Source organism: Gymnoscopelus microlampas (genome assembly GCF_963454915.1).
Source record: "Gymnoscopelus microlampas genome assembly, chromosome: 10".
NCBI lineage: Eukaryota > Metazoa > Chordata > Actinopteri > Myctophiformes > Myctophidae > Gymnoscopelus > Gymnoscopelus microlampas.
In genome coordinates, this window is record NC_139947.1 from 39,396,365 (window position 1) to 39,540,543 (window position 144,179).

A 144,179-nucleotide genomic window follows, 5' to 3' on the forward strand; every position below is an offset into this window, starting at 1 on the left:
GAACTGATATGAGGGGTCAGTGGGTTTCAGTAGGAGCTAATCCCCTTTTGGTTCCACTCCCTTCCTACGTCAACATCTGGGATTCTCACTATAGGTCAGATGATGTGTTTCTTCTGCTCATGTCAGGTCTCTTGCTCTCCATTTGTTTAACCCACTGTTTCTTAAAGGTCTTTTTTAAAGGTCTTGTTTCTACATCAACCCCGCCTCTCTTAATTTCAAACAAAAACAACTGTGAACCAGGCGCCGCCGGCCGGCTGGCTGTTGGACAGACAGGAAATGATCTCACTCAAGTGACATTTGAAAAGAAAGTAAACTTCCTGTTTGGGTAGCACTGACACCTCAGAAGGGTGAATAAAACTGTGTGTGTGCGTGCGTGCCGTGCATGCATATGTGAGTGTGTGTGTGTGCTTGCATATGTGCGTGCGTGCGTGTTTATTTAAAGGGGTAGCGGTTCACCGCCAAAATAACTTTTTTTCCTATCAGTTACTCATCCCATGAAGCCTAAATTCATGGAGATGTTTTTTGTTTTTGTCGCATTCCTGATGCAATATTCCAATATTTGCTGAATAGAGAGAGAGAGAGAGAGAGAGAGATTTTACCCACCGCACAATCCTGATGACAAGAGGACAACAGGGTTATACCCACATTTTTAGTAAAGTGCATGAGCCAAGTGCCTTTAATTATTTTGGGGGAATGACCCATCATGTTCATCTTATGTCTGGGTAGCTCAGTTGGAAGAGCTCTGAACAATAAGGTCATGTGTTGGAATCCTGGAAACGGCACACCAGCATGTGAGCAATCTGGCTCCCTGTGGTCTAGTGATGTTACAGGGATAGACTCCTGTGCCCCCCCCCCCCCCCCCCCTCTCTCTCTCTCTCTCTCTCTCTCTCTCTCTCTCTCTCTCTCTCTCTCTCTCTCTCTCTCTCTCTCTCTCTCTCTCTCTCATTTACATATAAACAAGCAAATATTTGGCTGTTCAGTATTCCTCAGGGCTAGTGCCATGGATTTACATCTGTAAGCATATCTTCTTTGTTCTAGTTTTAATTTACACTTGTGTACCTTTGTTTTGTAGTGATGTCTGAGTGTTTCCTGTTTGCTGCTACCTGTCCTGTCTTGTCATTTGCAAATGTTGTTCACCTGTGTCTTGTTTATCCCTAGCCAATCGTGTGTTGATTGTCCATAGATAAGCACCTGTGTCTCCAATGGGTCTCTGTTTGCCCTTCACTGCCAGTCTGTTTGTTGTATGTAGTTGTCTGTGTGAGAACCTTAGTGTTTGATCTAGTCTCCTTGATTCGGTGTATGTAGGCTATCTGCTTGTGCTTTTACAAGTTAAACTTGCAAGTGCCTTCCTAGTTCTTCTCGTGCTCCTTGTGTTCCCTGGTTTTTGTCATAATACAAAAAAGAAAACTTGTATCTGAACTAGTCTGCCTTGGTCTTTCTGTCCTGCACTCTCTCCTGACTCGCATAGTGACAGCAGTCTTCATTACTCTTGGAGTCTCTCATTCTCCCCTCTCACATTTTGGCTTGTTTGTCTTTTGGTTTGCATCCATCATCCAACTCCTTACTTCTAAGACATTTTAATGTCAATGACCCTCATATCACTGAGAGTGTACAAATGGACCATTAGTGGTCCATTTGGTTCCAATGTGTACACTCTCCGAGTTAGACATGTAAGGGGCCATTTAGAACCATGAGGGTCCCCTAGACCCCACTTTAAAAAACACTGCTTTACACACATCCACTACAGATTCGGCAGACTAACTCACTCATAAACAATTAGTTAATTAGCCTTTGTCTTTATATTCATAATCAATTCTGTGTTTAAGTGTATTGCTCTTATTTAGTTTGAACTCTGAGCCAGATTCACACTCTTAGTTGATTAAAACTGCTAGTTTTGGTCTTCTGGCATTGATAAATGACTTTAAGATATGACAATAACGAATATATGTGTTTTGATAACATTAAACATCCCTCTGTTTGCTCTCCAACCATCCTTTGCATTATTTATTTTTTCCATCAGATGTTTTTTTAACAACCTAAAACTCAAAAAGGTTGTGTCATAATGAACCCTGATCATCAGTGAATCTAGTAGATTCAGTCATTCTGTCAGGGGGAGAGGTGTTTGCTGTAGACTTTCAACTTTTCACCTGCCACCTCTCCCTTAAACTTCAAATATCACCTCGAGTTTCTAATTAGTATGAAAAGCCTGGTGGCGCAAGAGGAAAGGAGAGGCCTTGTATGCGGAAGGTTGGGGGTTTGAATCTTGGTCCTGGTAAATCTCTATCTTTGCTCTTTTTAAGGCGAGAAGCGTGGAATCAGCCCGCCTCCCTCCTCACGCCCTCTTTTAGCTCCGGTAGGAGGGGGAGGAGCATGGGTAAAGCCCACCTCCAGTGGGAGGAGCCTGATACATTTACATACTAAGCAAAGCAATTTTTGTTGTATTTTATTGACATTGTTAGTATTATAAGTGACTTATTTGTTAGTTTTTTAACCACTGTTTTATGTTTTTTTATTGAGGCACTTTGAAGTTTTGTATTGATTGTTGTTTTGGTTGTTTGAGATATTTTGTATTAGTTGTTTGAGATATTTTGTATTAGTTGTTTGAGTTGTCTTTTGTATTAGTGGAGTTTTGAACCCTGAACCTTTGGTTTATTAACCTCTGGTTCATCTTATTGAGCCACGCTGGCACAGAAGATACAATTGGGAATGTAATACTTAGCTCGCGTTTTACAATGTAGATGGAAAGTGAAAAATACTCTTTGGGAGGTTTGAACCCTGAACCTTTGGTTTATAAACCCCTGACTCATCAGTTGAGCCACGCTGACATAGCAGAAGCACTCGGGAATGTAATACCTAGCTCACGTTTTACGATTTAGATGGAAAGTGAAAAATGCTCTTTGGGAGGTTTGAACCCAGAACCTTTAGTTTATAAACCCTTGACTCATCTATTGAGCCACGCTGACATAGAAGAAGCAATCGGGAATGTAATAGCTAGCTCGCGTTTTACAATTTAGATTGAAAGTGAAAAATGCTCTTTGGGAGTTTTGAACCCAGAACCTTCAGATTATAAACTCCTGATTTATCATTTGAGCCATGCTAGCATGAAAGAAGCAATCGCAAATGTAATAGTTAACTCACCTTTTACAATTTAGATGGAAAGTGGAAAATGCTCTTTGGGAGCTTTGAACCCAGAACCTTCAGATTATGAACCCCTGATTTATCATTTGAGCCATGCTAGCATGGAAGAAGCAATCGGGCATGTAATAGTTAACTCACCTTTCACAGTTTAGATGGAAAGTGAAAAATGCTCTTTGGGAGCTTTTAACCCAGAACCCTCAGATTTGAAACCCCTGAGTTATCATTTGAGCCACACTAACATAGGAGATGCGAACGGGAATGTAATACTTAACTCACTTTTCACAAATTAGATGGAAAGTGAAAAATGTTCTTCTGGAGTTTTGAACCCAGAATATTCAGATTATGAACCCCTGATTTATCATTTGAGCCATGGTTTGTACTCCTGACTCATGTGCCATGCTAGCATCCAACATGCAACTAAGAATGTAATGATTAACTGAGAACGTAATACTTCACCCACCTTTGAGAATTTAGACGGAGTGAATTTTTTCCTTCTGGAGTTTTGGCCCTTAAACTTTCTGTTTATAAACCACTGATTTAACATTTGAGCCACACTGGCATTGAAGATGCAACCGAGAATGTAATATTTAACCCACCTTTTAGAATTTAAATAGAGTGATGATAATATTCTTCATGAGGTTTGATCCCTGAACCTTTTATTTATAAAACCCTGAATAATACCTCGAGCCACACTAACATGGAAAACTCACGTAAGAATGCAATACTTAACCAACCTCTTCGATTTTAGATTGAGAGTGAAACATTATATTAAGGAGTTTCAAAATCTAAACCTTCAGCTTATAAATCCCTGGTATATCTCCTGAGCCACACTGATATGCAACTCTACTTAATGACTATAAGATATGACAATAACGGATTTGTATTTTGATGACATTAAACATCCCTCTGTTTGCTCTCAATGAAAGAGTAAATCTGGGTGCAGAGAAAACATTTCCAACAGATGTTTTTTTAACAATAACTGTTGTGTTTTCTTGTTGTGTTCCTTGTTTCTTAGTTATACTTGGTGTTTTACAATACACTTGTGTTTCTTTACATATTTTACAAATAATTTGGTTAAAATCCCTCAGGCAGGTTAAACTATGATGTACTGTAGATACTACATAGTATACTTACGTGCAAGTGCTGGGTTCAATTCCCATTTGATTCAGAGGGCATGCTGGATCTATGCTATGTGGCCACGTGGAGCAGCTGATGGCCAGGATGGAGGAGTCTACACTCACACAGAGTTAAAGCCATGTGTGTTTCAATATGAATGATGATACAACAAAGACTGGTAGTCTTAAGTTAAAAGTTACACTATGTAACTTTCCTGTTCTAACTTCTACCCCAGATTTGAACCTGGGTCTCTCTAGCATAAGTTCTGTTTTTTTTTTACTACAAGGCTTGCCCAGGGGAGACATTTAATTTGTGTCAGACCAGAAACAGGATTGTGTCACACAGGATCTAAAGGTCTCAATAGAAGACCAAATACAACTACCCCGATAGTATAAGTTATATTGCAACATAACATAACATTTATTCACTAAGAAAAGTTACATAATACAGCTTTAACTGGTTAAACTGTTACACTTTTTAATTGTGGCTAATTCAATCATGAGCCAGTCAATAATATCAACCCATCATAAAAGGTTTGTATTTTTGTGTTGAGAAATCTTATAAATGAGATACAAAAAACTGAGGAAATAATATGTCTGAATTAGAATGAACTTATTTGAGGCTAATTGTACTCAAAATTGCGTGATGTTTGGACCAAATCTGAAAGAGTAATATAAATAATTTATATTATTTGGCCCTGGTGGGCCGAAGGGAAATATTTGGGGTAGAGGTTCTGCTCTGGCCTCCAGGAAGAGTGTGTGCACAGTTTGGTGCACAGATAGGTCCAACGGTGCCGGAGATCGGACGGACGGACGGACGGACACACACACAGACAGACAGACAGGCAGACAGACAGACAGGGGCGAAAACATAGTGTCCGGCTACAGCCTTTGGCCTGGCGGAGACAATAACAAAACGTATTATTATTAAGTAACCAACATATCTGCATAGTATAACTACTGTAGCATCTTTCAGTGCATGTGCAAGTAGAACAGTGATTACCTCACTGTGTGTGGACCCCCAAATCATTGGCTTTAATGATAATATAACATATAATGTCATGTCATGTTCTAAAAAATATTTCATGATATATTTTCTTTAAAACCGTGAAGAATGTGTTGTCAATGTGATACAGATAAATAGGAACTTAACCACTTAAACCCCATATGGTTGAACCTGAGTCCCTCAGGGCTATTTTCAGCGAAAGCTTTCTCCACAATACGGATGCTGGGGTTTAACCACTTAAACCCCATAACTGGAGTCCCTCAGGGCTCAATACTAGTGTTTTTTTTGTTTTCTGTTATTGTGGGGAAAGCTTTCGCCGAAAACAGCTGATCGACAAGCTCAAAACGCTTCGTGTTGTGAGCTTGTCGATTGGCTATTTTCAGCGAACTGTGTTGATCGATCGTTAAATTAAAATAAACATGCTCTGAGAACGCAATGATTGGCTGCTCTGTTAAGGGGTCAGATGGGTGGGCTGCGGATGCTTTCAAGACTTTCAAGTGGGCCCTGAACCAGAAAAGGTTGGGAACCACTGAAGTAGAGTTTATAGATCTACACTGAGGTCAGTAGCTTTGGATGCCATGTTAACTGCACCGTCAGACAGTTAGAAGGCACTGAGGTTAAAGATATGGATCTGTGCTTGTGTTATCTGTGTGTGTGTGTGTGTGTGTGTGTGTGTGTGTGTGTGTGTGTGTGTGTGTGTGTGTGTGTGTGCGTCCGTCCGTGCGTGCGTGCGTGCGTGCGTGCGTGCGTGCGTGCGTGCGTGCGTGCGTGCGTGCGTGCGTGCGTGCGTGCGTGCGTGCGTGCGTGCGTGCGTGCGACACCACCAATCAAAACAGGTAGCCTATAGAAGATGGGTCAATCTTAGGGAAGGCATGGCAGAACTCCTATCTCAAAACAAACCCATTTGTATTACTCTCTCTTCTCCCCTGTCTGTCTCTACATCTCTGTGAAGATAAGAGAGAGGGGGGGGAGGAGGTGAGAAATTGATTGAGAGAAAACATGGGAGAAACTAAATCGTGAAAGCAGAGGAGAGACGGAGAAAGAGAGAGAAAATTAGAGAGAGAGAGAGAGAGAGAGAGAGAGAGAGAGAGAGAGAGAGAGAGAGAGAGAGAGAGAGAGAGAGAGAGACAGAGAGAGGGAGGAAGGGAGGGAGGGAGTGTTCAACATTGATTCAGGGTAATGAACATAGATTGAAGGCCACCAGATCCAAGAGACCATGATAGCTAGCCTGACTGGGAGAAAAATGTCCAGCTCAGCATCACTCACACACACACACACACACACACACACACACACACACACACACACACACACACACACACACACACACACACACACACACACACACACACACACACACACACACACACACACACACACACACACACACACACACACACACACACACACACACAAATTTCCATGTCTTCTGTGGTTCCTGTCACAGACAAGGACACAATCCCCAGCTGGCTTACTACTCGTGAACACTGCCAATTGTGCTCATTGAAGCATCCAGCTATAAGAGAGGAACTGCCCTCAGGAATCAAGCCAGGTCTCTGCAGTGGTGGGTAAGTGATTAACCTCTATACCACCCAGATACGTATTTGTATAACCATTTTGTTCTCTGTTAATGTGAAACTCATTGAGTGCTTTTTTTTTTACTCCCTATGAAATTTGATATACAAATAAAATTAACTTGACTTGACACACACATGCACACACAGTCGCACACATGTACATACTCTCTCACGCACGCACGCACGCACGCACGCACGCACGCACACACACACACACACACACACACACACACACACACACACACACACACACACACACACACACACACACACACACACACACACACACAGGACACAGTCAGTGAGTCTCTGGCAATTACATGTGTAAAGAAGCACATTACTCCTCTCTCAGTTCAGGTGGTGCACATACATTACATTACGGTCATTTAGCAGAAACCTTTATCCAAAGCGACTTACAATAAGTGCATTCAATATAGGTAGGCAAGAAAACTACTAATCACCGGAAGTCTTTAGTGCATTCTCTTCTAAAACAAGCAACTAAGAGTATACCTAGCGCTAAGATCCAATCATTTCGACGGGCGCTGGACAAATACCCGACGAAGAGCAGGTCGAAATGGTGTGTCTGCCTTAATACGTGTTTGGACGGTGTGCAGACTTTTCTCTCCTCCACACAGACACATACAAATACACTATGCAGTCACACAGACAAACAAACACTACGCAGGCACACGCACGCACGCAGGCACACACACGCACGCAGGCACACACACACACGCACACGCACACGCACACACACACGCACACACACACACACACACACACACACACACACACACACACACACACACACACACACACACACACACTAGTATGCAGTCACACGCACTTTATTTGTGTGCGTGTGTACAACATGAACAGGGGTCTCTAGGAGACACACCACTCACTCACTCACCCCCCCTTCTCTCTTTCTGTCTCTCTCGGTCAGAGAGTGACACACTGAAAACCTCTCTATACTTTAAATGTTTAACATGGTGCTTGTATTTATGTAAAGTTAATGTGAGGAATCCTGTATAAATAGAAAGGTACTGCAGGTGCTGCTTCTAGATGGGGGTAGAGTGTGCATGTGGAAAAGAAAGAAAAAGAAATACAGAGACGGATAGTCAATTAATGGGGGGACTAGTGACTATAAGGGAGAGAGAGAGAGAGAGAGAGAGAGAGAGAGAGAGAGAGAGAGAGAGAGAGAGAGAGAGAGAGAGAGAGAGAGAGAGAGAGAGAGAGAGAGAGAGAGAGAGAGAGAGAGAGAGAGAGTAAAGATGACCAGATACAGCAATGTTCTGTAAGAGGTCTTCTTCCAGTTGGTCTTAATGTTTAATTCATGTACTCCAACCCACCCACACTGACAGCCAGACCCAACCTGAGAAAGATGTTTCATTATTAAGATGAGCCACAGACAGACGGCATCCACATGAAAGATAGAAATTCTGTCATGATATCGTAACAACACCCAGCAAGTCTCTCTGGCACTATGGGCTAAACAGCCACAATGTAGAATGTATAGAGATTATTGGTTCCAGCACCACTATTGGAAGTGTTCAAGTTGAGTTTGGAAGATAAACACCCAAAAGACAAATCCTTAGAAAGTAGCAGTAAGTTGTGAAGAGCAAGCTTAGCTGAGCAGATTTCTTTATCTTTGTTGAGATGTATACTAATGCTATGAGTATGATAAGTATACAGTTTCTTTTTTTCTATTTCTTGGATGACATACAGTATGACAAACCTTCTGACAACATAGTAGGATATTACCTTTTTACATACAGGAGTAGAATATATTGTTTTCGTATGAATTTGATGAAGGTATAATATAAAATATTAATGACGCACGCACGCACACACGCGCACACACACACACACTTTTTATTTATTTTTTGCCAAATTGGTCATGTGACATGATACTGACCATGATACTGATGATTAAGTAAGAAAAATAGGTTGCGCATCACCAATGGGTTTTCTCAGTGGAGTGCTAGAGCCAAATCCAGTATACATATCAAAAGTAGTCTGATGAAACCTTCATCAGAGCATGCTCTGATGAAGGCTCATAGCCAAAACGCGTAAGTGTTCGTTTATTGGTGTGTGCCAATAAAAGGGACCTGGATTTTGGATAGGGGGGCACTGGCTCGAAAAAAGTTGAGAAACACTGGATTCTTCCTGATTCTTCCTGTCTGATTCGATGTCTAATTTTTTCTTTTATTGCATCAGTTTGATTTCATAGCTGTTTCTGAGTTTTAAACAGATAGAACCTTGGTTTATAATCCTCTGACGTGATCACTTGTGTCACATTGGCATGGAAGACGCAAGTGAGAACGAAATACTTGACCTTGTAGAATTTAGATGGAGTGGAAATTTGAAAACTTAAACTTAAACTTTGTGCTTACAAACCATTAACACAGCTCTCTTGCTACAGAGACATGGAAGAAGCAAGTGCAAACGAAAGGCAGAAAAGCAGCCTGCGTTTTGAAAGCCCATGTCCCAGGGGGGAAGCTCAAAAAGCTCTTGTCTTGGAGCAGTTCGCAGTATGCAAAGTTACAATGAGATAACTTGTTAAAGCCCAGTCCCTGGAAAAGCGAGAAGACTCCATAAAATGAAGTGTTTTGACAACATAAATAATGAAAGAACCCACATGGTCAAAACTGGTCATCAAATTTATGAGATGTGTACTGGACTCCAGTTGTCATACCACCACACCTGCTCCTACTTAAATACAATAACTGATTACTTCTGTCCCTCTTTGATACAGCATTCATTAGCTGTTGAACTGTTCGGTTTTGGTTAATAATAATAATACAATAAAAGGTGGAAGCATCTAAGTGGGTTTAGACATAGATTAATTAATCAATCATTATGACAACAAGCTGACAATTGCCCTCTAGTGGTAACACTGCTTTATAATGCAGTTCCTTTCTACTTTCCAGGTAGACATACATACTGTATTAATAGTGTGATCAAAAACATTTGAATGTTTCGCCAAATAATCAGGACAGAAAACACAATAAACAGCAGGCACCATGAGTCCACAAAACATCAAACTTTGAAAAAAGAATAGAATCTTGACTTACAGTAGGAATAGAATGCCAACATGTACAGTGGTTAGCACTTGATAATGGCAGTAATACCATCTGAGTGCCTCTGTGGTACCACAGAGGCGCCACTACTACTTGGTGGTGCCACATTTGACACCTTTTTTTAAGGTGTAGTGTGGCTGATCGGCCACCATGTGGCGCATGTGAGTCCATGAACCCTACAGTACATTATTAGCAACAGGTAGGCCGTATTGTCTAGCCCCTTTTCCTTCAGTTTCGTTCCCATCAAGTGGATCTAAATAATCTCTGCTTCTTAAAAAAGATCTATTGGTAGTAAGTAAGAAAAAAAATTACCGACATCTGATTTGGCGCAGTATTTTTATAATCAGAGTTTAAAAGTCGGTACTATTTTCTTAGCAGCGCAGTAATACTTTCAAAGGGGTGGTGCGGTTTTTGGCACGTGATTCCCGTTACAACCAATGGGGTCGCCTCTTCCGCCTTACCATTTCCTGCAACAACTGCCAATCTGCCATAGCAACGGTAACGTCCGAAGAAAATAAATCAAAACAAAGAAAATATCCTTCAAAAGCACGTCAAAAGGACTCGAAACGATGCTATATGAATCTCATGTCTGTCCAGAAAGAAGAGGTTCAGGAATTTACACGGACAAGATGGGATACATGTACAACAAGCCATGGATACACGACGGTCGTCTGTCCCGACCGAACTTCAACCAGGTGTTTGCACTTTTCCATTTACAGCCCGTACATCTACATAAACGTTCAGATTTCAAATATAAAGTGCTTACCGCATTGCCATTGATGTTACAATTCTGTATGGTCCCGCAGAAGTACCTGTATATTCTGTATTGTTCAATAAAGAGTATTCTTAACCGATCGGTGGCCATTTTCTCATAGATTTATAATGTATCAGAGTGCAATACACCTCCCATCCGATAGGGTCGCGTGGTTAAAGGATATGGTGAAAATGGCCACTGATCGGATTAACAGACTTTTTATTGAACAATACGGAAGATACAGGTACTTCTCTGGGCCCGTACATAATTGTAACATCCATGGCCATGGGTAAGCATTTTAACATGAGAGACTGAAATAATTTATTGTGTTATCAGATAAAAACATCTATTGAAAATAGCAGATCTACAAGCTCACAGCGCATCACAACGCGTTGTGAGCTTGTAGATCTGCTATTTTCAATAGATTTATTTGGGGGGAGACACATTTTAACATGAGACTGAAATTTATGTTATCACATGAAAAAAATCTATTGAAAATAGCATATCTACAAGCTCACAACACGTCACGTTGTGAAAGTAAAACTAACTCAAAATTCTACTTGAGTACAGTAGCCTACTTGAGTAAATGTACTTAGTTACTTTACACCACTGAAAGTACAGGTACTAAAAAAACGTACAGTACTCAAGTGAATGTCCACCACTGCATCTCACCAGTGCTGATAAAGCCCATAAGCTAATTGGCAATATGGCCAAGTAAGAGATTGTAAACAAAACATGCGTGTCAATATTGGACTGTCAAATATTGATTTGTCATTTTATGATTGTATGGGTGCTATTACTGTATTTTAAACATTCCCGTGTCATTTCATCCATGTTCCATCTCTGTTTTAACTCAGACATCTTTACATTGTTAACAGCTAATACACCAGATGTTGTGATTGATAAAGAGTCCAGGGAAGTGTCTGTATTAGATAGCCTGCACCTTTGACTCTAGCCTAGAGGAAGCCTTTATGACCAAGATCATTAAATACCAACCACTCCTACATACCATCTCAGAGCTGGGCTATTAGGTGCAGCCTATTTGTTTTTATATTTGGCAGCCTATAGGACATACCCACATACTGGCTGTTAGAGGGTTTCAACAAATTGGGATGCCCAAAAAGGAGGCAAAAAGGTTGGCAAAGTATTGTGCTGTCTGTAATTGGCAGCCGCCATATATGGCGGAGACGGTGTTACTTATACCCATATAGAGTACTGAGTGACATGTTTATTGTATTGTGAAGACATATGCCAGGATTATGTGAATGTAACCTTACTGCACCTACAGTATAATATTTGTGTCCCTGTATGTTTCTCCTTTATGTGGACATAAATAAATGGTTAAAATCTGTGTGTGTGTGTGTGTGTGTGTGTGTGTGTGTGTGTGTGTGTGTGTGTGTGTGTCTGTGTCTGTGTCTGTGTGTGTGTGTGTGTGTGTGTGTGTGAAATGAACCACCCTTCGCTGACCGCTACAAGATCTTCTGTGAGAGAGTCATCCGCCATGGCTTATAGTTGACCAAGAGGTGCTGAAAATAAACCATCTACGAAGGATGTTCGTAAACACAGTGGAGAAGCATGAGGACCTTGATGCTTCAAACTACAGGTAACTCAAATACCATGTGTGTCTTTGACAGTTCTGGGAAACAAAACAAAAACATTTATGCTGAAAAGTATATTATAGATGTATTCCATCACAAACAAGTCTATGAGAGTATAATTAAACTAAATTGGCTATCATTGTGAATACATCTTTATCTATACACTTGTGCTCATCTTTCCCTAACATTTTATGTTGCAGGCAGGATAAATTGAAGCGGAGGTTGACCCCTGATTTCCCCCAGCTAGTTTTTCACTGCCCTACCAAGTGCAACATCTCTGAACATACATACATGTCCTTCCTAGGTATTTTAGGAAAAAGGTTTGGTGATGCAAGGCTGCAAGACATACTCAATGAGTCAAGTTGGTGCCCCAAATCCATGAATGGTGTGATCAGTGGTCATCCAGAGGAGATGCAGTCTGCACTTTCATATTTTGTCATATTTGTATACTATTTTGCTGCCGTTGCACTGTCAACCAACATTTCTCTGTGAGTGACACAGAAGGCCTGATCTTGTGGGTGGGTGGGAGGGTTGATGTACAAATGACACATGCTGTGACACACTGTGGTATTTTAATAAATATTTTATACCATGTGTTGTAATAATATGGAGCTTTAGTGTATTTATTTTAGTCTAGTCCATTTTTGGCATTATTCCAATCTAGGGGGCTGATTCTCAGCCATTTTGGGCCAAGGAGTGCTGCTTTTTTTCCTACCTTTCAGTACACAGTAAGTTGTGACATTTTCTATGTATGAAATATAAGCTTTTAGCTAAATGTACTATGTGTATGTTTCAGTGTGCTGGGCGCCAATCACTTCAGTAGAAGCGTTTTCTTTCTACATTTCAAATATGAGTATACTAAGGCACCAATACTTGTTTCAGGTGTTAGGTACATGTATTTATGACATTTGAGAAAGATTTTTTACAAGCAAAAACAGCAGCATAAGATTTTCTTTTTTTGGTTATTCACTGTTATATACATTTCTGGCTTGTAAAAAAATACTGCAGGATTTTGTGCGGAGACATTTTAACCCAAAGTCCACAAGGGTATTGTCTATGCAAAAATGCATTGAAAAAGTAGATCCAAGACGTGGGAACGAAATTCATTTTCTAGGCACTTTTTGGTGGGTCACCACACGGCCTAAGGGGAAGGGTGAATGCATTTAAAAGTGAATGTTATTTTTATTTTTTGTAAACATAGAAAATAAGGGAATGAGTCCTTAGGATGAATTGAAAAGCAATTATTTCTTTAAACACAACTGTGTTTCATGGTGGAAGAAGTGCACAGACATTTTACTTAAGTAAAAGTAGCAATACCACAATATAAAAATACTCTATTTTTATATTTACTTATTTTTAAATATACTTACCAAAAGCTAAAGTTCTACAATGTTTGAAAGTAGCCGATCTAGCTTGTAGATTGGCTATTTTCAAATGGCTGTGGTATAAAATAGGGCTAAAGTGGTTAATGTGTATGTTTTATTATATAACAATTTATATCTGCAAAGTAACTAAAGTTTTCAAATAATTGTAGTAGTGGAGTAAAAGTACATTATTTGCCTTTGCAGGTGTAGTGGAGTAGAAATAAAAGTGCACTAATACTCCAGTACAGTAAAAAGAAAACACTTCATCATTTTCCCCAAGGTTCTATGGAACCCAAGCGGGATTCGTACCCGGTCCTCTCACCTTTGAGAAACATCTCACTAACCACTAGACTACCAGTTCAGTTGACATGATGGCTGTATGTGATCCCAAGACACTACACACAGAATGGGGCATCTCACTTCCAGCTGAACCAGTGCTATGTTACTTGAGTAAAAGTACAAAGGTATTGGCATCAAAATATACGTAAAGTACCAAAAGCTAAAGTACTACAATGTTTGAAAGTAGACGATCTAGCTTGTAGATCGGCTATTTTCAAATGGCTGTGGTATAAAATAGGGCTAAAGTGGTTAATATGTATGTTTTATTATATAACAATTTATATCTGCAAAGTAACTAAAGTTTTCAAATAATTGTAGTAGTGGAGTACAAGTACACTAAATAAGAAAAAGAGGTTGCGCATCAACAATGGGTTTTCTCAGGGAGTGCTAGACCCAAAGTCAGTATACATATCAAAAAAGGAATTAAAAAAAAATCAAAAAAGGTAGCACATCCAAAAATGTCAATTAAATGGAGGACAAATTACTCACATTTCCACTTTTTTTATTGGCACACCAATAAAGTGAACGCTTACGCGTTTCGGCTATGAGCCTTCCTCAGAGCATACACTATTTGCCTTTGCAGGTGTAATGGAGTAGAAGTAAAAGTGCACTAATACTCCAGTACAGTAAAAAGAAAACACTTCCATCATTTTCCCCAAGGTTCTATGGAACCCAAGCGGGATTCGTACACGGTCCTCTCACCTTTGAGAAACATCTCAATAACCACTAGACTACCGGTTCAGTTAACAAGATGGCTGTATGTGATCACTAGACACTACACACAGAATGGGGCATCTCACTTCCAGCTGAACCAGTGCTATGTTACTTGAGTAAAAGTACAAAGGTATTGGCATCAAAATATACTTAAAGTACCAAAAGCTAATGTAGATGGTAAGAGAGAGAGGGAGATTTTCATTTCATTTTATTTATTTCAATTATGGTTTACATGATCACATTCATATTTTTTTTACATATTCCATAACTGAAAAGGAGCAGTTAGAAGATAAATCTTATTTATACCTGCCCCTTTCTACCATTAAAAGCATCAAATATCCTACCAACCAGTACATCATGATTCATCAAAAACTAAAACTAAAAGGAGAAAACTAAACGGAAAAGAAATGAGAGAACAAAGAACGAGAGCATGAGAAAATCACACAAAATTTAACCAGAACTAAAAAACAAACAAAAAAACTTAAAAACAACAACAACAACAATGACCAAAAAAATGAAGATTAACCATCCAATTCATACTTGATAATTTTCCCCCTTTTGAACACTCTCTTAAACTGAAACACTGTTGTACAACTCTTCAACTCCTTGCTTTTGCAATTCCATAATTGTATACCTGTAACAGAGATACACATTTGTTTTAATGTTGTTCGAGCAAACAGATGTTTAAAATCATCTCTTCTGTTGGCCTCTTCCTGCGAGTTCAAATTAAATAACTTCTGTAACTGTTTTGGCAACCCTCTGTATTTCGCTTTGTACACGACTAATAATGTTCGTAGCTCAATTAAATCCATTATTTTCAACAAACCTGATAAAATAAAAAGTCTGTTAGTATGTGCTCTGAAATCCTCTTTGTAAATAACCAAAGGAATGGTGTTACTCTCATATGTGTTGCCCCACACTTCCAGACATTTGAGGTAAGGGGGGAGGTAAGGGGGGAGGGGATCTTGAAGTGAATTGATCTAATGTACCAAGCCAAAACAGGTTATGCTAATGCACAGGCTGTCTGATCTCACAAGAACATGCAATCACAGCAAATGAATACAGTAAGTAAGTAAGTAAGTAAATTTTATTTATAAAGCACATTTCAAAACAAGGTTACAAAGTGCTGTACAATGGAGCATGATTAAACAAAATTAACACGATAACAACAGAGTATAAAGGTATATAAATAGAGTAATAAAACAATACAACAATGATTAAAACAAAGCAATTTGTCCATGAAAGTCAGGTAGAACTTCATGGGTAAAAATGCTTACGGAACAAATGTGTTTTTAACATCCTCTTAAAACCTTCAACAGACTCTGCATTTTTTAGGGCCAATGGTAGGGCGTTCCACAGTGTGGGAGCGGCCACTGCAAAAGCCCGGTCACCCTTTGTTTTGAGGTTGGACTTAGGTATTTTGAGAAGGCCTTTGTCAGAAGACCTGAGGGATCTCATATTGTCCTTAGGGGGCAGTAGGTCCGAAATATAAGATGGGGCCAGTCCGTGTAATGCTTTATAAGTGGTTAAGATAATTTTAAATTCTATTCTGGACCTAATTGGTAGCCAGTGCAGTGCGGCTAGTACCGGGGTTATGTGTGCTCTGCGGTTGGTGTTTGTGAGGATTCTGGCTGCCGTATTCTGAACTAGTTGAAGTCGGGATAATGATGAACGGCTCAGGGTGGTATAGAGTCCGTTACAATAGTCGAGACGGGAGGAGACAAAAGCGTGCATGATTTTTTCCAGGTCTTGAGAAGTGAGCATTGATTTTATTTTTGCGATATTGCGTAGATGGTAGAAGCATGACTGGGTAACCTTTTTAATATGGAAATCAAAGTTCATTTGATTGTCAAAGAAGACACCTAGGTTCTTTGCAGACTGTTTGACATTAGTTGCCAGGGGACCAAGGGACAGACGAATTGCATTTGAGCTAATCTCAGGGCCTATGATGAGGATTTCGGTTTTATCAGGGTTGAGTTGTAAAAAGTTTTGTGCCATCCAATGGTTGATGCCAGTTAAACAGTCATGCAAGACTGTGAGTTTAGTGAGATCAGTTTGCTTGAATGAGAGATATATTTGTGTATCATCAGCATAACAATGATATGATATTCCTTCGAAGCTGTTAATAAGAGTGCCAAGGGGGAGCATGTAGAGGGAGAATAGAATTGGACCAAGTATGGAGCCCTGGGGGACCCCACAGGTCAGGGGAGCTGAGGAGGAGACATAATTGTCACAAGCGACAGCCACACTTCTCCCAGTCAGATAGGAGGATAACCATGTCAGGGCCGACCCGGTTAGTCCCGCCCACTGTTGGAGCCTATTAAGGAGGATGGAATGGTCTATCGTGTCGAACGCTGCGCTCAAGTCAAGCAGCAGCAGCACTGAGCACTCACCGACATCGGCTCTCATAAGAATGTCACTAGAGACTTTAAGTAGTGCAGTTTCAGTGCTGTGCTTCTGGCGGAAGCCGGACTGAAACTTATCAAATGTATTGTTCTGATTAAGGAACTGTAGAAGTTGATTGCAGACAACTTTTTCTAAGATTTTTGAGATGAAAGGGAGTTTGGAGATTGGCCTATAATTACTGTGAACTTGTGGATCAAGGCTTGGTTTTTTTAAGAGTGGTTGGATACTTGCGTGTTTAAAGTGATCGGGCACACACCCAGAGGATAAAGAGCTATTGATGATTGACAGAATGTAAGGATTTAGACAGTCAAAAACATCTTTTAACAGGGCAGTAGGAATGGTGTCAACAGGGCTAGAGGAGGGATTCATATGTGACACAATTGGTGAGAGATCCTCTAAGGAGATCGTGTTAAACTGGGACAATGACGGCACTGGGGGCGGATGGTCAGCTATGGTGATACAGGGCGGTGTTATCTTAGATCTAATATTGTCCACTTTGGCAAGGAAAAATGATAGAAATTGATCGCAGTCATCATTTGAGAAGATAGGAACTGGGGGGGAGCAGGGTTTACCAGAGTGTTTACTACAGCAAAAAGAGCTTTTGGCCTATTCTTATTAATGTTAATCAGATTAGAGAAGTAGGCAGCTCTTGCATCCTCAACTTTGTGATTAAAAGCAGACAGAAGTTCCTTCATGAGGGTGAAGTGAACTGTCTCCTTAGTCTTTTTCCACCGTCGCTCTATCTTTCTACATTCTCTTTTTAATCTGCGAATGTCCTCGTTTATCCACGGGGATGCGTTGACAGCACCAGCACACTTATTTTTTATTTTGAGGGGGGCAACTGCATCTAGGGCAGACAAACACAAATTATTAAAATGGCAGACAAGGTCATTGGTGTCAGTGGGAGCTATCGCAACCTTACTAAGATCTGAAAAAACAGAGGAAAAATGTTCAGCAGAGGAACTGTTGAGAAAGCGAGAGCGGGTTAAACGTTTGATGGGTTGGGTCTCGGCAATAAAATCTATGTTAAAAAGAATATATTTGTGGTCAGAGACAAAGAAATCCCCCACATGTAGATTATTGAGGTTCAATGACAGTGTAAAAACTAAGTCCAGTGTGTGACCCTGGTCATGTGTTGGCCCAGACACATGCTGAGTCAAATTCAGTGATTGCGTAATACTCATAAATTCATTAGCTAAGTTGTCTGAGGGATTGTCCACGTGAAAGTTGAAATCACCTGTCAGGACCAGATTATCAACCTTCATAACGACAGAAGATAAAAACTCTGAGAATTCCGTTAAAAACTCACTTTTAGAACCTGGTGGGCGATAACATAATAAAATAAAAAGAGGATTGGCAGATCCAATCCTAAGCAGGAGAGCCTCAAAGGTGTCACAATTATTGATGTCTACAGCGCGGCAAGCAAACTGCTTGGAAACTACAGCGGCTAGACCACCTCCACGGCCGGCCAGCCTAGGAGCATTAAAAACTCTGCAGGAAGCTGGGCAGAGCTTGTTCACAGTTACGTTGTCTCCATCTTTCAACCAGGTCTCTGTTAAGAATAAAAAATCAAGGTGATGCGATTTAAAAAAGTCTCTTACAATGAAGGGCTTTTTACAGACGGACCTGGTATTAATTAAGGCCATTTTGAATGGAACAGGCATTATGGCAGGGGCTATAGGTAGACAAGGAATGTAAATGAGGTTAGATGGAGTGACTGTGCGAGGGGTGATATTGTTGAGTGAAAAGTGTCTGGACCTGATAAGAACAGGGATGGTCATGGGGCAGAGGAGGGAAATGGAATCAGCATGAACCATAGGGAGATGCTCATGATTATTGCAATGACAAACTACTGTAGTGGGATCATGCTGGGGTGCATGTCACTTGCAGGCTATGAACTGTATGTAATGGGTAATTAATAGATTGGTGCCTTTTGAATTTAGGTGCAGGCCATCACGTTTGTACAGGTGATTACTGGTCCAAAAACTGTCGAAATTGCTGATGAAGCCAGCTCCGGTGGCCTGACAGAACGCTTTTTGCCATTCATGCAGGCTCCAGAGCCTGCTAAAGTGTTCAGGACTCTTTGAGGGGGCTGGGATGGGGCCAGAAAACACACATGTTTTGCCTAGACTATGTACAGTGGTGGCAAGTGACTCGAAATCTTCCCTCAGTTTGACAGAAAGTCTGTTAAGGACATCATTCGAGCCAACATGAACAAAGAGGGTATGAGCAGTGGGATGGAGATCTAAGACAATAGGGGCCAATTTAATAAGTTTGTGGACTTTTCCACCAGGGAGACAATAAGTGATGGCACCAGGGATCACAACAGCTCTGATAATAGAGTCACCAATGATGACAACCTCTGGGGACCTGTCCTTGCATCCTCCCTTATAGATGGATAGTTTGGACCAGAGGGGATTGTCCTTAAATGTATTGGTAATGGTGGTATTGGTGACGTCACGTTCCGCCGCAGCTGTGACCATCACGTCGCTGGGGGATCCCCCATTGACGTTACTGTCAGCTGGGACAGACGCTGGAGTATCGGCTGGGATTTCCTTGGCAGAGGTGACGTCAGCCGTGACGTCACGATTGCCCACAGCTGTGTCCATCAGACCGCTGGGCAGTGGGGGAGAAAGCTGCACGTTAGTAGTAGGAACACGCTTGGACTTAAGGACAGCAGGAGGCGAGGGGGTTCTGCGACGAGAGCGTTTATGGTGAATTCGAGGGGTGGATGGACATGAACGCTTTCTGTTGGATTTGGAGAAGACCTGTTGCTGATAGGCAGCTGGCGGACGAGGGTCGGGTAGCAATCCATTTGCCACACTCCGCACGGTGGTAGGTGTTAGCATCCCATTAGCCACAGCTAGCTCGCTGCTAGCCACTGGCTCCGGGGTAGCTTGTTGTGGCTCAGATAAACAAGCCAGAGGGGTAAAAAAGTTGTTCATACAGTACAGTAACTTCAGTCCTGCATAACCAACCAAGTAACCAAGTAAAAAATCAGATAGTACATGAACAACTCCGACCATAGTACATGACCAAAAACTACACAACCCAAACCTCTACCAAAGCGGTCTTGCCCTTTAACTTGTGCGATGTTTTAGGCTGACCTAGGATCAGGTTAGTTAGCAGTGACATGAATGGCTGTGCATTTCATTACGTGGTGGAAAGCCTGACACAAGGTTTATGGCTTGACTTGTGTGATGATTATACTGGTTTATATAAATACACCTTTAATCTGTAAATGCAATCAGCAGGACACCGCAGGGAGTTGAACCCCATCCTAGTGAACCAGAAGTGCCATACCAGTGTCTTTTACCTCTTTGACTCATTTACAGGTTGAAGAAACCACATATTAACGTTCACTCTCTCTGAGAGTGTGAATGTTAGAGTATACCTGTGGTCATAATGAGATCTACTTTTGTGTATTTTTTTTATATCAAAGGTCCCTAAAATTAGATTTTTAATTAATTCCTGTAAACGCAAAATAGAGAATAAATAAATACACCCATACTAGGTATCCTCTAAAATGTAGTTACGATGGGCACGATTTGCATGAGTGCTGTGACCACTTTTACATTACGTCTAATGAGTGCTCGGGCCTGCGTGTAAGCGCGCATACTGGTTCTTATCAGTGTGACGTCTGGAAATGAGTCTAAACTATTTGAGTACACGTTGTGATGAGCGGTCGCTGTTTGTTTCATTTGAACTTTAGCTTGAAGGTCACAGGTGGGTCCAGCTCATCAAGACCAAACCTTAGGCTATCCACAAATAGGGCTTTCACGACTAGAGATTTTTACTGGTCGACTAATTTGACCCAGTGGTAGTTTTTTTTTTGCCATTGTTTTAATGTCATTACTATTGTTATTATCCTCCTTCCTTTATTTCTATGCCATTTCAAGGGAAACGCTTCTGGCACAGCAGCACAGCAGTGTCTCCAAGGATCCTCAAAAGGGGGTTATTGCCCAATAATAGCCTATTATTGGGCATACTTTTGACCCCCTTTTGATAAAAATAAAGGCAGGAGGATAATAATAATAATAATAATAGTAGTAATGGCATTAAAACAATGGCAATTTATTTGATCAACTATTCGACTAGTACCAACAAGGTCGACTAGTGGTTATACTAGTCGACTAGTTGGTGAAAGCCCTAGTGTGCGTATGCATGCATGCATACATGTATGTTTCTAAACCACTGTTCTAAATCCTAATAGTTTCTGAAAAACTTGGGCCTTTATATACATACAGTATATAGCTAAAATCTAAAATGTGGACAAAGTACTCTTTTTTACTTTTTACTTTCAACTTAAAAACTGTCTGGGGGACTCACAAAGGCCTGAGTAGACGATAAAATGACCAAAAGTTTTTTTGAAAGTGAAATATCCCTTTAAGTAAAAGTACCAATACTGCAATGTAGATATACTCTGTTACAAGTAAAAGTCAGAAATTCAGAATTTACTTGAGTAAAAGTACAAAAGTATTGGTATACAAATTTACCTAAAGTACCAAGTACTCATTATGTAGAATGTTCCATTTCACAATTTTTCAAATGTAAAAAAATAACTTGAAAATAGCAAATCTACAAGCTTTCGATTTTCAAATGGCCGAATTGTATACATAGGGCTACAACTAGTAACTCAAGTCTTCAAATAAATGTAATGGAGTAAAAGTATAATATTTGCCTCTGAGATGTAGTGGAGTAGAAGTATTGAAAATTGGAAATACTCCGGTAAAGTAAGAATTCCTCAGATTTGTACTTACTTTACACCACTAGGTTTTAATGGGTTAAATGGCCTGTCTTGGTTCAAAGCCCACTCACCACGACAAGGTGCAGGCCGAGAGTGGGGACAGGACAAGACTAACTCTGACGAGACAACATGAAACATACATTACAAACAAACAAACATGAAACATATATTACAAACAAACATGAATTACAAACAGATATGAAACATGTATTACAAACAAACATGAAACATGCATTACAAACAAACATGAAACATGCATTACAAACAAGAAACATGTATTACAAACAAACATGAAACATGTATTACAAACAAACATGACTTACAAACAGATATGAAACATGTATTACAAACAAACATGAAACATGCCTGGACTATGGTAACTCTGTCCTTACCGGCCTCCCGGCATGTGCACTTTAGTCTCTCCAAATGATCCAGAATGCCACAGCACACTTGGTCTTCAACCAGCCAAACTTAGCACATGTCTCCCCCTTCTCTGCTCCCTGCATTGGCTCCCAGTTACTGCCCGCACAGAGTACAAAACACTGACATTGGCCTACAAAGCAACCAAAGGTATGGCACCCCCATATCTTCAAAGCCTGATCCAACCCTACAACCCCTCCCACTCTGTCAGATCAGCTAACACAGGGAAGCTGTCAGAACCTTCTCTAAAATATCCAGGACAACACTCCACACGTCCCAGACTCTTCTCCCTTCTGGCTCCCAACCTATGGAATTAACTCCCCATTGCAGTTAGAACTGCAGACTCACTCCCAATCTTCTGCCCTAATCTGAAGACTCACATCTTCAGACTCCACCTCAGCCCGTAGCACTTGCCCTAGCCTTGACAACCTTGCAGGATTATGCAAAGGCTAAAATGTTAGATAGCATGTTATGTAGACTGATGCCAGGTCATTGTTGACCTGGCATCCTATAGTGTGTATAGGTTCAATGTACAGGCTGATGATAGGTTCTTGGTTTACTTATGTATTAGTTTATTGGTTTACTTATGTATTACTTTATTATTAGATTATTAGTTTACTTATTTATTACTTTATTATTAGATTACCATTTCGATGCATTTGATGCATTATCTTGTGTTGTCCTTGCTTACTGTAAATCACTCTGGATTAAGAGCGTCTGCTAAATGTCTAGATTGTAAATTGTGGTAGAAGGTGGTGGAAGGAGGGTGGTAAAAGGTGGTGGTGGTGGTGGAAGGAGGTGGTGGAGGAAGGAGCTTTAAAATGTAGGCATTTTGCAGATGCTTAATCCAGAGCGATTAATACATAAACGTAATTAATACATACGTAAACCAAGGAACTATCATCAGCATGTACATTGAAACTATACACTCTATAGGATGCCAGGTCAACAATTACCATCTGATTACATAACATCCTATCGAAGTTACATTTTAGCCTTTGCATAAGCCTGCAAGGTCGTCAAGGCTAGGGCAAGTGCTACAGGCTTAGGTGGAGACTGAAGAGGTGAGTCTTCAGATTATGGCAGAAGGTTGAGAGTGAGTCTGCAGTTCTAATTGCAATGGGGAGTTCATTCCATAGTTTGGGAGCCAGAAGGGAGAAGAGTATGGGACGTGTGGAGCATTGTCCTGGATGTTTTAGCGAAGGTTCTGACCGCTTCCCTGTGTTAGCTGATCTGAGAGAGCGGGGGGGGGGGGTTGTAGGGTTGGATCAGGCTTTGAAGATATGCGGTGCCATACCTTTGGTTGCTTTGTAGGCCAATGTCAGTGTTTTGTACTCTGTGCGAGGCAGTAACTGGGAGCCAATAGAGGGAGCGGAGAAGATGAAGACATGTGACCCTTTTTGGCTGGTTGAAAACCAAAAGTTCCATTCTGGATCATTTGGAGAGGCTTAAGTGCACATGCCAGGAGGCCAGCAAGGAGAGAGTTACAATAGTCAAGTTTTGATATGACTGATGGCTGGATAAGGAGCTGGCCTGACTCCTGGGTGAGGAAGGGTCTGATCCTTCGAGTGTTATAGAGTGTAAACCTACAGGATCGAGTGGCCGCTGTGCACAACAGAGCTGCTCCGCGTTGAAGATCGGGGTCATCTGGGGTCGGGCTTCCTGTTGGCCTTCACCCGACCCCATAGCGAATACATCGGGGGACGTGCCTTCTCTTTTTCACCGAAGTGTACCGGAATGGCTTCTCCTTCTGAAAAAAATAAAGCTACCAAACAAAAAAAAGAAAAATGCTCATTATTAGATTGTTCATAAAATATCATGAAATAACTTTGCTAGATGTTTGCATTGTATAGTTACCTTGCCGTGATGCAACTCAGGTGGGAGAGAAACAAAAAATAGTTGCTCCATTGGTTTGAAATTGATGATCGTGTGACCCCCCCCCCACACACACACACCTTTAAGATGACCAGGTCCAGGCCTGGATTTACACAGTTCCCCCCAACCCAGCCAGAAAAAAGTGACCTTTGGTACCTACCAAAAAGTGACTTTTGGGACCTACCAAACAGTGTCCTTTTGGTACCTACCAAACAGTGACCTTACAAATGAACAAGGTCTTATGGACCTTTTCAAAATGACCAGGTACAGCCTGGATTTGCAGAGGCAGATGAAAACAAAAACTACACTACCAACATAGTCATAGATTCAACGTCGGCCTTCAAACCTGAAAAAAAGAGCAAAAATCTTTAACCACATCATCACACGTACGACCCAAACGGCATCCAACACGAACAGCATAGCTGTATTCACCACAAGCATCATCCAACAAACTGCAGCATAAAGCAACTGCAGCATCCAGCAAAGGAAAAGGAAAAATGACCAGGTAGGACCGTCACAATTATTATTACATAATCGCAAGTATTTGAGATAACCGCAATACTTTTTTGGGGATCATAGTCATAATCGTTTCCATGTTGAAAAATGTTCATATATTTTTTAAACATTTTCAAAAAATTGTGGAAATAGCCGAACTACACGCTCAAAACGCATCACGACGTGATGCGTTTTGAGCATGTAGCTCGCCTTTTGTTTACGAAGCCTAAAAAAAGCCAGACAAAATTTTATTCAAAATGTCAGTAAGACGCAATTAAATAGTTAAATCGCAATTATTTGAGCGACAATTTATCGCCAAGTTCAACGTCATAATGGTGACAGCCCTAAAGAGGTTCCTTACTTTGAGCCGTCTTCAGAGGAAACCCCCGGCCGACCTGGGTCTTTCGGCGGCGGAAACCAACCGGTGTTTAACATCGAGGTGGATACAAAAGCACAGAACGCACTGTCGTGGATTTATGCATCAACGAAGACACATACACACTGTCGTGACACACTGTCGTGTGCACAAAACACACTGAAGTGGAATTATGTGATAAATCAGCGATCGATACACCGGATGGAGACCACCGCAGGCAGACCAGGGCCAGCGCCGCAGAGGAATCCCCCCCGCCGCATGCAGACAAATCCGTGGATAGAGAGAGATCTCCAAGCTCTCGATCTCTAGGGCATCCTCGGGTTGAGCCTTCCAGCGGCGTATCCCGTCATCTCCATCCTCCGTCCGTCCGTCCAGGGCTGTCATGATTACAAATTTAAGTTGACGATTAATTGTCATACAAATAATAATACTTCAACGATTATGCAAAATAATTGCGATTATCTCAAATAATTGCAATCAGACGATTATGTAAGAATTGTGACAGGCCTACGTACATCTGGCTAGCTTCACCAGATCACCTCTGCGTCGTCATTAGAGGTGGATGTTCTGGGAGGGTGTTATACTGCAGGTGAGAACCTCAGTCTTCTGGGCATTTATGGCGCAACCTCGGCACAGTCCGTCTCCACACTGAGAAACAAACAAACAAACAAACAAACAAACATTAATTCAAGTGACCGAGAGCCAGATAAATACCAGATATATACGTATACTGTATCCTGTACACAGCATAGTTTATCTAATCAAACTTATATAGCATCCCTATGCTGAGGGGAACATTAGTCGAAAATAGCAGATGGCAAAGTGGTTTTGGGAAAAAGGAGCAAATCAAGTACAGAGCCAAAGGTCAAGTTTACAAAGTGTTGACGGTTTAAGTGGTTAAATGTCTACCATTCATTCACACAACACTGATAGTCAATGAATCTATCGATGAAACCCATGGAAAAACTTTAATCTGCGACACAATTTTACTATATATATATGCAAAATGCATTCACTTATTCCAGTCTATTCCAGTTTGCATACCAAAATCCTATTTCAATATGCTAGATCAATTTATTACTTATTTTATTTGGAACAAAATAAAAGTCCCCACGGTTATGTAAAGCAGTGGTTCTCAAACTTTTTCCTGTCAAGGACCCCCAAATTGACACTTATTAGCCCACAGACCCCCATTTGAAAAGATAAGCCAGGGACCCCCATAAGAGAAGATTTTTACGGCTCTAGCAGTGATTCTCAATCATTGTAATTTAAGGACCCCCCCGTTTGACATGCATTAGGCTACAGACCCCCAATTAATGGTATTTCTATCTCTGGGACCCCAATTTATGTTGTAAAATCAATGTTAATGTAACTCTGAGAGTGTACAAATGGAACCAAATGGACCCGTTAGGGTCTCAGAGTTACAGACCCATAAGGGTCCATTTGGTTCCTATAAATTATTTAGCTGGGGACCCCCTGGTATCCCCTCAAGTACCCCTGGGGGTCCCCGGACCCCACTTTGAGAACCAATGATGTAAAGCATTCTTAGAGATCAAAAAACCTTGGCGGTCTTGCACTACCAAATACACAACTACATTACATTAGAAACATGACATACTGGCGGCATCAACAAAACAACGCTGAACAGTCCACCTGGATACAAATAGGCTCTATGCACAGTAGCAGTGGTGTAAAGTAACTAAGTGCATTTACTCAAGTACATTTTGAATTCCAGACTTTTACTTGTAACAAGAGTAGTTCTACATTTCAGTATAGAGACTTTTACTTAAGTAAACACATTGAGTACTTTTTCCACCACGGCATAGTATCCATATTAATTGGGCCCCTGACTTACTTTCTTCACAGGTGTTACCAATGATTCTAATGAAGGCTCTGTTTCATTCAGTGTAGCACAGTGGTTCTTTTAATTTCAAGGACTCCCATAACTCTGAGTGTTCAAATTAACCAGTGAGGGTCCATTTGGTTGTATGTGTACACTCTCAGAGTTACAGATATATAAGGGGCCATCTGGAACCCCCCTCAAGAACACTTTGAGACCCAATGGTGTAGCAGAGTGTCTCCAGTGAGCCATCAAACACACTATCAGCACCCTGACTCTGTTTGACCAGAATGGAAAAGAGCCTTAATTAGTATCATTGGTAACACCTGTAAAAGGAAGTAAGGAAGAGGCCCAATTTATTTCCAGTATGGCTTCTGTTCATAGAGCCCATTGAAACATCCATAATGTATCTCATCATCACTGCCAGCACACGTCTTCCTCACTACCTCTAAACACTACAAACTACACCACTAACCTACAAACTCACTACCTCTAAACATTACAAACTACACCACTAACCTACAAACTACACCACTAACCTACAAACTACTAACCTACAAACATACTACCTCTAAACATTACAAACTACACCAGTAGTTCTCAAACTTTTTCATGTCAGGACCCCAAATTTGATATATATTTGGCCACGGACCCCGATCTGAAAATGTTTTGTACCTCCAGAAGCAAAGATATGAGTAAAAAATGTTTGTTTTAAAAAAATACATATATTCAGAGGTTTTCACAAATTTTCAAAAATAGCAGATCTACAAGCTCATAGCGCGGCACTCAGTGTCTCAGCATCACAAACAAACACAGCTCAATAATACAACATATTCCCTTCACAAACATCACACAACATAGCTCTTCATCCTTACTAGTTGTTGCTTTTCCAAATGAACATCAAAGTGAAATTACACACAATTCCATCAATTCCTTAATGCTGAACAGCTAATTAGCTAAGCTATCACACCTGTAGAATGGCCATGTTTCACATGACGCTCGTCTGTCACAAGCGTAATGGAACAACTTGTTCCTGGTTTGCGAATTTTTGACATTTACAAGCCGTACATCTACATAAACGTTCACATTTCAAATATAAAGTGCTGACCCCCAAGCAATGGATATAACCAGTTAAAGTGCACTGGTCTAAGTATCCGTATCGTCCGTATTGTTCAATAAAAAGCTTTTTAATCCGATCACCAGCCATTTTCTCCAATGCTTTCAACTACGCGCCCCTATCGGCTGGGAGGTGTATTGCACTCGGATATATTACAAATAAAAAATAAAATGGCCGCTGATCGGATTAAAAATGCGTTTTATTGAACAATACGGAAGATACGAGTACAGTGCGCCCCAACTTGTTACATCAGTAGCTTGAGGGTCAGCACTTTATATTTGAAATCGGAACGTTAATGTAGATGTGATTGTTGTACATGTAAAAAAAAAATCGCAAACCAGGAACAAGTGGTTCCATGACTGTCATGGTATGACTCGAGTCAGGGCTACTGTAGAAACTCACCTCAGTTTTTGTCGGTTGGAGATAATTCATTGTGTTTCCACGGTCTGGTTTTAGCAGCTTTTTTTTACCACCCTGGTAAACATTATGAGTTGTTAAGTTCACTCTTTTTACTTCGAAACATTGCAGAGCTGAGTGTCTGTGAGTGTGTTAGTCGGTCGGTGTATTTGTGAGAGAGGGGGCGGGCCCGATAATTTGTGGTTCAAATAGCCCCGCCCCTCCCCTCCCCCCCCCCCTGCTTCCTAGGGAATGTGGAGCAATTGGCTCTATTCACAGCAGCCATATTATGAAGACATTCACAGGTGTTACCAATGATACTAATGAAAGCTCTGTTCCATTCTGGTCAAACAGAGTCAGGGTGCTGATATTGTGCATGTTGGCCCACTGGAAACCCTCTGACTCTGTTACACCAGTGGGTCTACAGTTGGGGTCCAGGGACCCTCATGGGCTTCCAAATGGCCCCTTACAGGTGTGTAACTCTGATGGGGATTGTGGACACCACTGTGCTACACTAAATGGAACAGAGCCTTCATTAGTATCATTGGTAACATCTGTGAAGGAAGTGATAATATGGCTGCTGTGCATAGAGCCTATATTAAACCTGGCTTCTATGGCAGGTTTTCTCAAAGTGGGTGCAGTCAGTGGTGGAAAAAGTACACAAATGTTTTACTTAAGTAAAAGTATCAATACGGCAACGTACTGTATGTATGTATATATATATATATATGTGTATATATATATATATATATATATATATGTATATATATATATATATATATATATATATATATATGTGTATATATATATATATATATATATATATATATATATATATATATATATATATATATATATATATACACACATACTGTAGGATAAAGATTGAAAAGGCTCATAGGCAGTTATGAAAGTACTGAGGTTCAGAGCTGTCTCTTTCTGCACTAACCACTGACTTGATGGGTTGAAACCACATCTCAACATTTTAAATTTCAAGGTCTAGGTCTGCAGAGGAAACTGAGCAAAATGATAACTGCTAGAAAGAAAATCCTCTGGCCAAATGGCTAAATTATTAAGTGTTGGCACATCCAAGAGAACCCTGGCCTGAATAAATTGACTAAACTTTAAGGACTTCACCGGTTTTCAACCTATCTTCATACAATTGGTCATCACCAATGCTCATAATATGGTACCATTTTTTCCACTCAGTCTCTCAGAGGGCTAAGGACAGGTCAGAAACCCGCCTACCAGTGACATCATCGTTAGGCAGGTTATTTTATTTTTTTCAAACAAGATTTAATTAGTTTTAAATGTTTTTTATTAACATGAGAACAATGGCTTCCATTATAGCATGCTAACTTTACATGAATAGAAAGCCAGCAGTTTTTATTAGCTTGGATTCCTCATCGATGATGTCACTGGTAGGCAGGTTTCTGAACTGTCCACAGCCCTCTTCTGAGACACAGACGAGTAGACAAAAATGGTACCATATTACAAAGAGCGTTAGTGAGGACCAATTATATGAAGATCGGTTGAAAATGGGAGTACTTATTTTTTCTTTTTTTTACTTTCAAATGAAGATAGCACCCAATCTATGGGTTATTAGTTGTCTGTTGCTTATTTTTTCATTTATAGTGCCCAATATGAGATAATGTGTTAGTCAGTCGTTTTTGTTTCTAAATGATGTTATTGGATCCTGTGCTGACCCCTGTGACAAAGCAAAAGCAAACTGTGTTTTTCTACCGTTACAATGCTGCCACCTTATGGCCAGTCCCCAGTAATAGCACATGTGATCAAAACTGTTTCAATCATTTGACCCTTCCCTCCTCCCTTGAGGACAACATCAGTTAAATGACTATTATGAATATGACACAAAAGCAAATGAGCAAAATTAAAAAGAAGTTGACACCAGAAGTGACACGGTTGCAGTGGAGGTAGTAGTCATGTCTCTTTACTGTCATTGCATTACACTTTGATACAAAGGGACCAACGGAAACAATTTGAAATGGAAGATGAATGGCAAAACTACAAGCCAAGACAAAAAAATTAACATATCTTTCCTTCCTCAGTTACTTATCACAACACATATAATATATCGCACATCCATTACAAGCTTAATTACACCCAGTTTCATTGTTAGGTTGGCACATTTACCGGTAAACACGAACAGCAACAGATAAAAATAAGAAAATTATAAAAAGATGAAGATAAACCTCTGCAAGGTCATTCATTTCTGCTCTGATTTTTTCCAAATACACACATTAAAATAGACAACAAAAATAAAGTTTAGAAATGCACCAAATCAACTCCCAGGAGGCAGAGGAATAGATTTATGCAGCAGTGTTCCTCAACCTGTGGCTTTCATTTGATATTTTGGTTGCAGACTTCACAGTCAATGCCACAACTAGGGCTGGGATACTTAAGGATTTTAATGATTCAGGATCCTTAACGATTCCCTCTTTACAGTCCGATTTCTTAACAGTTCCCTTTAAACGATTCCTATAGGGATTCCAAATGGATCCTTACATGTCTGTAACTCTGAGTGTACAAATGGAACCAAATGGACCCGTACACTCTCACTGTTAGATGGTGCTTGATATTAAAACGTTTGAGAACCACTAATATCGTAATTGTATAGCAGACGTGAAGTCCACATACCAGCGCTGACAATGTGTTTAAAACCAGTTCAGGAAATGGTTTCAAATGTGATGGAACCGATTCCGGTTCCTCAAAGTTGGATCCAGTTCCTTCGGTTCCGCATCCCAACCCTAGCCACAACTAGCGTCCCAGTGCAAACTCTGAGGCACACAGGGTTAAAGTGTTCCCATATTCCCAGCATTAATGTTTTAGTGCCTGTTGATGGAGTAGTACTCTAGCGCACCTCTGGAACTGGAAGTACTACTACTAGGGAACCCTGTCTTAGATTTAATGTCCCCTTATATTTAAAGCACTGTTATTTTCTTGCCTCTTATTGTCATATTGCCAGTCTAAAAGCCTCAGGAGTTGGAATTAAGATGGAAGTCAATTGTGCTGAAAACTGGATTCAACTATAGGAATAAATGTGGCCACCATTAGTTAATAAACACTAATGTATGTGATTCATATCTGACATAGTTGTTGTATTAGATATGTTGGATAGTAGGTTTTGAGGGTTTATTATATGCGCAAACATTAAACAGAGTTCACATAATGTCAGACCTATAGACACAATTATAAAAGATTAATCTTTTTGAATTGTCTGGTTAGTTCATACTGATGTTTACAATGTTCGGGGTGAAGACGATGAACACATGTGAGATCCCTTTAAAATGGAGACAATGGTTGAAAACCTGGAGGCACAGTTTCAGAAGTCTGAGGCTGATCTAGATTACATTGGGAAACGTTTGCAGGTGGACTTCATCACCGATGCCGCAGAAAACGGCTCCTCTGTCAAGGAAAACCCAGCGAGATTACTGGAGAACCTCGTGGCCATCAAAGCTAAACATGCAGCCCTTTGAACACAAGTTCTGAGAGCATGGACATAGTCTCTCCCTTTCCGGCTTTTGGACCAGTTCTAGAAGTTTCTGAGGTCGTGTTATGTTTAATTCCCATTAAAACCCTTAAAAAAAAGGACGTCACCTGTGACGTGAACCTGTTCTCTACTAGGAGTTGATTTGGTAGGCTTCAGAGACAGTCTCCAGTTTAAGCCACCAACAATGAGACAAACCGCTAATGCCTAATTTATGATACGTCGCACGATGGTGTTGCATGCTGAAAATAGCAGACATTCAAGCTCACAACGTGTCCCAGATGCAACATGTTGTGGACTTAAGGCAGTAAGATATGTTTTTATTCCTCCCATTGTTTTCAATGGTAGGGGAAACAGAGTGGCCTAGTGGTTCGAGTGAGAACTAGTGATCTGAGTTGCCTAGTGGACACACAGTCCAACGGCCTCTTAACTAAGGGTTGATTTATACTTTGTTGTGCGCAAGAAATAGCTCATCTGCAAGCTCGCAGCATATTTTAGATGTGTAGATTGGCTATTTTTGGTGCGCGACGAAGTACAAATAAGGCCCAATACTCCATAGTATGTGTGTAACGGTGGTGCTTCCCAAAAAGAACTGAAGATCGGTTCTTTTCAGCAAGCCACACCATTGTCTATGAATCATGAATTAACCTTTAGTCTTCAGCAGAGAGAGACGAAAAGACAGGAGACACAAAAAAAAAGTCCTACATCAAAGCTGAAATACAATAAAAAGAAATTGAGATGACTCCCCAAAACAAATCTACATAAAAAAATAGAATAATAAGTAAAACTAAAAGCTTTGTCAGGCTCTAACTAATGGTCAGTGTACATTAAGTGAACTATGGCATAGCAGCAGTGTCCAGTCAGGTGCCATGGACGGCTGAGTGCAGGCAAGGTTTCATTCCAACCAACCAGACGCTTCACAAGGGTCATTTCACTCAACTAATGTTCTTCATAATCATCTAAATCAGTTAGTTTAATTAACCATTTAAGCCCTGTTACTTTGTCATACAATGTTGTCGCGCAAAAATAATGAAAAGTTTCAAACTACAAAACTCACAATGTGTCACATCGTGACCCTTTGTGAGCTTGTAGATTGGCTATTTAAAAATAAATAAAATGTGACACCAAAGGAATTTCTAAATTTCCCGCCAAAATAGATTGTAAAAATCTATAATTTTGTTTATAATCAATTAATATTTCAAAATGTTTCCCCAAAATATAATTATTTTAATAAAATAGTTTATTTATAATGGATTAAATCAATTAGTTCTATTAACTGTTGCATCCCTACTTGTTTGCCTCACTCTGGCTGAAGGAGCGTAAAAACACCTGGTGTAGTCCCTTTAGTATAACTAATTATTAATACAATGAAACTACCTAAACTGTAAAGCAAAGTAGGGTTGTCACGATACCAGAATTTTAAACTTCAATATCATATTTGTATATTAAAAAAAGAATACTCAATACCTCTTTCTATACCACGGTAAAAAAAAAAGAAAAAAGTCCTAAGCACACAAAATGGGATGATTATTTTTCTTTTCTTTTTGTCTAGGAAAGTCTATAATTTGACTTGATGGTATAAATCTTACATTTATTTGAATTGTATGTTTTGTTATATTGAGCACTACAGTATTATTTAATACTTTACTTTGAAGCAATACATTTGAATGTATGAATACATTTAATTCATACATAAGAATGGATGGACATTAATTGACTGAGGTCAGACTGGTCCATAAAAAGGAAGAGAAAATGTGCACATATAAGTTACATAACATCCACAGGTTGACGACCAGGTGATTTTCTTCACTGGTTCATCTGTGCAGCCATGGGTTGAAATGTCTTTTTTTTTAATGCTTCTCGTTCGTTCTTTGTAGCATAGGACTATTAACGGAATCATATCATTTTAAACACATGGTATTGCCTTTTGACAACCCTGACGGTCGCAAAGTAATTTCAATCCAATATCGACAGCACTTCTCGTCTACATTAAAGGGGGAAGAATGTCCTCTTGTCCAAGAGGAGTTTTGGTTGGCTTGTCAGGTAGACTCAACGATCAATACAATTACTATAACCTGAGCAGTGTAATGCCTGGTTGGAATAAATTCAAACAAAATGCACTCAGCCCTCCCTGAGCCTCGATTGGCCACCACAGGCATCGAGCAAAGAGGGAAGTAGGTAGAGTAGCTAAGTAAATTAACTACAGCGTCATTTCCTTAATAAAAGTGGGTTGGTTGAGCTATGTGACGTCCCTATTCAGAAACAACCCTCTGTTCCTCTCTAGAGCACTGTATTTAATGAGGGCACGGGGGTCACAGCTCGCAAGTAGTTAAAGAGACTGCACTGAAACAGAGAGGTCATACTGTTGGTTCAAATCACCCTCAAAAAAGCAGTGTCCATGAGCGACACACTGGACCGCTTGCGTGCTCTCTCGCGACGGTTGGCCATGGACGAGAACTTCAGATAAATTAAAAGGCAGTGAAATGAAAACACAGTGAATTGTAACACTGATTCTGAGTCAGCTCTTTTCTCCACCGATAGTCATTAACCACTTTCGGAAATAGACGATCTACAAGATCTCAACGCGGCATGATGGGACACGTTGCGAGCTTGTAGATCGGCTAATTTAGAAATATTTGAGTTTTTTTCTATAATGACATGCCCAAAATTGGGATGCCAGGGTTAAAGTGGTTAACTTTTGGCCCCGTCTCTGTGGTCAGGAAATATCGGCGTTTAATCTCTATTTATTGGATGGAATTGGATGGCAGTGGTTTACAGGTTAGAGAAGTCTGACCTCATGACCTTCAAATCACCAGTTTGAATCCTGAACTGGGACATTCTGTGAAAGGGGAGACATGAATGACCAGTCACATTTAAACTTCTGGAGCATTCTATTAAGAAACATGGAGGACCGTTTAAGGTAGAGGGCTCTACTACAATACCTTCTCCAGCACAGCAAGACCTAAAGCAGTGGGTCTTGAACTCCTCCAAGTCACAGACAACCGGAGTACTGCCGATCTCCTATGCTACCAGTTGAAATCAGTGGCTGATGTACAGTAGACCTGGTACACCAGGTGAATGTAATTAAATCCCTGGTGGAATAGGAGACCAGGAGTAATGCCCAGGACCAGAGCAGAGAACCCACTGATCTAACGGCTGCTTTCTCTACCCAGAACGCCTGAACCCCCCAAAGTTTGTATGTTTTACACTCATCTTGCCTTTCTCCCCCTTCCTCTTCTTCCCAGCTTGTGTGCATGAGACGTGTGTGTGTGTGTGTGTGTGTGTGTGTGTGTGGCCACTGGCTTGCAACTTCGGTCGGAGTTCCCCTCCCCTGTGGGGTGTGTGGTTTTGGTGCCCCTGGGTGGTGTGACAGTGTCACAGCAGGTCAACAGCGGTTCTGGAAGAGCTGCTCTACGACGGAGGAGTCGGCCAGCGTGGAGATGTCGCCAAAGTCACGCTCCCCGCACGCAATCTTACGCAGCACCCTGCGCATGATTTTACCTGGAGGAGGCAGGGGGGAGAGAGAGAGACAGAGAGTGAGAGAGAGAGAGTGAGAGAGGGAAGGGATATGAGTTTGTGATGGACAAGTTATTTGATTTGTATAATTTGCACGATGCAATTAACAACTGAATGTTCTCGATGTACTGACAGACTGTAATCTGACCTGATCTGGTCTTGGGGAGGCCCGGTGCATTCTGGATGTAGTCTGGTGTGGCAATGGCTCCGATCTTTTCCCTCACTGAAAAAGACCATGAAAAATGGTTTGATCACACACACACACACACACACACACACACACAAACATATTACTAACCTTATGCAGTGGTTTTTGCTAAGCTTATTGTGTGTAAACAGTATAAGACTACATTCATACAAACACACACACCTTGTCTCTTTAGCTCTGCCTCCAGTGTGATGTTGTAGGTGACTCCATCAGTGAGCGTTACGAAGCAGTACAGACTCTCTCCTTTGACCGGGTGAGGTCTGCCCACCACCGCTGCTTCTGCTACAGCCTCGTGTTCTACCAGCGCTGACTCTACCTCCGCTGTACTCAACAAATGACCTGAGAGAGAGAGAGAGTAGAGAGTACAGAGAGAGAGTATATAGAGAGTACAGAGAGAGAGAGTATATAGAGAGTACAGAGAGAGAGAGTATACAGAGAGAGAGTACAGAGAGAGATTATACAGAGAGTACAGAGAGAGAGAGAGTATATAGAGAGTACAGAGAGAGAGTACATAGGGTACAGAGAGAGAGTATATAGAGTACAGAGAGAATGAGTACACAGTAAAATCCACAGTGTTGGAGAGTACAAATTTAACCAAATTGACCCGTGCCTTAAGCGTCAATTTGATACTTGATTTTATTACCTTAGTAAACCTTTCCATTAACACTTTGTTTTCAATCGCTAGTTTAAAGTCTTTTTAAAATCATCATGATATGCGTTTAGTAAATTATGGTCCCATTACTTTTAAAATGAATAATGAAGTAGGGTATGTTTCTATGGTTTCTACTGGTTCTACCGAGTGAAGACCCACCCTCGCTGCGGTTGCAGCCAATGGCATTAATTTACGGTAGCATTTCGGACCGGATATAGTAAGATGCCGGATATGAAATAGCTGAAAAACAGGCTTCAAAACGGGTCTGTAGAAACCAATGGCGTCACTTTGTCGATTCTTTTTTACAGTCTATGGTCCAGACAAACACATATGTAAGTCCGGTCTGTCCAATCAGGAAGCTTACCCGAGACGTTCAACATGTCGTCAATCCTCCCTGTGATCCAATAATAGCCATCCTTGTCTCTACGGCAACCTGCAGGATCAAACAAGCAGTTAAGTACTAGATATTAATCATCAATATACACAAGGGTTCACTTCCATTCTGTTCTTAAACCGGTTCCATGACAAATGCATTGTGTTGTTCTTGGATGAGAATGGACAGATTGGATTAGATCTTCATACTGATGTGTTCTGCTCTTTTCAAAACAGTCAAATTTTAAGAAAGTTTAGATTTTAGTAAAAAATTAAAATAAAAAAAAGAGAGAAGAGCAGCTCACATTTACCCAAATGTTTAATTTGGGAGCATCTAAAACAGTTTGCGGAAAGCTTATCTTTTCTCAAGTACTATTTTTTTGTCCTGCACCCGTTTTAGTTTTATGTGGATGTGCATGCATTTTCTTGGACTGTAACCGCAGCTTACAGAGTACAGAGGTTGTATGTTTTCACAGGTATGTCTCCCCGTTTCCCTCACCGTCTCCAGTGACGTAGTAACCAGGGAACTTCTTGAAGTAGGTGGTCTCAAACCTGGCATGGTTCCCGTACACCGTCCTCATTATACCAGGCCAAGGCTGCTTAAATACCTGGACAAACACATACAGTCGTCACATTCTGGACATGGATTACACACCTGGACCTGCGCTGCTTTGGCACAAAGTTGTACATACTGTATGGACTAGTTGTGAGCTTGTAGATCTGCTATTGTCTGTGCGCACCTAATTATAACTCAGGCTTAACAAGACAAGAGATAGACAAACATAATGCTCAGGTTTAATGCTCAGGTTTACAACACAATTGTCCTCACCAGGTATCCTTCGCTTGGTCCCTCCAGCTCCTCCCCCGACTCATTCAAGATGGCGGGCACCACGCCAAAGAAAGGGAAGGTCTGACACAGGAGAGGAGGAAACGGTTCCATCATTTATTGTTCAGTTACCGTTCATTCATCCATGTCTGCTCATTTATGACATGTTCTGATCTTAATACTTCTTTTTCTCTCTCATCTTTCTGTGATTTTGTTGTTTCACATAATCACTTTAGCATTGTCAGGGTTTGGGGGATCTCTCTACTAAACTGCAGTCGCTGTACAGCAGGGCACCAATGTGCCAATAACAGAATATACTTACAGCTGAGCCTGGCTTCATGGGCGTGGCTGCAGGTAGAGGAGTCAACACATGTCCACCCTGAAACAAGACAGACAGCAGAGTCAATTTAACCCTCCGACTGATTACAGAAGAAACAATAAATATTAATCTAGAATAGTACTAACGGTTTCAGTCTGCCAGAAGGTGTCCACTATGGGACATCTGCGGTCTCCCACCACGTTGTAGTACCACTGCCATGCCTCAGGGTTGATGGGCTCTCCTACTGTACCCAGCACCTTCAGAGATCCACGCTTATACCTGGAGAGAGAGAGTGAGGGCAAGAGAAATTAATAGAGACCGAAAGAGATGAACAGAAAGAGAGAAATGAATAGGGAGAGAGGACACGAGATGATATCAGGGAGAAAAGAGCTGGCACGCAAATCATGCTGATAACTGGAGAAGCTCTTTCAATTTACTTAACTCAACATTTGAGTCAACGTTCAAGTTTGATGATCTTCGACAGACAAACAGACAGTCTTACTTGTGTACAGGATCATTGCCATACTTCATCAGCATTCTGATGGCAGTAGGAGCGGTGTAGAATTTGGTCACATGGTATTTGTCCACGATCTCCCACATGCGGCTCACATCAGGGTAGGTGGGCAGGCCCTCAAACTGAACACACACACACACACACACACACGTCATTCTCATGAGAAATGTAAGGAGGGTATGTGTTGGCAAAACAAACATGGTACTTTATCATCAAGATGACCTCGCTGACATACAGTAAAAGACAAGGTATATGAACTACTGAATAGCAGTTCCTTGGTCCAATCTAGGCCTTCATGCTTAATAGACCAGTAGTACTGGTAGAATGGAGAAAAAAAAATGTGTGGATTGGAGTAGGGAACCAGAACTACAGTATATAGAGGATTGAGTCATGTGAAGGTGCTGTGGACAGCTCATGTTCCTCTTCAGTCTATAGAAGATTTTTAACACAGGTTCTCTAATAGTAAGGCTGCATGATTATGACTGAGATTATATTAATATTGATAAAAATAATAATTAGATACTATTTATGCTATACCATGTCTGTTGTTTATTGTCCTCATCTCATATATTTGGCAAAATAGTGCTTTTGTGAGCCTGATGGATGGGGAGATGGGTTATACATTGTTCTGGTTACTAACCATTGTGCAATTGCCAACTTTCACGATTACATAATTGTGAAACCTAAAATAACTCTTTTCAATTGCTTTCGATAAATTGTGCAGTCAGCCGCCCTACTAAATAGTACCAGCAAGGGATACATCACAAACTGCATATGTTACAGGGCATTCAGATTGTGGTTTTACACAAACTCTAAGCATCGTGTGGTGGCCTCAGGAGCCCCCTGCTGGCAAAGGTTCATACAGAGGCCAGGACAAAATTGTGTCAGAGCAATAAACATCAGACATTAAGATTAATTAATGATCTGGTAATAGCTCAGAGGGCAGCAGCCTTATCTCCCAGCTACGTGGAAAAGTACACTCCATTCTCAATGTTTCATCATTATCTTAATCTGAAACTAATGACACACAGTAATGCCATCAACCACATGAACCCTAGCGTCCCTATTCTGGGGGCGAACATTCGGCAAAAATAACAGATCTACAAGCTCACAATGCATTGCGACACGTTGAGAGCTTGGAAATCGGCTTTTTACAGCAAATAGATTTGGTGTGGAGGAGAAAAGGAGCAGACAAAAATAGAGCACAGGGGACCCCAGCAAATTAAGTATATAGGGTTTAACTGGTTAATAGTAGTTAGATATAGAATAGAAGTCAGCAGAAACTCATGGAGGCTTTTATTCATCAGTTTCTCAAATATAAAAAAAAAACTACTTTGCTCCGGACTGACCCATTGCAGTCACACAAACTACGTTTTTAACTTCCATGCACAGCGTTGGACTACACATCCCACAATCACAGCTCTGTACTTCAAATCCGATGATCCCAGCAGGGCTTCGGACTACAAATCCTCCCTGGTCTCTCCACTCACCAGGACACTGGTGGCCCCGTTGGCCAGTGGGCCGTAGGTGATGTAGGAGTGGCCAGTGATCCAGCCAATGTCTGCAGTGCACCAGTAGACGTCATCAGGCTGGTAGTCAAACACCAGTTTGAAGGTGGTGGCAGCATAGAGCATGTAGCCACTGACCGTGTGGAGCACACCCTGAACCACACAGATAAGGTAAGGTTAGAGGTGTGTGTGTGTGTGTGTGTGTGTGTGTGTGTGTGTGTGTGAGAGAGAGAGAGAGAGAGGGGGATGGGATGATAATCGTTAGTCATTTTTCATGATAAAAAACGCTCACAATAATTCGCAGAGATTTTAATTTATCGTGAAATTGTCCTCCGTCATACACTAGGATGAATTAGCTTTTGTTGAGCTGCAAATTCAGTACCACTTAAACCCTCTATACTGGAAAAAAAAACGGACTTGGAAAGAGGGTATTTGCAACGCTCTTATTTCACTCTACACAAATCGATAGAAGATCTACAAGCTCGCAACGCGTTGAGAGCTTGCAGATTGGCTATTTTTGGCAAACGTTTCCCCCAGAATAGGGATGCTGGGGGTTCAAGTGGTTAACAAAACTGGCATTTTAACTTTTAAGCGTATTTTGATTATCGCAATATCGTTTATCGCAATTATTTCTGCCACAATAATCGTGACATGTCATTTTCATATCGTCCCATCCGTAGTGTGTGTGTGTGTGTGTGTGTGTGTGTGTGTGTGTGTGTGTGTGTGTGTGTGTGTGTGTGTGTGTGTGTGTGTGTGTGTGTGTGTGTGTGTGTGTGTGTGTGTGTGTGTGTTATGTACCTTAGGTTTTCCAGTGGAGCCACTGGTATAGAGAATGAATAGAGGGTCTTCAGAGTCACACCACTCTGGTTCACACTCATCTGATGCGTCACACACCAAAGTGTGCCAACACAGATCCACCTCTGGGTTCCATGGAACCTGGTAGAATACACACAAACATACACACAAACACATGCAATCACAATCACAGATTCATGCACACACACACAAATTCACACACAGAGATGCATGCAATCACACAAAATGCACGCACACATACACAACATAATCAGAGACATGCACACGCATGAATGCATGCGCACACGCACGCACGCACACAAACACAAGCACACACACACACACACACACACACACACAGATTAAGCAAGGTAAGCAGACACACATGTACAGATAACACACAAACAAACAGACAGAACACAGAGGCAGTATACAGAAATATGTGTACAAATAAATAAATACATTTACAAACAGACAAGAGACAGAAAAACTAATATAAGCAGCAGAGAATGACTCAAAACAATATAATAATGGTCATGAATGACCAATCATTAATAGTAGAGAATGCAAAACAGTCAAAACAACTAAATGTCTCTACATTGTGAAAAACACAAACCAAGAGTGAGAGAGAAAACGTTAGTTTGAAAACAGACATGCCTCTCTAGCTACTGTCACTAGAAGTGAAGTGAACAAAACAAAAAGTGAAGAAAGTGTGACTAAAGCATCACAATGATTGTGCATGAGAGCGAATCAGGTTGGAGTTAGAAAAGTTACAAACATACAAGCAGGTCATTGTAACTTATTCCACAATCAGAACAGGGGCGAACATGTTGTGAAATCATGGGTGTGGCTAAAGCCTAATTTATACTTCATCGTAAGACCTGTTGCTCGCCAAAAATAGCCTAACTACAAACTCTGCTATTTTTCGCAAGTGACACCGTCATATGAGGGAGTATACAGTAAATTAAGCATAAGATAAATAAATTCAGGGGATAAGATACCACAGGGCAGCAGAGACAGATAGGATCACGATAAGAAACAAATGGGAGTTCAGGGTTCATAACTGGGTTCATCATTACTGAGTGCTTGTTTTAGTCCCATTGGTACTTTATGTGGCAGACAATATTGATCAAACCCAGAGAGCCGAGTGGCTTCTGTTTGATTAGAAGCTCGCCCCAGTTCTGATCCCAATTCGCCATCATTCACACAGAAATACATTTCCCATAATGCTGTTCTCAGGGTTAGAAGCTAAAATGTAACAGAGCCAACTAATCATATTCACCTTAAAGTGTGATGGAGCCCTGTGTTCTTTCATTCAGCTATAAAACAAATATACTTTCCCTCATTTCAAATAGGGTGTTTTTTTCTGAAGAAACCAATGGGTGACGTCATGGATCCCTTAATCCATATATTTTACAGTCTATGAGATAAACCCACTGTGCCAGAGAGCAGGTTGTGGAATTTATTATATGGTATAGGGAGGTCAGGCAAGGCGCCACGTTCTTCAGACAGATTATCTGGCTGCTGAAGGAGAACACATGAGTTCATCTCTGGTCATGAGACAAATGGTAAACTAATAACCTGTTTTCCTGATAAACAGTGACAATCAGGGGACAGCCACCTGTTTCTTGATACAAGATTAAGTGAAAATTGTGTAAAGAGTAAGACTTTGTATGAACACAGAAGTATGACTCTATACAACATGTGAATCGGCACATCATTTATTTTCTTTTGTACAAAGCACTATCATTATATTTCTCCGGATATATTCTTGGTCATCCCACCAGGTGTTGAATAAATCCAGTGGGAACAGTGACTCATTTGTGCTTTAATAAAATCAAAAACTAAAATTAACTTATCCAGGCATGATGGTGATCGAATTTGATTCTATTCTTAACGAGCCAAGACAAACATGACAGACCCCTGATTCACTGTGTGTGTGTGTGTGTGTGTGTGTGTGTGTGTGTGTGTGTGTGTGTGTGTGTGTGTGTGTGTGTGTGTGTGTGTGTGTGTGTGTGTGTGTGTGTGTGTGTGTGTGTGTGTGTGTGTGTGTGTGTGTGGAGAGAAATGACCAGATAGCTAGGTAGTTAGCAAAGACACACACAGCTCCACCCTTGAGAGACAACTGGTCACAGGTTGTGTTACATTGTGTGCACGTAACACCTGGGACAAGCACAGGTGAAAATCAAACACCCCTAAGGATCTTTTTTTTTAACTCTACTGAGAAGGAGAACACAAACATAAAAGAGTGTTAACAAAGGGCAAAGAACGATAGGTGTTAGCCCCAAAACCCACCGTAGCAAACAGAATGCATACTTTATTCCATCAATCGAAATTTGGAAAAGGTCAAGGTTTTGTTTCTTTATGACATCATCAATAGAAATGTCCAACGTTCTTGAGACAAATATTTTCAAGTTTCTCAAGATGTCATGATTCAGTTTTCTGAAGCACGCAGGAGTAATGGGTGTGAATTCTGCTTTCTGGAGTGGATTTTCACTTTTAAATAAATAAATGAGTTAGTAGTAGTTTCTTTGCAGGGGAGGAGTGTGAAAATACCTGGGGAACAGGGCGTGTTTTCTTTACTTTCCCTGTCTGCTTCTCCTGCTACAGGGATGGATGGATGGATGAATGGAAGGAGGAGTTAATAGGAGAGGAAAATGTTTATGTCAGAAACCAAAAATCATGAATGAACCCAAAGAGAAAGAAGCACGGCCACAATGTCATATGTAATCATGACAATGAAACAAGGTTTTAGAAGTGCAACTTAAATAAATCAAGGGTGAGCTTCTCTGGGGGTTAGGCTAAAGTCAAAAGGTTTTGGCTAGCAGGTTTGTACATTTAGATCCATCTGAAAAGCTTCAGGGCAGTCAGTTGGTTATTTGCAAAGTCCCTGTGCCTTACAAAAGAGATTTTTGAATAGTTTGAAGACACTTTTGGAGGGACAATTAATGTGCAACATGAGTGACAGCCTGATCCAAGAACATATACAGTATAAAAAGACCCAGTCAGTGCTAAGATGAAATTCAAGGCTTCAGCATTGTTCTAGTGAAAAATGGTTCCAGGGAATGACTGGGAAGCAGGGGGTATGGGAGCAAAGCAATGGTGAATGTTATTGGGATAAGATGAAAGCAAAATAATATGTAATGAAAAGGGGAATAGTTCCATTGTCAAGGTAAAGACGTCTTCATGCACTGTTAATCTTTACATACTGTACCACCTTCCCAACACATTCACTGATATATGCTCCAATATCATCTATCCACAAGTTTCCTAGGGCGTTGTGGGCATCACTTCCTGTCGATTTGATCGGGTATATCAGGGATCAAATCGACAGGAAGTGATGCCCACAACGCCCTAGGAAACTTGTGGATAGGGTGTTAGTACTTTTTATAGACTGGTAGCTGGTCTAGTTCAGGCTTCTTTTAATGTAGTCTGGCCAGGTGTGAAATGACCTGGTTGGTGTATCGTTCCCTCAATAGTCTAGATCACTGGTTCTCAACCTTTTTTATTTCCAGGTGCCCCCAGTTTGACACGTTTTAGGCCACGGACCCCCATTTGATACAATGTTCATCTCTGGGAACCCAATCTACACTGTAAAATCATCAGTGTTGATTTAGGAGGTTAGGCAAGAGGCCACGTAAAAATGGAACATTCCATTTCTACACCCTCTAAGTTACTAACCCATAAGGGTCCATTTGGTTCCTATCTATCAATAATTTAGCTGGGGACCCCTGGAAAACCCCTCAAAGACCCCTGGGGGTTCCCGGACCCCAGTTTGAAAACCAGTGGTCTAGCTCCTCCAACAAGGGACAGTGGGCGTAATACTGCCCCCCCCCCCCCCCCCCCCAAGGTCCTAGGCTCTCTCTTCTCACTGTAAAATCCTGTATGGGACCATTTTTACACTCTCAAGAGTTCAATCAACGCTCACGATTTGACAGTTTACCGTAGTCATTTACCTGCAGGTCTGGGCAAGATCTCTTAGCAGGTGGAGATTGGGAGCCCTGTGGAATCTCTTCTGGTTCTTTAGAGAGGTGCTTCAACATAATGCACCTCTCCACTGGGAAACCCCTGGGGGAGTAGAGAGATGGAGAGACAGAAAGAGAAAAATGAGTGAGAGAGGACCGGGAAGATAAGGGAGAGATTATAATATATATATATACACAGTATATACCCAGCCTTTATTTGTCAAGGGTGAGAGGAGTGATAAAAGAACTGAGAGGGTGATATGCTTGTGCCAATTGGTCAGCTGCCGTATAACTCCTGGGGTAATCAACTCAAGCTAAAGCCGTATCTCCCCTAGGAGTTATACAGCAGATGACCAATCAGCACACCTCGCTGCTTAAGAATTTTGGCATTTAGCAGACGTGATGATTAGTGATGAATCCAGAGCGACTTAAAGTAAGAAAGGACAACACAAGGCAATACATCAAAGTCATAGAAATAGTAATCTAGGATCATAAGTAAACAAAGAACCTATCATCAGTCTAACAGTAGAATATCCCAAAAAGTAAATAATCTGTACATTGAAACTATACACACACTATAGGATGCCGGGTTAACAATGACCTGGCATCTGTCTACATAACATGCTATCTAAATACAAATTTAGCCTTTGCATAAGCCTGCAAGGTCGTCAAGGCTAGGGGCAAGTGCTACGGCAAGTACTATGAGCTAAGTTGGAGTCTGAAGAGGTGGGTCTCTGATTAGGGTGGAAGATTGGGAGTGAGTCTGCACTCTGCAGTTCTAATTGCAATGGGGAGCTCATTCCAGCAATGAGGAGTTCATGGGGAAGTCACCATGTCAAGTATGGGTAAAATGGTTGTTACAGATAGTGTAGGATTCTCTGAGTTTATCCAGGCACAAACAAATCAAAACATAAAAGCAGAAAACTGCAACCTTCAAGGGTTCACAGAATGGCTGCATAGCAACAAAAGGTGAGGCATGCCATAAACACATCATGTTCTGAGCCAACTTTCTCCCCACTCTGTTGGAGAATCCCAGCTATAGCATTTCTTTCGCTGGGGGAGTTACTTGTTGACAGTAATGTTAATCTATTTATTCAATTAAAGTGTTTCTCAAATGCCATCGTCTTGTTGTATTTGGTAACACATCATAAGCATAGCCATTAGCCCAAATAGCCTACATATGAATACAGTTAAGATCATGTCTTTTCAGGATTACATGCATTCTGTAGTCCTTGTCTCGTGTGTGTGTGTGTGTGTGTGTGTGTGTGTGTGTGTGTGTGTGTGTGTGTGTGTGTGTGTGTGTGTGTGTGTGTGTGTGTGTGTGTGTGTGTGTGTGTGTGTGTAGGCAGCCAGCTTACTTGTCTTTGCATTTCTGCAGTGCCTCGTCAGCTATCAGCTTCAGAGTGATCAGCTTATCTCCTCTATAGAAACCATCTGAGAGAGAGAGAGAGAGAGAGACAGGCACACACACGAAATGCATAAGAGTGCAGAAAAGACAGACAGAAGAAAGAGAGGAATGACTACTACGGCTGATTCATTGGCCCTGTGGCAGTTCCAGAACCTCTGCTACTGGTGGAGTGTGCAACGCCTAAACATTGTGAATATACGTGGTTCTCCATATTGATACACAATGAAATTTATAGAATGTTTGAAATCATTAAAGGTAACGATTGAATGGTGTTTCAAGAAATTACCTTACGGCACCCCCATACAGAAGATGTAAGATAAAGTAATTCATTATCCATCCTTGGTGAACAAGGCAACCTAGAGGTGTGCATAGTTGAGTCGCGTGGCTCATCGACTTTCATTTGTGGTGTGTTTCAGTCCAAGTTGTTTTTGTTTTCAGCACCCTCCGGTGGACAGATTTGCAATCCAATGACATGTATTCATCCTATATTAAAATAGGATAATGGAAGGGCAGGCGGGCCAGCAGGCGGGCCATGGCCACGTCAATAACCATAAACAAACCAGTCGGCCACATCACTATGACAACATAACCATAAACAGACCACGGCCAGCTACGCCCAAATATGGAGTGTGTTGTCTAACCTCAATGTGTCATGATGGCATCAGGCGCAAACAACCAGTCAGCTCCATATATGGGCACAAAAGGGGGCATGCCCATATATGGGCATATACTGAGGACATCAGTGATCTCCATATATGGGCATAAAAGAGACAAGGACCGACAGATAGAGATCCGGTTGTCCAGAGCCACAGTATATCGTCAAGAACATATAAGCGGTAAGGACTCAAGGGAGTGCGGTGCACGCCGTGGAGTAGTTCGGATATCCAGTTGTCCAGAACAGCAGATCCAACCAATATGCCCATATATGGGCATTCCAATATATGGGCATATACTGATAACATCATGGATCTCCATATATGGGTATAAAAGGGACATGGACTTAGTTGCAGAGATCTCCATATATGGGCATAAAGGGACTAAGGTAGACAGACAGAAGCAGACATCTCCGTACAGTATATGGGTACAAAAGGGACACAGGCAGACGGTTGCAACGGGTAATCTGAGAAACCCCCCCAACACTATGACTCAGAAATATTGGTTGGATCAACAGTGCAACGTAGGTGCCCGAACCTCTAGTACATGTGCATGAACACACAGAAAGCCTCATTACAATAGTTTCATGCACAGCTCCAACTGTAAATGCATTTATAAGTAGCCAGTGAGATTCTAAAAGTTTCAAGTGAGGTAAAAGAAGATCTTTTAAAGCACTTCTCGAATTGCATATTTATAAGATATAGATTTTTTTATAATTGTTCCTTTTCTCTGTCCTCTATCTTACTCCAGTTGTCATTTCAAAAGCAATTCTTTCTATCACCTTGCAAAAACGGCTATATACATTATATTGGATGGATATAAAGTTTATTATAATTGGTTGTAAGTTAGACTCTTCAGTCAAGATGTGTAACTGTCTGACCCCTGTTGTTTTTATAACCTGTTGAGGAAGTTGTGTCTCATTCATAAAAAGAATGAGACCCTAGTGAGATTTCAGGTCTGTATCACCATCCATGCTCTCATAAGCCTCTTTACAAGGTACTAAAGTCCCGGCTGGCTGTCAGGAGACCAGTTGCAATGAATGGACCCAGCTAGACACACTGTGATCAGCTTACTCCACCTCCATGACTGAACAACACTGTGTGTGTGTGTGTGTGTGTGTGTGTGTGTGTGTGTGTGTGTGTGTGTGTGTGTGTGTGTGTGTGTGTGTAACACTATACTTGTGGGGGCCAAATATCCCCATTTGCAGACAATTGTCTGGGTCCTCAAATGAGAAATGGTTGTTTTATGGATTAACATAAAAAATGGCATTTGTAAAATAGCCTTCCTAAACTTCTGATGTCCTCACAAGTATAGTAATACAAACGTCTGTGTCTGTGTGTGTGTGTGTGTGTGTGTGTGTGTGTGTGTGTGTGTGTGTGTGTGTGTGTGTGTGTGTGTGTGTGTGTGTGTGTGTGTGTGTGTGTGCATAGAGTACGTGTGCACGCCGGGACGCACACACATACATATGGATGGTCTCCATAACCAGCCTTAGTAGCAGAGGATTAAGTGGTCCAGGCCTAGTGCTAGTGGTTGGCTCAGCCACTATAATCCTGCTAATCACACGTTTATTACTGCTTTACAACTTCGTCAGCACCTCATGTTACACATCTCAACCATCCTCCAGGCTCAATCACAATCACTTCCCAGTCTGGGGTTTATAATGGTAAACTGATGTAGTGACAGCCTGGAGCATTTCAACTTGATCTCAGTGTATCTGGTGTCATGAATCAAGTACAGTATTATAGCTGCAACTTCATCCTGTGATTTCAAAACTGGCTTTCCAAAGTAGAGTACTGTACATCTATGATCCATTAGTCAAGCTGAACTTGACAAGGTGGAACTTCAACTTGAGTACCGTGATTCTATACAGGTACATCATGTATAGACGTATTTATTTATACGCTGTCGATGGTGTTACGCACAAAAATAGCCGACCTACAAGTTCACAGCGCATTGCGTCCGCAACGCATTGTGAACTTGTAGATCAGCTATTTTCGGTGTCAGTTCTGCGACAAAATATAAATTAGGGAAATGAACTAGTACATTTCTGAAGAAACATCCAAGTGTTGGAGGCAGCTGTGACTGCTCTCCTGGTTGATTGAGAGACCTGCCAGTGAGGAATAATCTGAACTATTCCAAAAAGAAGAATCTTCTGAAGCTAGAACCAAGCATTCTGGGTATGGTAATTTGTACCGTTTGCTGCAGAGACAGTTCCTGCAGGGATTCTGTGCTCAAACACCAACAGCAATTATTTTACTCTTTTTTTTTTACACAATACTACAGCATCGTACAAACATGAACAGAAACCGACAGATGAAATCTGAGAACCTGGCTTTTCCTAAGTGTATGTTGAGTCAATATTGTCTGTGGGCCTATCAGAGCAAAAGTGCTTTACAAGAACAATGTAGGTGTAACAATGGGATTTGGAAAATAATAATAAATGGCCAGAGGTGTTTGTTTTGTGACATCATACAAATAGTGGCATGAGTTGTGATTTTTAGAGGGGACATACAGTACATACAAACCCGGTTCTATAAACTCTATTCATTTCCGAAAACATAATGCTTTGTGGTGGCCAGTGGGCAGGATCAGATGGTTAAAGTAGACAAACTTCCTTGTTGCCCTACTAGTATTGCTCTTTATATTCACTGGCACATGCTGTAAATAATGCTATGAGAAGTATCCCATAGCAAGTTTCACAATAGGCCTCTATTGTGTGTGTGTGTGTGTGTGTGTGTGTGTGTGTGTGTGTGTGTGTGTGTGTGTGTGTGTGTGTCTCACCTGCTGTGATTAGCAGTGAACACTCGGAGTCCATGATCCTCTCACACAGAGACTCAGCAGAGAAGCCTGCGAACTGGAGACATGAAAGCGCACATAGGGATGTCACGATCATGAAATTGTGTTGAATGAATTATTTAAGCACAGGGCAGATATAACAAATAACTGACAACTTAAATATACACAGAAGTAACTGACTAACTCTGGTACCAATAATCAAAATAAATAATGTACCCAAATAGGCCAAATTCAATACTTTTATACTTTAATACAAAATGTTTAACAAATAGCGCAAATAGCCGATCTACAAGTTTACAACACGTCACTCACAACATGTTGTGAGCTTGTAGATCTGCTATGTCCACTATTTTTGGAAATGTAAAAAAATGTAAGAACATTTTTCAACATGGAAATGATTATGACGATAATGCAAAATAATTGCGATTAGTAATAAATGTGACACACACACAAAATAATTAATTTATGATGGGTAAGCGGCCTGTTGCTACAAGGTAAATGACTGCAGTAAAAAAAATGAAAGGGCTTTTCACATGTGGAGCAACGCTACGCCCACATACACACTTGGTTCCCGCGTGTAAAACACTAAATGGCGGGAATGAGCAGGGCCTATATTGGGAGTTGGGTCATGATTCAAGGAATCCAGGGAAGACATTTTTGACTCTACAACCTACAGTTCAAGAGTTATAGGGTATAACACGAAGCGGCCCGTTATAGCGGCAGCATGAGGCCGATTTGAAAGAAATGGGGTGGAGGTTCTTCCTTAGCCTACTGGGAGTGCAAGTTTAACTTCGATCGGTCCAGCATTGCCCGAGATTAGTTAGTTACTGTATACACACACACACACACACACACACAAACAGACGATCAGGGGCGAAAACATAATCTCTCAGCTGTACGGCTTGGCGGAGATAAAAAGGTGACATAGTTTTAAAGTAACTTTTACTGATTGTTTACTGTCGCTTCAAGTCTCATCAAGAGGTTGGAGATTTGATGATGTCATTTCTAGGCGGCACCAAGTAGATCTACATGCCAACAACGCGGTACAATGCGGCACGCGTTGACATCTTGTGGATCTGTTCTTTTCGGCATACCAGAGACGTAAAACAGAGATACTGGCAGTGGTGAGTGGCTACAACTCTGTTCACTCCAACTAAATTTTTCTTCTTTGCATCAACGGTGGTTGTCAGAGAATTCAAACTGAATTTACAACTTTATTAGACAATTGATGTCTGTGCACCAGTGATTTGATTTAAATGACAACTCTCGACACGTCACGTTAAAAAGGCACAGACACAGTTCATGAATGCAAGCATTGTGGAAATCATTAACTGAATTATCCGAAGTGAGCCAGATTAAGTCAGTGAGAGGTTCAAAATGTCGGTTTTGATATATTTTCAGTTAATTTCCCAGCACTATTAGGTGCGTTAGTCACTTCCCTTGTGAAAAGCCCTTAACCAATTAAGACCAGAGGCTGATTCTACAAATGTCTGCTAAAACAGTTATCAGTGGTGCTCAAACTTTTTCATGTCAAGGACCCCAAAATTGATATGGATTTGGCCGCTGACACCCATCTCAAAATATTGTGTTCCAAGGACCCCCAGAAGCAAAGATTTGAGTAAAAAAAAGAAATCGCTTTAAATATATAATATAATATATAAATTCAAACAATTGCACATATTTTCACGATTTTTGAAAAGATAGCAGATCTACAAGCTATGAGCTTGTATATCTGCCATTTAGTTTTTTAACCACTCTCGTCCCCAAGATGGTTCTTAATATTTCACATAATATTATCAGCTGACCACTATGGAGTGCACGGCTCCGATGCGGACACAGGCCAACATGGCTACCACCAGCTCCACCACCATGGGCATGTAGATGGACACGCGGTCTCCCTTCTTCACTCCTGAAGACATAGGATAGACAGAGGGACAGACAATACTTAAAGTATATTTGTTATAGCTTGAAGATGTCTGCTTAACCTTGCGACAAGAACAATAGACATCTTTATTGTAATTAGGATATTACATAATATAATATCTGTAATATTACAGTATTATATGACAGTATAGAAGTACCTTGTGACTTCAGGACGTTGGCGAATTGACAGACCCTGTGAAGTAGCTCTCTGTAGGTGACTGTCAGTTCATCTCCAGGCTCATTACCTTCCCTTCAAACACACAAACACATTTTATGAACCTCCATGTCTGTAGGCCAAGTCTCTCCGAGAAAACATTTAGTTAGTACATTTAAACACTGATAAACACACACATACACACTTCATTCTTACTGCCATCACACCTGATTTTCACTCTGGGAATCAATAAAGGACTATATTATCTTATCTTACAGAACATGCCAAGCAATGCAAGCGTGTTTTCTAGGTTTATCTGAAGCTTTCATCCAAAGTGATTTTCCTTCCAGTAAGAGCTTGTACACACACAAACGCAAACGCACACGCGCACACACACACACACACACACACACCTCCAACTACTTCACCACATCATTAAACTATACAACAGGCATGCACGCGCACACACAAAGTACTAAGACTTTCAATTTAACCACAAGCGTGCACACACACACACACACACACACACACACACACACACACACACACACACACACTCATTACTGACCACCAACCACTCAATCTGTCTCTTTAACCACACTGAGTAGAACAAACAACCACATTAAAACACAAACGCACACACACACACGGCAGTCACAATCAATCCTGCCCAGTGACATGTTTCATCTTTAACCAGGTTTCCCACAGGGGTTAAAGATTAAGAAGGGATAATAATTCAGCCCAGTTGTGAAATACAGGCTTCAGTTCAGTCCAAACTTTCTCCTTTTTCAGAAGAGACAATTTGTACAGAGATTTATAAGGGGACTCAGTTGCAAAATTAACAATTTCATCATGTACTTGGCTGACACACACACACACACACACACACACACACACACACACACACACACACACAGTTAAATTATACAATATTTCTCCTCAAACAGATTTGTTCAGATGTACTTTCATAACTTGTATGGTTAAGCCAAGTACACAGTAGTACAGTACACACACTTGGCAGAAGTAACATTGGTGGCCTCATGTTAAAATGTAGATGTACAATACATGGACACACACGCATAATAATAATTCATGCTTGGTAAAGCAAACATCACAATATTAATGTATCTTCAATGGACTCAAAGGCATGCATGCATGCACACACACAAATATGAACAGACACACTAGGTGCAGGCACACATACACACTTGCTAAATGGCTGTGTCCTGAGTAGACACTGAAGTAGATAAGCTGTGACGCTGTCTCTTATTATTAAATACAGTACATACAGCACTGTCTCTCTGTCTGTCTGTCTGTCTGTCTGTCTGACTCAGAAAACTCTCTGTGTCTCTGTCTGTCTCAGAGAACTGTCTGTCCCTCTGTGCCAGACAACAGACAAAACATCACTGGCAAGGAGACAGAGAGAGAGAGGGGACAGAGAGATGAAGAGAGACAAGAGGGTGGAGGTGAGAGAAAGTCTAAGACAGAGAAATAAAGCTAGAGACAGTAATAGTGAGTGAGCGAGTGAGAGACAGAGAGAGAGTGCAAAATACATTGATAAAGAAAGGCACAACTGACAAACTAGGAATTGGAGGAGGGGAAGAATCCAAAAGAGAGAGGGAGCGAGGGAGGAAGAAAGAAAGCGTGTGACAATGAGGTATGGAGAAAGATGGGCCAAGAGAAAACAGAGCGTGAAAAGAACAAAGAGCTCAGTCAAGCCTGATTTATACTTCATTGTACGATGATCTAATTATAGAAAATAACACATTTTGAGCGAGCGACACGGTTGTGCAAAGAAGTATAATTTAGGTTAAACCTCTTCCAACCTGGAGTCCATAGTTTGGTCATGTTACTCCAGGCGAACGTGTCACATTGCAACGCTTTTTGAGCTTGTCGATTGGCCAGCTTTCCTGTGCATTATATGATCAAGTACTGTACATAGGACTTAAGTGGTTAAGAGATGAATGATCGTACTGTAGGTGATGTGGTGTGTCAAGGACTTAAGGGTGCATCTGTTACTATGCAGTGACCTGCTAACTCCTATGCAGGCGTAGGGGCACGGTGGAAGTAGAATCCTCTGCAACACTGAATACTGTGCTGTAGCTACACTACAGTATATGGATTCCTGCCCACTTTTTAAGGATTGCATGTAAAGATGAGCAAAGCTCAACTGTGAGACTGCCTTGTTGCATGTGTTGTTGTGCAAGGCCTACTGGACTGCTCTGCAACAGTGGTGCGAACGCGCACACACACACGCGCACACACAGTTAAATTATACAGTAGGTCTCCTCAAACAAATGTGTTCAGATGTTCATGTTCCAATAAAAAGCGGCCAGTCATAAAAAGTAACAGATTTCACAAAGGTTGATTTCGCAGCAACAGTTAGCTTACTTACTACAGCACTGTCCAAGAACACCAGTCAACACCCTCTTTAAGAGAGAGCGAGAGTGTGCGTCTCAGCAGTGTTTTTGTGTGTCCCAGTTGGAATACAAGTGCATTTTTTTGTGTATGCCTCATGTACTCTTCTCAGCAGAGAGAGTATGTGTACCAATGTGTGTAACTGCGACACACGGGCCTTTAAACACGCACACACAAGACTACCAGGCAGAGGAGGCCACACACACACAGATTTTTCAAGACTCAGTCATTACTCATTAGACACCACCCGTTCTGTAACCAAAACTGATTTACTAACAGCAATCGTGCTGTTTTCTGGCAGTTTTGAACAAAAGTTAAGCCAAATCATGCTAGGAAGAGATGTTTTCTGGCTGATGTGAACAAACGTTGAGCCAAATCATGCTATGAACAGATGGAATGCGGAAGAGCAATCATTTGACTTTTGTCTAGAGTGCTTAATGCGGTATTTGTTACTCAAAACCATTAGCAGAGTCTGTGAGCACATCTTTATCAAGCCAACACTTGCAAACTATGACACTAGTCTGTGACAGATATTGTCAAGTGGAGCAGACGAGTCAAGTGAGGAGAGCCAAGTTTATCACTGTGAAGTGGCTTTCACACAAGCATTGTAACCTTGAAGTTATTCTGACATTAACCGGTGGGGCTGTATGTATGAACGCAAATGTCCGACTCAGTAGAACCCGACCTGCAAGGCTGCAACAGACTTCATGCTGTCGGCTTCCTTTTGTTAAGTCTGTGTAATGTCTGATTCAACCCAAACGGTGTGAATGGACGAGGTGATAGCCCGGTGACTTTACCAGAGTGAGTTGATGACATTTCTATTGTCGAGGAGAGAGGAGCCTACCCTCCGCAATTCAACTCATCTGTCATGTTCTGTGGGAGGAAATTAATAAAAAAAGATTGCCAACGTGTGGGTCTACTACCCAGACTCTGAGCAGAGCGCGAGGACGTTCAAGTGTTTATGAACAGATAGGCCTATATCTCCTATTGTGTATAGGATAGCAAACTAAAGGATTGTTGCTTCCCAGTCTCTAACACAAAAAAAAAGGAAAGAAGTTGCCTTTTTGGGTAACCAGAAAGCTAACTCCAATACTCTATCTGAATATTTATTTTCCGTGCTATTTTCCGTGCCCCAGGCAATCAAGAAACTGTTTGTGTCAATGGCTGCATTGCATACATACACATATACACATATACACACACACACACACACACACACACACACACACACACACACACACACACACACACACACACACACACTATAAAAAGTGACCCATTAATAGCGCATGGCTCTGTTAGCACTTAGGCCAGGGATAGATGGAACAAAAAAAGACACGGACAGTCTCTCACAAAGACCCTGAGGACATAAAGACTGGTCCCTTACTAAGTGGAGTTAAGAATAAGAGCCACTTTCTATTAGAAGTAATCTTGCCAGGAGCAGGCAACTGAAATATACACACACTAAGAAATAAAGTAACAGGCTAAAGATGGGGGCCGAAGCTTAACCCATACAAGAGGAGAAGGGAGGCATTACATAAAAGCTCTGACTTTGACAGCAATGCTCTCAAGGATAGAAGCTAGAACTTTGTATGAGAGAACTTGATTGAAGAGATATTGCATAACACTGACATTACTTTTAAGCATTTAGGTAAGTGTACAGAGTCCATTTACTTGTGAACTATAATAAAGACATTTTATTTGAGCCATTTATCTAGGGTTCTTAGGTACAGTTATATGCAGTATATTTAGTGCTACAACATTAAAAGTGACCAATAGCAGCATGTTCATTTTGGACTTTTGGCTGGCATAAAACAATAAAGATAGCCCAAATAGTGTTTCTTTCAGAAATAACTCAAATCCACAAAGCGCAGCAAACATAACTCTTAACAGATCCACTTTATGGACAAATAGGGGCTGTCCCAGCGTGAAAATCCAACCAGGGCAGGCAAACAAAAATCATTCAATCAAAATTCTACTACTTTTATGGGAAATGAGGGTCATTCATCTATTTATATATGTATTGCCCCAACAATTAATTCATTTTAAAAAATTGGGAGAAGGTACCATACTTCTTTGGCCTATGGCAGTGTGCACAAGACATTTACTGCTGATCTGTCCAGCAGTTTGCGAAATTAGCTCAGTAAAAACACACAAGTACACACACACAGATGGTTGCCTCCTAGAGAGCTCCACTGTAAAAAGAGAGAAATACTGGCGAGACACAGATATAAGAGTGAGAAAATATAAGGATAAATGGGGCAGAGAGTGTATCTGAGGAGAGATTGTGTTCACAAGCGATGAAAGATAGCAACACTAGAGGTGGCAGAGAGAAAGGACGAGAGATGGAGAAGAGGGGCAATAAGAGAGAGTGCTAGTCTGGAGAGAGATGAAGAGGGAATATGAATGTCTCAGAGAGAAACAGAGAGGCAGAGATGGACTTAGAGAGAGAGAAAGAGAGAGAGACAGACAGGGAAAGATGCAGAAAGAAAGAGAGACAGACAGACAGACAGACAGACAAAGATGCAGAGAAGTGTGTACGACTGTACGTAATTTCCAAGCCAATCTTTCTCGCTTGTTCTGGTTCACAACAGGTTTTACAACTAATGCAAGACTTTTTAAAATCACAAAGACAGGCATGCTGACCGCAAGGCCTTGAGGCTCGTGAGCTGATGGCCTCATGCGTCATAGTAGTTATCAGTTAACGTGAAACAAAACGAGCGCTCCCGGAGTCCCCGGCCTTTACTGGTTTTGCCTTGGGAATAGCTTACACTTGGCAGATACTGAGTGTGAAGAAAAGGAGGGAATGCGAGTGAGAAAGACAAGAGGATGACTGTAGATTCATTCATAGTCTTCTCTAAACTCCTCTGTTGGCATTCCATCCCATTGTTCTGCAGAGGCTCCCCCACACCGAACACAGAAACACAATGAGACCAACCAGAGACCCATTTAAGCACACACACCATACACACATTAAAATCCTCAGTGTTCATTTAACTCTGGGAGTATACACTATCCATTTATAAACCGAGTTACACATGGATAAATTAACACTGAGAATTTTACCGTGTACTAAACGGGGACAGAGAGGGGTGTGGCCAAGCGGCCAACCACACTGGCCCCATTTAAACCCACACACTCCCACACTAACCAGTAGAAGGCCACTTTGTCTCCCAGTTTCCTGTCGTGGACATTGCGGTCCAGGAGGTTGTAGCAGATGTTGGTGCAGGCTCCCTCCATACACTTAATGAAGATCTCTCCTTTGGTCACATCAAAGTTGTAGTCCAGCACGCTGCCTGTGTGTTTCGTCTTCCAGAAGAAGTCTTTGGCGATGTCTCCCCAGAACTCTGGAGCACAGGAGGGAACAGGGATAATGAGGATCTAGGACCGTCGCTGAATTGTGAAACCAAGACATTTAAGAGAAAACGTGATGCTATAAAGCATATACAGTATATATACTATACCCCATCTGTATAATATATGCATGGTTAATGAACTACTGGAGAGAGATATGAGTTGCTGCTGTAGTATCAAAGAACAAACAGTATACTGTATCAACAGACACATACAACACAACAATTACAATAGTGACTGATAGGGCTGAGCGATACTATGGAAAAAATCAAATATCACAATATGTTTGACCAAATACCTTGATATGATATCAATATTGTGACAATAATTTTGTTTTTGTTTATGACACTTTTTTAAAGTATAAAATAAGGCTTGTGTGATTAAAACCTGGAAAAGAAAACACTTTTGCCACATCATGATATTATGATATACAAAATTCCAGACGATATCAAGTCTCATTCAACGATATATCTATAATTATTATATCAATATAATATCTATATAGTGCCAAGCGCCAGTGACAAATGCCTGTTATTTACAACATACACAGCTGTCGTTCAAAATTCCCTTTCATCCTTTCTATACCACCTTCCTTTCTACTTCTGTGCTTCCTTTCTACTTCCTGTCAAGAAGTACCCCCCCACACACACACACACACACACACACACACACTAGCAGCGCAATTAAATCTCAAGTAATAACAAATTGTGATTTGACGTTTAGCAATTATGTATGCTAATTGAGCAACTAATTCAAACATCTTCTTTGGTCAGCTGTTGCACTTGCTCTCATCGCCTCACCATTTACTCTAGAGTTAATAAAACCTCTCAAACACACATTGAGTAAGATTTCCTTGCAGTCTCTGGGAAACAGGTTGGATTACATATCTAATTGCACTGTGTAATTCATAGCCTGCAGACTGCAGATCGCAAACTAAGTGTTTCGTTAAATATCTTTGTAAACAATCAAAATAATCTTTGCCTCAAACCACTGCCACCCAAAACACTTGTGAAGATCATTACAGAGCATCACAATCAGTGTCAGAAGTTGATACCATGCATGTACACTCACGGAAACTCAATTATAAATTATTTGCAGAGAGTACATCTATAGTGTTTCTAGTTAGAGAACAAAATATAGGCCTATTTGTAAACAGGATTGTGCTTAGATACGATTAGCCTTGTGGAGGGGATCTGAAGACAAGAGCAGTGTTTCCCAAAGTGAAACACACCAGGGGTCCTTGAGGGTGTTCCAAGGGGTCCCCAATAAAATGAGATAGTTTAATTTCACTATTAGAATCTAGAGAATGTATATGTTGAGTATTCATTTACTCTCCCTCTCTCTCACTGTTATCTCCCCTACTTCAATATAGACAGTTGTACAATCATGTACTAGATCTAATCTAACAACAAAGATCTCTTACGGGGGTCCCTGGTAGCAACTCGTTTCAAATGGGGGTCTGCAGCAAAATACATACTGTATCATTAGCATGTTTGAGAACTGATCTAGAGAATTTCCATCAGTTACAGGCTTACTCAGCCTTTAGACATTAAATCTGAGATGTTTTCATTTGAATATTAATCAGTGTTCATTTGTACATTCATAAATCTGAGAGCAAATAATCAAATCACCATGCACAATTTTAGAGTTATATTAACACTCAGGATTCACTGTGGAGCTACTTGTGGGACAGCAGGTGCCTTGCATTGCAATAACCTGGCAGGTCTGGATTCCTGCCAGGTTTCCCAGATCCTGTTGGCTTCGGTCTTTACTTCACTATATTAGTAAAATCTTCCGTGTGTGTTTAATTCATCCATGAGTAACACCGAGTTACATTTACAGTGTAAAAGACGGAGCCACTCACCATCTGGGCTGTCAATGGATTTGACATAGAGTTCTTTGTATTTGTCAAAGTTGGGGACGTGAGCCTCCTTTTTCAGGTCCCCCGATGCATGGAACACGTCCTCCTTCGGCGCCTTATCGGGAATCATCTCGTATTCAGACTGACTGAGGCTTTGTTTACAGATAAATGTGTAGATATAAGATCTGATCTGTAGATATCTGTGGCGAGAGGACGGGTTTAAAAAAAGAAGAGCCTTTTCAGATCTTATCAATGGAACAATAGTTGGTCAGTCAGAAGAAGTGATCGTAAAGCGGGACAACAGAGAGAGGGACAGATGGTGAGGTTACATCGATAGTAAACGCTAGTAGCTCTGGGATAGAAACTAAGTTCATTCAGACACTTCCTTGTTTTTGAAGATGCTGTCCTCTCCACAACGATGCATGCAAAGAATAAAATAACAATAATAAACATAAAAATAAACAGTCTTTATCCCTACAACTGCAGCCGTTTTGTTGACAAAAGAAAGTGTATTCCGTTTTGTTTGGCTCCTCCAGGCGAGTACCTGTGTTTGCTTCCAGCAGTGTGTAGTTGCACAGACAGACAGGACAAGCAAGCACTGTAGTCAGTGTGCAGGCTAACGGGCTAAGCTAACAGTCAGGAGGAAACGAGAAATGCACTTGAAACCAAAACCAACCAAAGCACACGCTTCAAGACCACAGGAAGAGAGCATTCATGCTGCAGGTTTGTGGACGTCCTCCTCGGTGGTTTGGATCACTGGTTTCACTGGTTTCTGGTTTCTCCTCCTCCAGTCCTTTTCTATTGACAGACAGCAGGGACAAGGAGAGACGTGCATGTAGCCCTGTAGAGTAGATCCCATCCTGTGGAGGGACCCGTCATGTTGTGATTGGCTAGTTGGTTGTCAAGGGCAACTGTTGTTGGTTTCGGCTTACTCATACATACCCATGCGTTTGCAAAATATTCAAAACCCTAAACCCCCAAGGAGAAAATACTATGTTGTACAAACAAACAGACTAAAGTTACCTCTCTTAATGTAGTTGCTGTGGTACAGAATATATTATAAAGTTGGACAACGTTATCACCCTGACAACCAAATATCCAATCACAGCGCAACAACCCCCTTTGCCCATGGGAACTAGATTTCCAGCATGCAGCTGGGGGGTAACCTCGCGTCAACTCTGTCTGGCCCCCATTCATTGTCCAATAAGATCACCTCACAACTATGACGCTGTGTATAAATTACAAAAGAATAAGTGCATGTTGAGTTGCAGAAAGAAAATGAATGCTAATAGTTTATTAACAAAACAACAAGTGCGCCAATATACTTGTTTTGTGCAATAAAATACCAAACTCCTTTTCACGGTCAAATCGCGTCTCCCCTCAGCAATGATGTTTATCGTGTTGTAGACCACTGACCTCTAGTGGACTATGACGCCTATTGCATTTTACAATGGTGAGACAACTCTTCATGTCTGCCTGGTATTAGGTGCATGATGACCACAAGGCTGGGCTCTACAGCAGGGGTCGTCAACGTTTTTCAGGCCAAGGACCCCTTAGCTGAGAGAGAGATTAAGTAGGGACCCCCCCACACTCCATATTGGATTCATGTTAAATGTGACATTTAACTAATTAAACCCTCCGATACTTTGTAAACTTGACCTTTGGCTCGGTAGCCTACTTAACCTGGTCTGCTCGGTACTTGGTCTGCTCGTTTTCCCCTGTACGCCAACCCTTTCACCGGAAATAGCCGATCTACAAGCCCTCAATACTTTGTAAACTTGACCTTTGGCTCGGTACTTGGTCTGCTCTTTTTTCTCTGTACACCGTCACCAACCCTGTTCCTCCAAGAATATGGATGCCAGGGTTCAAGTGGTTAATGTATTTAAAAAATAAAAAATAAAGTCCCTGTCACACAAAGCTTTGGCAGTCCCCTGCAGTATCTCTGAGTACCCCTAGGGGTCCCGGACCTCCTGTTGAAGATCCCTGCTCTACAGAACAAAACAGAGCACCAGGACTACCACTGACTATACTCAGAGGAGCATGGTGAAGGCCCATATAGGATAAGAGTGCGTGGACCCAGTCAGTCACCCCAGCATGGCATATTGTCCACTCTCCAGATGGTACCGGAGCATCCGGGCCCAATGTCCACAGTAAAATCCCCAGTGTTCATTCCAAATGGATAAGCGTTTGGTAATATTTTGTACTATCTCTGATACATGGATAATACACAGTGATGCTATGCTCATTTGAGAAGTGGTTGCACTCTCTATTTTAATGACGTGACGCGCACGTCGCTTAACACCTACAGTACAGGTCACACAATGGACAATTGATATGCATATAGGCTAATTCCTATGTTAATTAATGTACCGCGTGAGTCGGGAGCCTTTGTAAACTTTGATGAAGTGTGAATTTAAAGTAGTTTTAAATCTATGCGTGTGCCTGCACGTCCCCCTGGCCAAATAAGTGGTTGCACGGCGTGCAACCGCGTCCACTGAGCATTGCACCCCTGATAATACATACATGGATGGATAAAACACACTGAGAATGTTACTGTGTGACAGGTTCAGGCAGGGGCAGTCTCTATCCACTTGTCATAAAGACTCTTGAAGTCTTGGAGGTGATTGTGGACAGATACCTGCAATAAATAAAACAGTTAAAAACCATAAAATCATAAATAGAGGCTCACTCCCCAATGTTTACGCAGCCTGCCCTAGGCTGGACGAGTACTGGACACAGGAATGACTATCTTCAATAATTGCCTACTGTTCCGGGACTCATCCAGGCGAGAAATGAATCCATACTGCCTTAAGAGAGTCTGGCACTATTCATGTTAGCGACATGTGCCAAAGAAAACCCTTTGTGTGAATTATGTGATCAGATGATGGAAATGTGAGTTTTTCGTGTTCAAGAAATAATATATTTAATATATAATATTATTAGTACGATGACGACGATAGTCTAGTCACCGTAATAACATACAGTAATAGCCTAGGCTACTTGACTTGTGAGTGAGGGTTGGTGGTGAGAGGATACTCAGCAGGGGGCGACAGCGTGCAACAGATCTGAGGCAGAGGGAGAGCGAAAGATGGAAAGAGACGGTAAAGATATTTAAATTTTGACAGATGGAGGGGATGAAATAGAGAAAGGAAGATTGTGAGAGAGAAAGAGTGTGGAGGAAAGGGGTTGAGAGCTTGATAGACCAACCTGAAGAGAACGACAAAATAGATGAAGGAGAGGGGATGAGAAATTCATTTATCAGTGATAAACTGGGCATATCCTTAAATTCTATCCAACTGATGGCAAGCAATTTGATTATTGATAGAAAATGTGTTAATCCCCTAATGGTTTGTGTGTATTACTTCACTTTATAATGTTTTAAAACTTTTGTAACTAATTTGTGAGAATTACAACTGCCCTCGTATCATCACCTCATAGTCATAAGTTGACTTATTTCCTAGAAAATAATGAAGGCTCATGCACCTTTACACCAAATAATGGAATAATGTTTCATGTAATTCAGTCCGTTATCTGCTCAAGTGCTTATTGCTCTGTGATTATCTGAGAGTCATCAATAAAATAAAATAAAATAAGATAAAACCTCAATTTCAGCAGACCTTCTTGACCTTAGAGTTCTAGGGTTGACCTCAGTTCTCGCCGTCAGCAGCTCAACAAGGCACACATCAGACAACTTATACTATGGCTGTCTTGTCTTCCTGTCTGTCTTTGTGTCTCTGTGACAATGGGGGACATTCTAACCAAAATGATAGAGTGACATTCCAGGGGCTGGCCGCTGGGGCCAACTGTGATGTCACAGCTGCGGAATTCTGGGCGTCTAAGCCTGGAAGCCACAGAGAGAGAGAGAGAGAGAGAGAGAGAGAGAGAGAGAGAGAGAGAGAGAGATGGGGGGGGGGGGGGGGGGGTATATGTAGATGGAATAGCACAGACAGACAGGGCAAAATATTGTTGTTTAGTTACTACTGCAGTTAAAGCAGTCATACAGCAGTTATTGTATGTTTACTATACTACTGCTAGTAGTAGTTGTATAATGATAATTATTATTATTATTAGGCTGTTTTTATTATTATTGTTATTATTATCCTCTTGAGCAACGCTCAGACAGAATAAAGTGAACAATAAAACAATACATACAGTATTAACGTACACATTACAGCATTTTGTGCGTTTGCAAGTTCTCATTTATACGGTTGAGTGATTTTCCTGGCACTTTATTATAACTGATTCCATGTTTACTCTGTCGATTAGATGTTTCTTGGGGTGTGATCATGATTATTGAAATTACTAGAAATTCTTAAAAATTCTGGAACATTAAATGTTGTTACAGTATCTTCAAACTAAATTCCCATACAGTGAAACTAATTGCGTGGAAACAAACTGAAAATGAGGAACAGAGTTGATGTGGAAATACTGATTTATTGTTTGTAAGAAACTTGATTCAGCAAAGAGTATTTCTCAAAGAATATAACAAAAAAACAACAACAGCTCAAACAGTACACAAAAAGAGAGGAAGTAGACAAAATGGAGGCATGTGGCACTTGGCCCACAGTGTACAAGAATCTTGGCACTGATTGGTTGAATAAGGAAGGTCGAGAGGTCAGGGATCAGACAAGCACCACAGTAATTTCAAACTTATATTGAGACTTTTGTAGAAGATTTTTCCATTACACCTCTGTAGATGATGATAAATCATTACGTTCATTATAAAGTTTTGTTCATTCTTAATACTAACCACCAAGTCAATATTACATTGTCTCTCATATGGATACCGTTTCAGTGGGTACCTAAACCTTGTGGGCATCTCACCGTTGGCAGTTTTTTCAAAAACTTAAAAGAAAAAATAATAATAAATGTATGGTTTGTTAATTGGTCGGAAAGAATGTAGAGTATACACTGTATGATTTTAAGTTAACATGCACGTACATCATTATCAGACCTAAATGTACCCTTCAACTTCTTGTTTTATCCCCCAAATTACTGGATATCACAGGTTTTGTACTAGCAATGTGTAGCATTTGTAAACAAAAAAGAAAAGATTGGGCCTTAAATGTAAAAAATAAATAAAAAATAGGTGTAGATATGAAATCAAATATAGAATATAAAATAAATAAATATATGTTTTTTTTTAAACGGTGCCCAGTATTCTCAGCGGCCCACTGTTAACTGTAACACATAATACCCAGACGTGGAATTAGGTAGGTCATAACAACCTGAGCCAGTCGGAATGAGGTGCTGACTAACAGGTTCTTGAAATATAGCTATAATATGACCATGAGCTTCTTTAGGTATACTGTATCTGCTGAAGTAAGCAGAAAAATCTTCTACCAAAATAAAATGACAAACACTTCATAGAAACAAGAGCTCTTAAGGTATACGCACACTTCAGATAACCTGAATCAGACAAGAGTTTATTACTAGAGATTATGTTTAGTATTTTGTCTGCTGTCTGGTTGCCTTTTCACCTAGTCGGACACAAACGGAAACCATTACAAGCCAACAACATATTCAGTGGAGAATGGGAGGTAACATGTCATCGGGATGGAGCAAGCAGGACACTATGAAACGAGATTTGTCCTCCCCTTGCATTGCATAATAAAATACTCTCCTTCACTTAAGCTGAACTACACTACAATGACACAATGACTTCCTGACATATTTCAAGCACTGAAGATCTGAAATCCTATATCTAAAATTTCAAGTTTATAGGTAAAGGTTATTTCTGTGTCTCAGAAGCATCAGGGACAAGGATTATGATGAGTGTCTTTCAATCCAATTGATTTTCACCTCAGATTTTGTGTGTTAAACTCGTGTAGTGTGCGTCCAACCAGTGATAAAAAATGAAAGTAAATGAAGGTTTCCCAGAAGCAACTTCATACTAATACCAAAGGTTTCCCCACACAGGCAAACACCATTTGAAATTGCGCATGGGTTTCCAAAATACAATTTCGTTTCAACACCAGTTATAGTAAATGGTTCAGTCTCAACCAATTATAGAAAAGGAGGAATCTAAAATAAGCTATTACAGGATGTCTGAATGTTTTTAAACAACTTCATCCTTGTGTCGGTTTTAAGATATCCATCAACCAACAATCAAGAGGGAAAGTCCAGCTAATTAAAATTTGACTAATGAGAAGAAAATAACTTAAGTCAATTTTGGAAAACCCATACCCAAGGTCTCAAAAACTAAGTCACCATATCACAAAGCATTGAAAGCAACAAACATTTGTGCTTAAAATCAAATAAAACAAGAGTTTTTAACAACTCAATTATTTAACTGCTGTGCCCCCCCCCCGCCCCCCAAAGAAAGTTAGCACTATGATTATCTCAGCATCAAAGTTAAACTACACATTCTAGAAAGTTATGAATAGATCTCAAAGCTGAACCCAAATGGAGGTGTGTCTATAATCATGTTCTCTCAAGGCAACATACAGAGTTAAAGAATGTCAATCTAAAATATAACAAAACAATTCAAAACAACATCCAGGCACAATCTTCATATATTTTTTTGCACAACATTCCATCTTCCTGTTCTGTGATTTCAGTATTTGTTTCTATAAGGCTTGTGATAGCCTTTTATTTTGGTACCAGACAATTGTCAAACCGTTTATACTCCATCGTACAACGGTGTCACTTGCTGACATGAACTGTTTTTCAAGTTTGAAAATCTGTTCTTTAGGGCAAACAACACATCTTACTATGGAGTAAAATTAGACATAAAACTCCAACACAAAATGGTCACAATCCAGAGTCAGTTAATTATACAAGCCTACTGTTGTTGCTGAGTAACTGGTGATCCTATTCCAGCTTAATTATAACAGTGGATCTCAACTTTGGTCTTCGGGACCCAGAGTACTGCTGGTTACCATTCTATCCAGCCATCTAATCACAAAGTATGCTATACCAGGATCACCTGGTGATGGTATAGGTTCATTCTGGTGGATTAGAACTAACTTTGCACTCACAGTTGAGAACCACTGCTTCATAAATCAAGAGTATATTAGTATACAAGTTTCAGTACCCCACCATGCAATGGAGGTCCTCATTACATGTTGGCAATAGACAACAATTTATGCAGTGCTAGACAGTACATCTTGGGAATGCAGAAGGAATGACCTCAGCATTATTGCTTTAATCAAATAGGTAACATGGTATTTTAACATATTTCATTTACATTGCAGTGGGAATGGCTTTGTGAAATGCCATTTGCTGTCTGATTATGTGCCATGGAGGGCCTGTAGTCTACGGAGGACTTAATTCCTACCAAAATATTTAAATGATGGCTGATTTATACTTTGTTATACGATGGCGTCGCTCGCCAAAAATACCCTATCCGCAAGCTCACTAACGTGTTGCATCAAGTTCGTACATCTGCTATCTTCAGTGAGCAACACAGTCGTATGACAGAGAATAAATATAACATTATTAATCTCCCACACACACTAGCACCTGTGTGCAAATTAGTGACATGAACTGATGGGGTTTGGTTACCAGGGGTACTTCCAACCCTAGGTCAAAAGATGTATTTTATCACTCTGCAGCCAGTATGTTTATGCTTAATGTTTTGATAAGACAAAAGCCCTTTGACAAGAGCCAAACAGTCTCCAGTCAAAACTCAGACGAGCATAAAGTCATTACAGTTTGATTTCATTAGCATATGTATTTAATTTGTCTTAAAACTACAGCTTTGAATGCTAGTGTAACCATTTGTAACATGTTTGTTTCAAACCATTTTACAGAAGCCATTAAGTCTGTTTCAAACTAAAACATCCAAGATCCACCCAGAATACCTCCAATGTCCTTTATTTTCTGACTTCTGTCCGGAAAAGTGATTTAAAACCATATGAGGACTTCCTTACAATACTTTAAATCATAGTACAAACATTTGCCAAAAAGAGAGAATAGTATAAAGTCACACTTATGAAATTATGAAAAACGTACTTGTCATTAAAGAAAAGTGTATTCTTTTTTTTTAACCAGGAATAAGGCATTCGATAAACAGTTAACATCTCTGTCATCAAGCAACAGAGACAGGCAATTTCTAAAAGGAGATTGACTTTTTAGTCTCTAGATTACACACTTATAAAGAATTTGTTATTTTCAACACGTGGGTCTCATTTGGGGTACTATACATCTGTGCATCCTTTTGTGTATGTAAACAGCGGATTTCATGTACACTCGCCTTACATATGCTCAGATTTATGTAACAAAATTGCAGCAAACAACAATTTACATTACTATAAGGCAGGTTGGCAGAACTTTAAATGTCCCCAGAGGAGCAATTGGTTGTGTGGGTATCACTTAAGTTATGTAACAAAAATAACACAAATGTGAAGTGGTCCCAGATTAGAAGCACATTGAAGTGTTGAAAATGACACATCCGTTTTATAAACAGTGTCAACATAATTTCCTTAAGTCCACAGTACACAGCTTTCATGTTAAAATTGGCCACAAATCAAGGCTTGGAAATAGCAAAGCAGTGGGGGTGGGGGATAGACACTCGTATTCAGTGTACATTCCCAAAGAAGAAAACAACTTTGGTTCGACAGATTGGCAAGTCATTGATCCCATATTATTACTGAACACATGACAGGCTTGGAAACGAACAGACCAAAGCCAGCAGTTGAAAAGTCATGGAAGGAAACTGACATGGTTCTCGCCCGGTCACAGTGGCTGTTTGGACTCCAAAGCTAAGCAGTAACACATATTTTTTAACTATTACTATTTTACCACCAAAATATTTTCTCCATATAGTGGTTGGTTAGCTGCTACAGTGGCTGGTAGGGGAGACAAGTCTGGTGGTCAATTCTCGGCATCATTCATGGTAAATTATACTTGACATGTTTTCAACAGAATAAAGTCATTCAAACTTTTTTCAGTTGAACATTTTTTTCAACCAACACTTATCGAAAGGGTCACTTAATGCAGTATAAAATAGCCTTTAGTGTTGGTTAAGAGGGGTTTATTAAGGGTCACTTGTATAAAACCGTGCATATGCCTTAAAACAAGCACTCAAAGAGACGATAAAACATACAAAAAGATCATTCGTGATCTTGCAAATACTTTTCATTAAACATTGGCATATTGACCAAAAGGCTGCTGTCTGGAAAGGGTGGCTCAACAAAACAAAAAACAAGCAGAGTTCTTGGAGTTAAGAACTGCACATTTAAGAAAGAACCATCAGCAACAATCACAAGATGACATCTAGAACGCCAACATTGGGGGGAGGTGGTCCACAAAATTACAATATGTGGTAGACAGTGATAATAGTGAGGGGGGGACCTTATGTATAAAGGTGAATTTGTGGCTGATGGGGAGTCAAACATACAATGAAAACAATGACCTCTCAAAACCTAAGAAAGGACAAGGTCTTGCAAAAAAAGATAAAGTAGTAAATAAGTGTGAAAATGGGGGAAAAGGAGATAACAGACATTTTTTTCAATCTTTGTTGTCAAACACGCCGAAACCAAGACGGCAGCGCCAGAGTCAGGACAGAGGCAAGTGGAAGACCTTTACTGCTGCCTCGCCCCAAACCACAACTGAATGTCTTACACCCACCCCACATAATATATTACTTTTACTGACACCATTTCAGTTCCTGAATTTATTGAGCTAAATGGCTCAAAAGAAAAACGGGACACAAAATGGCCACCCACACAACAGCTGCAGATGGGAGCGGTGACAAGAGGAGACAAACGACAGTTAGTTTGGAACGAGTCTTCTTGACTTCAGACGGACAGTATGGTCTTCAGAGGAGGTTCATCACAACTGATTGGTTTCTAATTGATTTTGCACTTGAAAACACACATACACACACTCTCGCTCACACTCACACAGAAAACATTGTGTTTTGTTAAAGTCCAATATTTCAAGAAACCAGATGTTATATAATCTGGCTTTTGGGGAGGAGTGGGGTCTGAAGGACACAGGGAATGGGTTGGAACTGGAAACTTCTCACTGACAAGTGGAGTGTACTGGGAAAGAAAAGGCAGTGACTGAAATGAGTTGATTGCAGAGTAGGGCTGGAGTTTCCTATAAGATTTAACTGCAGGGGTTGAGGACACCGCAGGGGACCACATGTTGGCATCAGTGGTTTCCCAGCAGGGCTCATGGGTTCTCGATCACAGGTGGAAATATAACACATGGGTGTGTTGTCTTGGAGGTACCAGCTTGAAGTTTATGGGCATTACAGTAGGGTGGTGGGGGGTTGGGAAGGGATGGTGAAAATGTAGAGAAATAGGGTTGGTAGACCAGACCGGGGCTTTAAGTCTAATGGGACTAAAACTCCTCCTGTTCTTCTGACTCAGCATCTGGTATCACAAAGCCCTCCTGTGGAGAAAGAGAGAGACATTAGGTATTGAATGAATAGAGAGAGAGAGTGAGGATACGACCTGAGGTGGATCCAAACCTACAAGGTTTCATGTAGGGCAGTGACAAACTGCCAAAAAGGGCTTTAGTTCGCGAGATACCCCTACCAGAGGTAGCACCAAACACAACATTGTTTTGCCTCATCTCTAAGGCCTTCCATACATGAAATGGATGATCTTGTATAAAAATATCTTACTACGAAAGTGGTGAAATTGATATACAACACCCCAACTAAGCAAAGCCTGGCCGTCTGGGGGTTGAGGCATATTAACTCATGTAGATTCACAATGAAAGCACAGAGATTTAACTCAGTATGCAAGCTACATTTACACAAATGATATTGCTGGATTCAGTATAACCACACCTTTCCAACAAGTCTGTGTTTCATTAAGTAAGATCCATACGTCAAAAAGCCCACAGCAGAAGGCCTTAATGCATACTATTATTACTACTACTAAATGTTGCTCAACAGAGAGATGATGTTCATAAAACTGTCTCCATATACAAATGATATACTTTGCTTCAAAATAAAGGTATCTTATCATGCATCATGTAGAGCTACTCCAGTAAGACCACCATGGTTGCTGGATTCAGTATAACCACACCTTCCCAACAAGCCATCATGTGTGTTGCTATGGCAATCCATGTCAGAGTCACTACAAAGTAAAGAAAACATTCTACATAGACCTATTGTAGGTTTGTGTTCAAATGACTATATCTCCTATTTCCAGGGATGTCCTGGCTTCAAGTATGGCAAATGTCTTTTAATTATTTTTTGGGCTTTTATGACTTTATTTGACAGGACAGTAGGCTGACAGGATGGGGAGAGAGAAAGGGAGTGACACGCAGCAAAGGCCGTCGGGATCGGGAGTCGAACCCGCGACACACTGTAAGGCTACAGTGAGCCTAGGTGCCTGGACCGCTACGTAAATCTCTGAGCTTCCATTGTGAATCTATATGAGTTTATATGCTTCAACCACCAGCCGGCCAGGCTTTATAAAATATATATAAATTTGACCACTTTTGAGGTCAAATATTTTTATACAAGGCACAATCAATTTCATGTATGGGAGGCCTTAGAGATGAGGAAAAACAATGTTGTGTTTGGTCCTACCTCCGGTAGGGGTACCTCAAATTATCTAGGCCATTGTCACTAGGCTAATGTACAGTACTTGTGCAGCATAACTGCTTACTTAATGAAACACAAGGTTCCATTTACTTATTCTCTCTCTGATCAACAGTCCTTTGAGTCTGGAACATTTCCTTCATGCTGAATTCAAGAACAACAGAGCAATCAAAGAAAACAAAAAAAACTTTATTGGGAATTAATTATTATTGAGCAGTTTAGTTTTTTAGACAGGACAACGTAGAGTGACAGGAAGCTCATTGCAAAGCGTAGAGTGACAGGAAGCTCATTGCAGAGAGGTTAAGACATTCAACACATGGCTCTAGTCTAGCCAGAATCAACCTGAGAACATTGCAATGGTCAATCTGTAAACAACTGTCAGCTACAAACAGTTATCATTTGATGTCCATTTTTTTTACAGCGCATGCATAATCTACTTGACACCGGATTTTTTCCTTTTACGTAGAAAGTAAGAAAGCTGACAGGGATACACAATAGAAAGTCTCCAGACTAGTTTAACAGGACTATCTACTAAAAAACATGCTAGGCAATACAGTTAAAATACTATAGGACTAAAAGTCCTGAGGCAGAGCCAAGTTGCTCTACTGACAGTAGTTTAGTTTAAGGAATCGAAGACAGCTGCAGACTCACAGCTAACAGTCCGCAATCGCAGATCATTTTTTGCGTTTTTAATTTACAGCAGCAGCAGTCTGAGAAACTGACTTGTTTCGGCTCTTCAGGCCCTCATCAGCGTGTGCGTTATTATAAACGCAGACATTGCTTCTGTGAGTGTGGACCGTTTCTTAAGACAAGAGGCATTACAGTCCAACAGGGTTTCCTCAGCGTGGGATGTGGGAATGATTCTTGCTTTGGATAACTATACTCTCAATTTCACACACCACATGGCAATGCATCACAACCATATAGACAACATATAGGGAGAAAAACATTGCTTTGGTTGTTTAAGAATGATATTTCACTGCGACAAAGACTAGAGCCCCTAGAAGTCATATAGTAGAGGGCCACTATCACTTCAAACCCCATGTTTGTGGGGTAGAGAATGTCTATGATGCAAGAAAGAACTGAATCTCATGACTAACAAGGGATTTGAAATGACGTGTTAGCATACAGAATGACTAAAGGATTTTAACACAGCTGTGAAATACAGTTAAAAGTTTGTGATTTGAACTCTGAGATTTGGCTGCGAGTACGTTGGCTGTGACATACAGATGGAATGTCAGGGTTCTTGTGAACTCACATCTGTGGCGTAGAGGATGTCTATAATCCTCTGCAGGGTGGGGTCTCCCTCCCCTTCCTTCTCCTGGCAAATCAGCTCAATGTTCCGCAGCTTTCCAAAATAAAAGTCCCTCTCCTTCTCCATGTCCTGGATGGTGGACTTCAGCATGTCCACCTGAAGATAAAATAGGAACATGTAAAACAGAGGTTCCAACCCTTTTGCAGTGCAGAGCTACCAAATGTTACAATTTTATTTCACCAAAGCCCTTTACAATTAATGAATATTACACAAGAGACTAGTTCCTGTTAACCTGTCAGTCCAGAGCCAGAGCCATTGAGATGATAACTTCAGCCAATAAGCTAAATAAGACATTGTGACTTCTCAAACTGAATACCACACATAGAAAAACAAAACTTTAGTCATCTCAATGTCATTGCAACAAAGATATGATGATATGAAGATATGGTTTTAGATTTTATAACAGATTTAGCTACAATGTCTGCAAGCTTCAAATGCATTTATTAACTGTAGTGCTGTGACATAAAGACACCATGAGAATGTCAGAGTGAGAGTAGCTTCTAGTACACAGTCAAATCAACTGAGGTATGCCGTCATGCTCATTTGAGAATGGCTGGAGAGCCTATTTTCGACCAATCAGATTAGTTGGTCAGAAGAACTACCCGTTGTATCATGCAATACATTCACCCATTCCCACACACTGGGTACATACACACATGTCCGTTCGCGACCGTTTCGCGTCCGTTTCATACCGTTTCCGTTCGCCGGAAGTCCCATCCACTCCCATGTAAAAAAAAAAACGGGACCGTACGTTTTCGTTTTTTTTTTAACATGGGAGTGGATGAGACTTCCGGCGAACGGAAACGGACGCAAAACGGTCGCGAACGGACATGTGTGTATGTACCCACTGAGTCACCGATAACGGAGGAATCCATGCAAGGAACCAACCTGCCAATCGGGAGCAGTTAGGGTTTCAGTGTCTTGCTCCAGGACACTTCAGACATGCAGCCAGGAGGAGCCAGGGATCGAACCGGGAACATTCCAATTCCTGGACGATCGCTTTACCTCCTGAGCCACTGCCGCGCCTAAATATTCCAGACCGTGATATTTTGATTAGATTGGGGTCTGTGGAATTCAGTGTGCGGTATGCCAATAACAGCTCTATAAGTGGTAATAAACTGTCTGCTAAATGCTTAATGCTTATGTAAATCAAAATGGGTAGTGCCATCGTTTGGTTGGTGTGCGTACCCCAATACCAACAATAAATAAATAGTGTGCAAAAAAAACTAATGTAATATAAAATAGCTCCCAATTTTCTCCAGAGAACCACCTTCACACTGTTCTGTGGAGGAAAGAAAAAACCTGACCTCCTGCATAAGCTCTGCTTTATCGTCTCCGCCGACCCCCATCCCTGGCCTCCTGGCTCCGCTTGCCGTCATCTTGGGCGCAACCTTGGCGACAGGCGTTCTCTGAGGAGCTAAGGACAGAGAGACAGTGGTCAAAGGAAAGGAAAGACAAAAAGAAAGCATGTAATGTGTTGAGAAGGCTGGCTCTGGGACACCATTCTCCATTTAAAATATTATTCATTTAAGCCTCTTGGATTGCGAGAATTCCATGGCCAATACTGTGATATGTATAAATCAGTGTGTGAACCAACCTTGGTTGAGTGTCTTCTTGGGGGGCTTGTTGAGAGCTGACATGGGTGCGTTTGCGGGCATTGCGTCCTGTCCCTGTCGTGCCTCCACAGGGTCGTAAGGTTTGCCGTCATAGTTGGCATCAAAGAATTTCTTAAACCATTGCACATATTCAAAGTTGTCCTGGAACTTCCCCTTCACCAGCTTGTCCACTGGAATGATCTGTGAACAAGAAAAGGAAGATGAGAGAGGAAGCAGAAGAGCAGGATTGAAATTAAACAATTGGGTGGGTGAGGGGGGCATTTTATTGATTTATATATTCCACAATGGACCACAATTGAAACGAGCCTTTGGCTTTTTTGTGTCTCATCCATTTGCTCGTCGTACTGCTGTACTTTGAAAAATAAAATATTCAAATGAATCAATTGTGAAAAACAATTGCCGTTTTCCAGAAAAGAAATTGCCCGTCAAATAAACACATTAAAAAAATCTGAATTCAAACAGGAAAGTGGCAAATGAACGAACACACAGTACTGAACGAACATGTAGTTTCAATTAGTTGAATTATATTTTTGTTGTGCAAGAAGTTTCTTCCACTACTAGGGAAATTATTTGGCGTTTTTGAAAGGACAATCAATGAGGTTACTTGTGATTGTGTGCATGTGAACTTTCGCAAATGTTTTTTCTGCAGACACAAGTTGCCCTGGTGGATCACAAAGTAAGAATCCATACCCTACAAATTAGGCTATAGTCCTTCCTGCAGCTGACTCCAGTTCAAACCAAGGCACTAAACTTCGTTTTCCCCTTCTCTCTCTCTCTTTTCTCCCAATTTATTAGTTATGCCAATTCCCAGTTTTCCCCCTCATGCGTAAACCCAGTCATTGCTGACCACTACAGATGGTCATGTTGGAGTTGTAGAGGACGCAGAATCCCTCATAGTTTCGCACCTCGATGAACAGGAGCCCTGAACAATCCTTTAAGAGTCGGTAGTTCAGTGACAGACTCACCCTCACCACCCAGCTTCCCACCAGCTATCACAAATGTGTTTGCTGGAGTGCCCGGCAAAAATGGTGGCACCATGGAAGATTCTAACCCCTTGTCTCTGTGGTGGTTGCCTGGGACTTTACCCTTGCATTCACCCGGATGCCCACCTTCCCGTCGCTCTCTCTCACACACCCCGTTTTGGCAGCTAATGAGTAGCTGGGACCTAATTAGCAGCTCACAGAGCTCTGTTTGAAATGCCAGCTAGGTTGCCAACCCACCCTCACTACTGGCACTGGAAAAATAAACACCAGCCTGCCAGAATGGGATACACACACAGACCGACACACACTCAACCCCTAATGTTGTGGACAGACACACATCCATACTGTGTCACCGACAACATGTACAAATCCAGCATGCACGCACATGGTAGATAGTGTACATGTCAGGTAGACATGCACACACACGTCACAGAAAATAAATTATGAAAGGTAAGAGAAAGGGAAGGGGAGAGTGGAGAGAATTAGACCTTAACCGTGTCGACCAATGCAAAAACATTGTGATTACATGGCATACAGGCTGAGAAAATGCAATTTTCCAGTCCCATTTTGGACATATTATAGGCAAACATTTTCAAAAGTTAAAAAAACCCACTGAGCTTGTAGATTGGCCATTTTTGAACAGGTCATTAATTAAAGTAATAATTAATTACTTTAATAATTAAAGTAAGTAATTAATTAAAGTTCAATATTTTCATATATTGAATGTGTTTTAATATAAAACTATTATCTACAAAAAAGTGATTTATTTTATTGGTTTGCTTATAAGTTAAATGTTCTCAAATAGAAACTTTAATCAAATCTAAGTTTTTCCGAACCAATTAGAAACTTCTGCATAAAATATTGGTGAAAACATCAGTAATCTTTGGGCTAGGACTCTCAAAAACCAGGATCGGCAACGGACACAGATCTGTCATCGGTTGGGCTCTAGAACCAACTACAGAAGTCCAGCGTAGGCCATAATGCGAAGGTTGATTGTTTGTTTGTCTCAATAAACAAGCATTTAACCTTCAAGTGTAAATGACTTCTGTGCTTGCGATTCTTCAAAAATACAGACTTACTGATGGTCAAAAAACACAGGCTGTACTTGAACATAACCTGGATCCTTGTCGGAAGTGTGTGATGTTATGTGTGGTTTCGGTTGAGGACTATTCTATATCACTGCCAGTGCCGCCAACAGAATTTGTGTTTTTATTCTCAGTGCTGAGGGGAGTGACGCAACCCTGACGGGATAAACAGAGGAATCCAAAGCATGATATAAGAGATGACAGAGCGGTGAAAAGGAAGAACACAACATCTAGTCAGGTCTGAACACATGACCTGACTAGATGACAAAGGAAGCCCTGCTAGCAGAGAGGATCAGTCAGCACCGAGTCTGGCTGAATGCTAACAGTAGTAGAATATATTGTTGTGTCAGGGAGGGATATTAGCCAGGAGGCCAGGAGTCAAATGCTGGGAAAACAGCTGCGGAACTTAAAAAATATGTTTCTATTAATTTCTCTGTTTCGTCAATCCATTCAGGTTCTATTTGTCTACTTTATCAGACATATTGAAGAAGGTGAGCAATGTTGAATAAGAGATCACATTCTATTCTTAGCAAGCATGTTCTTCACGATAAGCTGGGACCAGCTCTCGGTTTGCACTTGACATTTCTGACCCGACTGACAAGAGTGGCTTATATTAGCTGGTCGCAGCTAAAAGGCAAGTTAATATTCAGGTTTGATAACAACAACATTATCAAACTGAATTTTAGGGTGTATTAACCAAAGTGGCCAATGTGTAAGATTTGGAGATCAGGGGAGGATAGGAGAGAGGAAAGGAGACGAGATGTATTGTAATCTGCATGTTAGCACTAAAAGTAAAGGAGCAGTAAGGAAGTTGTTGTTATGTGTAGTTTGCATGTAAGCAGTATTAGGAAGGAGATGGTACAATGTGTAGTTTGCATGTTGGCAGTAAGGACGGAGGATAATGGTACAGTGTATAGTTTGCATGAAAGGAAGGGGATGGTACAGTGTATAGTTTGCATGTTAGTAGCGCTGCCCTACAAAGTTATGGAAGCAACATTCTTGGCAGCTTACTTTGTCGACTCCCATCTTCTTGAAGGAGGCCTGCAGGAGTTTGAAGTTGTGAATGTACTCGTGCTCCAGCTTGGCACCGAATTTGACTTTCTTCAGAGGCACAGAGTTGGGAAAAAGCATGTCCATGAACTGACAGTAGGCACCACCTACACAAATGAGACAAACGGTCTTAATGAGGTCGGAACAAAAATAGGCTCATTCAAAAGAAATATTAAGACAGACATAGAATTGGAACGAGAACCACTCTGTGGTTGTTTTATAGGGTATGACCAGCAGGGATTAGGGCAGCTGTGCGGATGTCCACTTCACTGACCTTGGCACACCCCATTTTGTTTTGAATAGCCAAACAAAATATCATGGACAGATGTCTTTTCCAATCGCCAGCATGCAAAGGCAGATTCACTTATTGTTACAAAACAGGACAATCTAATACAGGACAACCTAATAATACAATTTTAGTTTTACTTGGGCTAGTTTGGGTCTAAGATTTTATTTCCCCCCACAACAAAGATCTCCATAAGAAATAAATACAAAAATATAAAACTGCAATTTTATTTAGCACTAATCCTTTCCAGCCCACCATTCAAAACATTGGTCACTAACCCATCATTTCTACTTTTGGCATGAACAGATTCTCAATAGTCTACAATACAGCAGTGAAACGTGATCTTATGCATTTGTTGGGGACTGGTGACTGATAGCCGTGTTAGCTCACTAGGCCACTACATCATGACAAAGCAATCTGCTCCCCTGAGCGTGATCACAGTCTTTTCCCCCCCATAATCTGGTTTCCTCTACACAGTAAAATTGGGAAAGACATGGTATAAAAAGAGAACATGCAGTCATTCAAATGTTTTGAGGTAGAAATAATTTCAACTAAAAAAAAGATTTATAAAGTATTTTTTTTGTATACATTTTATTATGACAGACTGATCCCTAAAGAGAATATCTGATGTCTTTTATTCAAAAATGAGAGCCTTGACACATGACACCTGTTCTGACAGTCATTGACAGTACAAAATGAAAACACATTAAGGGTGCTTTTTGTTGGCAACAGGTCATTTAGGTCCTTGGTTAACCAAATGACAAAGAAATCTATTCCTTTGGGGGTGATGTAATCTCTTTGTCCTTTTCCAGTATCGGTTCTGTTTCTTGTCCAGGACCACACAGGGACAGACATGATTCAGTAACAGTCAAAATCTATTACACTCAACTCCACAATTGCCCTTCGATGTCTAATCAATGTTTAATGTTACATTCGCAATCCAATATTATGATTAGACACCTGCATGCCCTACCAGGGCTTGGTATAGTTGCAGGCTACCTTTTAATCCAACTGTGCTGGAATGAAATGTAATGCAAATCATCAGCTTTGATTGGTGAAACTCAGGGGTTGGTGCCAAGGGTTGCCCTATTTTCCGGGGCAATTGAGTTTGCCTTCTGGATGGCCGGAATGGCAAGTAGGTATTTGCGTTTTCCCCCCGCTATTTTGACTCTGAGGCAACCTTTTTTGTTATACTATTTGCACAACATGAGATATCTGTCCATAAACACTATCGAACAGCCCCGTTCTCTGTCAGAGTGCACTCTCTCTTCAGTCTCTGTCAAGCAAAACATGCAGTGACCAGACAAACGGCAACATGAGCGAGTGCGTGAGCAGGAAAGAAAGTGATTAAGAGACATGTTTCAAATCCATCTATCCTGACCTGCTGCAAGCAACAGCGAACTGAGTAACAATGTCAAGTTTCACCCGTCAAATATTCATGCGATGTGTCCGCAGTCGAGCGAGTGTACGTTCCCCAAGTCCCGGGCCGTGTGTGTGTGTGCGTGTGGGCACGTAGCTTGATGCAGCGGAATATGCCTCCTTATTTACAACCCTAGTTAATTTGACCTGGCTTAGTCTCGATGTGATAGGCGACTCTACATATTAGCGAGATAAAACAAGTTCTGGTACCTTTTTTTCTCCCACCTATTTTGCATAGTGACTAGCACACTCGTTCCACCAGTAATGGTGACCCCACCAAATGCTCCTGTACAATTATTAATTCTCAGGCAATTAGAACATGACCTATACTTGCCCGATGTGCGAGTGAGTTTGAGACCTCAACCGACTCGTTTCTTTTGTTGTTGTGAAAGGTCAAGTTGACTGGCTCTTAGGGGTTTGTATACCACAGATGCCACCAATAGCGCACAAATCTTTACTTGATGAAACTTCAGGCCATACGATAGTGAATGTTAGAGACATCCATCAGCGAAAAGCATTTATATTGGGGGCAGCACTGTAGTAGCTCAGAAGGTAGAATGGCCGCGTGTGGGAATCAGAAGGACCCCGGTTTCGATCCGTGGCCTTGTCCCTGAGCGAGACGCTCGTTAAATCTGAGCGAGCCACTGCTGGGTCAGTAAAGAGAAGTAATTTATTTCCCCTCAGGGATCACTACAAATCCTCTTTTCCATATTTTATTGTCAGACCTACTTGCAAGCAAGCAATTCAAATGTAACATATGCCTTATTTTATTCCTGACTAATCCAAGACCAAAATCATTTCAAGAGGCAAAACTGGATTAGAACATGTGAGACATGGAAATTCAATACAAAGAGTGCTTCACTGTTGGACCTTTAGACATACAAGCATTTCACAACTTCCCCCCTCTCACATACAACAGACTGTCAGAAGGGAAGTTATGGCTTTAATAGGTTTTCATTATCTATCTCATCTGGGTCATCTGGAGCTTGACATTTGTTGACATTTGTTCTGCACAAGACTAGTATGCACACAGACACACCCACAGACAGACACATAGCCACAGACAGAAAGGCGGCAGTACACTCATAGACAGAAACTGACTCTTTCACTCAGAAATAACTGTATACAATAACTGTATACAGGGTCCCCACACATTTTTAGCAATGAATTTCCAAAACTTTTCCAAAACTTTTCCAGAATATTTAGCTCAATTTCCAGGCCTATATAACAATCATTCGGCGCAATAATGTGTCTCTTACTCCTATGTAGAATGCCCAAAGATAGGCAGTGTAGCAAAAATAAAGTTTGAGACATACATTAGGCTGCCGTAACACAGCCCGTTCGGCGAAAAACTACTTATGTTACATATTTCGTGTAATATTATTCATGTTTATGAAAATGTTTTGTTTTAACAAAATCAATAGCCAAAAACAATGCATAGCCAAATATTTTTCCAGGACCCTTGATAAATTCCAGGACCTTTGATGATGTTTGATCAATTTCAAACCTTTTCCAGTACTGGATTTAAAAAAAACAAAAATTCAAAATATTTCCAGGAATTTCATGACCGTGGGGACCCTGTGTATATGATACTGTAAATATAACCGTACACAATAACTGTATAGGATACTGTAAATGCATGAATGTAATGGATCCATAGACACCCTCACACACTCCTTACCTGAACATAGCATTTCTATTTTGGTGAGGTTGATTTGTAGCGATTCATTGATCCAGGCCAGCATGTCATGACGACTTAAGTTCTCACTGGTCACTGATGTGGAGTACACGTTCACCGCCATCTGTGGACACAGAAAGGATGACCTTATGTTAAGGGATAAAAATCATATAGTTAAATTACAGAACCACCCTCTTGTACCTCCCCTGTACCGTCTGTTCCTCTTCTGTCTCCCCCTCAGCTTTCCTACTGTCCGTCTCTCATACACTTTCTCCCCCTCAGCTTAACTACTGTCTGTTTTTCCTACAATGTCTCACATCTCAATTTTCCTCCTGCTGATATATTGTCCTCTCAGGTTTTCTACAGTCAGTCTCACCACATGCTTAAGTTCCTACTCGTGAACATTTCCCATTTTGTTCGTTGCAGCCAAGCCAAGCTGGAGACACCGATGCAAATGAGTGTTTGCCAACAGGAAGTCCTCCTTTAAATGTAACATAACATTGTGGGGTAACATTCATCACCTGTCTCATTGACAAAACTGATAGATAAAAAATTAGGATTTTACTGTGCATGTACGCCATGTAGTCAAGTTGAATATTGTATAAGATTTGCACACTGCACAACACAATGTGCGTCACAGGAAACGCATGTAACCAAATATGCAAAATAGTGCAAATCTTCAAACAAATGAAAGAACAATACATAACATTCATGAAACAATAGGGAGTCACTCACAGTAGAGGTGAGATGTTGGGATATGAACTCAGTCAGGATGGGGGGGGGGTACGTATTTGTTTAACCCATTAAAATCTGGAAAGCATCCATTTAGATTTTTGCGTTGGATATAAAAAGAATAGCAGCCATACAACCTCGCAGCCCAAAGTTTGTTCATCTGCTATTTTCAAACTTTTTTTTTAAATCTTGAAGGCGTGAGACCTACTGATCTAGAAGGCATTTGTAGAATCGGCCTCAGGTCTTAATGGTTAATACAAACATTGGTTAAGGTAACGGCTGACAAGGAGCATGTACAGTACTGTACAAATAAACATTACTGTAGGTAATTGTGAAGTGAGATTTCTCCAATTTGGTGCAGTAAATTGTAAACATACGTTTACCAATGATAGAATGTGACCTTGTCACATTGGTTTGAAAAGAAAACGTGAACTGACCTATTGAAAGCATTCGTTTGGTGAAAGGTCAAAGTTCAGAGAAATGTGTGTTGATAATATTTTAAATTTTAACACCAGCATTACAAATTAATTGCGATTAATTACAAAGCCTCTAATTAATTAGATTTTTTTTTTAATCGAGTCCCAGCCCTGTATATTATACCATTATATACTGCATACACATTATTGCTGTACTATATTATATTATCATATAATATCTTACACTATTATATGTGCTACTATTGTTATTGTTACTACTTGCACTGTATCTCTTTCTGTCTCTCCTCTGTCTCTGTCTCTCTCTCTCTTCTTTCCCCCCCCCCCCGACACGGTCGAGGCAGAAGGCCGCCACCCTAGAGCCTAGGGTCTGCCTGACGTTTCTTCCAGTTAAGCGGGAGTTTTTCGTTGCCACTGTCGCAAAATTGCTTGCTCAGGGGGGGTGTCGGGTCTCTTCTCTACATGTAAAGTGTCTTGAGACAACTTGTTGTGATTTGACACTTTAATAAAATTGAATTGAAAATGAATGTCACACACCCCCTAGAGGCAGTTTGCGCATCCTAGTGGGCGCACGCACTGTGGAACATTACAGTATGATGCTATCCCTTTGTCAAAAAATATATATTTTATCATCACATAACCTGATCAAGCAGGTTGTGTCACTACTCACTAGCAGAGGCAAGAAGTGCTACAGGCACAACCGTTAAATCAAATGGAAGAAGAATATCCTGATGTGAATGCAAATGTTCAGCTCTCAATTATTCTCCAGTTTATTGGGTACATGTACATTCAGCGACTGATGTAAACACACTGCATCTCTTGAACTATTGTTTGTGTGACTTAGCATGAGCACCAATGTAAAAAAGAGAAACTGAAAGGGCTGGTGCACCTCACTAAGAAATATATTATTACGTTCTTATCCTGTCAGAATGTCTTTTGTGTTAACTATATATGGGTCGCAAGTTAACGATCACAGTTATTCGAGCTAATTAGCACTATTTTTTGAACATTTTAGAAAGTATATTAATAAATATATGGCCTGTTTTGGCCTTGGTATATTTAGTTTGATTATTGGTAGCAGTCATTGTTAAGTGTCCCCCAGGGGTCTAGAACAGCCTTTTTTTCAATATCACTGACAATGGCCAATCTACAAGCTCACGTTTGGGCCCAAGAATAGGGACACTAGGGTTCATGTGGTTAAAGGTTCAAAATGTAAACAGTTAATTTCAATGACTGGAGTGTAGCAACGGTAAACCAACACTTTAAGGAGTATGTTTTCTGAACAAACCTTTAATACAGGCCAGGGCAATTTTAAAATATTTTTGGCTTGGGGTTTATTTTTCTCTATTATTTAGATCTTTCTTCTCGTCTTCTTTGTACACCATTCCTTGGTGCAGCAATTACCAAATTAACTCAAAGATCAATAGCGTACTTTATAATTTGCTGTAATACCCAGAGCATACCGATACGATGACTTAAGGCAGTGGTTCTCAAACATTTTCATTTCAAGGATGCCCAAATTAATATACATTTGGTCGGAGTCACCATTTGAAAATATTTTCTGCCAGGGACCCCCATAAGATTAAAACCAAATAGCATTTCCAATGCATTGCATCACGTTGTGAGCTTTGAGGACCACTGACTTAAAGGTTTAAGGCAGCAGTCACATGAATACCTCACTGGGCAGTGTGCACATGCATGCACACACACAGCGCACACATGCATGCACACACACACACACACACACACACACACACACACACACACACACACACACACACACACACACACACACACGTGTGTTAATCCATAAAGACACTTAAGGCCAAGACATGGATACCAAACAATTACATATAGACATACATCTGCAATCTGCATGTTTTTCGTTTTTTGTGTAAACTTACTTTATTAAAATAATCAAACACTTACACATTCAGTGCTGTGCACAGATACACACACACAGAATCCATATTAACATGGCCATGCATTATGCTACAGTTAGACACATATGTATATAATGACAGACTCCATGTGAGGAGTAGTCAGGCCTGTAGTTTAGCACAGCAGACATTTATTCAGAGTCATTGCTCATCTCTCTACTGCCCTAGGCTGTAGAGGCCAGCTATTTCCTCAACAGCTGTATGTGATGGCCGAGGGGGGCTTTGCCAAAATAACAGTTGTCTCAGGACTATTGAAAGATAGATCATGTTGTGCATCATGTATGATCGGGGTATTGCATGGGTGGTATACGAGTATCCAATGTCCTGTGCTGAGATTACATGAGAAATTCCAAGCAACAACCTAGAGTGATGATAATGACAATAATGAATGGGATGCATTAATTCAAGCCAAATACCCCCATGGCCATGTTGTCAATCTTCTGTGTCAGTACAGCAGAAGTAATACAGTGGCGATTAATACCAGGAAACACTGAACACACTTAACATGGTTAATTACTATGACTATATCCACCATTAGTCTACCGGCCTATGATTGATCCGGTAACCATTACGCAAACACCTTCTAGGACAGCTCTTACTCGGAGCTACTATGTCAATATTGTATTGGTTGGTGCAAGAAAGAGTGACCAAGTTAGCGGTTAGCTCACTTGATACAGCAGTCAGACCTCAGACAGACAAATTGCGACAGGCCTACTTTCATCCACTTACAAGCTAATTTGTTAACAGACTGCCCCACTTTAGCTACCGGGCAAGCAAACTATGCCAGTAGGTACCCGGTTGGTTTTGTTGCCCTTGAGTTAGCTCAATGGTTCGGACGACTTTAGACAAAATTAATTGCATCCTTGCGAGTGAGTGGCGGAACACACCACTAGTGTTGGCTAATGCTAGCCAGCTAACTAGCCCCGTTTGGAACCTCACCTCTTCACGATAGCTTCGAGATGAGGTCCCGCTGTCTCGGGTCCAGTAAGAGGCAGAGTCCGTCCAAATGCAGTGAAGATCACCCTTTTAGCAACATCGTATCCAAAAACTAAAGGTAGCCCGAGAAACCTACAGATGTTTGCAATTTCACCGGAAAGTAAAAGTTTACCGACGGGGTTGAAAACCCGTTTAAATCGATTATTTAGTCAGCCTGTGCCATGTTTTCCCATCCAACCCGGAAGAACCCCCCGACGGCAGGTGCCATGTACTGCTCCCGATTCGACTACAATAGGAAAACATGGCACAGGCTGACTAAATAAACGTTTTAAACGTTTTTTTCCAACCCCGTCGATTACATTTTACTTTCCGGCAAAATTGCAAACATTTGTAGGTGTCTCGGACTACCTTAACTTTTTGGATACGATGTTGCGAAAAAGGTGATCTTCACTGCATTTGGACGGGCTCTATCTCTGCCGGGACACGAGACAGGGGGACCTCATCTCGGAGCTATCGTGGAGAGTGTCAGCAGAGTGAGGTTCCAAACGGGGCTAAACCGTCCTATGGTACCAAGCAGCGGACTATGCTAACGTTGGCTTATAATAAGAGAAGGAAACTCGTTTCACTCGTGTCACGGATTGATCTCCCAACATGAACCACCAGTCAGTGGGAGAATTCAACCGTCCATCTGAAAACCCCGCCCAAGTCGCTTCACTCGGGCACCAAAACGGACGCTTACTGGTTACACGAACACTGTTGACCCACACAATTCAGTAACACAAGATGTCGCCCTGATCCTTGCGTTCCTAAAACATGCTTTGTTTAAGCCTTGAATCATCAACATAGGTGTAAAAATACATCTATGATAGTCTTGGTCCAAGGCTAGTTTAGTGTTAGAATAGAAATCGGACTGGGAAATAAGTCAACATTTCCCACACGTGTCATTAGAATGCAGTCTTATTGTAAAACAAACGCCAAACAAATCATTTCACGGTTAACGCAACAAATATCTGGAGGCACAGCGTTCGATAGGTCACAGATTGCGGTGTTACAAGGCCTATACATTCTGCGCCCTTTCGCCAGCTCCCAGACAGGCAGACAGTGGATGATGAGCTAACACGGCTAACTAGCCGTTTCCCATGCCGGCAAATAAATGTTCCGGGTAAGACTAATAGCCGCAGTGGCACGTACCTTTGATTTAGATGTCTTTCACAGTCTCTCGGAGTGGATGATTTAATCTTGTGACGCTATAAACATCCAAACTCCAACCTCTAGCTACAGATAATGTGAAGAACTGCTGGTCTTTTCTTCTCCTCTGTCTAGTTGGGTTGGGTAGCGCAGCAGCAAGACACTTATGTGCGGTGTTGCCAGATTTTGTGAGAGAAATAAGCAACCCAAAAAACAAAACAAGCCCAAAAGAAGCGACATGATGAGCACTTTAAACATACAATGGCTATTTAAAAGGAAAAATGAAATGTGGAATATACATATTAATTTGGTGGTCCATGATGACATGAAAATATTTGAGAAGCACTGGTTTAAATAATAATCAGATTTTTGTTTGGATGCCTGGCCTGCCGGCTAAGTCGCAACTTTACAGAAAAAGCCCAAGTCGCTTATAATAAGCAGACATGGCAACACTGTCACTTCTGTGCCTGCCGCCAGCGGAAGGAAGGGATTCTCTTCTAGCACAAACGTCATCACGTAGCAAACTTACGTCAGTACGTAAATATGTTGACGGAAACAGGTTTCAAAAAATGATAAAATAAGCGTAGACAAAATGTGTTATCAACCTTCTCCTAATTTTTGCCAAATCTCATATTCATAGTACCAAATTTGCTAACCAACGTCCAAATATTGTTGTAAAGCCTTATTAGTCATACTTAGAAAACTTAAAACATTGTACAAACACTAAAACTATGAAAAACAGAAACATTTTAAGAAAATGCTAGTCTATAACATCGAGCTCATTTTCTTTTCTTTCTCCATTTTATTTTTACTGTATCGTAACTGCATTTAGTCCTGTTATTTGTAATTGTAATATTAAAAAGAAAAGAAAACAGGTATTGCATTACTTTAGCTCTAATCTATTTTGTATATAAACTGTGCTCTGTCTGACTTTGAATACTCCCTTTTCTTAATAAAAAATATTTTTTTTTTGCTACCCAGTACATTTTAACATTTTTAATAACATAGATGTTTGTGATAATAACTGCATCATCTCAGCACCAGAAGACAGAACATCTTTTTACACTGTGTCTGTAACATGAAGGTTGAATAGCTCAAAAGGTTTGTCATTTGATCTGTGAAACATATGGGAGAAGAAAAATGAGGAAACCTTTCTTTCTGAGTGCGAACCTCTTCATTTTTAATGTTGTACGTTTTGTTGTACATGTTCAAACAAACGCAACTTAGACCTGGTCACTATTTAACATGTAAGATGTCCCTAATGCACACTCAAATATATTTCAACAAACAGTAGTAGAGATTGGACTTATAACTGATATCAACATTGTGAACATTTTCTCCAAGTCTCCCAGGGGCTCCTGGTTCCAGGGCCCTCACTGCAGGACGTCTCGGGTTCTTCAGGACCCTCACTGGAACAGGTCCTCAAGGAAGCTGGACCTGGTGGAGGTTTGACGAGTGGATGGCTGCAGACCAAAGAGGAACAATTAGTTGTATAAAGCAGGGGTTTTCATACGTCTTTCCATGTCAAGGATATACCCAGAAGAAGACAGAGCTGATGATGCTGAACATCCCAAACCCCTCACCAATACAAATAGATGGAATAAACCTACCCACAACAGATCATTTCACATACCTAGGCAGCGTTGTCAGTCATGATGGAGGTGCAGACAAAGACATCACAAGCAGACTCAGCAAGGCCAGAAACACCTTACAGAGGCTTAACAACGTCTGGAAGTCGGCCCAGTACAGCACCAACACCAAGCTGAGACTGTACCAGAGCTGCGTCCTGTCTACCCTGCTATATGGTTCTGAATGTTGGAGAACGACAGAAAATGATCTCCACAAACTGTCAACCTTCCACACCAAAAGCCTACTGAAAATACAGCGAATATTCTGGCCCAAAACCATCTCCAACCAACACCTTCTTAGCCTGTGTAAACAGGACAACATGGCTACCATCCTTATAAGAAGGCGGTGGAAATGGATTGGACATGTTATACGTAGAGAGCAGGACAACATCACCCAAACTGCCCTTCACTGGACACCAGACGGGAAACGTAAGAGAGGCCGACCCAAGAACACCTGGCGTAGGACAGTAGAGGGAGAGCTGAAGAACCTGCATCACACCTGGGGTTCTATAAAGACGCTGGCCCAGAACAGACAGGAGTGGAGATCCTTTGTTGCTGCCCTACATGCCAGCCGGCATAAAGGGCAGTAAGTAAGTAAAGTAAGATTCCCATACAGACTTTCATTATCCATACAGACTTTCATTATCAAATGACAATGTCCTACAGACCCTGAAAAAATAAATAATAATAATATAAAAAGAAAAAGAAAAGTAATTGCAAATGTAATGCAACTTTGGTGAATGAAACTATACATTTCTATTAGTGCGAGTGTGTGTGTCTCGCTGGGGAACCACCTGACAGGTAAGCACCTCACCGAGGCGAGACAGTGGGACAGGGGCAGAGTACAGCCTAGAGAGGACAGCGCCCCAGCCTAGCTCGCGTCATTGAGCGGTACCTGCCAATCTACCTCCTCACTCAGCCTGATTTGACGACACCTGCGCTGACCGGCTGGGAGGGGCCACACTACAAACACTCACTAACTCTGCCTCAGTCCCAACTGGCTCTCCTCGGTGAATGGACAGGTGCTCAGGAGGTAAGCGAGATTTCTACTATTGCCCATTACATACTGTTACTGGTGAATCTCATACTGACAATGCCTTTCTCTTGCTTTATAGGCAAACCTAGGATACAGAAGGAAACATTGACGAAAAGTGCATGGAATAACCCCCGGACCGGGATGAACTATTGTTTGATTATACTTACCTTTCTTGACATTATTCCCCCCGCTGTGTGTGTGTGTGTGTGTGTGTGTGTGTGGTGGTTATTTTTAATCAGATTAATCACAGATTAATAATGAATCATGATTAATCACCATTCGTAACTATGCCCAAAATATGACAATTTCTCTGCATATTTTCGTGGGAATGGAAAGATAAATCACTCTCTCTGTGATTTAAGCATCCTTTTCTGGCAATAACAGACTTGTGATTTCCCCCATCCAGAAAGGGCTACGCACAGGTTCTCTTTCCATCTTGTTGGATCATTGTTTGAATATATATATATATATATATATATATATATATATATATATATATATATATATATATATATATATATATATATATATATAAAGTGAAGGAAGCGAACAAAAGCGGCGGCACTAAGCAAAATGCGATGCGCGTGGAGCTGACAACGGGAGTACATCAGATAACATGAGTATTGCAAAATGGGTGGGGCGTGTATCACGTCGTTCCCGACTTGCATGGCCCTTAGCGGGCCGGTCTAGTCTTAACTCTTTGCCTGCCACCGACGAGAAATCTCATCGGATTCTAAGGCTCAGACTGCCGTTGACGAGGAAGAGATTTTGTGTTTTCAGTGGTTTTCCACCAGATGTCGCTGTTATAAACCGCATGAACGATGCTTTCACTGCCTGATGACGACAGAGCCGGAATTGACGTCATTTAAAAAAATAAAAGCTCATTTACTTCCTCTTGCTTTACTGCAAAAACAAGCTAGATTCAAACGGCCACAGCTGTGCAATGGATCGCCGCAAGCGGTTTTCTCTACTACGACAACCCCATTCGTGTAATGAGGCGATCTCCTTGAGGACGCGGATGGGGTGACACTATTACTCTGGCAGTTAAAGAGTTAAATAATGGGGAGAAAATATCCATTCCGTGTTGGGTGGAGAAATGGGTGAGAGGGGGCTATGATTATTTGGACGCTAGTGCACTAGCAGCAAAGTTGAGGTTTTCTCAACTTTGAAGCTACGCTTTTTGCTGTGCAGTTTCCGCGCATATGCGCGCTTTGAAAAGCCTGGTGTAGTCTTGGTGTAATATAGCATCACAATCATTTTAACCACTTTAACCTTGCATACTTTGGCTATTCAAAAATAGCTGATACAAACTCGTGCGTCATATATTTTTAAAGCGAAAAATGTAATTAAAATCTGTGCTTCTGGAGGTCCCTTGCACAATTTTTTTTAAGATGGGGTCCGCTGCCAAATATATAAATCAAGGCACGAAAAGGTTTGAGAACCACTGCTTTATATGACTCTGCCGGGGATTGAAGCCCAACCTCCCAATGGCGGACACGCTATCCCAAGGCCATTGAGCTGCTTTCCCCCACTCCTTTGGGGTATTTTTTGTCACTGCACATAATATGTGAAATGTGTCCTCTGCATCTACCCATCCTATTTATTAGGAGCAATATACAGTATATACACAAGTATATATTTACACACAGCCACGCATTACCGGTGTATTTCCACTGTCAGAGTTGTTATCGATGTCCTCAATTGTAGGTTGCCCTTCTTCCAGATCTTCAAAGTCCTCAATCGTAGGTTCCTCTTCATCATCTTCCTCAATCAGAGGCAGGCTGGAAAGCAAAACACAAATTTGGCATCGATTGCTTGCTGACCACCCGAGTGTACGAAGAAGAAACTATTTATTTATTTATTTTATCTCTATATGAAGAATCATTGTCCAAAATGACAGATCTTATTTTTTGAAATATAAAAATCTTTGGAATGACACGTTTAAGAATTGAAAACGATTTTATATAAAATAAAAAGTCTATCACAGGTGTAAAACATTTTAGTGGTAGTAACTTTGAATGCAACTTTCACCGACAACATGACATTTAAAGACAAGATTCAAGACATTTACAAGAAAGATCAGTGGCTATTGGCTAATGCCCCCTCTTACGTTGTAACCATGTGGGAGTCCGAATCCCTGAGGTCAGAGTGAGGTTGCCGTCTCTGGGTATTCACATTGCGCACCTGGGGCCTAAAAAAACAACATGAAAACACATTATTATAATATAATTTTGCCTTCTTACATTTTTTTTAAAAAAATGCTTGATTTCATGGATTACACTGCTGATCCTAGATACACTGCACTATAAAAATACATAAACATACTCCTCAGAGAACTCCTCTTCAGACTCAGGTTCAGAGATGTGTCCGTCTTTATCCAAGCCTAAGAGCACTGTTGACTCATGGTGGAGCACGGTGGAGCTAAAGGGTGGACTTCCCAGGTTGCTCGGCAATGGGCTACTGGAAGCCTCTGCCCCTTTGAGCAAAGTGGAGGTAAAGGTTGGAGTTTCATCGATGCTCGGGAATGGGATACTGCTCTCTGACCGGGAAGCTGACCGTGGAGGACTGGGTTCTTGGGGATAAAATGCCAATACAACGACTCCTATGATTATACATGTATATTATCCCATAAAAACATTATGACAAATCATGTGTCTCCTTCTCACCTGGGCCGGTGAGCCTCCTGCGTTTCGGCTTCGTAGGACTGGATGTGGAGGTGCTCAAGGAGCGATGGTACATTCTGACAGATGGCCAGGAGAGGGCAGCCTTGGAGCACTTGGCGTTAAGGATGGCAGTTCTGTTAGCATAATATGGCAAGACGAAGTGAAAAAAATAATTTAAAAAATCTTGGTTTAGAAATGTCATTTCCACATGTTAAAAGTAGTTACCATAGCAGTTTGCAACAAGTGGAATAAAGGAAAAGGGATTTATCCACGTTTATATGTCTAATTAAGCATTTTACAGAGTGGAGCTTTATTTGTAATCCCGTCAATATGCACGTACACAGTGGAACGAAATAGCCTTCCTCCATAACTATGTATAGTGCCAAAACGACAACTTGACCTTTTTCAAAACTATTCAAGCTTGGGACAACACAGACTTCTAATTCAGTGACTTCGATTTGTCAAAAAGGAAAAGGACCTTGGATGTTATTCAATGAGCATGTAAAGGTGTATTCAACTTTTAATAAAGTGACTGAAAACATGGGGCACTTGGTAATGCAAGTCACTGTGATAAGGAGTGTATAATAGTGTGCCTTGGCTTCGTTTGATGTAGCTCAGTGTGTGTGTTGTGTGTGTGTCTCCTCACATATGGGTTCGGTTCTGGCGGATAACTTTAAAGCTGAATCCACTGAGGATCTCCAGAAACAGCAGCTTTGTCGGCTGGAGCCCTCCTTCCACCTCCTGTATGCCATGGAACGCAAAGCGTATACCCTCCCTGAAGTGCACGCACGCGCACGCGCGCACACACACACACACACACACACACACACACACACACACACACACACACACACACAATAAACTGTCATTTCAAACTAGAAAAGTGAGCTCCTCTGATTGCAGATCTCTGGGGTGCCTATTCAGGGCTGTGTCAATCGTGGGTTTTAGCTGTCAGGACGACAAGAGGAATCTACAAATTCTACAAATTATCTTCTCCCTATGGGCAGAAGATAATTGCACAGTACAAAACGCGAAGCAACAATACAAAGCCAAATATAGAGAGGATTTGACGCTTCCAATGTGAACAAGTGGCCTAACTTGACACATCAGGGACACTCAATGACGCTTGCAGTGTGTCTGGGCCTTTAAACCTTATAACATTTAATGCACGCGCCTGTCTTCATCGATGGCATTGCAGTGGAAAGGGTCTCTGTGGAGAACATCATCAGCAAAATGCAAAACAAGGACAGATAATGAGGGACTAACGCGTGCAGGGCCTGCAGTGGCTCTTGGATGCGTCGTAGGTTTACACCGAAGTTCATGGCAAGCTTCTTGGCCAATTCTATGATCTCTTCAAACTCCCTCCCTGCGATCTCAGTAGGGTCCAGGTATGTGAATAGCTGAACACACACACACACACACACACACACACCAAACATTAGACACATTTTGTACAGCACCGTTGGGAAATTCAACTTCTGTATTGTAGTTTAATGTTATATGAATATTATTTTATTTTATTTTGTAATATGACAGAGAAAATCATTGGTTTCCTTGGTTGCTTCCACCTGCTTGCTTGATTTTGTTTTATATGGACATACCGGTAGTTAACAATTGTATATATTCTTTGACATTTAACAACCCTGTTTTAAGTGCCAGGTGATTGGGATTTTCCACACAAGACAACAGCACACCAGTATTTAAAAGTACATTTTACATGCATATCGAAGATTGTGGAGACACAGTGAAACCCCAGCTACTTGATACTCAAAGCAGTGGTCCTGTGTTGTCTAAGGTTACGATGTCAATGCACAATGTTCCATGTGTGAACCTCATACTTGGCGTGCACACACACACACACACACACACACCTGCTGCAGGCAGAGACACACAGTCATGGCACTCTGGACTGGATCGATGAGCTTGCTCTTGTTTAGAAGCATTTTGATGATGTCACCAAAGTCATTATTGAACTACAGAGTAGAGAAGAAGTAGAGAAGGAAAGGAAGTTTGTCATTATTAATCCATTAAGACCGGTTAAGCATCTGTGTCATTTTTACATTTCTTTGGCTATTCAAGAAATAGCAGATATACAAGCTCATAGCGCGGCTATGAAATTTGTGCAAATCTTTGAATATATATAAATATATATTTAAATGTATTAATACAAAGTTTGTGAACCACTGACATAGCAACATACGTTTTTTTTTCAGAAAAGTGTTAGGATTTAGAAGACATTTTTCAAACTTTTTCATGCTGGTGCCGCGCTATGAGCTTGTAGATCTGCTATTTTTGAATAGCCAAAATATTAATAATGGTTCAAGTGGACACAATCCTGGCTTTATTTTTTTTATTTTATCAGGCACACTTGTAATTCTAGTTTCTTGACCGGTGTTTATTTTGCCGTGCTGCTGCTTATTATATAAAACATTCTTTTATTAGTCTTATGTTGGATAATTCTCTGTATAAAAGATCTGTTGACTTCAATTCATCTCAAATTCACAGCAGAAAGATGTTCAAATTTCTACTGGATTACAGTGTCAACTAGATGTCTAAATGTAAAAGTATTATTCCCATATCACTGTCAACTTCTGTTTATTTCACCCACTGTTCTTCTGACTCATTTGTTAGCGTCCTCACTAGTTCTCACTCCCCTCCTCTCAATCACAGCTACTTTCATTCCTTAATTAATTCTCTCACTTACTCCCCCTCATTAACCTTTTGTGTTAATACTTTAGTTTTTGCTTTGTTTATTTTCCACTGATCACATCACCATTCTAGTATTGATAAAGCTGGTTTCCAATTTCAAAGGTCAATTACATTGCATATAGAAGAGGACTCATGTAGCACAGAACATATCAGTTGCTTTTTTGCATTTTCTCCACCTTGTCATAATACTTGAAGACATCTGTTGCAGCCTTGATGTCCAGCACTCCGAAGAGGATCAGTTTGCAGTAGCCAGCCAGCTGGTTACGTTTCCGTTGGACAGCGGCTAGCTTCACTTCCTCCGACTCATCTGGGTAGGGGAGGATAGAAAGACTGAGGGTGAATCATCGGAGAGCTGCAGATTGGGCTGCAGTTGTCCTGACAGAGAGAAACTGTAGCCTTTGTTTTAATATTGTATGAGTCAACTCTGGTGAATATTGGTGATGAGCCACGTTGCCCTACTGCAGTGTAAGCATAGTCACCTGAAGGAGGAAAAGATGGAGGCGAGTGAGAGAGATGGTCGAAGCAACAGTGAGATGTATGAGGAAGTGATAAGCTTTGAATATATAAATAAATATATAGAATGGACATTTCCATTCATAGCTACGCTCTGCTTCCATGTCAAGCACGAAGAGGAAGTAATCCATCTATTGGGGCCTTTGCGATTCGCTTGTTCGATATGTAATAAGCATCATTGGGTGTTCCAGAAAAATACTTTACATACATACAGTATGGCTTAGCTTAGACTATCAAGTTAAAAGGAAATTCAAATGTATTCTCTGGCAACAAAAGATAAACAATATAAGAGAAAAAAGAACAAAGCCGTAAACGGTCATGGACAGGCTCTGTATTGCATGCGCACCATCATAATCGTCGTCTTCGTTGAAGATGAAGTCAACGAGGAAGCCAGACATCTCAGTTTGGAGGGTTTGAGGACAAGAACAGCTCAGCATCTTGAGGTCTGCCTGGGAACGAACCGAATAACCGCTGTACAGCACCAACAGGTCACACAGCAGTTCAAAGGCCTGGAGAGGACAGCACACACACACATACACACACACACACACACACACACACACACACACACACACACACACTTTGGTTACGTCTTTTTTTGTTGTTGCAGTTTTTACCAGGTTGCAAAACTTGGTCTACATCTACACTTGTAGTTTTGTAGTTTTCCTCATTGGCTGGTCCTTTAGCCAATGAGGGCTCGATGTCCTCTCAGAATATGGGATCTAAAGACAACCCACAATACTGTTAGGCCACTGTATGTATCTATATGGCAAATGCCGCTGTTGCCGCTGGAGGGATCCCATGGGAAATAAACACAAAGAAAACAGCCCCGAAAAAAGAGTGTGGTCGTCGCCACCAAACAAACTATTAAAAAAAAAAGTGTGGTCGTCACCATCAAAGAAACTATTGACTTAACTCCTCATAGACACACATACAGCGCCCAGAGCCGTCTGAGAGAAATGCGGGGCCCGGTGCGAAGTCGCGTGCGCGATTTTTATATTTCCGAGTTTTTGGTGGTTATTTCTTTTAATAATTCTTAATAAACGTGATTCTGTTCACTTAAGAAAAAAATAAAAAATAATAATTTAATGTTATTTTTTTTCATTTTTTAGCGGGGGGCCCCCCCCAGCGCGGGGCCCGGTGCGGCCGCACCGTTCGCATCCCCCTTCCTGCGGCCCTGACAGCGCCGCCTCCAACAGCGACCCAGAACAAACAGCAACACGACGAGGCACACAAACTGATTTAGCTCTGTTCATAAAGTATTTACTGCCATTTTGGCTGTTTTTGTTTGTCCGCGAGCGAAAGGGTACAGGACCACGGGGCCATTTGGTTCCATGCGGGGACGCTGGAGAGAGCAACCTGGTATAGCATGACTGTGTCATGTCTTGTTACTCCATAGATAGAATGGAAAAGAGACAGGAAATGGGACAGACAACACATCCAACATTTTAACTGGCCAAAAGTAATCCAGATTTGATTCTACAGTGAAGATCTGACCTTGTCTCTGATCTCTGCCTGGTCGTTGGACAGACATTTCTCAGACACTCTGTAGAAAGACTTCACCGCCTTCTTCACTTGCATTGGCTCCATCTGGTAGAGAGAAGGAGTCGGGTGATTGTTTGACTGATTAACACAGCTTAACCACTGGCAACCTGGCGTCCCTATTTTATCCAAAACGTTCAAACATTTCAAACACATGTGTTGTGAGCTTGTAGATCAGTTATTACCGCTATTAGTCCTACAATGAAGTATATAGGTTTTAAAGGGTTAAATCAGAGAATGAAACCTTGTACACTTTTGTCCCTCTACACTGTAGAGGGACAAAAGTGTGCTCAGTGAAAGTGGTGATGCGTGGAGGGAGTCTCTGACTAAATGGACTTATCTTAATTTGAGTTCTCAATGTGAGCATGAGACATCACCCTTTTCCAGTGTGCAGAAGGGACCTTTTGTTTCCTGAGTTGGACACCATTACTCCCATGCAACGTACACTGCCCCCCAACAACTCAAGAGAATAAGAACTGAAGCTCCGGTCAGTGAACAAAAACAGTGCAAGTACAGTAGCAGCAACTGCAGCAAAGATTTGCCCAACATAATTGTGTAAATAAAGGTATTTCCCACTGGGCAAACATTTGGCTTCTGAATAATTATGCTGTATTGAGTAATTTTAAGGTTATTCTTTGCAGAAAGAATGAGTGTGTGTGGTTACCACAGCAGGAGAGGAACTGGCTGACACTGGCCTCCTGGCCCAGAACAGGTGGAAGGCAGCACTCTGCAGAGCTGCAACCATCAGCTGGAATCATATGGAAGTCAGGTGTCAGCTCTATCGGTCTTAACCTCTGCTGTTGAACTTTTTGTATGTGTGTGTGTGTGTGTGTGTGTGTGTGAGAGGACAAACTTGCCAAATACTGCTCTGTTTCAGCTGGCTTGGCTGTGTGAAGGCGCTATTATGTACCCTTATGTATTCAAGCATTGTCTAACCAACCTGACTCTGCCAGATGGAAGAAGCTTGCGTCACATTTTTGTCTAACCCCTGTTATGCATAATTGTAAATTATTAAAATTGTCGGTTAATTAGTTCTAAAGTAAAATGATAGCGATTTATTTTCAATCCGGGAGCCTCCTCTGTGTCTCATTAGTCGTTGCTATACATATAGCAACATAATGTTTTATTTATTTTTTCAGTAAGAATTTGAACGTTTTCAGAAAACTTAGGTTAGGTTCTAGAAGGCGTTTTTAGAATCGGCCTCAGGTCTAAATGGGTTAAACCGACTATACTTAGTAAACTGGACCTGAGTTGGCTCTCTACTCAGAGCACTTTTGTCCATCTACACCAAATATATTTGCCAAAAATGGCCGAACACGATGTGTGCTTGAAGATCGGCTATTTTTGGCTAATGTTCCCCTCAGAATATCGATGCTGGGGTTCAAGTGGTTATACATCCCAGGTCCAACCACTCAAAATGTACAAGAATGAATGTGAATGGTGGCTGATATCAATGTCCCACTATGTGTATGACTGTCATGAAGGATGTGTGAAAACAGTCAGACACCTGCTTGTTCATGTCTCCGGACTTCACACCCTTGTTCAGCAGCTGAAGACAGGGCTCCAAGTGCTGTCCCCTGATTATATTAAATGACCTGGAACATGACGCACACAAAAAAACACACACACACACACACACACACACACACACACACACACACACACACACACACACACACACACACACTTATAACACACTCCTTGTGACATATACTTGGATGCACACATGCACATACACTTACTGTTTTAATTTACCTGCTGAGAACAGCAATCTTGGTCAAAGCCGTGGCAGCACCATACTGGTCATCTTCATCAGCAGTCTCCTAAATCACACAGTCAACATCACATTCACACAGAATGCATGACCATGTGCAACAAACTGAGCCTTGTTGAGGTCTAAGACAGTGATTCTCAACCTGTGGGCCGGGGCCCACTGGTGGGCCGTGAGGATATTGCAAGTGGGCCCCCAACTAATTGGCAAAACACTAAGATTTTAATGATAATGGGAAAAAAAAAAAAAAAAAATGTATATGTTTTTATTGTCATAGCGATGATTAGGAAATTAATGTAGTTCCATTAAACATGCTCTGAAAATGCATGAGGCCCACCCATCTGACTACTTAACACGACAGCCGCTGTGTTAAGTGGTCACATGGGTGAGCCTCGAACACTCAAGATTTTAAAGTGGGCCCGGATCCACAAAAGGTTGAAAATCACTGGTGTAAGAGATTGGCTGGAGTTAAACCACGTGAGATGTTGTGGTCGCTATGTGCACGACCTTCCACTAGAGGCCATCAAGAACATCTCCTAAGACAGTGCCTACTGCCTAGGGCTGCTTTCAAGTAACCATCAAATGTGATATTTCACCATTATGTAGTGGAAGTCTTAAAGTAAATGGACTGTATTTATTTCTCGCCTTTCTCCAAAGCACTTTACAATGGATTTCACATTCACCCATTGTTCATACACAAAAGGCGGAGAAAACCAAGGCACCAGCTCAATACCTCAAAATGCCATCACAAAAGTATGTTTTATGCATGTAATAAATGCTGTTTTTAATCAGAGCTACAAAACATGTTACTGACCAACTACTGAGGCATTTTCTTTACTTTGCAATTATATTATGTAAAGTAGCATGTGGTGTGTGTGTGTATATACAGTACCTCCAGCACGTTGCTGAGTAAGGGGTTGAGGCGGTCTGACAGGCTGTCCAGCAGACGGCTGATGGCTGTTTTGGAGCGAGCATAGAAGGTGTATTGCTCTGAGCACAGGGACATGAATAGAAGTGTGCACGCCTCCAGCACACTGGCCTCTGTGTGTTTCATCACAATGTCACACATCTGCTCCAGCAGCAGATCCAGGTACTGTACAGAGAGAGAGAGAGAGACACAGACAGACAGACAGAGATATATATATATAGAGAGAGAAGGGATAGAGAGGAACTGTGAATACAGCTGGTCAAGTTAAGCCAAATTGCGTCACCAGGGAACCTGACTTCTGGGTAAACCGGGTGACCTCCCAGGTTGACTTCCTCTCTGCTCACCTTGTCTAGTTGTCCATTGGTGCTGTAGGTCTCCAGGTCAAAGTAGAGGGGGACTTCCAGGAGGCGTCTCACATTCTTAGCGTCTGCAGAGTACTGGAGGGCAGAGGTAAAGGGATTAGTGTAGCCCCCCCATTTGGTTAGCCACCGTTACGTCCTATTTTATACTAAGACATTTCTAAAATAGCCGATCTACAAGCTCACAACACATCATTGTGACGCGTTTGCTATTTTCATAATTTTTTTTTACGTTGGAAAATTCTCAACCATAATGATATGACCACTTTCAACAACACCAGGTTGAAAGAAATCTCTCAAGAACAGATTCTGCTCTCCGCTTGCATCTGTCGGGGGGGTTCGTCATATCGCTTACGCACTGGCCTACAATTGGGCGTGCCTTCAGATCAGGAAGCAGGCCGCGCTTTACCCAATCAAATGTAGTGGGTGGGATTTACGTGTGTGCCGATCCTTCCCCACTAGAAACAAACCTAAACTCAGAAGCAGACAAAACCACAGAAAGATATTCACATTTTAACTTGCTCTTTCATCATAGAAACAAGTGGGCTTATAACCAAAACGATCCATGTTCTCTGGGAGAAGCGGTGTTAGTGTTCCGTGTAGAAATATTGTTAGTGGGAATGAAAACATAGTCGCACCACCGGAAGTGAAAGGCTGAAGGCAGACCAAAACCCCGGTTTCCGTGCGCACGTGTGCTCCATTTTGCTACCCCCAGAGCCAAGTGAAAATGGAAAAAACAGCAGAGGGCGCTGTTTTTCCTTTTTTTTTTTTTGTAATAACTTTTTATTTGCTTTTTCATTTTTACACAGGAAGTTGAAACATGAATGTAAACAATTAAACAAACTGGAATAAAATAAATAAAAAGACAAACAATACAAACAAAAACACAAAAAACAAAAAACAAAGTAATAACAAAATAAGGAAGGGCAAGCGGCATATTACAGTGGCAATTGTTTTTCCTTTTTTATTTGGCGATGGGTTCCCAGATTGGGTTGAAAGTGTTTAAACAATGACGAGTCTCTGATCAATATGTAAAGTGTCTTGACACAACTTGTTGTGATTAAACTGGCACTATTATAACATTTTATTGAACATAAAATATAAACAATGAAATGCACTACATGGTCCTGTCACTGCTAGCCCCACTCCCATCTATTGGCCGAGGGAACCTGTAGACCAGTGGTTCCCAAACCTTTTAGCTCAAGACCCAAAAGAAAGATTAGACGTTTGCCCGGGACCTAAACTAGTGAAAATAGCAGATCTACAAGCTCACAATGCGGCGTGATAGGTCGGCTATTTTCACTACTTCTTAAAAGTTTTTTATTTATTTATTTAAGGAAATTATTTGACTCATTTCATTTTATTTATGAAATACTTTTGAAATATTTTGGAATTCATCTAATTGATGAAAAGTTGTGATTAAAAAAAAAACTTTTTTGAAATCTTTTGAAATAATATATATATATATATATATTTGAATGGAAGACACTAAAAAGGGGATATTTACTCACAACCCATAAAAATTTTGGTCCGTGACCTGGGTCTGACCCACTGTTTGGGAAACAGAGCTGAAGATCAAGGGTTCCCAAACCGGGGGTCGGCCCCAAATTATTTTAGGGGGTCCCGAGGTGATTAGCTTAATGTGCAACACTGTTTTGTCACTCAACAGTAAATGAACCAACATACAGTATGTGGAACCAAGTCAAACTAAATGTAATGCCTCAACTCCTACAATTCCAAATGCTTGTCAGGGTAGGGGGTCCCCAGGTAAAATATGATTATTTGGGGGGCGGGCGTGGCCTGAAAGGTTTGGGAACCCTTGCTGTAAACAACCCTCCTCTGATACACAGAGTCACCAGGCACCAGCCCTTTGTTTTCAGCCAACAGGGAGGAGTTTCACTCGGAGAGCGCCACACATGCAGAGCTTCATGCTATCCCTCTTGGTTCTGCTCCCTGCTGAACAGGTGCTCTGACCAACCATTAGGAGTCATATTCTACAAAGAATACAATCCCCTGACAGCAAACACTGACAACTGTGTTTACTGGGGTACTGTGGAGGAATCAAACACATCTCTACTGTGGTGGGCATACTTTATACCCACGCCACCCAGATACCTCCACTCTCTCTCGGGTACCTTGGCCAGTAGCTGGGGCAGGACTGGGATGAAATGGCTGCTGATACGCCTCCTGTCTTGAGCATGGCTTTTCTTATCCTTCTGGCTTAAGACCTGATCTCTCACACGCACACGCGCGCATGCACACACACACACACACACACACACACACACACACAAAAATGGTAACATAACAGATGTACAGTGTAGAAGAGCAACAGATACAAAAGGTATTGTACAGGCCAGTGGGGAGAACACAGAAATAGTTGTGTGTGTGTGTGTGTGTGTGTGTGTGTGTGTGTGTGTGTGTGTGTGTGTGTGTGTGTGTGTGTGTGTGTCCACCTTCTTGCCCTGATCTCTCCCTACAGGGGGTTTAGCCTCAGCTGCCTGTCTGATAGCACATGTCATGATCTCTATCAGAGCACCCTCCTGTTCATACTGCAGACCTGGCACACACAGACAGATAATCAGACCAACTGTACATTTAAAGCTATTGGGATAAGAGGGAAGGGGGATAGAATGGATCTTTATAGGTACTGTATGTTTTTCCACTCTGAGGATGTTTCTGTATGTACAGCATATAGTACCAGGCTCATGCAGTAGCAGGGAGGTCATGGTGTTCCAGTTCGTCAGCTCAGGGACGCCCCACAGACTGTCCACCAGGTAAGATCCATGCTCATGGAACTGGAAGGGAGGGAGAGAGATGAGCTCCTGAACGCTGAACCAAATCATTATACATACAGTATAAACACTAGGGTTGGCCACCAACGTCCCAAGGTCCAAACGTCCGTTGGTTATCTGGGCACTGTGTTGAACGTTAGCAGCTTTTACTGTTAATCTGATTTCAACTTGAAACATTTTGAGTCATGGTAAAGTTTGAGCAGTGTGAGAACAGAGAGAAACATGGGTGAAGAGGAAAGAGGAATGAGCGGTGGTCAGACAAAACAGAAAAAGGGGGGAGGGGGCGGGTTGTTTACAAGATTTTGTATTTGCACTATGATGTTAATTGCCTGTCAATTAAAATGATATGAATGACAATAAAAGTAAAAAACTAAACTAAAACATTTCTACATCGCTACGAAGTTATCATAGTAATTCACAGAAGACTCAATTTCGACTAGCAAAAGAACTAGAGAGCAATAATGAGAGGGACAGAGACAAGCACAGAGGAATTACCTCGGACTCGATGTATAATTTTAACAGGGAGTGAAAAAAGACCGTGGTGTCATCTTTGTCAGCAAGTTGCGGCTCTCCAGCGACCTGCCGTTTCCATCTGACACGCACGCACGCACACACACACACGAGATGACTTAAAACTAGAAAGCATTTAACATTTTAATGTATTGCAGATTTTATAGACTTTATTTGTGTTTGCAATGATGACATGATGCTATACATATTAGCATTGCAAATATTGCCGATTTTTAATCTACAGTATCCCACAGTTTTGATGTGAGATCACGTACAGTATACTGTACATACAAATCCATCCATCCATCCATCCATACATACATATGCATATACCGTACATATACATATATACTTCACACTTCCGCATGCCGCTGAGAATGCACAGAAAAGACATAACAAATCTTTTCTATACTATATATAATCTCACATCAGAACAATGGGATTTAGGTTCAAAATCGCTGAAATTTCCCGTAACCCATTAAAACCACTTTTAACCACTTTAACAATTATTTTATACTTCGGCTATTTTTGAAAGAACTTGAAGAATTGTGCAAATCTTGTATGTATATATTTTTTTAAGCAAACATTTTTAACTCAAAATGCATATGTGTTGCAGCCGGGCTGTGAAATGGGTACTGTAGGTAGGTGGATATAAAATAGAGGGATGTTAGCATACATGTTGTAGACGATAGTACCAGCACCAGCAGCCAGTCCTCTGTTGCTGGCAAACACCATATGATACAAGTGGCTACACTCTGTGTCTGTCAGGCCTCCCTCTGTCTGCCTACAACACACACACACACACACACACACACACACACACACACCAGAAGAGTTATATTCCATAAACTATATTCTAGTTTATTTTCTTAAATGGATAATGTACATGATCAGATTTTTGTCAAATTCGTCCCAGTTTTATTTCCATTATTTATACTAGTTCTGTATTATTTATTCCTGGGTTTTGAGTTCCTACACCAGTGCTGAGTAACGCTTGCATTGTGCAGACTCACTGATAGATGAGCAACAGCAGCTGCATGATCTCAACAGCCACGTCCAACTCCTTGTCTAGCGCCATGCACAGAATTCTCTCCTGCACACACACAAACACACACAAGTGTGCATGCCCACAAAGACATACATGCATGGATGTAAAGCAGTGGTTCTCAAAGTGGGGTCCGGGGACTCCCAGGGATCCTTCAGGGGGTTCCAAGGGGTCCCCAGCTAAATTTGTTAATACAGCATCACAATCATTTTACGTTATACGTCAAAAATATAGAAAATACTCAAAACATTTTGAATAGTCCTGAACATAAATCTTCTCTTCTGGGGATACCTTTTCAGATGGGGCTCCGCGGCCAAATACATAATGAAGTCCTTTACATGTGTTTGGCCGTGGACACTCATCGTATAGGACCAAAAGTCACCTTCTAATTTTAAGAATGACAATCCCCAGTGTGCTCCCTCCAAACATACAGCAATTGGTTTGTTGAGATCAGTGAGGAAGAACTTGACTGGTCTGCACAGAGTCCTGACCCTAACATTATCCAACACCTATCAAATCCTCTATTCTGGGATCGCTTTTCACTAGTTGGAACATTACTGCTGCAATTTGCTTCCCTTCAGCCACAATAGCGTGAGTCGGACACTTCATGTTGGGCGATTAGACCTTGCTCTCATTTAGTGTTCCAAAGTTGTTAAGTAAATGCAAGATCTTCCTTACTGATCTCAACTAACCATTTCTGTATGGAGAAGTGTGGGGCACACAGGGGGATTGTCATTCTGCAACATTACATATCCTTCTGCAAAACATTGGAAGCACACAATTAGACAGACTAATTAGAAAGGGTGTCCAGTGACTTTTGGTCATAAAGTGTATAAACAGCGTGCATGCAGAAATACTCACGCAGACACACGGTATTCACAAGGATACGCACACAAACACACACAATTGATTTTGTAGAGGTATTTGGTCAAACATATCGTGATATTCGATTTTGTCCATTATGGTCCAGCCCTAAAACAGACCTTATCTGTTGCAACATATTGGGCTTGGCAAGGTTTTAATTTGCTGGACAAGAGATTATTAACCGTTAAACATAGACACAAACATACAGTGACTGACAGACACAATTGACAAAGACAAAAAGATAGACAGGGTGACTAGTCGAGAGAGAGAGATAGACAGGGTGACTAGTCGAGAGAGAGAGAAGAGAGAGGAGAGAGGAGAGAGGAGAGAAGAGAGAAGAGAGAAGAGAGAGGAGAGAGGAGAGAGGAGAGAGGAGAGAGGAGAGAGAGAGAGAGAGAGAGAACGGTGCAGAAAATACTAGGAACATGCAAAAGAGAAAGAAGAACATTTGGTGAACATGTAGGGGGTAAGAGAAAGGGACAGATAGGGGGGGGGGTGGTAGTGTACTGTATGTGTGGGGCTGGGGGGGGGGGGGGGGTGGTAGAAAGAGAGAGAAAAGGTACAGTGAGGATTGCTGACTTTGAATCTGCTGGTGAACATCTCCAGGCGTCCAATGAAATCCTTCTCCCGGTACAAACCCTGCAGCACACGCACACACTGCAGACGCACTGAGCCTTGCTGGAGACACACACACACACACACACACACACACACACACACAGTGTGAGCTGTCTTGAGAAGGCTTAGATTTTTTTGTGCTTTTTATTTGAGTGTGTTAATGCGTCCAAATTGGATGACTAGGGAATTTCATATATCATTTTACATAGGATGATAGAAAAATAAACAAAAAAATCAAGAAAGTAAATAATGAGTGTGTGTGTGTGTGTGTGTGTGTGTGTGTGTGTGTGTGTGTGTGTGTGTGTGTGTGTGTGTGTGGTTCACCGAGTCAGATAGGATCCACCCCAGGTATTTGAGGTATTGGTCGTCGAGGAAGCACTCAGGGTTGTGCATTACACAGGTGCCCAGTTCTTGGACGCAGATGGCCCTGATCTCTGGCACCACGTCCCGGTACCGGTGGACAAACACACCATTGAAAGCGCCGTCTGTCATGGCCGTCAGCTCCACGCGGTTCTCTGTCAACTGCAACACACACAGATAATGAGATGTCCCCATATGCATAAGCAATTTGGCATACATTAAAAGTGTAAGTACAGGTAAATAATGATGTGGATGTGTGTGTGTGTGTGTGTGTGTGTGTGTGTGTGTGTGTGTGTGTGTTTATGTGTGTGAGAGAGACACCTGAGTGATAGTGTCCTGTAGCTCTTCTACTCTTGTTAAGTCCTGGTGCTGTGCTGGCTTGTTGATCTCATTTTCGTAATGCAGAGTGGTGGTCTGCAGTCGAGCGGACACCTTCACGGATGCATCCACTATCCCTGTCATCAGCTTCATGGCTGACACACACACACACACACACACACACACACACACCTCCTAATTTCAAGGCAGATGACTATGCGTTTGTGTGTGGGTAAGTGTGCGTTGCCAACTCACCCAGCAGTGTGCTGGTGTGTCTGAAGGCTCGGACCTGTGAGTCAGACAGGCTAGTGAGCAACGGCAGCAGAGCGGAGAACAGGTTATCATCATACAGCAGGCCGTTCTCACACGAGCGCACCAGAACCCTGACGAACTCACACAGGCTCTTGTTGAAACTCTTCCACTTGGCTCCTGTGGAGCACAGAGGGTAGTCCACCGTTGCCTGGGGAACAGGAGAGGTGGGAGAAATGCAGTTGTATCTTATATTAATAACTATAATGATGCATCGCAAGACAGTTAATCAATTCAAATGTGACCACATTGTACTACAATTTTTTTTTTTGCAATGGCAGATTTGTCTGGAACCAGGCTAATCCGTAATAGTAAAGAAATCATGTTTTTGCAAAGAAAATAGTGTAGCATTTGTGGCACCCCATGGGTCTTAGTGAAATAGTGTTTCAAACTCGTGACTTGGAAAGAACACATCATGTTTTCCCTCATGTTCTCACCGCCTTTCTTCGCCAGTCTTTGGTCAGTCTACTGATGATAGTGGCGTTGTCCATGTTGTCTAACATCCTTCTGCTTACAGAACCTGGACAAAAACAAAGGACACACAAACTCACTAGAGCCTCCCCAACTTCAATTTCTGCTGAAATAGAATTAAATTGTTTTCATCTGCACACATACTAATTTGCTATAATTGTTAAACACCAGCCCATTATCTATTGTTCTATTGTAGTATTCGGCAATTTCATTCATAAAATGATTTGCAGAAGCAGGGGAAATTGTTTTGAAAGAAAGAGACATTGCTTATTCCACGTAAATACAGTATAATGGGCAGTAAAGCAGAGAATTCTTATCCGATTCTGAGCAGATTAGAATACACAAATTTAAAACGCACAAACCTTAATGTTGCAATTAATGTTAATGAAAAACAACAACTATTACACCGATTGTAAGAACAGAAAATAACAACGCATTTATCGTTCCTGTACAGTATGATCTCTCCAGCATACAATCTACCCTAGAAATCTGAGGTGTGCAACTTCTCATGTCAAGTTTCCTTTTCAAACATCCCAATCTCAATCCAATAAATGCAGATTTTTGCTCAGCATCATGTTTATGCATAGTACAGTCTCACGTCCCGTCTCTCAGCCCCACAGCACATACAGTAAATTGGACACAGTTGCTTCATCTGAACCTTTTCATTCAGTATTAAAAGCAGTAGCACTGAGTAACCACCAAGTCTCCACTCACTGCTTTCACTGCGTTTCACACGCATGTCACCAAGACACACTGATTCCAGAATCCATAGTCTACACTGGTCAAACTTCATAGAGCCACCTATCAGGAAGTGCTAAGTGTGCAAGTTCTTTATGCTTACTATCCAAGCCGGATAATTACTTTATTTGAAAGGACCATACCGATGGAATTGCTTGTTTAGTGAGCCAGTACTGCCAAGCATTTTCCAAAGCATACTGCCTTTCGATAAGATTTTGGAATAAATAAAAGTTAAATTGAAACTTTCAAACTTCTATTTTTGGCTAGACTTTTCAAATCAATATATGCTTTCAACTTCACTAAAACGCAATAATGCAACTTTAACAAAACGTAAAGCTTCATAAAGTTCAAAGTTCTGGATTACCTATTGGTTAGACTGGAGGAGCCAGCCCTATCGAAGGTCTTGAAGGGCGGATCCAAAGCCTTGCGCTCGGTACCAGCGCCGCTTCCTATTGCTTCACCAATCTATGTACCCGCCTCCCCTAACCGACCACCGTATGGTCCTTTAACTCATTTAAACCGGAGAAGCTAAAAAACATTATTTTATACTTTTAAAAAATCTTGAAAATGTGTGCAAATCTTTGAATATATATATTCTTTTAAAGCTAACATTTTTAACTCAAATCTTTTGGGGTCCCTGGAACAAAATATTTTGAGATGGGGGGTCGGCGGCCAAATACATATAATTTTGGGGGTACTTGACATGAAAGGTTTGAGAACCACTGATAGCAACATACGTTTTTCAGAAAACATTTTGTAGAATCGACCTCAGGTCTTAATGGGTTAACCACATGAATCCTAGTGTCCCTATTCCGGGGAACACTCAGAGAAAATAGCCTATGTAAAGGCTCACAACGAATCAAGGTGCATTGTGAGTTTTTAGATTTTGACAAACAGATTTGTTTTAAAAAAAAGTAGGGGGCCTAGTACAGATCCCTGGGTGACCCTGGTCATACCACTGTGGAAAGGCATCGCAACGCTTGTCTCCACAGACTCAATTAGTAGGTGCCAGCGTTGCGACAATGCTGACATCAATTGGCTGTAAGCCTTGCATTGTTAGCACACTAGCAGAACAATAGTGGCATCCCAATCAATGCTTATACTGAGATCACGTTAGAAGAACTGTTGAACTTCAACCCCCATCTCTCAGACTCCAACTGACCTTGGCACCCGCAGCACAGGACGATGAAGTTGATGAGCACCAGCAGCCCCTCCTTTTGGTCCTGCTTGTAGCTGTCCAACCACTCGTCCACCACTGTCTGAAGATGGACAGAGAGATGTAGCCAATGAGATGTCTGCAGTTTGTTCATTGGTGGCATTAGTATTTGGTCAGTTACAATTAACCTGCTCATTCTCTCATCGCCCTCACTCACAAAAAACATAGACCGCGTACACACAAATCTGTGCTGAAACCATTCAATACAGTTCAATAAGAACATTTTAAGCAAATCCGGGATTCATCAGTGTTTTCTTATTAAATGTGTTCTTACTTGACAAACAAATTTAGAACTACCTCAGACCACGCAAATGCAAAAATCATATAGAACCCATAGTCCCAATATTCATACCCTACAATATCGCCCCTCATCTTCCTATTTGCACCTCAACAAAAAATGCAAATGGTAGGTGAGCAGCTACGTGAGTGGGCTGCTCATTCTCCTGAAATATTATTTCCTAGCCCAACTCGCAATAATTTCTATCCCCTTCTAAAGATGCTTTGCTCACCACCATGGCAGTCTTCGCAGAGAGTACGGCTGCAAACATGTCATTTGGTGTGATACCCCGTTTCTCCTGGGTCTCTCTGCTCCCATGGACAGGGGAACCCTGCCTGGACGCCTCCAGGGTAGACTGTTGCAAGCTGGACGAGCCGTCTACAGGAGCGGGTAAGGTGACAGATTCATTCTCTTCTGATGAAGCTTTGCTCCTTCTTGGTCTTGTAGGTGGCTTGAGGAATGAAAGATATCAGATGGCAGCTCAATGGGGGATTTCCTTCTCCCACATGTTAAGGGTTAGGCCATTCACTTGTTGCACTACAACTCTGATGCTTGTGTCCTTATTGGTTGCTTGTTATGCCAGTGAACTAGGAACTTATTCAACAGCTGAGCTGACCCTGGATAGTTGCCGGATAAAAACATTGATGTACCTATATGATGTGGAAGCAGGTGGACAAGATAAGGTGGCTTAATTCAAACACTACTGATGTCTGGCTCTAACTCCAAATCTCACAATACAGGCCTTTGGACTCCAATACAGGCCTTTCAGTTTTTTAAAGATTATTACCATAGTACTACCCTCCAGTGTGGACATTTCATTAACCGTCACTTCTAGAAGAAACTATCAGCACTAGTCTGAGAGGCCACACATACATGTATATATGTATATGTAAAATGATGTAACCAGGTACATCAAATAAGTGAATACAACTATTATAAAAAAGATTGTGTGAAAGGGACAATACAGCAGCCGCACACTTCAATTTAAATAGGGTTTACAAAAACATTGTATTTTTTATCATGCCAACATTAAAGATGCTTCTTTTGGTCAACCACTCTAGCTTTGATCGTGGTAGCTATGTACCAGCAGCCAATGAACGAATAAGGATTGAGTAAGGTGGTACAACAGCTGTGTACAGTCAGTGCAATATTATAATTTATTTTTAATAATAATAATAATTTAAAAAACTAAATAGACATCATTAAGAGTATTAATGAGTAAGAAGGATTGGCTTATTTACCACGGTTTGAGGCTTAGCTCGAGGCTTAGCTGCCCTTCTCCCCCGGCCCCTTCCTCTAGACTTGGACTTGACCTCATCCAGCTTCTCAAGACTGATAAACATGTTAGGACATAAACAGATTAGTATTACAAAGTGATAAATGATGACAAAAACTACCCTCATCCATCAACATTGTTTACAATAAGTGCAAGTTTTAAGATGTTAAGATCAAATTAGCTTTAATGAGCTGCAATGCAGAAATACTCTGTTAAAAGTAAAAGTCCAGAATTCAAAATGTACTTGATTAGAAGTGCAAAAGTATCAAAATGTACTTAAAGCACCAAAAGTAGAAAGTACTCATTGTGTAGAATGTCCCATTTTACAACTTTTCAAATGTATACAAATATTTTGAAAATAGCAGATCTACAAGTACAAGCTTACAATGCCTGCATCCTACAAATTGTGAGCTTGTAAATCGGCTATTTTTAAATAGCTGGGCTGAAGTGAATAATGTATGTTTTGTAATAATTATCAAAATCTACAAAGTAACTAGTAACTAAAGTTCTCAAATAATTGTAGTGGAGTAAAGGTACAATATTTGTCTCTGAGATGTAGTGGAGTAGAAGTAAAAGTACTGAAAATTGGAAATACTCCAGCAAAGTAAAATAAAATACCTCAAAATTGTACTTAAGTACGTTACTTGAGTAAATGTACTTAGTTACTTTACACCACTGGCTAATATTACCTGTCAACATCTGATTGATTGTCCATTGTTGATATTAAGCCTCCAGAGAAGATGCTGTGCAGGAAAGAAAATCAGTAAACGTATTAATTATTAATACGTTTTGCATTGCTAACGTTAGCAATGCAATTCAGGTTGCTAGCTCACACATGTGACACATTAGCTTTCACATTTTTGAATATGCAAAGTAATTGTTCACCTGAACTACAAACCTGAAACCAAAACACAAAGTAAAGCAATGTGGCCAAAAACGTATACGGTCAGTCAGACATAGAGTTAACACTTCTGGTTGTTCTTTAAAGTATACCTTTTAATCGTTACCAAGACAACTTTGTTCTTGGACGTCTTTCTCCAAGATTCCTCCACGAATGCTTGTCTTGCAATTATTTTCTCTGCGTCATTGTCGAAAGAGCGGCAAGCGAAGCCCAAATTGGCCAATCCACAACCAGGACACTCAGCTGCTAGCCAATCACAATACGACCTTCTGTTCAGACATACGGACTATGGGATCTACCGTAGAAGTGAATCGATTCACTTTGCAGGTTGCTAATCCGGTCTAGTTCCAGAGCGGATACGGCAACGTTACGGGGCGTACATGTGTAATGTCTTGTGCAAGTTACCGGAAACGGCAAGCAGGCTCAGGACCGCACCGAATCACACTGGTTTCGGAATGAAAACCAGGCTTTGTGTACCTGGTGGTGACCCCAGGGCCAATGGGTTGGATCTGTTTTGGTAGCAGACGTCACGTAAACCAGTGGTGTGGTACTTCTTTCATCACTACCAAACCAAACACCCTCGCGTCATGATGGCGTATTTTCAAGGAAGCCATTTCGCTCGCTAAACGCAGCTGAAGACAGTTAACATTAATATCCTCTATGCAGTATGCACAGCAGCCATATTGGAAGGAAATTGGGCCTCTTCCTTACTTCCTTCAGAGATTTTACCAATGATAGGCCTACTCATGAAGGCTCTGTTCCATTTCGTGCAGCACAGTGGTTCTCAAACGTTTTAATTTCAAGGACCCCCATAACTCGTAGAGTGTATAATTTGGTTTCATCAGAGTTACACACCCACAAGGGGCCATTTGGAACCCCCTCAATGAACCATGAAGGTCCCTGGACCACACTTTGAGACCCACTGGTGTAGCAGAGTGTTTCCAGTGAGCTAGCCTCGATCTCCAGGCCTTTATTACCAGTGAGCCAACATGCACAATACCAGCACCCCCCAACAGTTGAACCTTGAACCCACTCTGTCTTATTAGAATGGAACAGAGCCTTCATTAGTATCATTGGTAACACCTGTGAAGCAAGTAAGTATGTAAGGAAGACGCCCAATTTCTCTCCAATAGAGGATATGCGTGTGACATCATCATCAAACCCGGAAGTTATGCAGGAATGCCTACTGAGTGTCAAGAAAATACTTTCTGGCCTTGACAGCCCATGCATCCAAACAGAAAAGTCATATCTGATTGCATTAAACAACATTAAACAATGTTAAACTCATTTTTCATGTTTCTTTGCCACTCGATTTGCCACTCGATGTGCCATTCACTTTAAGCATGCGCATATCCTCTATATGGCGGCTGTGCATTCTGCATATTGTTTGTGTTTCGCAGAGCAGACGACAGACTACAGAGCAGGCTTGAGCAGCACAGTGTCTCCATGCATGCATGTCTGTCAGGCAGGGCTGTTTCTGCTTGTAATTTAAATATCTCGCTGCAAGCAGCTATTATTAGAATTAGATCGTATTTATCAAATATATGTGTTACTATGTTACAAGTAAAAGGCCTGTGTTCATGTTACTTGAATACAAGTACAAAAGTATTGACATCAAAATATACTTAAAGTACCAAAAGTTAAAGTAGGCTACTGAACTGTTTGGAAAATAGCAGGCTAGTTCTACAAGCAAACGCATCAAGATGCCACACATTTTTTTCAAATAGCCTATGTATAAAATAGGGCTAAAGTGGTTAATGTATGTTTTATAATATAATAATGTATATCATGCAAACTGTGCCAAGTACAGTTTTCAAATAACCGTAGTGGAGTAAAAGTATATTTGCCTCTGAGATGTAATGGAGTAGAAGTAAAACTAGTGAAAACTGGCTATACTCCAGTAAAGTTTTTTAAAAATCTCAAAATTGTACTTAAGTACAGTACTTGAGTATATGTACTCAGTTACTTTCCACCACTGCGCAGCACTTGCAGGTCCTGGGAGCTCCCATCAGCATAATAATAGAGATCATGGCCTGACCTGAGAAGTCTGGGCAACTCAATGTTAGACTGGTTATTTTTTCCCAAAATGTAAATAAAGAATAAATGTATGGACATTTTATTTTTTATTTAAATGTATTTATTAAAAAAAAGAAGGGGAAAAAGTGCCCATTTCACATTGCCCAGACTTCTCAGGTGCTCACTCTTTCTGTATCCGACTCGGACCCAGTGCTCTGGGTTGTAGCAGAGTAGAAAGATTTCAGGACCTGCTCTGAGACTTTGAATTTCCTCAGCTGCCTGAGGTGGTACAGGTGCTGCCACACCTTCTGTGCCACAGCCTGTGTGCATTCTCCAAGTCAGGTCCAAGGAGATGTGCACGGTCACAAGGTACTTGTAACTGTCCACCCTCACTGGTTCCCCCTGTATACATATACTGTATATAAGTGAGAGATGTTTTCTGCTTTCAATTAACTGCGAAATGGCCACAACTCTTCGCCATGGGCTTCAACATCCTATTTGTTATGATAAACTCTAGTTGAACTGATGAATATGTGGGGTGGTGGACGGACAAATCATGAAATTGGTTAGCGTGGATTCAGTGTTACGGTAAATGTACTAACTGGATTGACATAGATCCCAAACTGAATAGGGCTGAAGACTTATACGTTATCTACATTACAAAGTAAAAAAATGATTGGGTCATTCCATGATGTGGGTGTCAAGGCATATTTTCATAACACAAAATCTTTTTTTGTAAAAATATTATCAATAAAAACTAATTTTCCCACTTTATTGCCCTTTGTCAAGATTCTTTATAATATTTCAGTCCGACTTGTTGACATTTTCCACGTGACCATTTTACCAGTTTTACACCTGCTCTTCCCAGGAATTTTGTTCATTTCTCATCTACACAAACTTTCACCAGAAACGTGATCAAAGATTCCAAACTACATTTTAATAAATTGAAAACCAGGAATAAATGCAACAATCTATTTACAATAATTTGTAAGAAAGTAATAACTGTATCTGACATGTGTCATACAGATATCTTACAATAAATGTGTGAAATCTTTGTACGTCCTAACCAACCGACTTCAAACTCGGCGTGCGTGTCGCCGACGACCCATATATCTCCATATATGGGCACAAAAGGGACACAGACAGACAGACGAGCACAATGGGTATTGCATAACCAGGTGGGGCATGTATTCCCAATTTGCATCGTTCCCAAGTAGACCTGTGCCAGTCTAGGTTTAAGAAAAAAAGTACAAATTAATGACAAATTAATTAAACCCAATTAAATTTAAAAGGTATATATATATGAATCACACAAGCAGAAATCTTGTTAAAAACATGGCATGGCTATATATACCAGAACATATTGTTTCATTCAACAACATTTGCACATTCAGCACGTCAAAATTACTTTGGGCATACATTAAAAATATTCCTACATCACAGTTTAAAATCTATACATAACATCTAAAAGCATGCACAGTACAGGAATAGTAGTCATAATATAAAACTTTTCTTTAAAAAAATAATATACCTGTCCTAGTATTAGCAATTCCTAATACAATTCATAATTTTAAATAAGTAGAGGTAGATCATTCTTTCAGCTTCACCCAGCTGATGGCTTCTTATATGGTCATGATGACCACACAGGGGGCTGTTAGGTGTTAAGTGTCTTTCTCAGTGACACTTTGACAGATATTATACTAGGCAGGCCGGGGGGCCAGCCGATGACCTTCCGATTCCCAGAGGGCGTCTCTACCCACTACCCCAAGTATACTGCATAAATGCAAACAATGAGAATGGCTCTCTCATTGTTAAGAAAAGACTGGAGCTTGGAAGGTCTTTGTGTCATCACAGTTTTGTCGGACTAGAAGTGTTATATATAAAGTCTCTCTCTTCCTCAGAGACACACACATATCAGCTAGCACCGTCATACAAAAAACAATAATATCCAACATATCCAATATCCAATGACAGTTCGATAACAAATTAATTAAGGATTCAGTCTATTACTCAAACATGGTTGCTCCTATGCAGACAACACAGTACAATGATTTCCCTGAGAAACAATGGATGGAAGGTTATGTGAAAGAATCTAAGGCTGTGTTGAAAAAAGAAGGGACAGAGTGGACGTCAATGCCCCAGGCTCATGATACAAACCAGATACTGGTGTCAGCGCACCACTACAGCACACGTTGTCAAAATGGGTTGAATTTTATGATGGCACAATCAACCTTGTGTGATCAGTGTCTACAAACAGAAATTCAGGAAAAGGATGGTGGGGAAAATGGAAAGAAAACAAGATATAACAGTACTGTATATTTCACCCCGAAAATAAAACAACAAAAAACAGAGCAAACATCCTCTTGCTTAGTTGCTGCTGACATTGGCCTGCACTCCAGAGTCTGGGGAGGCAGGAGAGGATGAGGCGTTGGAGGTGGAGGAAGATGATGAGGTGGATTTGGAAGAGAAGGACGAGGAGGCAACGGTGGTGGAGGTTGAGAGGTCTGTGGTCGTAGTCATCTCGCAGGCGAAGTAGTCCTTCAACGGAGCGAGGAGGTGGCGTACGGCGGCAACGCTCCAGGACCTCCCCAGCACCTTCTGTCTCTGCTGCCGGGTCATGTTCCTCACATCTGTGTAGTGCTTGGGGAAGCCGAAGATCCTGCAAATAATTGGACGGGAAGAGAGAGGGAGAGGTATCGGTTAAGCCTAATTTATACTTTGTTGGACAATGGTGTCGCTCACCAGAAATAGCGGATCTACGAGCTCATAACACGACTTGTTTTGAGTGATACTGTCATACCATAGAGTACTTATAAAGTTGTCCTTATTGTGCAAGTGTAGACGATGTGCGGGTCATTTTCTTGTATTCTATACACGATTTATACAGCCAGCAGTACACTAACCATCTGAAAACAGATCAGATTCTTCCAACGTGAAATCATCATGAACAAAGCCAGCAGCAATGAAAACATGAAAACGTGGAAATCATAGGCAAAAGGTCCACGGGGCAGTAGGCCGCTAAATAGCTACTTCAAGCTACAAGCAGGCAATGGAGATACAAGGTTTCAGCCGACAGCAACAACAATATGCAGAGTGGAGTTATCCCTACTTCTCTATTTCGCTGCTCCAGAGAATGTCTTCCTTGCCATCCTGGTCGATGACAGGGAACAGATTGCAACCTGAACCCTGCTTCAGAGAGTTAGGATTGGTGGTGATGGTGCGGATCTTGATGAACTGGGAAAAGCAACAAGGAACATGGATTAACGTACACAGTAAATCCGCAATGTGGTCCTACAGCACCATGTGGTTCCATTTGTAAACTCTTCAGAGTTAAATCAACACAAAATATTTTACTGTGAGCAGGCCTGGAATTTTGTCATTTTAGGGGCAAGGCCACTTGGCCTTTGGTGTTGTCCATTTTTTGAGGGCACAAAGGCCAAATGCCAGGGCAGGAGGGTCATCAAATAAAATAAGATTTTAGTCCATTGAAAGAATTAATTGAATTTAACATTCACTGCTAGACTTATTTCTGGCTGTGTTTGCCCACTGCCAGAGATAAGTTGACAATGAAGTGGATAGGAGTCTAGATCTTCGAAAAATTATATCTCCTGGGTCTGTGGGTCAAATCCCCCCCACAAAAAATTGGAAAAATTAAAATGACGTTTTTTTACGTTCTTTTACGTTTTTGGCAGGGAATGAGAGGGTTAAGGAAGATCTTTTAAATGTAATATGTAGACTATCTGCAGTGAAAGAAAGAAATTATGGTATTTACAATCTGATCCATGCTCAGCCTTCCACCAATCAAAGTGACTGGATTGGTTTAAATATGGGGACTCAGGGGAGTTAAGAATTCAGAATGTCAAAAAAAAGACGCTGGAGTCTACATGACAAGAAAGAGACACTGGTGTCTACATATTGACAAGAAAGAGATAGAGGAGAAAGTGGTACAGTCAGCTGGGGCATGAAGGCCACTGCGGCCTCAGGGCATTTTTGTTGAGGGGCACAAGGCCAAACTGAGTGGCAACGACGGCCATGGCCTTCGTGGTCTCCCTGAAATTCCTTCCCTTACTGTGAGGACACAGCATAACATCAGATCACATTTCCCACATTACATAATCACTTGGAAATATATCATCACTGTCGGGCACAAACCTTGTATCTCAATATTTGATCTTTTTATGTTTTTCAAAGGTGTGTCGTACAAAGGCATTGAAAATAGCTGATCTACAAGCTCACAATGCATTGCGATGCAACGCGGTGTGAGCTTGTAGCTCTGCTATTCTCGCTATTTTTGAAAAAAAGAATAATAGTAAGTCTTTTAAAAAGGTTTGCATATCTTCTTTATCAGAATCTTTCTGATGACGACCATATGCAAGTTGTGTTTACAGTGGATGTGCAAGCTCTGTTTCGTTTACTTTTATACTGTATTTCCAAAGGAAAAGTGCTTGTGACTAAAATGTAAATAATAACTATATTGGATCCATTGGACCACAGGATCTTTTTCCTGAAAATTAACAGTTTTAGACATACAAGGTTTCCAACGACTCGTTGACTCAAGTCAAGGTGAGAACAGAAATGAATAGTACTGAAAGTAGAGTGACTGACCTGGGCCTTTCTGTCCTCCTCCAAACAGTCCTGTAGGTTCACCTTGTCATTGTGAGAGGCTGTCATGGGCCTGTATGAATCAAGAATCAAGAGAGGCTCATACAGGCGCAAGCAGTGAAATGTTGGTGTGGTATGTTCTGCAAGACTGTGCAACAACAGTTACTGCAATTCAATATACAACAAGATGATAATAGCGATAATAATGGATTTTAATGGAGAAAGGAGAAAAAAAAGGTTAAAACATCCGCACAACAATACTCTGTGCAGAAGATCGCTGGTTCAAATCTCACCAGAGACACTAACAAAAAATCCTATCATATGGATAGGCCTATATACCGTATGTCATGTTGGATGTTTTTTCATGCTGTACTATTTTTGTAAACCCCTATTATCATTCATGATTTTTAAATGTTTTTATTGTTGATTTTTCAGAAGGTACTCATCTACTATTGTTATTGAGTGTCTAGTCTATTTTCTGTCCAGGCATTGAGCACTCCTCTGAGGGGTGGAGAGACAGGTATTTTGTCCCTGTGATTGGAGCATGCTGGTGTACTTCTTCTGTCATTAGCCAATTTTTGTATGTTCTTTTGGCTGTCAGTAAAAAATGTGCCTGATGGAAGACCTACACGGTCGAAACATTGTGCCATTAATAAAATGGTTTGGGCGCTTTAAACCAGTGTGCAGATGTTTTAGCCTTTTTTTTTATTCTTGCCTTGATGTTCTGTACCTGGCCTAAATACAGGTATAAGATATGCACACAATCTCCTCTTTGAACTTATAATGAAAAAGAAAATAGAAAATAAGAAACATAACATAAGGTAAAAAGATACAGCTAAGACTCAAACTCTAACCCTCTAGGAGGTTTTCGTTGGGGAATGTATGGAGACGCAATACTGGCACTGATCCTGAATCAATGTTTAATATTCCATACAAACTGGTTACATATTCAGTTGGTTTGAGTTCATCCAGATGTTAATGTAACTCTGACGAGGTGTGTACAATATTTGTCGTTAAACTAACACTGGAAATTGTATATTACAGCAATAGTATCCTACAATAAAAAAAAGAAATTAATCACGTCCTAAATAATTCTGTAATAATTGTGTGCAACATTCAGCATTTATGATGGTCTACTTTTAGGTTTAGAATCGTTTATTAGTGCAGAGCCAGTCACCAGCCTTTACCAAACCTCTATGTTGTACATGAATAGAGATACCACCCCTGTGTTACTACATATTGCTTTGCTATGTGTGAACCTATCATCAGAATGATTAGAATACGTCAGCCTCCATCAATTAAACAAACTAAAGCCTTTTCTAGCACTTCATTCATGCATACACTTGACCTTAATATGATAGTACATTTAAAGCATATTCAAGGTTTTCAGTACTTGTACCAAGCCTACACTAAATCCTGAGTGTTTATTTATCCACCTGTAAGTCTGAGAGTGTACAAATGTAACCAAATGGAGTTACATAAATTAGCACTTTTTATCAGACTCATACTGTACCTGTTCATGCCTGGGATGTTCCCCCAGAAATAACGGTTCCTGTGGGCAGGGCTTACTTTAACAGCATCCGCCAACACTGGGTTACACTGTCAACCAATCAGATTAAGACGAGTCACATACATGTTTCAAATAGGGGATGAATATATTTCTAGTTATTTAATTAGAACCTTATACTGTATATCCTAACTGGTTAAAAAGTTATGTCGTGATTTAGAGGAGAATGCTGTAGTTGTTACATAATAATGTTAGTGGGGTGGGAATGAGTTTAGTAAATCAGAGCAGAAGAGAGCAGAGAAACAAAGAGAAGAGAAGAGAAGAGAAACAGACCTCTAGGTAGCGGGAGATGTTGGCTTTGTCGTGTAAGTTCATGAAGACAACATTTTCGAACATCCAGAAGAATGGCCTGGGGTCATCTTCTTTAGGTTTCAACTGGTTGAGGATGCGGTAGTACTCAAAGAACAGCCTCCCAGTGCCCTCTGCAGGACACAGTTGGCAATTACACCACAGGAAAGAGTAAGTTACATCGGTATATATACATTATACAATTAGTTATATCTGTCATTCCCTAAAATAAAAATATAAACAAACATTTATTTTTTTATTGTCTTTTTCTAGGCTGACTGGGAAGTTAATTTAGCTATGGGCTCATACAATATGGCAGATTTCCAGTTGAATTGCATTGGGTTTTTGATTATTTAGGAAAATAATCTCTGTAGCAAACAAAGGTTTAGGATATTATTCACACATGCTTTTCAACAAGATAATCTCAAATCAACACTTTTTAGATTTCTGAACACTATAGAGTGCTATAGCATATTAACACATTTCATTTGGAATCGCCACAAATCAACACACTTTGTATGACTACAAACTATAGTTTGCAGTTGTAAACCCAGAAGTGAGTTTACAATGGGGTTCATTGCCAGATTTGTAATGCGTCTTTACAATAGCTTTTTTTGATTTATACAGAATAAGCAGAAACAGCAGACCTACAAGCTCACAATGCGTTGTGAGCTTTACTTGTAGATCGGCTATTTGCGGCGTACGACACCATTGTGAGATGATGTATAAATTGGACTTAACCCATTAAGACCGGGAAAGCATCTGTGCGTAATTTTTAGATTTAAAAAATAGCTCATTGCCGCTCTGTGCTTCTGGGGGTCCCTGGAACAACATATTTTGAGATATACATACATATATATACATATCATTTTGGGGGTCTTTGACATGGAAAAGTTGGAGCACCACTGATATAGCAACATACTGTTAGGATTTAGAAAACATTTTTAGATATGTATTTGGCCTTGGACCCCCATCTCAAAATGTTTTGTTTCAGGGACCCCCAGAAGCAAAGATTTGAGTTACAAATGTTCGCTTTAAAAAACATATATTCAAAGATTTGCACACATTTTCAAGAGTTTTCAAAAATAGCAAATCTGCAAGCGAGTGCCTTGGTGACTGATTATAGGCAGATACAATCGACATGTATTTTGGTCTGGCTCTCTCCTTTAAAAGTAGTCTTGCGTAGCCAGACGATCAGAGATCTCCACTACAGATACGTTCATCTGGTGACATCTAAATTTAATGTATGGGCTAAAACTGTGTGGAAACAATTCAGAAATTTAAGACAATAACTGCCTTGCAAAACCAATGCAAAGACTTTAGGGCGGTCATTCATATTGGGACAGTGATATGATCTTGTTTTCAAAGCATTGGGCGCAGGATTGTTAGCGGCCATTACCATTCTCTCGCTGTTCAAGCACATACGTATATTGAATTTAGATTGTATCATTCAGCAGAGATCTCTGATCATCTGGCTATGTGAGACCATCCTCCCTGTAACACTCCATTGGGGAGGGTGAGCCCTCTGCAGAACAACATGAGCCAAACGATGTGTATGTAAAACATGACATACTGTATATTAGAACTATTGTGTACCGTATAGACCTACTTTAGATGAAGTATTGCAATAACATACACAAAGACAGATCATGTACTGTACATGTTCATACCATAGAGGCCCTTTCTTATTGGGTTGACGATGGAGAGGTCATTACATGGGCTGCCACCTATCAGCAAATCAAATGGACCCCATTCTTTCACCTGGATAGGAGATAGGAGAAGATGGGTTAGCTTGATCTGCCATTCAGCTAACACAGTAAAATGTCCAGGTGGAAGTTGGAACAAACTGTCAGCAAACCAAAGACAAACATCTAAGTTCACACATCACAACAATGAGAGGCAGCGTGCAGAGACAGTAACAGTATGAGTACGAGGACTAGAGCTGTCTGTCACCTTTAATAGATTGTGCACCCATGCTAGAGTTTGTAGCCTTGTAGACAGCAGTCGCCTTCAGTCACCACCGAGGGTCAAAGGTACGGTTGCGTTCCTATCAGAATCCTATAGGATCCTAAGAATTCTATAGGATTCTTATAGGAATTTCATAATCCTAGGATGTTATTGGAAATTGTATAGCCCACACGGCTAACTAGTGTGGTTTAGCCGGGTAGAACAGTGCTGTACTGGCCAACGTTAATGCATGGCAGGCAATTAATACATGACCCTAACCAGTCATTAAGTAAGACTTAATGAACCTAGCCTCGCCATGACATGTCTTCCATTTTCTTTTTTGCTTAGAACATAGCCCTTGCACTTGTTTGTATTTCTTTGCACGTATACAGTAGCTGTCCACTTAGGTGTGAAGTCGTGTGGATGTATTTTGTTCGTGTATATAGGAATGAATGTGTCTGTTTATAGATTATAGATGTTTGTAGATACTGTATGTAAATTATATTATTTCTTATTATTTTGTTATCTTTGTCATTGTAGTGATTGTCGGATTTCTACTGTTGTTTTTTATTTTATTTTTTAGTTATCTAGTGTTATTTTATTTCCTCAGTTGTTTTATGTGGTTCCCTGAGTGGGGTTTCATATGTGTATTTGGTGACGTCACCTGTAATATTTCTGTTAATCTTTAATGCAAAATAAGTTAATTGTACTAAAGTACTAAAGAAAGTGAATTAAGTAAGTAGCCTTGGGAGCCAACGGTTACCGAGCCATGTGGCCCATTGGTCAGGAGCCTATTTCTGTAGCGTGAGGCAGCTCAGTGTACTTGTACACCAAGCTGCCTGCTCCCTGCCTGCCGTGGACATGACACTAGTATGTCACAGGGACTTACCCCCAATCTAACCCTTGATGCAGACTCACGGACTGGGTACTATTTTTATAGTCTTTGATTTGACACAGCCAGGGATTTAACCCCCGTCCTCCCACTCTCAGCACGGACAATCTAACCACACTGAGCTGGTCAACCTGTAGTTGTTAGTTCACGTACATTTTCCTTGGTGATGTATCTGACATCGTCCACCTGTCTGATCTTCTTCTTATGGTTGCAGTTTACCACCGTGATGCAATCCTCGCAGATCTCTGAGGCGACGTACTTCTCCACCTTGATTCCAAGCTCCTTTAGCACTATGAACCCTGGATGCACGCACATATACACAGCATACGAGTTAGACACACAGCACACATATCGTTGCTGTCAGGCAGAAACCATATCTCTATATTTCAACTTTTGATGTTCTTTTAGTTATTCTTTCCATTTCCTGAAAAGTAATAGTTTTGGACATGGTTTTCAACAACAACTATATGTCAAACCACTCCCACAAACAGAGGATACAAACCCACACATGCACACATAGTTGTTGCTGTTTTTTAGATTATTTGTTGGCATGTTATGTCTAATTTAGATATGAGAGTGAGAGAGTGGAGAGACAGGAAACCAAGGGCAGATGGGAGACATGCAAGACATGATGGGGTCGGATTCAAACTCAACCACCACACACACACACACACACACACACACACACACACACACACACACACACACACACACACACACACACAGATAATTACATGTGTATGCTTCATACTCTGTAAACTGACAACATACACTAGACTTCAATCCAGAAAGACGCTGTTCCTTCCTTTAACGGATTTAGTCTTGGATTGTATCGGTACCTGTTGCTATGCCGTCAAACAGAGACAGAACTCTGATGGGTCTGCGGAGGTTGGCAGGGATGGATGGGTAGATACGATGAGGCTCCTATAGTGGACAAAGGTCATACAATAACAACATGTTTAGTGTTTCAGCCCTAACATAACCTCCTCTTCAGGTTCAGGTAAAGCATTTCAGAATATACCGTACAGTAATTATTTCAATAATAATACACTGGAGGAAGTAAGTAAAGGTAGACAGACCAGGGGAGACTATATTGTTGACTACTGTGGTAGATGCCACAGTTCATGTGGTTAAGGAGGGTGTAGACATCACATGCCCCCTCTGATACGCATGGGGTTAACCGGTATGGCACATAACACATGCAGTGCCCTTAAATGATATGCATTACAAGCAATTAGTGACGTACAAACTCTGTGGCGCTGTTGTTGGCAAAAAGCCTCTGAATTCGTACACTCCAGTCCTCCCTGGGGACCAAGGCACCGTGGGCTCTATGTTCCTCACACAGGTAGCAGTACCATGGGTCAACGTCCTTCAACGAAACAAACGCACCCGGACCCACCAGGATGTTCAGACAGTCATCACAGTAGGACCTGGAGAGAGGAGGTTCATTCAATTTTAGTCATTCAATCGGAGGAGAGGAGAAGGGAGGAGACAGGCAGGGTGAAAGAAAGAAGCAGACAAACAGAAGGACAGACTAGAGACAGACTGGCAGGCTCAAAGAGAGAGAGAGACAGACAGACAGACAGACAGACAGACAGACAGACAGACAGACAGACAGACAGACAGACCTGTAACAGCTATCGTGGCCACAGAGTATGACCTCCTTTCCATAGCAGCAGATGGTGCAGTATGACTGGTAACCATCAACATCATAACAATGCAAGGTCTCTGAGAAGTTATCCTGGACACACAGTGAATGAACAGGACTCACTTTTAGAGGATTGGCATGGGAAAGACATTTGTACAACAAAAAAAAGAAAAGACTGCTTTGACTCAGTTCCCCCAAGTATTCATAATACATTTAAATGTATACATAGCAGACATTCTTCTCGCCCTTTTCAGTCATTTCATTTTGTCTCCACTCCAGAGGCGCCATATATACCATAACATATACAGTATATAACATTTTGAATGAGCTATATAGCTTTATGCTCTGATGGAAGCCCATTTAAAATACTGTAAGTGCCATCAATAAATTGTGACTGCATAGTACATATTTGTGAGTTTTCCCATAACATTTTTGGCTGACTTTTATCAGGGGAGATTTCCTTACTTTGCACACACGACAGAGGCTGCCCTCAAACAGAGGATGGGGTATATCAACGTCTGTAGTTCCACAACACAGACAGTAGCCTGTTGGAAGGGTGAATGAATGAATGAGTCAATGATTTTATCATGTAACGCTACTAAACAGTATACCACATGATATCATCACTGTTGTGTAGAAACTTTGTATCTCCATATTTCATCTAACTACAACTACAACAGGATCCATTGGAACACAGTCACATTCTTTTTTCCAGTTCCTGAAATAAACTTTGGTAGAACATACAAGGTTTCTACCCCTGACAACTCTTATTACAACAGAAGTCCATAAAATCTATATTTTTGTGCTCTCACCTTCGATGTCCAGGTTCATCTCCATGACTTTGCGAAAAGTCTTTGCTGGAAGAAGAAAGAACATAGTTGAATTAACTTTATTTATCTACAACATTATAAAGTTGAGGAGCATGGGCGGGTGGGGGTCAAACATATGCCCATATATGGACTGGACATACTCGACGTCGGCACAAATCAATAAATAGGCCCATATATGGACTGGACATGCCTGATTTCAGCGCAAAACCGCCTTGTTAGGCAACGGTTATGCTCATATATGGACATGCCTGATGTCACAGTACACAAATTAGCATTGCGTTAGGCAACGGTTGAATCCAGCGCAAATCGTCGTTGTTAGGCTCCTGTTTCTGTTGTGTGAGATGTGATACCAAAGCTTGATCAGTGAGAGAGAGAGAGAGAGAGAGAGAGAGAGAGAGAGAGAGAGAGAGAGAGAGAGAGAGAGAGAGAGAGAGAGAGAGAGAGAGAGAGAGAGAGAGAGAGAGAGAGAGAGAGAGAGAGAGAGAGAGAGAGAGAGAGAGAGAGAGAGAGAGAGAGAGAGAGAGAGAGAGAGAGGAGGGGGAGTGAAGGAGAGGGGGAGGGAGAAAGCCTATTTCACCCATAGATACCGGAACCTGAACACGCTGATCAACGCATCACTGCCTGAGGATATTAGGCTAGATAACCAGTTTGATCACTTCTCAATGCCCATTTTTACAGCCTAGCTTTTAAATGATTGATGCTTTGCTTGTATCTATCTGGTATTTATTGCAATTTATTATGTCTCATATTTATTGTGTTTTATACTTTACATGGTATTATTTTATCTGTTTGGTTTAACTGTAAAGCATTTTGTAACTCTGTTTTGAAAAGTGCTATATATAGTTTAATAATAATGATAATAAGCAGCTTGATTTATGACTTTCATTATTATCATTCTGACTTGGTGACAGCCCAAGGATACCTGACACAGCTTGGAGTGAACATGAACACACACCTCTGAGTAGCTGGTCAGGCTGTGCATAGTCGCCACTGGACGTGTTGGCTGTCCTGTACACTTGGTAGCTGTAGGCTTTCTTCTCCGGAGGCCGCCAGCTTACATCCCGATCATTGCTGTACGAAGAGCTAGGAGCGCCCTGCTTCCTCTGGTGTTTCCATACCCCCCCCGGTCTCCAGTCTGGAGACTGATCCTCCTCATCCTCAGGAGAAAGAGGGATCTGCTTCGCCCTTTTTTGCCATCCCCCCCTGGAGGGGGGTCTCCACCCCCCCCTCTTCTCTTTGCCTCCTTCTCTGGTCCTCTCCCATTCTCTTCTAAACTGCTTTTTCCCCCAACGTGCAACTGTCTTCCTGTCTTCCTCCGACTCTGTATCTCCACTTTCTCCATCTTCTCCCCCGCTGCTGTCTCCTCCGCCCCCCGTTCCTCCCGTTACGCTTTTCGATCTTCCCGTCTCCTTGCTCTCCGGCCCACGGGATAATGTGTCTGACAGTTTGACTTTGTTCAGGCAGATGGACATGTCCTTTAGTCTGCTGCTGATCTGTTCCTTGTCCTTGTTCTCCCAGTGGGTGCTGGTGTGAGACGTGGGGTTGGAGGGTGAGGAGGAGGAGGAGGGCTCATCGAAAAGACTTTTCTTTGGATTTGGCCACATGTTTTCTTTGGCGACACCTGGGGGGGTGAAAGAACAAATACAGATGTGTGCATTGAGGGATGAATACTTATGCCCATCTGTTCTATTTTCTTTTTTTTCTTTTTTCCCCCAAATATTAATTATGCTTAAAGTTCTACACCCCCCAAAATATGTTTTTTGTTTGGTTAATGTATTTATAAGCTAAGCTTACTGTAACAATATACTATAAAGGATTAGGGTATAGAATAATCATAGGTTAATAAAAATCAAATCTACCTGAATCAGTATTTCTGCAATCCTCTGATAATTTCTGATTGTTTGTTGTAGGTGCATCTGTAGCATCATCTGTGGGTTCTGCCTTTTCGTCGTGGAAGTCGTTGAGGGCCCAGTCCAACAAGAGCTTCAGCTGATCCTTAGCTGAAGTAGCTGCATTTGGCTTCTTACAGCGAAAAGCTTTGAACTGACAACACACACACACACACACACACACACACACACGCACACACACACGCACACACATACATATTAGATGCAGACATCTTATTGTCTCCGCCAGTATGGTGGAGAGTATGTTTTCGTCTCTGTCCGTCCGTGTGTGTGTCCGTCTCAGCCAAGCTAACATTGGTCAAGCTTCACGTGACACGTGACAATATGTTGTCACCAATGCTTTGATTGGCTAGCGAGACGCATGATGAAATAAAAACCTATATATATCACCACGCACTTCAAAAAATCATTTATATTTTTTGAAGTGAGCTTCCATCACTGTGATGACCACTGTTCTTTCTAAATATGAACGGGGTGTGATTTTTTGTCTCCGCCAGGAGAGTTTTACCCTCCGTGTGTGTGTCCGTCTCAGCCAAGCTAACATTGGTCAAGTGACACGTGACAATATGTAATATAAATAGGTAAGACAGGATTAATCAGGAACAGTACTGGCGGAGACCTGTGCTCCGAGGAGCACATTTTCTAGTTTTATATGTGATCATATGCTAAATCTCTATCAGACACATAAGATCACGCATGCACATCCAGGCACACACACACACGTTTGTTCGTTCACGTTCACAGCAATGATCCATTCAAATGATTCGTTCATGTTCTCGTTCAGTAGCGCTTTCGGTCCTGGCGGAGTGCATGGGCTACTATATGCATGCAACTGTGTGCATCTGATCCAACTGACATGAATGCACAGTCTGCACAGAAACACAGCACTGTCATTCACGATCTAATTGCACCATCCTCTTGTTATATAATAATGTGTAGAAGTAATAAATAACTACAATATATAATGTAAAGTTATTTTCATTAGTCAATAATTATTTCCACAAATGCCATATTTTATACAAAGCAGCATAAGTCAGTACACTCACATTACTATCGATTTCCAACCATGTCTTTAACTTAATGTAGTTCATGAATAGTAGCTGTAGCATACTATTTATTTGCATCTTCTATTCCAACTAAAATGTGTTAATTGACCAGTCCCTATCTGTCCTTTGTACTCTAGGACCATGCATATATATTTATTTTGATACTTAAATGTGGTGCTAACACTATCTGTCTTTTGTCCAGGAACAACAGTAGGATACCTTTATTTCAATTAAAATAGCAATACGCATGCACGTCTATTGTATAGTGAAAAACTCTACAGGGGGGGCATGAACGAAATCGTTCACATAACAGTTTCAAGAAGTGAACGGGTTCGTTCCAAATCGATCATGACCGACCCATCACTACATGCAATGACTATAATACACACCTGCAGTGACTGGTAGACAGCTTCTTTGTACGCGGGCTGGTTTTCAAAGTAGCTGACATTGAAGCACTCGTTGAAGGCGGTGAAGGGCTTCAGAGAGGCAGCACTGAGTTGCTGAAACGAGTTACAACACAGTGATGTAAATGGGACTGTTGGCCTGCAAGCCTGCAAACTGCTTTTGATGCATTCCAATTGGCTCTAATTAGTCTTAATTTCTGTCACGACTAAATGCATGGTGTTCACAAGGTCTCCTGACACAGATCCCATTTGAGCAGTGGTTCCCAATTTTTTTAGCTCAAGACCCAAAAGAGAAATTAGATGTTTGCCCCGGGACCCAAAATAGCAGATCTACAAGCTCACAACACATCGCTTTGCGCCGCGTTATGAGCTTGTAGATCTACTATTTTCACTACTTCTTAAACATTTTCTTTTATTATTTATCGAAATTACTATTATTATTATTTTGTATTTATTTATTAAATACTTTAGAAAAACTTTAGAATTGTTTTTCATTTATGAAAAGTAGTTTTTAATAGTTGCTTTTAATTGATGAAAAGATTTTTTTGTTTAAATCTTTTGAAACATGTTGTTTTTAAACATGTTGCACAAAATCCTTACATGCTTTCATCCACTTAATGTGATATCCAAAGTCCAAATTGTCAAATGTTCAAAGAATTTTTATATTAGCCAAAACAGCAGATCTACAAGCTCAAGGCTTGTAAAAATCTGCTATTTTTGCTATTTGTCGTATATAGGGCCTAAGTGGTTGGCATGTCTGAAAAACAGTATGTGCGTGCATGGTGGTCTCAGCTTGTAAGAAACGGGGGCTCCAAGGAAAGAAGGTCTGGAACAACTGAGTTAGTGGGAATACATCCCTCCATCTCTCACCTTTGTGTACATTCTGCTTCCGTACCACTGCACCATCCTTTGTCCTGGTACAGGAGGTGGGGGCACCCAGGCCCTGATGAGTCCAGGCCAAAGAGTGAGGCTGTCTTTGAAGCCCCACACCAGGTCCCCTTCCTCGAAATGAAAACCATCCTGACGTAGAACAGACAATTATCAGGGTTCCCACACTTTATGAGAGATTATTTTCCAGGACATTTTAATGCGACCCACACCTATAGCAATATCAAGTTATTATCATGTTCATATTTGATCCTCATTAAAATATACTATGTTGTTCGTTAAGAACAATTTTGACATGTTTGTGGACGTCAGCAAGGGCATGCGGTCGCAACGGATTCCTAACGCCAAATCAAATGGGTTACGATCTGAGCCAAGTCTCCTGAGGAGGCGCGTCTGAAGCCTGTCCAGGACAGGGGTCTCCGGACGTAAAAACAGATGAATGAATGTGGAAAAGAATATATAATAAAATGTAAAACTTTAGATTTTTTTAAAGGTAAGAGTAAGGTAGAATATGCCTTTGTAAATAAGTGTGCATACTGTAGTGGTATAGTAAATAAAAAACATTATTAAAAACGTTTGTAGTTGTAAATATTGCAATTATAATGTGGTAGTCACAAAATCCCAAGGCACATCTGGTCTCAAAGCACACCATTGTGCGTCGGTCCACCATTTGGTGAAGTGACTATACGGTGGGGCTCCTCACTGGCAGGTGAGCCAGTAGGGTACAACTGCAGTGATAACACACAGAAATGACTGCGGGGAGGAATTAATTGGCATTGACAATTGGAATTGGCAACTACTAAATTGGGGAGAAAAAGGTGGTAGTGCCGTACTATGAGCTTGTAGATCTGCTATTTCTGAAATATTGTGAACATTTGAGCAAATCTTTGAATTCTAGAAATGTCTTTTAAATCCTAACCGTTTTTTGAAAAAACGTATGTTGCTATATCAGTGGTTCTCAAACGCTTTCATGTCAAGGACCACCCAAAATGTTTTGTTCCAGGGACCCCCCAGAAGCAAAGATTTGAGGTCAATCTTGGTTGTCAGTGTGTCTCATTCTTGTCTGTCCATAAATTACATTTTACTCATACATCTGTCAATGTGAAACAAGATAAACAACAGTTTGAATGTGTCAAACTTGTGTACCTTATAACAAGAGGGCTGCTTCGGCTTTCCCTCTGGGGTTGACGTAGACGTGAGAGAGACGCTCAAACCTGTGGAGGACTAGGGTACAGACACACACACGCACATGCACACACACACACACACACGCACACACGCACGCACGCGCGCACACACACACACACACACTCTCACACACACACACACACACACACACAGGTATTCATATGAACACACCAATGGGTGGACATTGTGCACACCACACACAAAGATAAAAGTGGACAAATACACACACTAGAGAGGGGCTCTCTGCAGAGTGTATATCTCTGAGCTGAGTTGCCTAGCCAGTGCTGTTTAGGTCACAGGTTGCAGCTGTCAAGAAATAGTATTTTTACAACATACAGTGCAACAGTCACATTTTTGGACATTATGTGCTTTTGGATGTGCGCTCTATAGAGGCCCCTTCAACATACAATTCCAATTTGGGGTTGATTGGATGTTGCATTCATGATATGAGGCATTTTTGTAAGAAATAGGCCCCTCACACTAATTCTGGAGGCCAAGTACAGGCAAACAGTATACCGCCGCTCATCATCCTTACATGAGTCATGAGATAAGTTGTACGAGAGAGAGAGAGGGAGAGGGAGAGGGAGAGGGAGAGGGAGAGAGAGAGAGAGAGAGAGAGAGAGAGAGAGAGAGAGAGAGACGGTGAGAAAGAGATACAGCCAGAGAGAAAGAGAGACCGATAAAGACTTCAGGTAATTAATATGTAATTGCTATCAGAGCAGATGTAGATTTACCTGTGTTGGAGCTGGATGATGATCTTCATCATCATCAGCATCACCATCACTATCAACCACAATAGTAGTCACACCAGCTGAACCTAAAAGAGAAGAGAAAAAAAGCGTTATAATAGAAAAGCGTTAATAAAATCGAAATAAAACTATTTTAAAAAGAGTGCATATACAGTAGGTGCTCAGGCGGCGCAGGTGAGAAGTTAATGCACACCACTGTGGAGACTGGAGTTTGACTCCTCCACTTTAATTCCATTAATTGTAGAGTATGGTGTGCGCGTATATATGTTTTTAGCTGTGAACAAATTCTACATGACTGTTTTGTCTGTTTAGCAAGGTATAAAGAGTTATTGTGACATGTCTCCAGTCAGAATGGTATATACTGTATATGCTTGGTAGGTTTAGTGCCCAAATATTTTCACTGTGTTTTGATTCAAGTTAGAGTTTTCTTACTTTTGGCTGCTTTTAATCTGTGGACCACAGAAGCATATGCTGTGGTCAATCATAATCATCATTATCATCATCATAATCGTCCTCACCATGTTCATGTTACAAAAACGCCTCATTGAAAAAGGAAGAGGCCGCACAGCTCTTAGCCATGATGCAATTAAAAGAAACCAACGTTTCAACAATGAAGTCTTCCTCCTGACATGAGGCGTTTTTGTAACTTTTTGTAACACTAATTCTGGAGGCCAAGTACAGGGAAACAGTATGGATTTGTACCTAATATGTTGAAGAGAGTGAGAGTGAGAGTGAGAGTGAGAGTGAGAGAGAGTGAGAGTGAGAGTGAGAGAGAGAGAGAGAGAGAGAGAGAGAGAGAAGAAAGAGAGTCGGTGAGAAAGAGATACAGCAAGAGAGAAAGATTCAAGTTAAGAGTTTTCTTACTTTTGACTGCTTTTATTTTAGAAGGAGTCTCCCCTGTGATTTCCACATCTGCCAGAAAACATACTGTGGTCAATCATCATTATCATCATCATCGTCGTCCTCACCATGTTCATGTTATAAATCATTCTTAAGTTTTCCTATGATCTCCGGTACTGCTCTGAAGAGGCTCTTAGCGATACAATGAAAATAAAATATTTTTGACCAAATACCTTGATATCGACGATAATATCACATTTCTTTTCTACATTTTTTGAAAATAGAGAAAATAGCCGATCTACAAGCTCAATTTTCAAAAACTGTTGTATCTAGTCTCATATCATGATTAATATATTACCCATCCCTTCTACCGGGCATCTGATTTTGGGTGTGCTGCTCATATTGAATACATTAGACATATAAGACTAAGAAATAATAAAGTTGAAGAATAGAATATTGTGAATATATAGAAAGAATATGAAATATGAAAAAGAAAGGAATAGAGAGTAGGATATAGGAGACAAAAAGGAATAAAGAGTATCGAGAACATGAGACATAAAGGCATATAAAATAGGGAACAGAAATGAATAGGTAGTGGGATATAGGAAACAGAAAGGAATAGGCAACAATAGGAAATAGGAGACAGCAATTAAAAGGGTATATGCCAGTGGTTCTCAAATTTTTACATTTTAAGGACCCTCGTAACTCTGAGAGTGTACAAATAGAACCAAACCATTTGGTATACTCTCAGTCAGAGTTACAGACCTTTAAGGGTATATCTGCAAACCCTTCAAGTAACCCTGAGGATCCCTGGACCCTACGTTGAGAACCACTGGAATAGTCTATAGGGAATAGGAAATAGGAGACAGGAAAGTAATAGGGTATAGGCCAGGTACCAGAGGAGTCCGGTGAATGGTATACTATATGTAGGTCCAGTGTCTTTTTTTTCCGTCTGGTCAGGAATGGCCCTGAGGGTCGCCTCCGGGGCCCCTTAGTCTCACTGTCATCTGTCGAACCACCGTTTCCCCAATTCTCGCTGTCATCTGTCGCACCGCCATCATCATCATCATCTTTCTTTATGTCCTCTCTGCGTTCTGATCCAATGGGGTCAGGCTTGATCTCCCTACCGAGGGGGCGAGCTCCCTCTGACTCCCTCGCTGAGCTACAGGAGAAAGCCTGGAGGTGAGAAAGGATGGAGAGGGAGAGAGACAGAGACACACACACAGAGTGCATATGAGCGCAGAGTTGTGTTGACGGCATTGTCACTGGTTCAAGATAAAAACAATTTAAAGTCACAGATAAAAAACATTTTCATCCAAGTTTGTTTCTGTAACAGACCTCAGTGAGCAGCTGGTTCCAGCGTAGAGAGCTAGGCAGGGCCAGAAGAATGAGGAAGAGCTTACGCAGAGGAGAGTCCTGATTCATTTTCCTCAAAACCTACACACAGAATAAAGAGAATATGTATCATGCATGGTATACCAGACAGCATGCAATTCTCAATAACAATGTGCCTTCATAACAAGGCGTGCGACGTGCGTGTGCGCGTGCGTGCAATATTGCCATGTGATAATCGTCACATTACCTTTGCCCATGCATCCAGCCCTCCTGTGCTGGGTGAAATAGTACAGTACTCCTTAGCTAGTTTCATTGACTGGTCGGAGCTGCATATATCCAGCTTAACGCAGATGTCTGACATGATGGAGGAAATCTTGTAAAACTGCAGGGGGACATATCACAGATGAAACAAGTAGGAAACAGGGAGATGTCACATTAGGAAGGCGGCTCAAAGCATGTGCTCATTCTAGGGGTGTGCCGGTATTTATCGTCCCGCGATATATTGCGATACGTTTTTGTGACGATATGTATCGTTTTGACTTTTTTGAATACATTTTTTTTATATATATATTTTTTTTGCAATAATAATAATGCAAAAACAGAAGTATTTGTTTGCATTTGCTTCCCCCCCCCATATATTTTTATAATAAAGAAGTGCCAAATATCGTATCGATATCGTGAGCCCAATATCGTGTATCGTATCGTGAAATTAGTGTATCGGCACACCCCCAGCACGTTCTGATGGAAAAATCTGCTTAATCCTATACTAGCATCCATTGCTGAATATTTATGACACAACTTCTACAATATGCTACCGTTTTGTAAGCAATAGGCCAGCTATATCTGATCACTTCAGAAACAGATCAGAGTGAGTTTCACTTCCATTCCATATATACAGTATACTGTAACTGTCTCTATATAACTGGAAAGACAGGCTAAGACAAGATATAGATCAAAACACACAAAACAGACCAGAAAAGAGGTTCTATAAGAACAAAAGTGTTGCCTTACATCCTTGTCCATGTTGGGTTTGATTAGAGTAGCAATGCTCTTCAGCGCCACATCTCCCAGTTGCTCCGGCATGCTCTCTGCTAAGGTCTTCAACACAGTCTGGTAGAATGTCATTGATCCTTTCATGAAATTCATCTCTGCCTCCTTTCCCAGCTTCTCTGTCAAGTCTGGAGCAAAGTTGTGCAGGAAGTTGTCCGTGGTCAAGGGGCGCAGCATATTTTTGGAGGAGAGGATTGAGGCGTCACGCCTGCGGATGAAGTTCTCAACCCCTGGGGCCTGTAGAAGGTGCCTGGCATAGATGCGCACCAGCGTGGAGGCCCGCTGGAGCTCCCAGGCCGCGTCCGAAGTCCTCTGACTCTGGAAATCAGACAGTGGCTCCAGGTTCCGGGAGAGAAAAACAAACCCTATCCTGTAAATGGGGTTGCCCATTCGTGCGGCAATCTGCAGGGAGTCCATTGATTTATCAAGACACTGGAAGTATTCTGCCAGTTCCTTCCAATGGATGGACATTGTCTTTGCAGCCCTGTGGAAGTAAAGACACTGAGAGGAGATGGGGAGGGAGGGGTTGTGGGGCTCCGTGTTGGCTAATTTGGCTAACATCTCTTTCAAGTTGTCGTTGGTGGGATTGCACAAGGAGAAGTGACGATGGATGTCGCCCATCAGCTCGGCAATGTGCCTGAAGGACGCTGTGACTCCCGAGTGGCAGGCTCTCGCTGCAAGCTCGGGCAGACCACAGAGCCACAGCAGCTTAGGGCTGAAGGACCGCAGCTTGGTCACGATATCACGAGAGTCCTCTGGGTCTGGGTGGTTAGAGTAGAAAACAGCCATGTTGGACAGACAAAGATGGAACTTGTTCAAAGTTCGGATCAGTAGGTGCGCCCCCTTGGCCTTCGCATGTGCGTTGGTACTCGTGTTCGCATCTTCATCAAGGGAGTCCAGCAGCCTCAACACCTTGACCCCTGACCTTTCGTCAAAGTAGCCAATCAGAATGACTGTCGTAGTCTGCCCATCCCCTAGGTCTGCCTTTCTGTACATGTAGAGGCTGTAAGGTGACTTTGAGCAGACCAAGGTAATGTCTGCAGGGTACTGGGGGCCCATGATGCGGGTGAACGATGGAACCAGCACCGCGCCAGCCCTAGAGGCGCCTGAACAGTTAGAAAAGTACTTCAACATGAAGCGACTCAAACTGTTGCTGTATTGTACGGCACTTCCCCCCTGCTCCTCGTCCAGTTGCATTGCTTCATTCTCTGTTCTCTCCTCCGTGTGCATCCTCTCCGTATCCTCTCGCTCTGCTGTCCTACTCTCCTCTCCTGTCTCCATCTCCACCACCACCACCCCATCCTCCTCGTCCTCATCGTCAGATATGATCACACATGCCTTGCCGTTTTCTCTCTTCACATCATCCTCTGTTTTCACCTGTAGACGGGTAAGAATAGAACTTTCATTGTTGTTTTGTCTTCACTGTGGTACAATTAGATCATGGCAAACAATAATAATCAAAACAGTTACAGCAGTTATGTTCACAGCCATTGCATTCAGGGCATTACACTTGACATAAATGTGTTATTACTGTTTATATTGTTATAACATTACAGCAAGTGCCTCTCTTTTCCCATCAAAGGACACACAGACAGACAGATGTACCTGTCTCTCAACCAGTCACTGTCAGAGAGTCTCATTCTGTCACTGTGAATGCAAGCCATGCGCGCGCGTGCGTGCGTGTGTGTGTGTGTGTGTGTGTAACCTCTCGTCACCAGGCTTTGCATAGTGTAAAGCCTGGTTCCCATTCCACTTTAACCAGTGCCATCCAGTCTAGAGTTCGCCTAGTACTCCAGTATCCATGAATTTCCTCACACATACATGTCATGCGCAAACACAGACCATTTATTTCTGTATCCGTTCTAGATAAGATATACAAACTGGCTAAATGAATTGATCTCTGGGGCGCTTTATTGATAACTTAAACTAGAGCTTTACGCACACACACACACACACACACACACACACACAGACACAGACACAGACACAGACACACACACACACACACACACAGACACACACACACACACACACACACACACACACACACACACACACACACACACACACAGAGTATATACTTGTATACACAAACACAGTAATGTGTATAATATTAATATATTCAAATTGTATATAATGTAAGCGGTGAGGTTCTCTTATAAGCCCTCCTAGGGTTTCTTACCTCACCGGCCCAACAATTATCTTCCAAGGAAAGAACTAGTATACTATGCATATGTATGTGTGTGTAGTTATAAGTTACTATGGAAGTACAATTCACAATACACGGTCCTCTAAACTGGATCGCTCATAAAAGCAATTGGCTTATTTAAAATGAGATCCCTGTGCACTCAAATCATGATGATATCATACAGTTAACGTGATATTAATTTAAATACGTTCTGGATTGTACATAAACAGATCATAGATCAGTCGTTAGTTGTGGGCTGCAGAGCAGTTTTGTTTGTTTAGCCTGTAGCCAGTTGAAAAGCTCACAGACCTGATCCCTGGCTTCCGTGCAACTACAGGGGAAATGTAAATACGCTCATAACATTAAAGCAATACGTTTGCTGTAGCATCGTTTACAGATGTTCACAACAATCACTTCATGGATATGTGAACTAATGTTACCAATGAGAACAAACAATGTTAGTAAACGCACGCTACGTTTCGCTAAACCCAAAGCAATGATAGAAAGGATCGCTCACCCGCGCCCTCTACCGTAGAGGCAAATACAAACACAATGTTGTTAGCTACATTGTTATCACACTGTTCTGGCAGAAGGCTACAACATAGATATCAAGTACCCCCACAAGAAACGCATTATGTATGTGTTAGTCATAACAACTAGCTAGCTATCCGTATTGGTCTATTACACAATGCATTATCAAAATCATTTAAAAGATCGCTCGGAAAACGGAGCCACTCGTCTTACCCCGTCCATTCTCCTTTCTCTCTCAGGGCATTTAAATGAGCATTGAGCAATGAGCATGGTGGAACCAACCATATAAGGCTCTGCGTGGGAGGGGCCAGCGCCGAAGACCCGCGAGACTTCAGCCAATGGTGTCTGTCGCGTGCTACGGCGTGCTGACGGTGGGCGGGTCTTCTCTTTCAACGCCTTGTTGTAACATGACACTACCAGGCCCCGACGGTCCTCGTCGTTAATATTATGTTCTCATAGCGAACATCCGAGCGCAACAAAAATACGATTGACATACAGTTACTGTAAACAAAATCGTTTTTTTGGGGGGCTGTTTTTTAACTCAACAACGTATTACGTGTAGCGGGCTAGCGGCAAAACAGGCCAGGCAGCCGAGGGCCAAAGAATGCTTCATTTATACTTCGTCGTACTATGGTGTTGCTCGCCGAAAATAGCAGATCTACACAATCTACGATGTTTGTAGACCAGGCATATTATTATTAACCCCAACCAAAATGACTACAACAGTCAGACGGTTGTAGCCTGTTCGTGTTCCGTCTGATAAATAAAACGTGTAGTCCTGCAGCCTGTGAACAGCCTCTAATGTTAGGACTATTGTTAATATTTAAGTAAGGCTCAATGGGGTGTGTGGTGGTGGGGGGATAGGAGTCCGTCCATTTCCCTGCATGGAGTGCATACTGCATAGTGAAAGCACCGCAGTAAAATGGCGGCCAGCTCAGGTTTGACAATTAAAGCCGTGCGCAGCGTCGTAACGTTAACACCTCGATAGATTCGGTTGAACGTGTAATAACGTGACAAGTCATTCACATTTATTGATGGCGCGCAGTAGCCTGCACATAACCAAAGTTACCAAACATATCAAAACAAACGTGTTTAATCGAGTTCCAGTTTAAGGCTAGATAGATAGATTGGAAGAACCAATGGCGTTCCTTCTGTAGCAAAGAAAATGTCGGGTAATCGGAAACAAACACGAATGCACATTAGGATTAGCTATGTAGCGTTAGGTTAGGATCCATGGTGTAGTTAACGTTGTTTGACTTTTTTTTTTACCGATAATCGCAATGTCTCTACAGCGCAGATAGCGCAGGCCATTCTCTGTCGATAACCATTATTTAACGAACGACAAATGTGACGGCATTCAGTTCCTACTACAAGTAGACTGTGTTGTTCTGTGTTCAGTAAAAAAAATAAACATATTTCATCATCACACACCAGGGACGCGAATAAACGATGCGAAAGTGCAAACTTTTATTTTGGTGAATGTCTCATTCATACAGGTTTATTTATTTATTCGCCTAGAAAATTCGACCTCGTTACGAAAAATATTCATGTCGCAGGCATCACCCCCTCGTTATTATCGCGCTTAGTGTGCGACTGTGCGTGTACTCATTACATAAACAGCTGTTTACATTAGTGCTAATTAATCGCGAAAAATAAACGCTCCCAGTTTATGGACCCGAACGAGCTTATCTGTTTGTGGTTAGTTTATTGATTGTTGTTTTCCACAAGTTTTGTTTGTGAATTTAATTGGTATTTTTGTAGGCTATAGAGCGTGCCAAAAATCCTGAAGGGGCGCCAACAAGTGTCTTTTGGTAGCAGCGGACATCTTTGAGGGGTATAAACCAGGTTGACTTAACATTTCCCAAAACAAACATGTCTGCGCTACTATGCCGCGCCCCCCCGTGGTGACGACGCGTTGGCACCTATTTTTTAGCTCACTTCAGCCTGGGTAGCGAACAAACAGTTGACGTTTACTTGTAGTAGGCTAGTAATACATTAGACAGAGCGCTGAAGAGTAGGCTACAAATATCTGTAACTCGGAAGCGGAAACAGCAGCGACAGAAGGGGGCGGGTCGTTGTTAAGATTGAGACCTTTGATGTTGCAGCATCAGTAAAACACTTTGAACTTCACAGAAAACATGTTTCCCCACCTCAGGAATAAAAGCCTTATTACCCATCACATTTTGTTCAAGCCCGACACTGACAGAATGTAATATATATATATAATATAATACTATAATAATAATATAATACTTATATAGATGTACAATCACTATGTGCAATGCATGCAATCATGTCATCTGCTTTTGTGTTGTTTTAAGTTGGCTGATGAAAGTGTAATTTACTTCTAGCTCTGGTCCATAGCGTTAGAAGGAACTCATTCTAAAGCTATGGACCAGAGCTAATCTACTTTATATTTAAATAAAAGGTAGTAGCCTAGGCCTACGTTGGTCTACACGAAATTCTATTTTCAAGTAGCCTACACTTCTAGTTATTTCTAGTTTAAATGTTATTTTTATTGTCACACATACAGTACAATTGGTAGAAACATTGGAAGCAGTCAGTGAAATTCTTGTGCTTCGAGCTTCCTCAACAGTTCAGTTTTTATAACTCTCTCTCTCTCACTCACTCACTCTCTCTCGCTCTCTCTCTCTCTCTCTCTCTCTCTCTCTCTCTCTCTCTCTCTCTTCTCTCTCTCTCTCTCTCTCTCTCGAACATGCACACGCACGCCCGCGCGTGCACACACACACACACACACACACACACACACACACACACACACACACACACACACACACACACACACACACACACATATTCCATATTTCTTATGCACAAAATTAATGCCAATTAATTCCAACTTTCCAATTAATGGTAAATATGTGTGTATGGGTGTGTTTGTGTGTATGTTATTGATTGTATATTTACTGTCAGATAATGTGAACTGTCACGTGCTCTGCTGCAGATAACTAGTCTGATTAATGACATCACCAATTACCATGACACATCACAACATGTAAACACATATTTATTGTCTGATCTGACATTGACAGGTATACGTTAAAGGACAAGCAGCTTGATGGTGTACTCAAATATATCATTTAAAAATAGCTGAGTAATTGCAATGATATGAATTTAATTACATTGGAATATAATGTCAACTATCAGAATGCTTAATTGCAGTGCAGTCAGTAGTAATGAATGGAAGTCCTAACTAAAGTCATCAAAATCTGTTTCAAGCTATAGTTTATTGAGATGTGGATTTCAATGTTTCAACACATTGCTGCCACATTTTGTAGTAACTGCATTTGAACAACAGATGTCAGTATGTTCACTGACTTGGCATTCAGTACAGTGAACATTTATATTTACAAATCATTCATCCTGCAAAAAGACACTTTTAGCCACGGTGGATCATGAAATAAAGTGAATTAAAACTTGATACACTTTTTATGTTTCATACATAAGTGTTATCCAGGAAGAGGAATCGACATTTATATAAATGAAGGATTAAGTGAGAAATCACAAAACAAGCAAACAATCTATAGAATGTATTCATCTCTTCGTCACCCAAATGATTATTTCAACAGTTCCCTTTAACCCAAGGCCCACCTAGCTCCACCTCTCTCTACTCCTTCCTTGCTTTTACAAAGAACACTCCGGTCACATCATCCACCCCCACTCTCATGTCCTGTGGCAACGTGTTCACCTCCATCCTTATCAGTGTGTAGCCGCTCTCCTTCAAACTGCGGCACACCAGGGACTCCAGGGGCACCAGCACCACAGGGATCTTCACCCCCAGGCCCCCCGAGGTAGAAGCTCGGGGGGTAGTAGTGATGAGGAGCAGGTGTCCCCCGGGTCGCAGGAGGCCCCGGATGTGTCCCATGGGCTCTGGTGAAGGCAGCCAGGTCGGGGCTGACCCTCTCCAGGCAGAAGCAGGACACCAGGCAGTCGGCCCCGACTGAGGGGGGGGGGGGCGTCAGGGGCCAGGGGCAGAGGGCAGTGCACGTCGATGGGGAGGACGTCGGAGACTACCAGACTTTCTCTGCCCACGCTGAGGATCTAACAACAAATGTCACGAGACCAAGGTCAAATATACAGTGACATCCCATCCTGAAGAGCCTAACCCTAACCCAGGACAGCCAGTGGTTCCCAAACCTTTTAGCTCAAGACCCCAAAGAGAAATTTGACGTTTGCCTGGGACCCAAACTGGTGAAAATAGCAGATCTACAAGCCCACAACACGTCTCTTCGCCACCGTGTTGTGAGCTTGTAGTTCTGCTCTTTTCACTACTTAAACGTTTTTTAATTTATTTATAGAAATTATTTGATTTGATGCCATCACCTTTCTATGGGAGAAGTGAGTTTACCTCCCCTTTTAGCCTCCTGAAAGATGGATTTTGAAGGAAACCAGTGATCCACATTTTTTAAAGATGGAGTGCCATGATATTTTTCAACCCTAAAACTTGATCATAAGGTATTATTATTATGTAAGGATTTTTTTCAAAAAAAGAAAGTGTACAGAAATTGTTAAAAAAAATGTTTTTATGTGGACACGCCTCCAGTTCATTAAGTATGCCTGGTTCTCACCTTAGCACCTCCTCCACCACCTTAGCACCACCCACCTGTCCTAGTCCCTCCTCCTCCTCATGCCCACACCTGTTGTGTTATGATAATGAGGGGGAGGGTATGTTTTTTGGGGGCTCTGTGATGTCACTATGCCCCTGTTTTTGGATTGGCACGTTTGACTCTCAAGGTTTCAGCCTCCAGGAAAAAAACTCCAAATAGTCAGAGAAGACATGAAACACCATAAAACCACTAGCGGGGGCCTTAATGAAGTTCTATCAACCTCATAGACACATGAAAAACAGAAAAAGTGCAAAACCATGGCACCACCTCTTTAAGGAAAAGGGTTCTAAAAGAAGACTGAGTGGATTTTTAGGGTGGTTTTAAAATAATACATATTTATTAACTAACAAATATTCATATATTCACATCTAACTAATGATTTAATTCAGCATTCATCAAACATTAGAAGTTTGTGAAAACATGGCCTATAATGGCATAATTGCTGTAAGACTAATGCCCCTGACTTTTAGCCCCAGTTTCCCTTACATCGGGGGCGCAGCCATGGGTGGGCTGGGGTGGGCAGTGGCCCACCCACATAGAAAGCTGGCCCACCCAATCGATTTAGCAAAAAAATAATATTTTTTTAATAAAAAAAAAATATATATATATATATATATAATTAATAAAAATACAAATAAATCTGTAAAATAAGGCAAAAATAAGAATTAAATAACATAACCCTAGCCTAACCCTAACCCTAACCCTAAAACCGAAATAAAGTAACAAAAAAAAAAACCAATATCCGCAAATTTTCGTGTGCGTGCATGGGTCGGGAACACATGCACACGCGCCCGCTCCTGCTCAGGCCCAGCCTATACTAGCGTTCTGGGTGCGCCACTGGCCTACATATACAAATAATATCAGAATCTTAATTAGAATCAACTCTTCATCTTTCCTTTCTCAGAATTCTGACCACTTTCTATCTCTAGGACAATTTCTTATACTGTACTTGGTTACCTTTTAAATCCTGACTTGCATTATATTTTTTAAACTAGCAAATATAAAACAAATAACAGATGTATTCATCAGCCAAGCTGTTTTATTGAGTAACAATTATGTATAACAGGCTAGCCAGTACACAAACATTCAAACAGTTTTCTTTTGTTCTACCAAACGATTCACAATAACTACAAAAACAACATATATTCTGTTCTTAAGGAATAACTTTTGCACCTTATAAAAATGGCAAAGAAAAAAATGCGATACTGATAAAATGTAGGAAGCAAAAGTGAACAAAAAGTGTAATAGAAAATGCATACTAAACATGAATAGCACAAAAGCCTACATAGTATGCATACTCTGTATGTTCCACATCTACTAAGAACAGCACAGTCAGCACTCAGCTCAGTGTACAAAAACCTACTGATTTCAATACGCACTCTAGGAAGTTACAAATGTCATGCCAGCAGCTCTTACATTGTGTTAGAATCTACGCACATGATCTCAACATAGAACATCTGAGAGGCCACACAGCTACAACAAGCAAACAAAAATAAACAATTTAGAATCAGACTTTATCTCTTGCTCATAGTGACGCTAGACTCAGAATTCACATTCCTCTAGAGATGACTCTGTGAAAGCGTCCAGGTTGTATACTGTAGTTAAGCACGTTCAAACGGATTTGTCCCAGAAACTTTGTTCACTCAAATATATTTAGGATAATAACAAATGTCTTGCTGCATTATAAACAGTTGTGTGCACTTTGCATAAAAAAAACAAAAAAACACCAAGAACTATTGTTGGTGAAATGAGAGCTAAAACAATTGTAAACGTTTCTACCAATACAGTACACAAGTATAAAAATGTTCCAGTGATACAAATATAGCCTATACACAAGGCATAAAAGAGTAAAAAACTACAGAAATATTTTCACAGAAGAACAAGGAAATACTACAGAGGTGCCCCATTGTTTGAGGTAATGCCCAGTTAGTTTTGGTGACTGCCAATAGAATGCAACTCTTCCAGTTATTAAAGCAAACAAAATAATTTGGAAATTTAAAACGACAATAAAACTCACTGTGGTAACCAGTAAAACAAAACTGAATTCTTGTTTAATGCAGGGTGCTCCACTGTGTTCAATGACAGGGAAACAGTAGTGTCTCCTTTGTACAGTATACTAAAATACACATATTTCTTCCTCATAAAAACAATTCTAAAAACACATCTATAGTAGGATAAACATGATCACACTAGCTCAGTTGCCTGGAATGGTTGAGAAAGACTTAAATCTAGTTCTTAGAATATTTTTTGCATTGACTGGTTTCAAGTATTTGTATGTAGTTGTTTGGGAAAGGGACATGTCACTCTGGCATTATGAAAATAGAACTAAAATGTCTCTATTTGTATCTATACAAAACTTCTTTATAAAGTCTTTGATAAAATGCTTTTCTTTTTTGTGTGAAAAATATCAGCATACAAATAAAACATCAAAACAAGTAAAAAAGTGGGAAATAATTTGTGTTTACAAAACCAAAACTATATGAACATGAAACTATCTAAATATAGCTATCACTTTGGTTTAAAAAAGGCTTTAAAACAAACAACAAACAAATTTCTTCAGTTTGACAAGCTTTGGGCCCTTTTCCCTCTCTGTCAGACAACTACAGTAGCAAATGGAAGACTAAGGGAGTCAAGCATACTCAGTACAGCCGTATGCCTGACTTATACTATGCTGCTGCTCGGCGGTGTCTATTCACAGGCATAGTAGTCTTTGAGCGGTGCGAACAGGTGTCTGATAACAGGGACACTCCAGGACCGACCCAGTAGCTTCTGTCTGGCACCGCGGCCCATGTTGGACACGTCTGTGTAGTGGACCGGGAAGCCAAAGATCCTACGGGAGGATGGTAAACAATCCATGTTAATGCCTGAACGGTTCATTATTTATCTGGATGGGGGGGTATGACTAGGGAGTGACTCACAATTTTGTTAAGTCATGCCCCTCTGCTGGTGACAAAATGTCATATGACCCTAGCCGACCCTCATGGCTATGTGGCCTTAAGTCTGTGCATTGTGTGTCCTCCTCACCTCTCCAGTTCAGTACACCAGAGTATGTCCTCCTTTCCGTTCATCATGACAGGGAAGTGTTGGTCCTTCCCCTGTTTGATGGAGTTGGACCGAGTGGTGATCGTACGCACCTTCCCAAACTACACCACAGACACAGAGACAGACAGACAGAGAGAGAAAAAGTCAAACACATGAACAACATCATGTTAAGGTACAGAACCCATAGACTAGGCATTAAAGTTCCAGTTCACAAGTCCGACCATGTCAAGTATTTCTTTTCACCCCAAAAACACCCATAAAGGGGTTTTATAGCACCTTGAACTTGGCCCTGTCTTTGGCCTCATTAACAATTCCAAGATCTATTAATTATGCCAATATACTACGCCTGTACAAACAACCCCAACAACAACAGCTAATATGCCCCTGGAATCAACATACAGAAAAAGGCCAGTTGTGGAGGTAAAAACCCATATCATGCTTTAGAGAAAAGCAGAGTGCCA

At 41.1% G+C, this 144,179-nt stretch overlaps 5 protein-coding genes across 7 annotated transcripts in view; all 5 read right to left on the minus strand.

Moving 5' to 3' along the window:
- Positions 1 to 33,398: 33,398 nt before the first annotated feature.
- Positions 33,399 to 59,954, minus strand: LOC311052955 (acetyl-coenzyme A synthetase, cytoplasmic-like). Of its 2 annotated transcripts, XM_084068277.1 has the most exons (20): positions 59,788 to 59,954; positions 59,115 to 59,311; positions 57,048 to 57,243; positions 51,483 to 51,574; positions 51,207 to 51,310; positions 49,387 to 49,459; positions 45,902 to 45,977; positions 44,535 to 44,646; positions 43,135 to 43,182; positions 40,582 to 40,719; positions 39,766 to 39,936; positions 38,264 to 38,397; positions 37,908 to 38,040; positions 37,765 to 37,821; positions 37,446 to 37,526; positions 37,116 to 37,224; positions 36,609 to 36,677; positions 35,755 to 35,931; positions 35,533 to 35,607; positions 33,399 to 35,369 (listed from the first exon to the last, which is right to left on the minus strand). In XM_084068277.1, the coding sequence occupies exons 2-20, from the start codon at positions 59,239 to 59,241 to the stop codon at positions 35,254 to 35,256; spliced, it is 2,088 nt and encodes a 695-aa protein (XP_083924403.1). In that variant the 5' UTR covers positions 59,242 to 59,311; positions 59,788 to 59,954; the 3' UTR covers positions 33,399 to 35,253. The 2 variants fall into 2 exon arrangements, with proteins under 2 accessions (XP_083924403.1, XP_083924404.1); XM_084068278.1 differs by lacking the exon at positions 43,135 to 43,182.
- A 5,654-nt stretch (positions 59,955 to 65,608) lies between these two features.
- Positions 65,609 to 85,441, minus strand: mapre1b (microtubule-associated protein, RP/EB family, member 1b). Its single transcript, XM_084069548.1, has 7 exons — positions 85,286 to 85,441; positions 80,056 to 80,176; positions 76,631 to 76,776; positions 73,533 to 73,731; positions 73,243 to 73,352; positions 71,879 to 72,031; positions 65,609 to 69,455 (listed from the first exon to the last, which is right to left on the minus strand). The coding sequence occupies exons 2-7, from the start codon at positions 80,174 to 80,176 to the stop codon at positions 69,405 to 69,407; spliced, it is 780 nt and encodes a 259-aa protein (XP_083925674.1). The 5' UTR covers positions 85,286 to 85,441; the 3' UTR covers positions 65,609 to 69,404.
- A 4,116-nt stretch (positions 85,442 to 89,557) lies between these two features.
- On the minus strand, positions 89,558 to 109,258 carry stag3 (STAG3 cohesin complex component). Its single transcript, XM_084070094.1, has 29 exons — positions 109,194 to 109,258; positions 108,185 to 108,403; positions 107,622 to 107,718; positions 105,688 to 105,770; positions 105,197 to 105,401; positions 104,945 to 105,096; positions 104,588 to 104,785; positions 104,225 to 104,323; positions 102,750 to 102,829; positions 102,413 to 102,520; positions 101,722 to 101,818; positions 101,133 to 101,229; positions 100,888 to 100,991; positions 100,567 to 100,659; positions 98,369 to 98,509; positions 98,037 to 98,237; positions 97,129 to 97,196; positions 96,881 to 96,968; positions 96,038 to 96,121; positions 95,329 to 95,421; positions 94,178 to 94,340; positions 93,495 to 93,625; positions 92,481 to 92,582; positions 91,876 to 92,009; positions 91,256 to 91,384; positions 90,613 to 90,743; positions 90,272 to 90,518; positions 90,057 to 90,137; positions 89,558 to 89,727 (listed from the first exon to the last, which is right to left on the minus strand). The coding sequence occupies exons 2-29, from the start codon at positions 108,221 to 108,223 to the stop codon at positions 89,586 to 89,588; spliced, it is 3,387 nt and encodes a 1,128-aa protein (XP_083926220.1). The 5' UTR covers positions 108,224 to 108,403; positions 109,194 to 109,258; the 3' UTR covers positions 89,558 to 89,585.
- A 3,845-nt stretch (positions 109,259 to 113,103) lies between these two features.
- LOC311052948 (uncharacterized protein) lies at positions 113,104 to 136,291 on the minus strand. The gene is made up of 24 exons (XM_084068267.1): positions 136,262 to 136,291; positions 133,291 to 134,706; positions 132,527 to 132,661; positions 132,283 to 132,381; positions 131,841 to 132,120; positions 130,969 to 131,016; positions 130,090 to 130,172; positions 129,314 to 129,391; positions 128,150 to 128,299; positions 127,265 to 127,375; positions 125,779 to 125,962; positions 124,875 to 125,540; positions 123,902 to 123,946; positions 123,555 to 123,634; positions 123,070 to 123,182; positions 122,688 to 122,871; positions 122,281 to 122,365; positions 121,595 to 121,740; positions 120,273 to 120,363; positions 118,588 to 118,736; positions 118,261 to 118,346; positions 116,751 to 116,820; positions 115,255 to 115,379; positions 113,104 to 114,804 (listed from the first exon to the last, which is right to left on the minus strand). Exons 1-24 carry the CDS (start codon positions 136,268 to 136,270, stop codon positions 114,513 to 114,515), a joined length of 4,725 nt encoding a protein of 1,574 aa, XP_083924393.1. The 5' UTR covers positions 136,271 to 136,291; the 3' UTR covers positions 113,104 to 114,512.
- A 5,406-nt stretch (positions 136,292 to 141,697) lies between these two features.
- Positions 141,698 to 144,179, minus strand: part of LOC311054474 (DNA (cytosine-5)-methyltransferase 3B-like) — a 51,834-nt gene continuing 49,352 nt past the window's right edge. For both annotated transcript variants that reach the window (XM_084070472.1, XM_084070473.1), the window contains exons 21-22: positions 143,701 to 143,819; positions 141,698 to 143,506 (exon numbers count right to left, since the gene is read on the minus strand). In XM_084070472.1, coding sequence (XP_083926598.1) covers positions 143,365 to 143,506; positions 143,701 to 143,819 — 261 coding nt within the window. In that variant the 3' untranslated portion in view covers positions 141,698 to 143,364. The remainder of the gene's footprint in view (positions 143,507 to 143,700; positions 143,820 to 144,179) is intronic.

Bases quoted from the DNA above. Each gene is read 5' to 3' on its own strand.
- LOC311052955 (XM_084068277.1), bottom strand. From the start codon at position 59,241: ATGATTCCCGATAAGGCGCCGAAGGAGGACGTGTTCCATGCATCGGGG. The intron at 57,244-59,114 runs GTGAGTGGCTCC...CCTGTGCTCCAG, and splicing joins ATCCATTGACAGCCCAGATG to AGTTCTGGGGAGACATCGCC. The intron at 37,822-37,907 runs GTTAGTACTATT...GTCTTGTTTCAG, and splicing joins CCTTCTGGCAGACTGAAACC to GGTGGACATGTGTTGACTCC.
- mapre1b (XM_084069548.1), bottom strand. From the start codon at position 80,176: ATGGCGGTGAACGTGTACTCCACATCAGTGACCAGTGAGAACTTAAGT. The intron at 73,732-76,630 runs GTAAGCTGCCAA...TCTTGTTCACAG, and splicing joins AGAAGATGGGAGTCGACAAA to ATCATTCCAGTGGACAAGCT. The intron at 73,353-73,532 runs GTTGGTTCACAC...CTCTGTCCTTAG, and splicing joins CAAGAAGACACTCAACCAAG to CTCCTCAGAGAACGCCTGTC.
- stag3 (XM_084070094.1), bottom strand. From the start codon at position 108,223: ATGTTTGCAGCCGTACTCTCTGCGAAGACTGCCATGGTG. The intron at 102,830-104,224 runs GTCAGCAATCCT...GTGTGTGTGCAG, and splicing joins TGTTCACCAGCAGATTCAAA to GAGAGAATTCTGTGCATGGC. The intron at 93,626-94,177 runs GTGCGCATGCAA...TCCCCTACCCAG, and splicing joins CGAAGACGACGATTATGATG to ATGAGTCGGAGGAAGTGAAG.
- LOC311052948 (XM_084068267.1), bottom strand. The intron at 123,947-124,874 runs GTGTGTGTTCAT...TTCTTCTTCCAG, and splicing joins GCCTGACCAGCTACTCAGAG to CAAAGACTTTTCGCAAAGTC. The intron at 116,821-118,260 runs GTACAGTATGAG...TGATTCATACAG, and splicing joins AACATCCCAGGCATGAACAG to GCCCATGACAGCCTCTCACA.